Raw genomic sequence first — 139,800 nt, 5'->3', positions numbered from 1 at the left:
AGAAAGAGGATATGAGAATGTGAAGAAGAAGAAGAAGCACTGCTGACCCTTCAGGTCGCCCTCCCTTCCTCTCAATTTCTAATGAACCAAGGTTTTAATAGCCTAGAAAATCACAAGCCACGTATTTGACATTTGATAAGGAGTGTAAAACCTCTGCAATTGACCAGTTCCACACTTTGAGTTTATCTATTTATCTCACATTCTCACCTTCTTGTTTCTAGTTACGGGAATGCCATGGCCAAAGGATTTCCTGAGCAGTAGAGTAGAGTCTTTCTTCAAAATAGGAGAAAACCCAAAATCTAACAGTAAAGATTACGTATTTAAGATGAACCAGATAATGATTAAGCTAAGCTCGACACTTAATATAATTTGTGTTAAAACACGTTTACTAATTGCAATAGAATTACAGACTAGGTTTTAGTGCTCGGTATCGGGAACGGGTATCGGCAACACACAAAACCAATATGATATCGGCCTGGATAGGTTGTATCGGATAAAATTATCCCTAAATTTTCTCAAAAATAATTTTTTTGACCCTTTTACCCCTTTGTTCGTACCGTGCTATCGATACGGTATCGGTGACTAGCAAAACCGGTATGTATGTGATACCGATACTTAGAACAATGGTCATGATGGTTACAAACTCCACCCTCCATTGGTATCATGGTTTTAATGCATATTAGTATCGGTTATCTGCAAAACCGATAGGATACTAATACGATATTGGCATGAACAAATTTGGGATTGAGCTCCTCTCCAGGGAGCCAAGCACGCTCAGGGTGCATCCAGCTACCTAGTGCAGTTGGTGAGCTGTGGTGCATTTCATGCCCATGCACACTAGGAGGTTTCTAGTTCGAGTCTCCTGACTGTTGCCTTACCGGTCCTATTCCAAAAAAACGAAGATTGTTTTACCCTTATCCGGTATCACTGATACTGTATCAGGATCAGAAATTATCGCGGAATATTGACACCGATGCTTCAAACCAATGCATAAAGGCATAAAGTTGATGTAGCATGCATGCGTGGCATGGAAGCAAATAATATTAGTGTAGCTTCTACATGTGTTTGTGTATACGTTGAGATTAACCTCCGGGAATGTGGAATTACTATAGATGTAGAATGGAGATGGAGTCGTGATACCTGAGATTCCCTTTCAATCTCCTAGATTGGGAAGGAGAAAGGTGTTGTAGGTAGATCACCCTAATCTATTTCTTCCGTCTAAGGTACGTTACTTTAGGTCCCTTAATTTTTGTTTTCATGTTTTTTAAAATAGAAACAAACTACCTAAGGTTGTCTGTTTATCTGTTTAGGTTAAGAAGCATAATCAACCCACCCATTAAGTTATTGGTGTGTGGCTCTAGATTCGAATTTTGGAACTGATTAATTAATATATGGGATGAGTCAGTTTTGGGATTGGTCTCTCAACGGTTTTAGAGAATTGTCCCAATGAGTAGAGGCAGAACGGTTTCATACATAATATTATGGCAGTGAAGTCATTTTTTTATTTTTTTGGGTAAAAGGAAATCTTATCTATTCATTGAAACGTGACCAACACATGGTATTCGAATTATAACTATCGGACAAACATGGAGTGAAAATGAGCCATGGTGTCTTACACGATGAGACCACTGCCCTCCTTGCCATGGGAGTCAATCATGTTGTTAATCTCCCTGAAAATATGATGAAAGGAACAAGAAAAGAAAAGAAAAAGCAAGATATCTAATATCATTCACAATGTTTGCTAAAGAAAATATGATTCAGCTTTTGAACTCTCAAGTCTCAATCCTAACCCTCATCATAAAAACGGTAAAAATATCAATGGATAGTCGAAAAAGCATATTCGATCAGTATTCATATCCATTTAGGAGAACCTGTATTCAACAAATCACTATCTGGAAATTATCCGAATCCATTCGAATATATTCGGATACAATTATGATAATGCCACTATTCGACCGAATGCAATCCGTTTACATCCCTAGATCCAGCTTCTGATGATGAGAGATATAGGATATCACATCCTTCTTGTCCGATTCCACCATCAAATAATCGACTTCGTCCTCAATAGCTTGAAGCATACCTGCCCGAATTGCTATAGCCTCTCCCTGACTGAAATTAATCAAGGGATCTTGTCTGTGAGGTCATTAAGAATCGGATCGATTTAAACCCTTAAAACTACCAAGATCCCTTAATTAATTTCAGTAAAAATAAATTCAAAGTGTCCAATGATGGATAGGACCCTGAGTCATATAGGAGATGGTAACAAGAGTCAAGAAATCTACCCTGAACAGAATTTAGTTCGTCTCTAGGGAGCCCAGCACACCCAGGGTGCATCCAACCATTAGGTTATGCCGCACACATCCCTAAGAATGCGCCGATGAATTTGCCACCACCGTTTATTAGAGTTGGGATGAACTATATAGCTCCTCTTGCTCCTATTTGTTTTAAGGTGGCTCATTATACCTTGAAAAAAATAAAGGCGGAATTTTGTATTTCTATTCTATTTATTTTATATCATCCAAAAAAAACTATATAGACCATCTACAGAGGGCCACGTGGGTGGTTGAACTTTGTCTTTGTCGTCAATAGGACATTCATTCGCAGGCCCATGTAATGGGGTGGGCCTTAGGGCATAGGAGTTGACAAAACCCAACATGAACATAGTTCCGTGTTCGGATTTGTAAAAGGGTTGAAGAAAATTAGAGAAATTGTTCAAAGAAAGGGATAGAAGATTGAAGAAAGAGAGCCCCGGAGAAGAGACCACTGTCTCTGCAACTTTCACCAAGAGAGAGAGAGAGAGAGAGAGAGGATTTAATAGGACTGTCATGGCCTTTTGCCCATGGATGGATAAGTAAACATGTCTATGGCTGAAACCATTTCAATCTTTGCTCTTCCTCCATCTTGTTGTCAATCTTCTTTTTCACGGTTTTACCACATCTTTATTGATGCTTCACTATCTTTGTGGCCTTGTGCTATCGGTATAGAATCCTCCATGCTCGATGACTATGGGCGTTTCTATATGGTGGTTACTAAGCATGCTTTCCCTAGTTCGACAATAGTTGGGGGAGTGATGGCCATGCATTTGGGTCTTAAGACCATTATTGATGATGGACTTCGTCACATTATCATTTATTCAGATTGCCAAGTGTTGATTAAGTGCTATTTACTTGATTTGTCTCTACTTGCAGTTGAAGCCTCCACTATTACGATGGATATTAGGTTTCTTTTACTTCTATTTGATTTTTATTTTTTTTTTGCATTTTCTTATGTATGTAGAGAGGAGAATGCTTATACATATGCTCTTTCTAAATGATATTTGGTAGAGGGTTCTTTGAAAGACAGTGTGGAGCATGGGTGGGAATTCAGTCTTTCACAAGGGGTGGTGCGATCATTTCGTGCCCCTCTATATCTCAGTGCAAGGACCATGCTGCCTTTTAGGATTCTTTTCCAATGATTTTTATGCTAACTTCACTTAGATTTATGGAAGAACTCCTATTCGGAGGATCTCCTTAATATCATTTTTTACCTTTCTAGCCCAATGAGGCTCTACAGATTTCCCCTGCTTCTGAGGTTTGCAATGCTCAAAAAAGAAAACACTAGAGTTACAAGGTGAAAAAAAATTATGACTAAATTCTATTACAATGAAATGAGATTCTTATTCTTGTATTAAACTTAAAAGGAAAAAAAAAAAAAAACTCTGTTTACGTCAACACTCTCATGAGTGTATCTCTCTCCTCCTCATATGAAAAGATACCTCTGCCCCCTTGTTTTGAGGAGGAGAGAGATAAACACATGGGAGTGTTGGCGTCCTCATAACAAAAGGGTTGAGGTGTTTTTTCACATAGAGAGGAGAGAGATAGACTCATGGGAGTGTTAGACAGAGAACTTCTTCTCTAAACTTAAATTCAAATTGATGAACATTTACCTTTCATTAACACTTTTTCCACTATTCCAAGAGTCTCATCTAAACATATGTATAAAAAAATGATGGATAAAGAGATGCGCTCTTCACATTGGGATCGGATCTCTCTACTGCGTGGGCTGCCCCAACGGCCCTGTTGCATAAACATAGGGTTGCGTGCAATGACCATCTTATGTACCCTCATTTAGGGAAGTCGGTCATTATGTGCGGTCCTGTTTCTACGCAGCAAGACCGTTGGGCAGCCCGCGCAGCAGACGATCCAGATCCCTCTTCATTGTGGGTAGATTTTTTTTTTGATACGAAAAACCCCGCAAGCGGGGCAATATATTAGGGCCCAGGGGGCAAAAGGGAAGATACAATATTGAAGAGGTCCTCTGAAAATGAAGATTTCCACAAACCCAAATAAGGGTAGTACAACGCTCATTTAGAGATATTGTGGGCACAAACATTGTCATCTCTACCTATAAAAGAGAAAGAGATAGACTCAAAGCGTGAAGAAAGAAGCCTTAAATCCATCATAATGGTGGAGGTTTCAACAGAAAGGGCGAAGCAAGGGATCCAGTAGACACTTCACAAGAACTTGATAATTGAAATAAAGGATAACTCAACGAAACCCATCATTCGCAGCCGCCAACAACCCTAGACGGATTGTGGGCAGATAGAAACTTGGTTTATTGACTTTATTCACATTTAACCACTTTCAATTGGTCCCGTCGAAAACATCTACTTACCAATTGATGATGTCCTTGGTCCTTACTGTAATCGTCGGGTCCACCTAAATCCTCACCATGGGTCATACCTCCATGTCTGACAAAGTTCACTAATTATAATGACAAGGACATTATTTTTTTGTTTTTAATGAAGACACTCTGTTGTGATAGTTTGTTTTTTTCCCTTCTCCACAAGGTAAAGGTTCACCCCACCATTTTAAGGTTCACAAATCTCAACAGGGTTTTATTAAGTTCCCAAAATACCTTATTGATCCCCTACTACGTGCATTTGAAGCCTCGCAGTTTAGCCAGGGTGTTGGTTAAAGTCAAGACCCTACTACTTGTCATATTTGGTTCGATATTGCTATCACACGTGACATTGAAAGCATGATGATATTATTGAGGAACGTCTTTGTCATGATATTTTTACTTCTCCATCGGAATATAAACAATAATTTTTTATGGACTTTTGAAAATCTTTTTCATATAACTTCCCATTCATAGTGGCTTAGGCTTTGTTTGGGTGCAAGTGGAATTCAAGGGAAGGGAAGGAAAATTTGCATATTTAAAAAAGAAACTTTTGTAATTATTACTCCATATGATTATGTCAGTAACTCCAAATTATACCATATTTGGTTATTAAATTCCATTTTACTTTGTATCTAACTCCCTTTGGTTTAAAAAGTAAAATAAAAATTGCATGTAAAATGTATCATTATTAAATATGATAAAAAATTTAAGTAGTTTATACAATCACATCACATGGGATAATGATTAAAAAAATTTCTATTTTAGGTTTGAAACTTTTCACTTCCCTTCCCTTTAATTTTCTTTACAACCAAACATAGCCTTAAGAAAAACTCTCAATTTTTTCACTTAGGAAGAAGATGTAACACGTATAATGGGATCGTTCAATTAATCTACAATAAACACAATGAGTTTACCATTTCTGATGCTGATCATCCTCAATCTTAAAAAACCATGCATGCAGTGTAAGTTTTCAAGAGAGAGGTCTCCCCATGCCTTAGGGGAAATCTTCCATGCCATACCAATGATGGCACGGATAATAGTATCATCCACATGAAGTCCACATAACCAAGAAAGGAGAAAGAAAATAAAAAAAAAAAAAAACTTTGTGAAAGGCGTATGGTAAATTAATTTTATCAATTTTTTTTTTTCCTTTCCAATTACCAATATTAGATTAGGAGAGAGATTTTCTGGTGACAAGGGTGTGATGAGAGTTGAAGGGAATTTCGGAAACTTTGTAAGGGGGGTGGGGGGGGGGGGGGGGAGTCGTTATCCTCTCCTGTTACAGCATAGTGTTGTAGCACATCATGCAGTGCTGTAACGCATCGTGCGGTATTGCAGAGGCCATGTGGCACAGCGGGCCCCACATGATGCACATGGCCTTTGTAGCCACCGCACGATGCGTTAGAGCACCGTGTTGTAATAGGAGAGGATACAAATTGGGGGAGGTGAGGGGAGTTTTAATGCTGATACCGAGAATAATACCAATATATATCAGCTGATACGGGCCATATTGGACGATTTTGCCCTCATTTAAGAAAAAAAACACATTTTGAACCATTTTGCCTTCAGTACGAACGATACACCGCTATTGTATCGATCAGGTATCGGTATTAAATATACACATCTAATACTATATATACCAGAAAGTTTTTGCCATTAAATTATATCCAACCTATTCTAAGCTGTATCTTTTCCTACCCTTAATTTTACTAATTATGCTGCATGCTCTGCTCTTGAGAGCCTTAAAAGATGATTCTAACGGTATTTCTACTTCAATCGATGTCAGTGAGGGCATGAGGGGAAGACAAGATACTCTTCCCTTTCTCTTTTCTCTGTTTTCTACTGTTAGGTGATGATAAATTTCTTTTTCGCATTATGGAAACCTTTTAGTGAGAGGGATTAGGCCCACCCATTCCTATTCAAATTATGCTTCCAAATTCCAATGTCAAACCTGTCTTCATCATATAAATTACTTTGCCTTATGGGCTTTTTGTTGGTCCTTCCTGATCTGATCCAACAAACTCATTCCCCATTTTCCTTTGCCATTCTTATCAATCAACTAGATACATCCATTCCTATCTCTGATTAGTAATTCCAGTATTTATGGGTGTCGAATGCTAGCCCGTATTAGGAGGCCCATCCGGGCCCAACTGATTAAAGCTTGACATCGGACTAACTGTCCAATGCCGGGCCTGGCCTGATTAAGAAAAGGGTCAGTAACGGTATTTGTTTGTAGCCCAACGGGCATTCGAATGGCACCATTTACAGACAATTACCAGACCATTTTATAGCCGATCTGCCATTTAAGCTCATTTAGGTTGATTATAACCCATTTAATGATCGTTTTAAGGTTCGTTTATAGCTTGACTGTAGCCCAATTAGTCAATTAGCCCATTTAAAGCCCGATTTGTAGTCCGATCATGGACTGAATAGAAGCATGTCTATGCACCCTACAATTATCAAGCTTAAAGGCAAATTATGGCTGGGCCGGCCATGCCCAAGTGCTCAACCTTAACCAGCCCGGCCTAAACTCGAGCCTAGATTTCCCAACCCTAATAAGCCCATGGGCTGAAGAGCGCATCCCAAACCGGACGCTCGTCGTCGAATCCTTTACATTCATCTGCGAAAGCTGGAAGCCTCCACGTCTACTTTTTGAGACAAAAACTGAAAAAAAGTGGAAAAACCCTTGCTCATGGAGGTTTATGAAGAGAGGTTTATGGTTCCAGTTTCCTCTGGAAGTCGCTTGTTTACCTTCTTTCATCTGCAAATAATGACTTTGAATTCGTTTTGAAGTCACTTCCAGTAATACTTCTGTTCATCTCCTTCCAACATGCGATCGATTCGGTCATACCGTTCTTTGGTGCGATTCACCATAGCGACCAAAGGGATCCTCAGAAGTTCATCATTTTCAAATTTCCAGCTTTGTTCGCACGATATAGCGGTTACCCAGTTTAGATCATCACCTATTCGATCATATACTTTGTACTCTCAGAGTACCCTTTTTCTTGGTTGTCTGGACAACATCTCAAACTATCGAGCATATTCATCATTTTTTGGTGGCAAACGGGATGTTCCCCGTGACACACAAGTTTCTGCTGCGAGTGATTCAAATGTTAACACGACCGATGTGGTTGCTAACGACTGGATTGATAATGTTAAGCATGCTCTGCAGTCAGCAGTGGAGACTGTGGCTCAAACAGGGGAAAAGGTTAAAGAGGCATCAGATGAACTCACCCCTCATGTTCAACAATTGCTTGATTCACATCCGTACCTAAGAAATATATTAATTCCGGTTGGTGGGACTTTGACTGCCACCATGTTGGCTTGGCTGGTCATGCCGAGGCTTTTGAGGAAATTTCACAAATACTCAATGCAAGGCACTGCTGCATTGCTATCTGGGAACCTATCTCAGGATCAAGTCTCCTATGAGAAAAGCTTTTGGGGTGCTCTGGAAGACCGTCTGCGATATCTAATCACCTTCATGGCATTCTCTCAGTTGTGAGTTGTTTTTTAGTTCGTTAAGTTCTCAGCCTAATTGGGCATATCTTCATTTCCATGGCTTTCAAGTTTTCAGTCCTCAACTATAAGCTGGATAAATTGATGTGTTCTTGTTATTTCCATGTGCAGAGGTGTGATCATTGCTCCGACAACAATTGCATCTCAGTACATTGCCCAAGCTTGGAGGGGTGCAGTTATAGTCTCATTTTTATGGTTTCTCCACAGGTGGAAAACAAATGTTTTTTCTCGTGCTCTGGCTGCTCACAGTGTGGTAGGGCTTGATCGAGAAAAGTTGCTAGCTCTAGACAAACTTTCATCTGTGGGTCTATTTGTGTTGGGATTGATGGCTTTAGCGGAGGCATGTGGTGTGGCTGTGCAATCTATATTAACTGTTGGAGGGATAGGAGGTGAGTTTTAGATGCTGTTACTTGTGTTGATTTTGATTCTTCTCCATAAATAATCAGAAGACTTGGATCAATATTTCATGGGGAACTCACTGTATTTTGGTTTTGCATTCATAAAATTTTATTCCTTGTACATTTTTCATCTGCCTGTTTTCAACAAAAGTTTTGTGAAGTAGGCTACAGAGTGGGTAATTGGAATCAGTAGAACAGTTCTGATAAATGTAGCTAAGCTGAAAATCGTGTCCCCTTCCTTTTTTGTAAAATATGGCATGACTTTTCCCATTATTATGCAGTTTTTGTCTATATTTGCCTCACATCCTTCATTAATCAAGAAGAGTGGCAAGACATCACAATAAGTACAAAGATCTTAGACCTTTTGCTTTGAACTGTTTGGTATGCTAGCAGATGGGAAGCGTATCCTACATTTCAATAAAATTTTCCTATATAAGTATATAACTATTTTTAATCAGTGATATTTGGTTCAAAGAGTCGTCCTTTCTCATTATTTGCAACTCCTCAAATATTAAAAAAATGAATGGGAGATCTCTTTCCATATGGGTGTCCACCTGGGTGTACCAGTTGATGGGAAAGAGATGGGGAAGCTTGCTAGCTGAGTTGGAGCATAGGTTAGGATCCCAATTGCCCATTCCCTGTTTCCCAATCTCTGCAACATGCCCAGGTCCATTCTCACCCCACCAGGAACAATAACAGGAGCAGAATGCACCAAACAAAGGCATCAAGGCTGGGGCTCTATTGGCCTTGTGAGAGTGGATAACCAGTAGGATCTCTTCCTCATAGGGCATAGCTTGGAGGGAATCAATGAGGTGACTGGGAATGAATTTGTTGAGGAGCCCCTCAGAATTGGCTCGAAGGATGCTATGGAAGAAGGCTAGAAGATCTCCTTAGAATACTCAACTGCCTCAGCCTTAATATCTTCAACGCTGTAGAGAGAAGAACCATCTCTGGCCAGAAGCATGGGGATGGAGTTAACATTTGTTCTCACTTTCATAGACCTGTGAAAGTAATCAGTTTTGGAGTCGCCAAGTTTCAACCATTTGATTCTAGACTTTTGTCTTAGGAAACTCTCCTCTTGAGCAACCAATGAAAGGAGATCCAATGAGACCACTTTTTCTTCCTCAGCCAGGGGGAGATGTTCCCAAAAGAGGAGTTCCAAACTTTGAGGCACTTTTAACATTCCAAAGCTTACTGGCAAAGGTGATAAGGGGGGTTGAATGGGAATGGATTGGCTTGTCCCAAACATCTTTAACAATGGTAAGGAAATCTGGGTGAGGGCCGCATATCAAAGGGTTCGAAAGGTTTAGGGCCATAGGAGACGTAGGGTTAAAAAAAAATATTGGTGGGACTATGATCGGAGATGCCAGGGGAGTCAAAGGTAGCATAGGAAGAGGGGGAGGAGGAAAGCCAGGCTTCATTAACTAGAACCCTATCAAGCTTGCAAGTGATTACACAATACTTTTAAACCACTTCTTTGACCAATCACCAAAATTCTCAGTTTTGGACTCAAGCAATCTTGTTTTATTATTGTTATTATAAATATTGGTTATTGTTAATAATACTATTCTATTTACAGGTAGATATGAGTTTTCTCCCTATCTTTTATGCAGGAGTGGCCACTGCTTTTGCAGCTAAAGACATCCTTGGGAATGTGCTGAGTGGGCTGTCCATGCAGTTTTCAAAGCCTTTTTCCTTGGGAGATACCATAAAAGTAAATTAAGCATGTTTCTTTTTTTGTCATACCTATTTAATATTTATGTATTGCCTTGAATTTTTTTTTTCATTATCACAAATCTTATCATGGTTAAGGTGTATCTTTTTGTATTAGATGTTTTCTGTCACTCTGACAAGATACAGTTGCCACATACTTCATTAATAGTGTTAGGTTGCAAGAGTACTTCAGTCTAAATGTATATTTTGTGGAGCATAAATTTTTTTTTTTTTTTTTTGAGGGGGGAGGGGGTTGGGGTTGTGCCATATAGACTGCTGTATTTGAGGAAACATTTCAGTGAGCTATTAAAATACCGTTGTAATATCAATGCTCACTTTTGGCCTAGAATGTATGGATTTTCAAGGAACTACTAGGATTAGTTTGTCCACTTCCTTAGTGTCTCTCTTTGATGGGTTGAATTTCAAATCTACTCTGTGTAGTCATGTACCATGCACTAGAGACTTTTTCAGATTCAGGTGGTGGTGGAACAATTAAACTTAGGTTCTTCAGTATGTCAGATTGAAGGTTGTGTTTGGTTGCCACTTGAATGATATTATTTCATTTTGGAATACTATGACATTTTAATGCTTGATGTTATTCGTTGGGATGGACTCATCCCAATTCATGACTGGCTTGCCAGTTAAAATAGAAATAAATACTTCTTAGGTTTTCACCGACTGAATTCTTTTCCATTACTGGTTCACATTTTGGTGACGACTTAAGATGATGAGCCCCTTTTTTATGAAGACCCAACCCAGTGAAGTCGCCACAAAATGCAGCATAAAATCCCTAACATATTATGACACTACTTTTATGTTCAAGGAGGCAATATGTTGGTTCGGATGGGATTATGTTTAATTTACTCCTTTGCTAATCAGAAAATACCAACCTGAACCTTTTGGAGAGGCCAAATTGAATCTCTAATACAGAACATATTGGCTAAGCTTGCCTTGTTGACTACATACTCACCCCTAAAACATGGAGGGAAAAGAGGCTGAATTGAGTTGGCAGATCGGGTAAACCGTACTTCTGATGAACTTCTTATCCATGATTTTGGTGGAATAGTTAGTATTGTTTTCTGGTTTCAAAATAATTTCTTGGGCTGAAGATTTACTTTTACAGGCTGGATTAATAGAAGGTCAAGTGGTAGAAATGGGACTCACTACAACATCCTTACTGAATGTCGAGAAGTTCCCTGTTTTCAAATCAGGTGTGCTCTACTTCTATTTTCTTTCTGTTGTTAGCATCTGAATTCACCCAGCCCAGTTCACTGATCTACAGGCACACATTTCTGGGTTTTTGCCTTGCATTTTGCGTTGTTTCCATAAGTTTTGTTATTCTACATTTTTCACTTCTGAGCAACTAATCAGGTAACAAAGATACCAAGTAGATCCACTCTTCTCATTATTTCTGTTAATTTTATGTTGTTTTTTCATAAAGGTAAAAGATTGAAATATTTTTCCTATTTATTTATATCTTATTGATATCTTTTACATAAAAATAATGTCTGTCAATTGTCAAGTGTAATACAAGGCCTGATTTTGTGGAAGATATTTTAAATATCTACAGAAAAGGTAAAGGAGAGTCTTCATCGCCATTTTTTTCTTTAATTTTATAATACAGGCATTCAGGTCTCCCTCTAATGTTCTTGGATTTACTCTTGTTAAGTCTGATATTATTTTGATTTTTGTAGAAAGTTCTTTCCTGCTTACCTAGTGAATAGTTGTTGATGAATTGTCCTTCTTATTTGGATTGAAGACTTAATTTGCAGTTCTTATACTTCTATCTTCTATGCCTAATTATGAGATGATCTGCTAGCTTCATTTTCCATATTGAAAATTTCTTATAAGCGTTGAACTTATTTTTTTCCAGGTCAATCAAGAGAATTATGAATGATGATGCTTTGAATTTGAATTTTTTAGGTAATAGGGAATAAATCACATGCCCAATGGCGTGCAATGGTGATCAAGATTCCTTTTCGAATTGATAATCTGGAAAAGATTCCCTCTATTTCCGAGGACATAAAGTCCATGCTAAGATCTAACACAACAGTTTTTTTAGGAAAAGAGGCTCCTTTCTGTTTCCTATCTCGAATAGAAAATTCATATGCTGAACCGACAATTGGATGCAACCTTAAACATATGGTGAGTTTCTTTCCAAATATTCTAGTGGTGAATCTTCTGCTTGTACATTGAATTTTCTTCTATGATGCATCTGTCCTGATTAAGTTTCAATGCCATTTCAACTGTAAATACTGAACGACCATTGTAACAAACTCTTTGAAATACTTTTTTATTCTCTGTGCTCAATGACAACATCTAATTATGAATCTTAGGTACTACTCTCTTAAGAGACAAATTCTTACTGTTATTCATTTGTGACAATGCTCCCCCCCCCCCCCCTGGTTCACAAAGGCAGAGGGAGTGGTGGTATGATAAGTGTGTGATATTTCTGGGCTGTTGCAAAATAAACAGCTTTGATGATCTTTCTACTTCTGTAGCAACTACATAACTTCATAGCCTACTAATGTTTCCTGTTGTTGTGGTAGAGCAAAGATGAATTATACTCTACACAGCAAGATATTTTGCTGCAGTCAGCCAAGATAATCAAGCAACAAGGTGCTGCATTGGGTAGCAGTAGCACCCTATCTGAGTGGAACGATCAGTGACAACTGAATGAGAGGAAACTTCCCTTTGTATAGAGGTACCATTCTTGCTTCTCAGTAATTCTGCTTGAGTTATTTGATACCTCCAATATATGCATTTTGTAAATTAATTAGTGAGGGTTGTTTCTTTTGTAAATCATTCTTCTTCCTTTCATTCGGATACTTAGTGAATTCAATAATTATTTCATTTTATCCTGTTGTTACGAGTCATTTAAGCTGACACATGTATATGCACCAGTGTTTCATGTTAGAACCAAATCATATTGAGAGAAATGGCATTTTCCCAGAGAAGACATGGTTGTAAATAATGTTGGCAACCATTTTCTCTAACCAGGGTATTGACTGGGTAGCCTTTTCTCCAAACCATTTGGAAGATAACTTTAGGCTCTTTAAGCATGGCTCACAGAATTTATGGTGGCTTCTTTTCATGAAGATGCTGTTAGCTGGCTTATGAGCATAGTCGTCAAGGCGGCCTTGCCTGGACTGGCGCCTTGGTCGCCTTAATTTTTGCCCCCCCTCGATTGCCTTGGTTTGCCTAGGCACCGTGACAACTGTGCTTATGAGTAACCAACCACTTTCAAGTTTTAAGGCCCCTGCCAGTGATAGAGAGGAAGTCATACCCCATTATGCCACAAGGTTCTGTAGCCCACAAACTCTCATCCCCTTTTAAGGTGACAAATGAAGGTGGGTGGCAGTATGAGTTCCCACCTAGTTTATACCAGACAAACTGCTTTTCTCATCTTTGATGAATTGATGGTTGTCTGGTAGTCTGGGGTTTTAACTATGTTATCAGGTTTCTTTGGGTATGTGGCTAAACTTGAATCCATTAGCTCATTGGGACAGTTTAATTTAGTTTGGGTTTGTCTATATTAGTTAGTAGCTTGTTTCTGGTAATATTAGTAGTTTCTCCTATGAGTAACAAGTCCTTTACTGAGCATGCTCATATATAAATGCAGATGTTGAGAATTTGAAGTAGTGATTTCTTCATCCCTAGACTTAATATTTCGTTCAAAAAAATAATAATTGATTTTTCCTTATTTGAAGTCTTGACTTTGGAATTTCTACACTTGTGATGCAAGAATGCAGTTCATCTTACCGTATGCAATGGAACGCACTGGGGGAAAAAAGTAATGTTTAGTTGTATACAATGGAACAGAAAGAGATGCTGACTTAATTTCTACGGAGTGGAGAGGTTGAGCTGGTTGATGGATCTTTGTGAGCTCTGTTGTCTTGCTACATTTCTGCCAAGGGCTAGGTGCAAAATGTTCTAGCACAAAGCAGACATGAGGATTTTCTTTTTAATCTGTTTGTGCATTTGCAGTTTTGACAAGATTACTGGATCCAATTGCCATATTGCAGTAGGTGTTCTATTTCTTACCCCTCCCCTCTTCTATCTTCTCACTCTATTTGGTAGTGTAATACAGTGACTTCATAGAGTGCGGAGAAGAGCAATACGAATGAGAAATTACTACTGTTGACTGTAACTGTCATTTGTATCACTTGTCATAAAGAGGTCCAAAGAATTGTTTCACCGAATGTATCGTTGATCAGTCAAGCTGATTGTGTTCTTGTTAATCTGGGAGTTTAACCATCACAGGTTTTGATTGAGATCTTGTTATGGAGTATATGGCAAATTATAAGCACCATGGATAGTCAGACTTATAAAGCAGTTTGTGCCCCACACTAGATATTATTACCTTTAAACTACGGTCAGTGTATTATTGAAGTGTATACGCTACAGAGATCACAGCCCACTTCTGAGAAATGATCACAAGATGAAATCCTGTGCGGATCTCAATTCTCAATCCACACATCATGAGAGGGGCTGTGTGTTGTGACATGGGAGTGAGTTTCAGGGTCCATATCGAGGGGGATTTGGATCCTCTATGGCGCGGCTGCCCATCCTGCCTGTGGTGCACAGACACAGGGTCACGTTCAAAGACCACCTTACCCCTGTTTGAGTGGGGGTAAGGCGGTCTTTGACACGGCCCTGTGTCTGCGTAGCACAAGCAGGACGGGCAGCTGCGCCGTAGAGGATCTGAATCCTATCCATGGATGGAGCCCGTGTGCCAAAAAGTTCCAAATCAATTCATGAAGAGGCTCTCCCTCTTACAGCCACAACCACCTGTATAGATCAAAGCTTGTGAACATAAAACACTGGTGGGGACAGAGAGAGAAGCCTATGCGGTCTACCCTGATTATAATAAGTTTTGCGTCTACTTTTGGTTTTTGTGTTTCTAATCTAATTTGCTTCTATTGCAATCAAGTGAAATTCTTTTAATTTAATATCTCTTAAACGGTCTTTCATATAGATTAAAATCCTCTGTAGTGCAGGCATCTGGTGGTACACTACCGTTCTAAGAGCTTGATAATTGATATAGCTTCATCTAACAGTTCAAACTCGATGCAAGACACTTTGTTTTTTTTTTTTTTTTTTATCATTTCTTTTCGAATTCAACACTGTTGGATGCCAAATTTTCAGGCCCGCACTGCAATGCACTGTCGGATTAAGACATTGCAAAGGATTTTCCCTTACCAGGTGTACTTATCTATGTTACCGTTATTAACCGTCATAAGCGACGAGATTATACTAGTTATGAGTATTATCGTCATTCTAAACCAAATTAAACATTTTTTAATTTCTCGGTAGTGTTTCAGTTAAACGCTTTAATGATGATCCCCACGTCAACCCCAAAAAAAAAAAATGATGAACCCCACGTGTCTCCTTGTGGGCCTTCTCTCTTCTCACCCACACAAATCATGGGGTATTGCCGTATTGGGGTTAATGGGAATATGCCATTTTTGTAATTTGTACGCAAAGCTAAGGGCTTTGATAAAACGATTTGCTACTTTACACGATTTCCATGCCCGTACATCATCCATCCGGTTCGATTTCCGAAACCGGAATTTTGGCAATCAAAATTTGAAAATAAAATCCATTATTACGAGAATGAGATTTATCATTTAAAAGAGCAATAATCAAGCAAAGAAGAAATTAAAAGGCAGAGAGATTGTTCCAAGAACACGGTAGTGGAGGAGGTGGTGGAGAAGGTGTTGCCTTTGCTTTTTGTTCTGTTTAATTTGAATCGATGGGGTTGTCGGTGTTTATTGGAGTTTGGAGTGATTCACATGGTACAATAGATGCCATGTGAGAAGTGTAACTTTGGGGAGAGTTTTTAGATTTTAGGTTTTTTGAAATCAAATATTAGGAAGAAGAATTATAGAGAGAAAGGTACTGACTGGATCTTCACTGGCTCTGAAGATGACGGATGTGATTCTTCATGTCTATGATGTGACCAACAGTGGTTCTGTTAAGACGAATAACACCATTACGCAGATCAACAAGATCTTCAAGGACCGTATAGGTTTGGGAGGAATCTTCCATAGCGCTGTTCAGGTCAGTTCCTTTTTGTTCTTCTTTTTTATTTTCTGAATGTTTGCTCATCTGGATCGAAAACTGGGTCTTCTTATGGGGAAACTGTTCGGTTCTAGTGTAGGTTTTATTTGTTTTTTTAACAATTGCTGGAATGTCGTTTCCTGTAAACGGAATCTAGGTTTGTGACTTAGTTGTTTTTGAACAGTTACTCTCTTTTTCTTTTTTTTATTCCCTGCTCACTTGGTGAAAAAAATTTCTTTATGATTATAACATATCATGAAAGGATTTGTAGATTCTGAAAAAAATTGTCGTTTCATAAAAAAACATTTGTGAATCTAAGAATTTGAAGTTGGGCATGTGCAAGCCCAACTTGCATGTTAGGAATGGGTAATTTCCTGGAGAATGTTGTTTGAAATTTCTAGGAAAGTCTCTAGTGTTCAGGACCAGTCTTCCCGGAAGGAAGTTTGCCCTTTTTTTTTTCCCCAGTTTACGTCTTCCTTAAGAGCGCCTTAGCATCTTCCAATTTTTGCGAACTCTAGGATGGGAGATAAACATGTAAAATAAGATTTGGTCGTTTCAAATTTCGGCCTTCAAAAACAATTTCCCCCAATTTTACTCCCGAAAGTATGAATAGGCATGCTATTACAAATTTAAAGAAACATGACAGTCTCTGTGTGCTTATGAGATCAATAACTTGACAAAACTATTCATTATCCAACATCTCTATTGATTTTGAAACTTAGCATTCACTACTTTCTTCCACTCATTAAAGCTACTCGTTTTCGTTTGACTAAAAACTAAAAAAATTTACATTAGTTTCGTGTATAATTGGGCCTTCCTAATTTTTAACAAATAGAAAAGCCAAAGCATCCGGTATTCACACTCTGCCCACATCTTGCTTATTGTTTTTTTGGCATTGCAGGGTGTATTTTTCTGAAAGCTGTAGAAAAATTCATGCTCTGGTGAAATTATCAAAAGTCAGTTTTTGTAGTTATGTTTCAAAAACAATTTATTGGTGGACATCCTGCACAACACTTCTTTTTCAACCAATTCCATCTACTTCCTCCTTGATGGTCAGCTAAGGTGGATGAAACAAGATCATTGCATGTTGTATTCTCTGTATAGAATCTTAAAATTTTGGTTGCAGAACCAGGATTAAGGGAAACAGGATAAAGTGTTCAATCCTTGTTGTAGGATAAGGATTTTCTCATTAATAATTTAATGGAAACAGAGGAGAAAAAAGAGCTAGAGAAGAAAGAAGAATAATCAGACTTGCTTATGACTTCACCCAGAAGCATTCTGGGCATCACAACGCCCTTGCATTTCATTAAGTTTGAACCAAGTCTCAAATTAACAGTAGCTCAGAACATTCTTTATTAAAATATGCAAAAATAAAGCTCTTGTAACCTTTATAAAGACATTTCACAAGAACGCATTCTTCATTAAATTATACGAAAATAAAAGCTCTAGTAACCTTTATAAAGACATTTCACAAGAAGGATCCTATTTTAGCTTGAACTCCAAAAAGGATAGGTTATGATTCCCCCAAGATATTGCCTTAAATTAGAGTGATGTGAATTTATAGGCTAAGATGTGGAACTAAACTTCAGATAGACTTTAGTGGGCCTATGATCTCATGGGTATCTCATTCTCGAGGATACACCTGTGATCCTCAAATGGAACCCACCCCCTCCCCTCCCCTCAATTGGATCTCCTCCCTAGTTTTCGTTATGCATCAGTTGGCTTCGGTGATTTTCATTTTGTTTCGTGATATGGTTGTTTTGTTTATATCTTTTTGGGAATTTTTGCAAGCATTTCTTTTGAATTCCTAAGTAGTGGTGATGTGTACGGGCTATCTTTTGAGCAAACTATTTTAATTATATACAAGATGTGCCTCTTGTTCTTGGTGGTTCTCTTGCCCGAGGATGTCTTTATGCTATACATATCCATGCTAAATGCACAAGTGCATCAGACTCCTGAAGCACTTATAAGCATTATTTCACATGAAAGTCTTTGCATGGTTAATGGAAACCATTCCATGTAGAGAACATGTCTTGGGTGGAACATTTTTGAAATGAACTTTTAATTTCTGCATAATTTTTGGTGAAAAAAAAGAAGAAATTGTGGCAAAAGGTCATCTGGTCTGTACAGCTTAGAGTGGTAACTTTGGACTGGGCACCTAGTTGTGCCACACAGAAGAGTGATTTGCAATTCCTACCGTTGGATGTCTTGGAAATGGTCTATATTTAGTACGTGCCAAATTTCATACTCAAATTCAGTTTTTACACCTATATTTTGGCATTACGGGTGCAATGGGTTGTGTGAGCTCATGCCAATTTTGAGTCATGTGGAAGTTGCCTCAACCCTAAACCGACCCAGTCCTTAATTAGGTCAAATAACTAACCCTGAAACTATCCATTTACTAATGGGAAGGCGTAGGGTATGTATGAATGTATCAACTGACGAGGACACATAATGTCAAATATAAGGGGCCATGTTGGAGCATACTATATTCATGTAATATGAGTTATCCTAGGTAAATTGAAATTAAAACTCCCATGGCTGTGTCAAATTTTTATCGTGCCATATTTTCAAAGACCCTAATCCTGTAATTCTGTGTTGTGATTATGTTAAGTTGGCGGCTCATCTTGGAAATTGCCACCCCTATTTGGCATGCATCCCCTCTGTAATCTGTGTTCCCTCTCTATAGTCCTTAATTTTTCATTGCTTTGTTTTGCCATTTGGCTAGATCTATTTGGTCTGAAACTGGGACCTTGAGTTGTACATCCTGGTAAGAAAATTTCAGCCCCACCTAACTTGCCACATGGCAGTATTTTTTGCATAGTCCAGATACCATCTAGACTGCACAGACCAGAGAAAACATTCCTAAAATTTTTTATGAATTCTTTTTCTTTTATACTTCTAGTGTGCATGGCTGTTGCTGTAGTCTCTTCTGAACTCTTTGCCATAATATGGTCGGTTCATATTGCTCCAGTTAAAGCCTTCTGCTCTTATTCATTAGTAACATACGACGTGTTTGGTTAATGATTTCATTTCATTTGCCTAATTCTTTCATTTTGATGCTTCTCCCATTTTTAAAAATTTCAGATTATATGTATGCACATAGACATAGGCATTCTTGTTGTTCATTTACCTTATTTAATTCCTTTTTTGTTTCTAAATGAAGCATGATTTCCTTATCATTGATGTATTATTATTCCTTGATAGTTGATTTAGAAATTTCTGTGCATGGATGCATGACATTTTGTGAAGGCTGTTTCTCTTAAATAAAAAACTTCATATGCAGGTTTATGGAGATGAAGAATGGTCATTTGGATTTTGTGAAAATGGCTCAGGAGTTTTTAGCTGTCCTCCTAGTAAAAACCCAATGTATACATATCGTGAATGCATTATCCTTGGGAAAACAAATTTCCCCGTCTTCAAGGTAAACCAGATTCTGCGGGAACTTAGCAGAGAGTGGCCTGGAAACTCATATGATCTACTAGCAAAAAACTGCAATCACTTTTGTGATGAGTTCTGTGAAAGGCTTGATGTTCCAAAACTTCCAGGTAACATTTTTTGTTTTAGTTGTTTTGAGTTGTCCACGGGTCTTTCTTGAGAAAGTATTGACTATTTATGTCTTGTGATCATCAAAGTTATATTGTCAGCCTCTCTTAGTTATGTTTGCTAGTGAGTGACAAATTGATCATTTATATGAGTCATATCCAATTCTTCAGAAAAGATGGTGCATATTATCCTCCCAGATATGAAAGGTAGAAAAAAAGAAAAGATTGAGGACCAATTATCATTGGTTCAAGCTTATAAGCCATGTTATGGATTAAGAGTGGATGCTTGCACAGACTAAAAGAAGAAAGTGAAAGTTGGTACCGAGTTCAATCCTGGGGACTGGCTAGTATTGGCAATGGATAAAAGTTTTTTGTTTTTGGTATGAGATAAAAGGTTACAGATAAGAAGAAAGTTTTTTAGTGATCCTTATAATAGACAAAGCATATTATGGGATCCCTAAGAGGTCATTTGATGGGGTTTGGAAAGAAATGGATCTACTTACCCTCCCTCTCCTCCCCCCCCCCCCCCCCAAAAAAAAAAAAAAAAAAAAGAGAGAGAGAAAGAAAGGGATCTCAAGTGGATATGGTGATTTTTTCAAGGACATATACTTTTGAGTAGCACAATAGGCTTACGTCGGCATTCATTATTGAACCCATTTATCTTTAATTGGTTACGAATGAGTTGACTGGGCATGTCACAAGGAGGACCTGTGGTACAATGGTCTATGGTATTTTCAGATGAAATATTTCTGTTTATTAGGATGGGTTGATTGCTAAGTTAGACATAGTGGCCAAAGCGCAGTTTAAGCGACAAGGCAGGTCTTGATACCTAATGTGGTTAGTTTTATGTATCTAGTTGCCTAGGCCCAGAAGATGAAGGAAATGTACCGGGAATATGCAAAACGTACCTGGACTATGGCAATCCTCTACCTGAAATTTGGTGCTCGCCTTGGGCGCCATGACAACTGTGGTTACTTTTAAGGGATGCTTTAGAACCAAAAGGTTTTAAATGATTACATATGCACTCACATACAGACATACAAATACAATAATAGAGGCGCTTTAGTGCCTACTTTGTTGAAGTACGAGTACGCACACATGAGGATGTCAACCAGGGAATTTGAGAAGTGTGATCTTTGCCACATTCAGCAACTTTGACCAAATTGTCATGCCATTGTTGAACTGATGTGAACCCATATGAATTCTTGATCCTTCTTTTTTTTTTCTTTGGGGGGGGGGGGGGGGAATAGCTACAGTGCAAGAAACATTGTAATATCCTTGTTTCTGATGATCAGTTTATATTAATTATATTTGTAAGTCCTCAAGACTTTATATGACTGTACTTCCTGGACACAGGGGGTGCTTCTACAGAGATGTTCACATTATAACACCTGCATAATTTTGTATCAAAAAATGAATGAATTCCTCTGTGGCTTAGTACAGTGCTATGTGAGTGTTGTTTATGTGGTGGTAAAGTATGCCCAGAAGAATATCCTTCAAGATTATCGTCAGTGATTTTAAATGATTTACCTAATCTGAAAGGGTTCTCTTCGAACTTACTAATTTTATCAACTGCAATTCCTTAAGATTTATCTATCTTTAAGTTTTCCGTTTCATTTTGCCTTTTACTATGAGTCATTTGTGTGTAAAAACTTAAGCATACTTGATATTGTAACTAGCTTTTGATCTGGACTTGCCTAAAAGAAAGAACAATAATGATAAGGAGAAGAGAGAGAGATGGAGAGAGGGAGGGATGCTTATGGTTTTTTGTCTTGTACTCTATGAATAGAGCATGTTCTTATAGTACAAGTTTTTTCTTTTCCAGCTTGGGTTAATCGGTTTGCAAATGCTGGTGATGCTGCTATGGAAGTTGCTGGAAACACTGCATTACGAGTGAGATGCTTCCCTCTCTTTATTGTTTGATGAAGTTCTTTGTGCAAGTCTCCTGTTTGAGTTCTTTCTTTTGCTTGGATGCATTTGTGGCCCAATCTGTTTGTTCTGTCAGCGATGGAATTTAAAGTGTGCACTATATGGGTTTCATGCCATGTGGAAGCTGCATGGTCAAACTAGGCTTTCCATCCAAGTGTTGCACTTCCACGTATGAATAATAGCTTTAATATTTTGTTTTATTTTATACTATATTAGAACTTTTGAATTTGAAGTTCTCTCAACTGATGAGACTTACCATGGAATAAAACCGTTGAGGTCAAGTCCTCTTCAGGTGACGATTGAACTGATTTGAGGTGTCAGAAAATGAACATGATCAATAACAGTTTGAGGACATTGTTAATTGGTTCAAGTTTGAAAGGTTGAATGGGCTGTAAATATGACTTTTGAGTAGTAGATTAAATGCAAGTGATGACATGGTTACTCCTTAACGTTGTCATGTAAATCATTTCATGTTCCAGCTTGTGTATTGAGTTTTAGTGCATGGCTGATGAACTTTTCTCTGTTTGTTTCTGTGTGGTTACAGTTGAGACAAGCCAAGACAGAGATAATATCTGCTAGCAAAGTGGCATACCGGTTCCTTTCTGGTGTTGGCTCCAACACGTTAGTCAATCCAGAGTCCCCGAGCAATTCCAATAGAGGCAGCCCCAGATTCCAAGCCGGTTGGTTCAGAAACCTCATTTCTTCTGTAGGCAACCAGCCATCGGATTCTGAACTTGAAGACCAGGCTGAAGGCACCCTTCAACAACGGAAGCAACCGATAGAACAACTGTGACAGAATTCACGGTGTGATGTGTGAGAAGATTGCTTCTGTGGCATCATTTGCTGCAATGTACCATGCATAGACAATGATATGTCATTCAATTCTAAACACTGTAAAATTTGATTTCTTTCCAACTGAAATCGTGTTTGTTGAAACTGAGACATTCAAAAAAGATTAGAGATACATTAAGGTGGTCTTCCATTATACAATGTTCATGTTACATTCTGAAAGCTTCTGGTTTCACACAATAGGATTGGTGATTGGAATCTGAGCGATGGGAAGTGGTTCTAAATACGGAAATGATGGACTGGAATGCGTTTGCTGCTATCCTGTACTTTATCTGCCCTCGCTTCGGTAGAGGCCTTTTGCCATGAAAACCTCCTCCACCAAATGCTGCTGCAGGAACGATGTTGACTTTGTGGCTCATTGTGGCTCTGGTGCAGAAGGTGGACAAATAACCTTGAGTCTTGCAAGTCTCAGAATCTGAACAATGTGTATGTGACCAAGTTGCTTTGGTTTTAGAGATTTATATAACCAGGGTTGTTCATCAAGGGGACTGTAGGAAACTTGAACTGGGTTTCCAGAATGGTAGGGGGTTGGGAGGCATGCCAGCAAAGTTGTCTCCCGGAACATCAATATGAGATTTGATATCATTGCATTTCTTGGGAGTATCTGCTGATTCAATGTTCTAAAACTTTGATCAAAATTTTTTTTTCCCCTTCCCCCTGCATATTGTCTACCTAGTCTGACAGTAGCGTACTAGTGAGTGTGGCTGTGTGGGCCCTGTAGTACCTTGCCTCAAACCTGAAGTTGGTTTCAAGTAGGGATGTAAACGGATCGGATACGGATCGGATGTGATCGGAGCTGGATATTTCCTGACTGAATACGGATACCTCTAAACAGATTAGGATGTGGATCGGATTTGGATTTTCGATCATCTGTTTACATCTCTGTCTTGTGTAACCCGGATCTTTCTCCCCTTAGCAGATACAAGTCACTCTCAATCCATATCTCTTAGATCATGATTCTCTTTTCATCATATTCTAGAACTTGTTTAATCTTCAAAAACTTTCAAAATCATTATTTACTAAATTTTTATTATTAAGTATTCGGATTTTTTTTCGGACAGATTTTAATCGGAATATTCGGATTATTTTTCGGATATCTCTAAACAAACACGAATGCGGATTCGGATTCGGATTCTGGTTTCGGTTATCCATTTACATCCCTAATTTCAGGTTTCATATTTATAATTGGCACGAGGCAATGAAGAGAAGCTGGGGGGTAGAAGTAGAGTGGTATTAAGGAGTTTCGTATTTTTTTTTCTTATAGTGTATAATAGCTCCTAGCAATACCTCTGTCTCGGCCGTACCGATATGATTTCGATATGGAAATGGGTGGAATCAGGGTGTGTTGTGCTGATTTGGCTGGTCTGGCCCACTTTTAGGCCGATTTACCCAATTCATACTGATATTGTATCAGTATCAACTGAGACGATACCTATAGATCGGTAACATGATCCTTAGTTCTCCATTGTTTTGTATGTGGCTGTGGCTGTCAATTTGTTTGTGGTTGAATCGTCTACTGTGTCTCAAGCAAGGTTTGTAACCTCGGATTGGATTGGCCGATTTTGGGTGGATCGGCCAGACAAGGGTAAAAAGGTTTTAAAAAAAATTAGATTTTTACAAAAAAGCAGGAGCATAAGTGTCATATTTACCCGACTATGAGCGATCCGATCTGATACCAAGATTACAAACCTTGGTCTCAAGACACTGAGCAAATGGGATTTCTATGAAGATTAATTTGATTATGTAGAATTCTTTCTGCGCGTCTATTATTCACATTTCCAGGGACCTACCAGTGGTTTCATCTAGAAAACCAGGAGAGGAGGAAGGGAAGAGGGGAAACTAAAAAAAAAATGAGATTCGTTGGGCTTTCATGTGAATGGTCGGCTGCTTAGACTTGGATTCAGATTTGAATAAGCGGCCAGCTCCACTTTGTGCTGGCATGTTGGATGCTTAGACTTAACTGTCCTCAGGGGTGGGTCCCAACCACCCAGCTATAAGAAAGCCTCCTTGGTCTGCTAGGCGTAAGGAAGAATACCTTGTTTGGCCACCTACTACACCATGTGAAAAAATGGTATGATTGGGAGGGAGAGAGAGAGAGAAGGGTTTTAGTTCACGGTATCAGCACTAAAATCGGCATTAGTATCGATTGTTACCGTCGATATCTATATGAATTGACTGTATCGGGCCAATTCCAAAGAGAGTTACCATGGGGTTGCACTCCGACGTTGGATAGTGAGGTCAGAGATGTGTCCAACTCTCAAGTGTTTTTTATGTTAAGGATTTTCTTACTAAAGCCGTTAAATAATTTGTAATCTTGATTTTTCACCCTTTCGAGTATAACACATTTTAGGTTTCAAAGACGGTAAATACTCTCATTCTACATATGTATTCAAATGAAACGCATGCCAATAATAGCTTTTGATAATGACAAAATGATAAAGTGATTTTCAAATTATTTCTGAACACCTTTTTATACCTTATCTTAAAGAAATTATGGGAATAAGATAACATACACATCTATAGAGTTGTCGAACAGTCCCTTTATGTTAGTGTACTTTCTCTCTGGAATTTTTTTTTTTTTTTTAAAGTAGAACTGTCTGGATCTCACTCGTCCACAAAACGGATCCACCCTATCTTCTTAAAATGTCTCCATGACTGACAGATAGAGAAGAATAGGTGGAAACGAAGGAAAACCTGACCCATGCTTCCCTCCTTTGGCTAGGGTAATTCAGAGATGGAATAAGAGGGGTGTGTTCAAATGGCCGAAGGTGGCCAACTATGGCAGCATGTAGTAAATGAAACCAAAGAATTGAGATATTGAACCTAATTTTAAACTCCACCAAGATGCTTGTAGTAACTAGGTTGGAGAGACAAACACATGATCATAAACCTAGGACTGTAATCACAAGACTTCAAAGGTGAGAACGAAGGTAGACAGAGACGTACCACTGGTCACTCTCCTTAAAATCGTAGTTTCCCGTTACAGTGTAAACCAAGTTCTTGCAAATCGACCTTTAATATGCAACCCAAGTAAACCCTACGAATAGTCGTTGCACATTTGCACTCAACTATTGGACCATGTGGAAACTACTAAAGACCGGCAATACACACCAGTGTAGAAAATCCAAGTGAAAGAGAGAATTTGGAGAGCAAATGAAAGCAAGAGAACAATAAAAAATTATGTCAACGGGGCTAGTCGACCTCAGTCATACATGTGAAGGCGGAAAAAAAAACTATGCACGCGAGTTACGGGTAAAACAAAACCTAATCAATCAAAACAAACATTATTGAGGCATTTTGAATCTAAAACCCAATTTAAAAACCTTAATAATACAAATACAGCTTCATCACTACTACGTGCAGGTCAGAGCTAGTGGAGGTGGAATGCAATGACCATGTGTGATGTTTGTGAATTGTTATGCCTCAAATAGTTAAAAAGTCTAAGAGTAGTAGATCAATTACCAACTTCTTGTCGTAAGCTTGTTTTAGTAAAGTATCTGATAATGGCATAAACGATGCATCCACAGTCCAACATAGTTGTCAAGGAGTCGCCAAATCGCAATGCCTTGGCATCCAGGCGTCTTGCTATTGCCTTGATTTCTAGTGTTGATTTTTTTTAACCGCTCGACCGTCTTGATTCGCCTAACCCCCGTAACAACTATGCAGTCCACACACACACCATATTCTTTCATCGTATATGATGCACATAAATTAAGCGTTTCTGCTCACCATCACTACTCAGTTCAGTCTAGAAATGAGTGTGAAGGCCTCCTAAGGAAAATCTAGCATTGCCTCCTCATATCGACATGGGAAGACTGGGGCTCATCACACTATCAGAGCTAAAATGCCATACACAAAGTTCTGGGACTCGTTCCACACAAAAAAAAGAGGAGGATAGCTTCTTAAAACGAAAAAGATGAAATACTCCAAAATAAGACACTACAATGATGTTCAATACTGAGGGAGCAAGACCTGAATCTAAAAAACAAGGATATATTAACCATATTATATACAAGTCATTATTGGAAACTACAATCAAACCTCTTTACAGAGATGGGACCTGGTTACTTGTACTCCTTAAACTTGGTCTCTAGCATTCCATTCATTTATGAAAATTGCATCTGAGCGAGTATCTTCAGCAATTTGAAGCGACGAAACTGCTTGTGCTGCAATTAGCTCAGCAGACATTTCAGTTGTTCCTCGCCCTTTCTCCCCAAAATATGGTGCAGCAAGATCTCTACTGAAAACTCCAGGCGACAATGCCCAGCTACCAATCTCCCAATCACTCCACCTGCACCCAGGCACATATGCATCAGGCACCCATGCTAATCCTCCAAGACAATGCTTTGAAATGCCCTGACGGGGAAGGCCTGTCTTCCGTCCTCCCATGAAAAGACCAATATTGGATGCATGACCCCAAGGGTTAAACCCTTCATCCTTTTTCAGCATGATTTTACATGGATCGTCCGAGTCTTCACCTACGAGGACATGCAGAGCAACTGCCTCAGCTATTGCAGCACCTTCTTCATCAAGGCGTTGCTGTTCTTCCTTCTTTTTCTGCTTCTTCTTCTCTAGCTCAGACCGTATGGCAGCAGAATTGGCCAGTGCTTTCTCCAAGCGCCTCCTTTTCTTCTCAGCCTGTTTTTGACGATCAAGCTCATCTTTTCCCTGCTTCTTTTTTTCCTTCCTAACAACGGATGGAACTTGAACGCATGCCATATTATCCATGAACACAACAACTCTATAAGCAATCAATCCTACCACATCAACTTTTCTTCTTAAAAACTCCACTAGAAGTGTACATTTTCTAATAACAAATTTTTGCTGACATTAAAAACTAACTTATATTAAGTTTCAAGGTAAGGAAATCATGTAAGATCAACAAGCCCACACCTACACCCACTCAGGTCTAAAGGAATATCTCATCTTACGAACTATGCAATCCCATACAGAAACAACAGGAGATAGAAGAAGAGTAAAACGGTAAGCATTCACAGACACGTCCATTGATACCATTCTCCCCAATTTCCCACAGCCTGTGCATTTACCCATCTTAGTACTGAGAGAGAACAATCAAGCAGATCGAAGACAAAAGAGTTAGGATCACACCTCAACCAAGCAGCTCACATGGCCTCCCTTACTGCAGTGGAAATGAATAAACTTAATCAGTAACTTCTACACATGAAAACTAGTTAAACTAGAAAAAATAAAAAGAATAACGCATCACGTACAATAGCAAACCAAACCCTAGCCCACATAAAGCCCTCAACCAGCAATTGACAGTGTCCAAACTAGAATCAATGTCATATCGGGGATAAGATGAAACATAACGCAACAGGGAACCTGAGAATATGCAAAGATTAATATCCATGTTAACCTCATTCGATAAGTTATCAAAACTCACAAGTTGGTTAACATATCCGAATCATAAAGTGTAGAAAGAACACTAGATTCTACATTCCACGCAGAGAAAGAGGGAATTCAATCACAGCAACCCCAAACCTCCCCAAAAAGAAAAAAAAATGGACAGAATGAGGTTAAGATCGTAAGTTGGAGCTTTCTCATGTAGCAATCCGTGCAATGAATAAATTGTGAGATCTAGCCCAAACATATTCTCTCAATCTAAGGCTTGAATTGACTGAAAACCTAATTCCACCAAACCTTAAACAAATCTTCTTCTACACACTAAATTCCTAACACAGATCCGACAAGAAACATATAATTGGACATGAATCCACTAACAATTAACTAAATGATATAGAAACATGCCGAACGGAGATAATTACCAATTCACGATGATAAAGGCTATCACAATTAACAAACCGAATTACCAGAAAAAGCTAACAAAAAAAAAAAAAAAATCAAAATCAGAGAAAGAACCAAAGATAATCCAATCCGTTGACGAAATAACAAAAACAGATCAGGAAGAGACAGGAACCTTACCAGGTAGTCGTAGTAGCGGAGAGAGGAACTATTTCCAACCTTCACTGCCGTATGAGAGAGAGAGAGAAATAAGGGTCCTTCTGTGTTGCGTTTGGATCTGATACCGAACTAGTTCCGATTGTACTCAGAGATAAAACCTCAAGGGCAGAGAAAGATGGAGCGACAGAACAGTGAGGAGACAAAAAGAGAGAGAGAGAGAGCGAAAGAGAGAGAGAAAATTTGGGGAAAGAAGAAAGGAAATAAAGAAAAGAGGACCACCACACTCCTATGGGAGAAGCGTGAGCAGTGACGAGCTGAAGGCGGAGGCAAAGGAAAATGGGTATTTAAGTCATTTCGACAAGATTAAAAGGACGCGTGTCGGGTTATGATCTCCCATAGGCCTAAATTTAAGGTTAAGATCTTTATATCCAGCAGTCGTGCGAGTCTTGAGTCTTGAGTCTTGACTTCGTCGACCTTCGACACCTGGCCCCGGTTACTAAAGAAACGGCCCCACTATCTGGGCCCCACCACGACAACTGCATTTGTCTCCATTCCTTTAGTCCCCTACTCCCTACCAGCCGATGATCAGAGGATCTCAACCATCCGATCTTCCATTGGAGATCGAAAAGGGAAGGAAACACAAGTAAAAGCGACACATGTGAAGGACTTGTAGTTGGTAACTATTGACTTGTTCATGGGCTTTAAGATTAGAATTTGGGCCCCAACTCTACACTATTCTTACCCAAGGTAAGCCCATGGATCTAGTATCTGTACCTGAATGGGGACTGGGGAAGCTGGATTCTGCGCCTAAGAGGCGTATGGGTTGGCAGGGGAGGGGGCGAGGGAGTTCTATTTTTGGCACAAATGTGAATCAGGAGAATCAATCCCTTGACCTCTTAGAGGGCATACACTCTAACTGGCAAGTCACCAACCAAACGGTTGTTCACATCTGTGAACTTGAGTACCAAGCAAGTCATTAGATACTTGGGAATGGTTCAGCGAGCAAGCCTTCGTTCCCCCTTTATTCTTTGCCCCCATAACTTCTTCACTCATTAGAACCTTGAAACGTTATTTGTATGGGGAAGTAAGACCTAAACAGTCATAGACAGCATAATGTTTTCTACCTTGGGTCTACCCACAAGATCTTCTGCCGTCAACAGACCATTTTCCTTTGCATGCAGAGAGGCAAAGACAAGATACCACGCCCAGCACATCTGCTGGATGAGGAAGCTAGTGCACAAACCAATCCTCAACCTTAACAGGTGTTACTCGATCTCATCGGAGGGCAACTCGGAACATCAACTTAGCTCACTTACACCTTTGGAGATGATGATCCAGCAATTCTACACTTGCATCAACAGCAAGGACCAGAAGGGGATTAGAGAACTCATCTCAAATGACTGTTATTTTGAAGACTATTCTTTCGGCAAAGCGTTTGAAGGGAAAGAGGTTTGATATTTTTTACTCATTGATGTTTGATTTTAATTAAAAAAAACCTAAGAGGGACCACATGTTTGAACTGCTGCAGGAAGTAATGCATTTCTTTGAACAGCTGATGGAAAGCACAGGTTCTAATGTAAAATTCAACATTGAAAGAGTTTGTGAAGGTGATGAACTAACAGTTTGGACAATGTGGCACTTGGGTATTTACTCTCTATTCTGCTCTTTATCCCCCCTCCACCCCCTTTATTCTATTTCTTCTGCCCACTGTTTTATAAAATGTTGTTGCAGACTGGAAAGAAAAACCAATTCCTTTCACCAGAGGCTGCAGCTTCTACAAATGTTCAGAACATGGACAAAGGCTCATGATTACGTAGTAACCAACCTCACTCTTCACAAATTCAACATTTTCATCTACCAAAATTATCTATCAGACATTGACTGTCACGAATATATGCAGAACAGCTCAAGTCATGACCGAGTCACCGATCAAGCCGGGGGTGCTGGTGCTGGTAATTTAAAAACTCACTCTTTACACTTATCCATGGTCCCTTAGCATAAAAAATTAAAATAGTCTCAAACCAGGGATGCAAATACTGGGAACAATCCTATCATCACTATGGCTTAGATTACTTCTATTTTAATTACTGACTATTGCATAAAACCAGCAAAGAAGTATTATGGCTGATCAAGGGAGAATACTTTTAGTAGTTGTTTTTGCAAGATTGCACATGGCAGCTGCATCTCATGTTAAAACAAATCATTGAGATAGATATAGAGATTATTCCTTGTGAAAGCTAGACAGAAAGCTCCTCAACTCATAACAGCCTGAGTATTATAGGGGGTGGTCTGAAACAGAGCAATCCAACTAACTTCCCCCCCCCCCCCCCCCCCCCGTTTCAATCTAATAGGTTTAAGCAAATTCTTGATCATCAGTTCTCTTCTTTTTTTTTCCAATACTCAGAATTTCTTCTAATGGGTGTCTCCAAACTGGGATTGACAGACTCTATTAAAGATGGTGACTTACATATTTGACAACTTCCCAAGGGCGACAGAGAGTAGGTTAACTAGCACTGAAATTTCATAGTTTTATCATACAAAAGACAACCTGAAACATATGTGATGATTCATTCCTGCAGGGTTCCTACAGAGGCCCCATGACATACTAATTTTGCTGTTAAAGATCTACCATATATTCCTTGAGCCTTTAATCCATCCAATTCTTGTTTGCTACATCAACCTCTGGAAACTTGTCTCTCAAACACTAGGTTACATACTCGGCATTTTGATCACCATTTCAAAGATCTTCAAATAAAGACAGAAATAAGCTACTTCACACCATCTCCAACTTTAGGGTTTATAGAGGTGAGCTAAATCACCTTTCAGTCATCGTTGCCGCTTGATCCCATTTCCAGCAGTGAGAGCACAATAAAAGGTCCAAGAACAGGTGGAAGCGGCGGTTTGTTGAAGGCAACAATGAGCTCAGGCTCAGCCTTGTCGTTCATAGTAGGTCTTTCTCCATCCCCAAGATCATTTTTTTGCTTCTTCGAGACTGAAGTTGACACTGTCCAGGATTTTACAAATTATAATACTGATCGGATGAAAAAGTGTCAAAGAATAAAATAGAAGAGTTTGAAGAGCAGAGCAGAATAATTACCCCATGTTCCTCTGATAGGATACATTTGTTTGAGAATGTTCCTCGCAGATGATAAAGCAGTTGTTCCACGCATTTGTCCAAGCTTTGTAAATCTTGCCTCTTGAAGGTGCGCAATACTAGTGACTGAAATTTGTGTTCTTGCAGTCTGGAATCCAATTTCAATGAGATACATCTCAGTTACTGTTTGGACAACTTTTATAACTATCTAACTTACTGCAACTACCTCAACTGAATATGGAAGAAATAAAAATGAAGAATGCCAACAATTTTAGTGTTTCTCAATCCAAAAATTGTTAAATCAAATGAACTTCAATAAAATCTCCAATCACATATAACCATACAAATCCTCACAGTTGAACTAAAGCAATCCCAAAGTTGAAATTGAACAAAACCATTAACCGACAATGAACGCAAACGAAGCAGAAGAAGAAAAAATTAGCAAGTTTGTCATACCTCGCAGTTACTTTCAAGGATCGTTTCCGAAGCAAACAAGGGAAGAGAAGATGAGAGATCCAGCGATTCGAACTTCCATGACCTTCGATTTTGCGGGATGGAAAGGGAAAGTTCCTGAACCTTCGGGAGAATCATGACAACGAGGGCCTTTTCGTCATTAAAAAATCACGAATTACCAATATTATGGTTCTAAACCTTAAAAATATCTTGGACTATTTATTGGTTTCGAAATATGATAAATTAGATGGAAGGAAAATTAAGTTTCTCTCCCCTGGTAAGGAGGTTCTACTTAAGTCCGTTGTATTTTCAAATATCATACCATATCATAATCAAGTAATCTATCACCTTTGGCGGGTGACGGTGAATTTTTTTTGAAGATATTAATCTGATAAACCAAAAATGCATTGAATTTTCTAACAAAGATTGTGTCCCAAAAAAAGAGAAGGGGGGATTAGGAATTTGTGATTCAACACTTTAAAATCAAGCTTTATTATTTCAAAAATCTTGGCTTTCTCAATTCCTTAAGGGCATATGTCATCCTGATTCTAACTTCTTATGGGTTACAATCAAACATCAATCAAATTGGGGTTGGAGAAATATATTTGCAGGACAAAATGTTCTCAAGGCTAATCTTCTTTGGGATATTGGCACTAATGGGCATATTAATATTTGGCAAGTTAATTGAATTCCCACATTAGAAGGTTTCAAGCTCAAATCTCCACAGCCACAATCAGATGTCAGAGGAGGGTGCCACTCTTGCATCTTCTACTAAGTATATTCCTTAGAATTTGATTCTTGATATTGCATGGAAATGAATCTAACGTAATCAAACATTACCAAAGATTCAACGATTTTTATGAAGAACTTGTGCTACTGATTTAGCAATCGATAGTGATCTTATGATTGATCATCAATGATTTGTATGAAGAACTTCTGCTTCCGATTTAACAATCGGTAGTGATCTTATGATTGATCATCAATGTTGCAGATGCGATGAACAAGAAACATGTTCTCTTGGGTTGTTCTTTTATAAGGTCAATATGGCTTGGTAGTCCCTAGCCATTTTAGTTGTATTGTTCCAAATTGATACAAATCCTTGTTTCCATACCTGGATTCAAAGCTGGAGTTACTTTTCACAACTTGGCAAAGCTGCAAGACAAGTAATGTCTCATTGTTCTTTCATATGATGGTATCTTTGGATATCAATGAAATGATTTTGTTTTTGGCCAACGATTTGGTCACCTGATGTTGTAATTCATCAAGCTAAGACTGCATTCGAAGAATTTCAAAGAACATTGTTTATGCCTCCATCAAATGTTCATATAGTTGCAGATCATAGAAAGTTTGCAACTAGTCAAAGATGGGAACCTCTTCCTGTTGGTACTTTCAAGATTAATTGTGATGTAAGTTTATTATTATGAGTTCCTTACGTCTTTCTAAGAAAAAATAAAATTGAAGCCTAACTTTACATTTGAATTAGAACAAAAAAAAAATATAATAAAACAAAAGTCATGATGATATGATTGTTTTAGGGAAAAGTTTTTATACACGGCTATGTAATCCATGTATATGAGAAAGACTCTCACAAAGAGTTGGAAAAATCATAAATTTCCATCTATTAATTAATGCTTTGAAACTCCCACCCTCTCACATACATGATTTACACGACGGTGTATGAAAACTTTCCCCTATGTCTCTCTCCTCAAATTCAAACTTTTTTGAAAATTTTCTTTTCGTCACACTCAACAATTCAATGTAACTATTGATGGTTACACCAAGATTTTGCCCTTTTTTTCTTTATTAAGAAAAAAGTAAACCGTAGTGCATGGAAGCCGTTTTGTTACAGAGTTAGCCCGTTCTGTTGAACACGAACCGGACTACATTGGACTGACTGGTTTAGAACTTTTAGTATCTCCGTCTCTCTTCTTTGGTTTCGTAGGTTTCCAACGTTTTCTGCTTCACTCACACGTCAGCCCTTGCAGTAGGTATGTTCTTTCCCTTTTAAATCCGAGATACCTCCCTCTCTGTCTCTGTGCAGCCATGATCTCGCTGCAATTGCTCACCAGTAACCCAAATCCATCTTCTTTCCAGACTTCCTCTCCTTTCATCTTCACCTGTGTTCAACCGCTCAAAAGAAAAACCCTAAAACCCAACTTCAAGAACAGAACCCACTACAGCAATGCCATTCAATCGGTTCTCCAGTGGAACAGGAAACCCGAATTAGCGGGAGAGACTCCCCGTGTTGTCGTCATCACCTCCGGCAAAGGTGGTGTTGGAAAAACTACCACCACCGCAAATGTCGGCCTCTCCCTAGCTCGTCTTGGCTTCTCCGTCGTTGCCATTGATGCGGATGTTGGTCTTCGCAATCTCGACCTCCTTCTCGGCCTCGAGAACCGAGTTAATTACACCGCCGTTGAGGTCCTCAATGGTGATTGCCGCCTTGACCAGGCGTTAGTCCGCGACAAGCGTTGGTCCAACTTCGAGCTCCTCTGTATTTCGAAGGCTCGGACTAAGCTTCCTCTTGGGTTCGGCGGAAAGGCTCTTATTTGGCTTGTTGATGCCTTAAAAGGCCGCCAAGAAGGTTCCCCAGATTTCATTCTCATTGACTGTCCTGCGGGCATCGATGCTGGGTTCATTACTGCTATCACTCCGGCCAATGAGGCAGTTCTTGTCACCACTCCCGACATTACCAGCTTGAGGGACGCTGACCGGGTAACGGGATTGCTAGAATGTGATGGAATCAAGGATGTAAAGATGATTGTAAACCGGGTTCGGACGGATTTGATTAGAGGGGAGGATATGATGTCAATTCTCGATGTTCAGGAAATGTTGGGGTTGGCTCTGTTAGGCGTGATTCCGGAGGATTCTGAGGTGATTCGGAGTACGAACAGAGGGTACCCACTTGTGCTGAATAAGCCGCCGACATTGGCTGGACTAGCTTTTGAGCAGGCGGCATGGAGACTTGTTGAACAGGATAGCATGACGGCTGTCATGGTTGAGGAGGAGCCCAAAAAGCGCGGATTTTTCTCCTTCTTTGGAGGGTAGCAAACAGCAATTGTACTCATTGGAGCTGGTGCTCTCAAGTTCCGCAAGTTTTTTGGATTTGTTGCTTCAAACGTATGGCGGCTTTCTCGAGTGCAAGTAATTTGCTTGGGTTTTTGGCATCACCTACTTGTTTGAAGACAACATTAAGTGAGACGCTGTGTACTACGATTAGGTAAACTTTCTCTTACTTCGTTTTAGTGAGCCACCTCTGTTTGCTTCATGGCTTGGGTGGTCTGGGGTTTATGACTGATTTGTGCAACTTCCTACCGATCTCACCACACTTGTATGTCATTTCTTTTGATTGAATTTTTTTTTCCTGGTATGGCATGTATATAGAACAGTAAGAAAATTTTCAGAGTAGTTTTCCATCCATTCGTTTTCAAAATGGTATTATGTAAAGTTAAGGTGCCATTGATGGTTTTCATTGAGGTGTTTAATGAGGTGTTCTAGTATTTACTGCATCAAAGTGAGATTTGAGGTAGCACTTGGAAATGCATCAATTTCATGTTGCGCATGATATGGAGTAAGTTATGGACTGATGGTAAGACTTGCATAACCTTCTTTGAATATTTTGACAGCTAACATGTTCGGAACTGGTCTCTGCCCCTAGAGAAGTGTTCTAACATGGCCAATCATTTATGGATTCCAATGCATTGTATCTGCATATTGCTACAGATTCAGAAGTTGCCTGGAGCATCAATGGCACCCTTAATAGATTAGGCAATTTGTTAGTCAAGGACATCTCATAGACAAACTAGGCACATCCAGCCTCTATCAAGCCAGAATTTACAGGGTTTCTTGCTAATTCTGAATTCGATGTTAGGCATATTCCGCAGACTCATTAACTCTAACCTATTCCTTTTTCTGGTTTCTTTTACATGGGCATCTCACAACTGCTTGTCATTCTCTATCATGAGCATTGCAGCTGTCAACTCTTATAGCTTTCCAGAAACTCAATTAGTTTAACAATTACAATTCCCGGCAAACAAACTAGAAGAGACATTATAGTTTTCCACTTGGCTATCTCTAGCTAGTGAAACTCTGGATACATCACAATTTCTTGGTACCTTAAACTTTTTCTCTCCATTAGCTGTGATGAATGTGGGTCTCTCTTTCCCCTTATTGATTTGGTTTTGTCTCCTCTAAGTTGGTCTTGTTTTGTGTCCTTGGTAGACATAGTGCTTCCTCCAATATTGTTGTAGATCTCTATGTAGATTGTTTGAGCCTCGTTGTATTAATTGTAAGCTTGTTTTTGTGGTTTGATGATATTTGCTACTGTAGTTGTGGTCTATCTAAACTGGGTTGACATGGATTGTCAAGTTGACATATTTGTTAGTAGTTTGATCTTTTGTCTGGTCTAGGACAATATCCCATAGCCCATCAAATTAGCTATTTGGTGTTGGCATTACTTACTATTCTACAACACTATGATCCCTGATTCAACCAGCTTTTGTGTCTAACGGAGTTAAATAAGCTGAAATGTTTGGACATTGATTTTCAAATTCATACGATAATTTTGAAGGTTGTTGACTTGTGTTTGTCTAACTTGGCCTAGTGCTGAACTTAGGAAACAATTGCATGGGTAAAGGTGTATGCAGATGCTTCAGGGGTCTCTATACAGATGCTTTTCATGCAATTCTAGTAGGTGTGCCGGACCAAGGAGTTGGCTGTCTATTTAACCATCCAACCAAGTGTGGTTATTCTTTGTTTTTCTTTTTCTTCTTTTTCTCGTCTTTCTTTTGGGGAGGGGGAGGATGTGGGAGGAACAGAAAAAAGAATCAGAAAAGCCCTAGAGAAATATTAAGGAGAAGAGAGCGGCTCTGCCTTTTGTTTCAAGTACTCTAATCCTTCTTCCCACTTCAGTTCTTTCCTTCACATTGTCTAAATGTTTGTCTCTGATTCAATCACAGTAGAAATAGTTGTTCATGGCCAGAGGAAGGTGATGCAACTATGCAAGTGAATCAAATTCAAAAGCATCTTTTTAAGGAAAGAGGGTTCGTGCAGTTGTGTTGAGCCTCGTCTCTTGAGGTTGTTTCACCTGATACTTGCAGCATTTTCCCATCATCTATGCTGATGTGCGCCTCTTCCTCATCTGCCTATGACTTTTTCCCTCTTATTGTTTCAATTGTGCACAATTTATGTGTGTCTCAGGTGATTTTATTTTTTTAAAAAGATGTTAGGACTAAAACTTGAAGGGCAATGTACGTGATTTTGGTGTCTTCCAATTATATCTGAGATCTGAAACATGAAAAAATTACTGGGATGGGTAGTTCACAGGGTTCTGGCCTCACTATGATGCTAGATAGACCTATTGATCTATTCAATGTTCATATTCCCTTTTCCTTTTAAATTTTTATCCATTTATATCATTGCAGGATCTAAATCCTTTTTGATTTGTCCATTATACATATCTTAAACGTGCGTTTTCTTTCATCTTTAGTTATGCTGTTATCTTCATGTCCACCTCTCTCTCTCCCTCGCTTCTCTTACATTTGAAGACGAGCAACCAACCCTACAAGTAGCTGATTCTTTCTTGTCCCCAAGAGCCATGTCTGCAAATTCCATTGGGTGTTGAAGTACTGAGCTGAACTTGCGATCCTCCAAACATTTATACTTCAAGTTAGTATTGTTATTAACAAAAGAGAATGACTATCTCCATTCCTGTTTTTGCTAGTTCGAAAAAGGACTATTTGAAGAAAATTGCATCCAGAGAAATAAAATCTTTTGCGTTTCTTCCTTACCTTTTAGCCTTCCCGAAATCATCAAAGAGCCATTCCCTTCCCCCCTGAACTTATTAGTGGTCCATTTTCTTTTTCTACTGAACCTGTTCTTCCTCCATATTCTCAAGTTGTTGTGCTGGGTCATGTGGGGAGAGATTGTAGGGAATCGGTTGTGGATAAGAGTGAGGGATTGTTGTGCCTCACCTCTCTCACCCCTATCCGGTCCTCTGCCAAGAGGAAGAGGTAGTCTGGTTCTATTTTTTTGCCTTAATCCATCCCTTTGGAGCCGCCTTCTGGCTGTGACAAGTCCCTTGAGGCTGACAGCTCTTCTGTTGCCTCCTAGAACCCTGGAAACACTTTCAGCACTTCTGTTGCCTCCTAGAACCCTGGAAGCACTTTCTCATGAAGATAGTGTAGAACCAGACGAAGGAATTTCCTTTTTACATATTACTAAATGGAGGCCTTTCTCTTTTACCTGCCTCACCAAGGATTGTGTGATTGTTTCTGAAAAAAGATGATGTTTCTTATGGCTATTGTACTTCTACGAGATCGAGTCATTGCATCAGGTTTTCTCCATACTATCATCGATCAACAGATTAGAAAGCTTAATGTTTGTTTCCCAAGAATTTGCTCTTGGTCTATATTGTAGATTTTGTTACATGTTTTGACTGGGGTCCTCCCTTGGCTAGACTGCTTGGCAGGTGTATTTTTTCTTTCTTCTTCTAATACATATTTCCATTCATTCAGGGAAGAAATAAATTCTTTTGCATGGCAGTAGAAAAGCCGAAAAGGCAACAAAGGAATTACCAATCCCTATCCTGTTAAATATGGGTCGTTACCTCCCCTCATATTTTTTTCCCCGCGATAACCTCCCCTCATACTAAGCAGCAGCCTTTGGATCAACCAAATTTTTTTTGGGAGGTATTAGATGTTCTGAAAATATTTTAGCGGGAGCCTAGAGAATGTTAGGTTGCATAAATGATGAATCATGAGTCCATGTACAGAAAAAAAAGAAATTATTATAAATCGATTTCATTAAAACCAATATTATGATTTGTATAACAAACCCAAAAAAAAAAAAAAAAAGTTGCAGCAACTGAGGCTCTAATTGCCTCCAACTCTGCAACCATTGCTGATTGAGAAAGGAAGCTTGCAGATTTGGTGGTGGTGGTGAAGAAAGAGCCATCTGTTCTCTTTATAATCATACAAACCAGCCTTTGACAATTCCTTACGAAAAGCATCATATACCCCATTGTAAAAGAAAAATCTGAGAAGTATCAAAGTGGGAAACCTGAGGAGAAGATGAAACTCCTGAATCAACAATACTTATAGGAAGGTTCACAACTTGCAGACCAAAATCCCTTTACCTTTAATAGAAAATTGTATCAAAATTTGGAGGAACCGACAGCCCAAACCCAAAACCAATCAATTATTTAATTTATTGGCTGGGTTGGTTTTGGGCAAAGTAAAATTCAAATTTTCAGTTTGATCTGAACAGGATCAATTACACTGATATAGAGTGATTGATTAATGATCAAATAGAACCAAAACTGATAGAACTGGCTAATTAACAAATTAATAACTAAGTTTGAAACCCCTTGGCCTCTCTCTCTTTCTCTCTCTCATTCATTGATAGACACCTCTTGCCTTTTCTTCTTAAAATGCAAGGGAAATTTACTCATCACAACCAAGGGACATGTTATGGTGGTGGGAGATTGGCCGACTCTCTCCCCACATGGACAACGTGACTTACTAATGTATTATTGAAAAAGGGCTTTTGAGCAGACGACATGGAGGACTTAGGAGGGCAACAAGGTCATGTGAGAGAGAGAAAGAGAGGATGCTAGCATACCCTCCCCATGTTTAATACCCAACTACTACTACTACTAACTTCGTCTCTCATACTACTGTCTCTCTCTGTGGTGTTTGTTGTCCACTCTTAAGGATTGGGGGTGAGATTAGATTTAAGGGCAAGAGCTCTCTATGGAGGAGTGTGGCACCTATGAGTGTAGGAGGCCAATGGGAGTGGGGGAAACATCAACAGGGTGATCATTACTGTCTTTCATAAGGGTTGGTGGTCATTCGACCCTTTCTATGTCTGAGCACACACTCCCCCACATAGAACCTTTTTCATTTGATTTAATTAAAGAGGATTCCCTTCAAGGCCCGTGTGTAGTTTCAGGCGTTGGAGAAGGTATGACAGAAACTGTAAATAAGGAGCATATAGAACATTTCAAAAGGGAATACCAACGTAAACTGAGTGAGAGCCTGGAGAAGGATGCCTGCATGCAAAAGCTGACGTCGTGGGTATCTATTCCCCTTTAATTAACCAAGTTTAACAGCTTAACGGTCCTCCTCCCCGATTTAAAATCCTCTGCACGGGGCGGCAATGCATATCCAACGGCCCTCCTCCGCCCCTCCCCAATTTTTTTTTTTGGGGTAAAGTTTTGCCTTGAATGAAAGAAGGGCAACGACAGTCTTTTCTTTACTAATGTAGTCTAATAAATTTAGCGCAGATACACGTTTTACATCCAAGGTTTTACTTTACAGACCCGATAGTCAGCACCGCCCCCTCTCTCTCTTTCTCTCTTAAATGAGTTAGATGTTGGGTCATAGGAATCGAGATTTTTTGGGAGAGTAGGAGACAGAGAGGAGACACAGATCTGAAGATCTGATTAAAATGTTATCTTAATAGTTAGAAGGAACAATTGTCCCAATCAATAAGCGGAGAAGACATTTTCCTTGGTACACCATTCGCAGTAGTCAAAAGAAAGAAATATTTGAACACCATTTCTGTCTTAATTGTGGGGTGGGGTGGGGTGGGGTGGGGTGAGGTATAATCAAATACAATAGAGGCTATTTTATTGGATTGCCAATTGGAGAAATGGTCAGAAAGTTTTACACTGATTGTTTTCTTTTCCCATCTTCCTTCTCTTTAGAGTTCAGACCAGGGAATTGAAATACAGGAGGAATACATACTACTAGTACAACAGGAAATTGATTTAAATTTTTTGTTAGTATCTTACTATGTTTCCTGCTCCTTCTCATGCTCTTTTTTCAAATTTTTTTTACCCACAAAGAAAGAACACTGTAACTCACTGTATCATCTCTATATAGATCACCTACAAATCTAACTCCCACAAAAACAAAATCAAAAAAATATGCGAGATGGTCAATGGCTGTGCTCTCATCAAGAACTCTTGGATGACTTTATCCTTCGATTGATCTCTTTCTCCAACTCTTCCAACCCTCCCACCTCTTCTAGCTCCTGCAACAACAACAACAAGAAGAAGAAGAACATAAATGATGAACAGCAGTTTCTAAGCCTCCAGCAAAGAATTTGATTAACTAAAACAAAAAAGGTTGTTAACAGAAAAATGTAGAAAACAAACACTCACCTTAGGACCCAAGAACAACCCATATGGTACTCCATTAAACTTGTCTGAGTGATGGATCTATTCATGAACAGAAATAATAAAGTAATCCCACACAGATCAGTCTCTCAACCTTCCATCTTAAAATATAAGGAGGCTAAAAACCCATTTGTTTTCAGGTGAAAAATTGCGACTTACTTGATGAGCTGCAGCAACTCTGCGGAAGTAAGGGACGTTGGCGATTGGTCCAACTGGGAATCTTTTGTGAACCAGACCATCGTGGACGAACATGTAAGCCATACCAAACACTGTTATTCCTAAACCCTGAAAATATACAAAAGCACCAAAACCTTATTCTTTAATCTCTCTCAATTTCAAAGCTAAATAATGTTAAACAAAGACGCAGCAAGGTCAACCAAAAAGTTTAGAATTTTATAGTGTGGAAACTGTAAAGAGATCATCTTATACAGAGGGAGAGAGGGAGAGAGGGAGAGAGAGAGAGACGTACAGCACCAAAACAGAGGCCAGGGAGGAGGCCCTTGTGGAAGAAGCCGAAGGAGAGTAAAGCAATGGCAGGAACGGCGTTGATGACGGCGAACACGTCGTTCAGCTCGAAGGGACCGTCTCTCGGTCGATGGTGAGACTGCGCATCAAATCGCCATTAAACCACCACTCCTTTAAGCTTCAAAATTTGACTAATTCAGTCGGTTCTTTCAATTTAAAAAAAAAAAATGAGATACTCAAAAAGGTTTGGAAGAAGAGAGAAAAAGGGAACCTCGTGCATATGCCATAGCGAAGCGTGCCAAAGGGCTCTGTGAGCCCATCGAGCCCAAAACTCCATTCCCACCTGCAATTTAGACTAATTTCCATCAAAACTTGCTTTGCTTGTGTTCTGGAGCAGAGAAAGGGAAAATTAATTTATACTTACAGCAGCGCCCACAGATAGAGAAAATGTGCCGAACATCTCCGAAACAGGAACCAATCGGCCCTGCCAATGACAATTAAAATGAACCCACAAATTCTAGCGGAGAAAAAAGAGACACTGAAGAACACGCACACACTGAGAGAGAGAGAGAGAGAGAGAGAGAACCTCCATTTGCCAATAGAATCTATAATAAACAGCAGCAATAGCCATCGAAGTGATCCCGAGACTAGACATGACCGCTGCGACGAGATAAGCATACCGTTCTGATCTCTTCCTCTCTAATCTCTCAGCCATTCGCTGTGAGATCGGATTAACCTCATCGGGACTCTCTTCCGTGATATCTTCTTCTGCGGAACTACCAATCCCCTGTTTTTTCTCCTCCAGAACGAAGCAGAGAGTAACCCTAACCTTCTTCCTTTCCTGGAAAACACCGAGTGGACGGCAAACAATGGGAGAAAAGAGCGAAGAGGGACTGATGCTAGAATTGGGTTTTCGAAATAAAAATGAATTCCGGTCTCTTAGGAACATTTTGGTGCTCGTAGCGGCGGAAATTCCGGCCGCCATGGGAGCTCTGTGATGGTATCAAGCTTCAACGAACGAACAACAAATTCAGTACAAGCCCACAAGAAAAGAAAGACGAGAGAGAGAGAGAGAGACGAGGAAGGACAGGGAGACAGAGAAAATAGTTTGGAAAAGCCTGGAACGAAAGAAAGGTTAAATGCACAAGGACCTCAGTTTTTTCAGAGATTTTGTCCTGTTTGACTTGTATTTGGCTACAGAATTGCCACTTCCCTGTTTCATAACTACAAAAATGCCTTCCTTGTTAGACATTTTAGACCCTAAAATTTAGGGGAAGAAAACCTGAATGATCCGAAAAACCACACTAAACAGGATAAAGATTAGTTTTTCATTGTGATTACATTAGTATGATCACCTTTTAAGTTGACAAATTAGTGGCAATCTTCATTCTTCATGGTATGGGTGCAATATATAGTAATAGTAATAGTAGTAGTGGATCTCCTCCTTAATATATTCCTCCTTTCACGTGGTGGGATTGGAATCCACATGGTTTTTTGATTGACACACCCTCACATCTTATCTTTCTCATATTTCATACAAGGAAGAGGTTTCTTGAAAGGCAGCGTGGTCATTGGGAGAATCTGTGAAAGCATTAATTCGGGTGAGATTTCTTCTTTTCATGGCGTGAGATGGTCATTTTACACCTTTTTTGTGTCTAGAAGCAAGGCCCACGTTGCCATTTAGGGTTCTTTTTGCCTTTCATATAAATATGAGAAAAAAGAACAATTCATATCGTTTATGGCGCAGCTGCACGTAGCGGCCTGTGCGGTGTGGACTGGACCGCGTGCAATGATCGCCTTACCCCCGCTCGGGCAAGGCATTTGGATAGGGGTAAAGCAGTCTTTGCACATGCGGCTTAGTCTGCATTGCTCAAGCTGCTACGGGCAACGTGCCATAGAGGATCTAGATCGAATAAAGAATGCCCGGTCACATTTCCTATGCCCTCTCACAAGAGGCTCTGAAATGACAAAGCGCCCCCTCCTCCCTTTTCTTTGGATGCCTCTGTGTGTTGTCCCATTGATTGGGTCTTGATGCAAGCTGCACACAACTTGGCAGTGATCCTCGGCCCAAATATAAAAAGTAAGAGATATGGATTGGAATCAGTCTTGATTGATCCAACAGATTTTGGCCGATTCTGATCGAGTCCAATTGATTTGCATTTGAATAGGTATTGACTGATTCGATTCCTCAATTCAGTTTTTCAAAACCTTACCCTCACTACATCAGTGTATATTAACAACTTTAGATAAAATCTTTATCCTGAAGAAGCAAAAAGAAAGGCAAAAGGTTTTGTGCACGATCAACTTTCAATCGTTGGAAAGGGATAAGGGGTTGTATGCTATACATAATTATACCCATTCAACGGTTGAAAATACAATCGTGTATAAAACGTCTTTAAAATAAAATTAATTGAAATGAGAAGCCTCTATCTATTCTCATCATTAAAGTATTTTAGGTGGATTTTGCATTTTTGAATTCACTTTTATATTTTCGGATGATGAAAACAACTTTGAGAATACAAAATCGACCAGGAATGCACATCAAACACAGCCTTAATTTGGGAAAGAGTATTTTCCCTATGAATATTCAACAAATTCTATTTTTGTAAAAGATGTGGTGTAACTTGAGTCTTAGGTGATAAAAGTGGAGAGACCACCGAGAGAGAGAGAGAGAGAGAGAGAGAGAGAACCGAAGGGAATAATTAGATGATGCTTACCGATTGCAAAGTCCACTATCGTTCCCATCTCAAAGGAAAGGAGTCACCTATTCAGTACTCTGTGATTTGAATCGATCTCTCAATCCACCTTCCTTTTGTTACTAACATTTAAAAACTTTTCTAACATGTAAAAAATTAATTTCTTATCCTGAAAAAAGAATATAAAATGGTGGAAAGGAGTTAGCGTAGTTAGTTTGGAGGGGACATGAGACTCCGTCTTAAAAAGCGAGGTCTCGTGATCCAACCTTTGCCATTGCATAATTTCTTAGGACCATCCGCTTGAGGTTCACTAGGACCCAGAAGCTCCTTGTTCATGCGTGGCACAGAGATCATGTACGAAATCAAAGGGGGATTTAGTTGGCTTAAGTTGGATATCCCTCCTCTCTCCAAAAATAAATAAATAAATAAAAATTTTGAATGGCAAAATTGGTAGTTAAGATGAAGACGAAGGGGCAAAAGATGAGGTGGTGGAAATTGTGACTTGGCAATGGAAAGAATACACATGTTAAGGGGAAGAAAGAGAGGTGGAGGAGACGCCACGAAGAGTGATCATGGTCGGTGAACATGTCTCGCTTTTTGGATTCTCTTAGGATTATTTATATAAAAGAGCTCTTGAATGGGAGAATTTTTGTTTTTTTGATGAGAATCTCGAATGAGAAGATGAAAGATAGAAATATATGGAGTCACGGAGATTGGAGAGGGACCTCCAAAACGAACTAACTTTTCAATACTGTCCTGTTGTTGTGTATTCCTCATTCTTGTGAGAAATAAAAGACCCCTCCGACCTTCATTGAGAGGTTTGAAAAGAACCCACGACTACTAGATCGCAATGAAGTAATCTTATTGTTGTTTTTCATGGGCATTGCCGTGGCTCAAAAAATCTTTAAAGGGTTGTCTAACTTCTTTCTATCAAGGTTCAGCCAGGTTATAAGTTAAAGATCCAAATAGAAAACAAAATTAAATACAGGAAGCAGTTTTCTATCTGGGAGTGTGGCCTATGCTAGCACTCCCATGTGTCTATCTCTCTCCTCCACAAAATAAGGGGATAGAGATGTCTTTTCATATAGGGAAGAGAGAGATAGACTCATGAAAGTACTGGCGTAGGCGACATTCCCGGACACAATTCATTTTCTCATTAAATAAATAAAACATGTTCAATATCCATTATGTTATGATCTACTAACCCTTCTTCAATATTCGGACGAAATGCCATAAAGTAAGGAGTAACATTTCCAATTCCCATGACCAACATTGTGTATTTTTGTGATTATGTGAATTATGATTATTACTAAGGGTGTCAATTTAAGACCATAATTGTGAATCAAATCGGAACCGAACTGCTAAGAATTGGACTAACCCATCTATTAAATTATTGATCTAATTTTAGATCTGAATTTTGGAATCGATTAATATACGAGACAGGTTGGTTTTGGGATGAATTTCCTAACAGTTCTAGAACCGAAAGATCAGTTTAAAATTGTATGGAATCGGAACCATTAGCTAGGACCAGTTTAAAACTTGCATATATATATAGGTGAGGGTTCTTTGTGCAAGCGAGAAACACATCAATAAAGTGCAACAAAATCGTTTCGTACATAGAAGGACAACAAAGTCATTTTATGTGAGAGAGAGAAAAACAACAATAACAACCCTTAACTCTGGAATCTCTTTTTTTTTTTTTTTTTTGTGTGGTAGAACTGGAATCATTTCAATGGGCAACGATGAAACCCTGTGATCATTATCTACAGTCTCTTCTGCTTAACGTTTGTGACCCTACAACTCATATTTACCTGAAAAAGATTCCAAATTGCTCGAGGTCCAATGCAAGAAGGATCTGCTTAGGAGAGGTGTCAAAAACAAAACCCAACTGGGCTGTTATGAAACCGGTTGAAAACCAGACCACACCACGCCTATGATATTAACCGGCCAAAATTGAAAACCGATACAAACCAAAAACTGGGTCAAACCCAATAAAAACCCAAATACTGGAAGGAACTAATGTTTTCCCTCATAATTCTTTCTATATATACACGCCAAATCAAAACTGAACCGGGCCGAACCCAATAGCAAAACAATAAAAGCCAATAAAAGAATATCAAAATAAACAAAAACCGAACCTGACCAAGACAGAAACAGACCGAAACCAAACCTTCTCTTATTGGGTAGGCTTTGTTTTGGCCCAGTCCAGCCCAAGACTGGTTCAGCAAGACTGAAACCAGACCAAACTGCCGTTTGACACCCCTAGATCTGCTTATGAGATCCAAAGTTCAAAATTATGAGTTTGGAGGTTGAATAATTAGTACCAAGGCCAGAGGCTCCATCCATTAAACACTAATTTCTTCTACTTCAGTTTGATTATGCTACAAACCTACAAGGCCCAAAACGAAAGCCAAATAGAAAATACTATTGAGAATCAAAGACAATTCAACAGTCATGGCTAGTGTGTGTCAATAATGCCCATTCTGGTGTGAAATTCTGAATATGCCTCTCATAGGATCTATTAACTGTATGGGTCTTTTAAAGACCAAATCTCTGTCTCATTGCCTTGCCCATGTCCTAAATGTAGTCGACATTTAGAATCTTTCAAGCCCCACAGATATCATGGGAGTTCCATCAGCTATCAAGGTTAATGAAACTTCTAATCAAATGGAAACAATATTTTGGCCCAACCTTGCCATTTTCACAGGTAACAAGACAAGAACAAAGAAAGAAAGAAGAGCCCATTTTCATGCCTAGTGCAACCTGAGTTATCTTCTTATATTAGTCCAAAAGTACATAAAAAAAATTTATGTTTACAATCTTGATGCACCCAAACATTTTACATCATAGGTCTCTGTAAATGCCATCAATAATATTTCTCTGTATCACAATGTTGATGAGGTAATGGTGTGATCCTATATAAGATAGGAACAGAGCTATTTGAAGTAAGTTCACCAAAATGTATAGCAGATTAAACTCTGAATAAGAAGTTCTGGAAAAGCTTGAAGTGCTACAGGCAACCTAAGACACACTTTGCAGTCAATAGACACCTATGTCTTTTCAAAGGAAAAGATACAAAAATTTATTTGGCCTACATGCTGCCACACTTCTCTTTTTCTTTCTTGAATAAACCAAACAACTTGAATCTGACCCTTCTTGAGTAAACCTAGGTCAGATACTTTTCTGCTTTAACCATGAAGATACAAGTCATTGAGGGGTCCAATAACAGCACCAGGTCAATCAAGTTTTCCATTTATCCAACAGTAATGATAGCTTACTTATGTTGCTTCTTCTTTCTTGTTACAGTCAAACAACCTAGTACCTTGATTCCAAGTGATGTAATCATCTCTTCAGTCCACATGGTATTGTGGTTAAAAACAAGTTGTTGATTGAGGATTCTGTGTTAGATATTATGACAGAGATGAATAGAAAAGCATTCAGATGAGTGGAATCATTTCTTGGTTACACAATAAAAAGTACTTCGCAAGTCTGTTTAGATTATAAATACAAAGAGGCTTCACCTGTGATGTTGCATCACAATCATAATCTGGAGCCACAATGCAGGTTTCTTCCCCTGTGGGTCTACATACTAGTAACCAATAGCCAATTGGGATGCTGCACCACCATCAACAATCTGAAGCCACATATGCAGATTTCTTCCCCCATGGGGTCTACATGATAGTAAGCACTAGCTACTTGCACTACCAAGTATTTATTGGACAAAATGCTCCAGGAGTATTTACTTCTGGCAAGTGATATGGTATCTGATGCCACAGTTCTCTGAACTATGGTTAAACTTTTAGTAGGATTAATGGCACTTAAGAGCCCCACCGGACACTGACAGTTGACCAACTGTCTTCTACTTTGCAAAAGAAGAATTGTAATTGTGCCCTTAAATACTGTAGCATATACATAATACCTTACAAATGCATCCCATTCATATATAGAGTGTGTGTGTGTGTGTAAAGACCTACTTCTTCGAAGAAGAGAAATAATAACCAGCAACTAATAGTGACTGCTTCATGTATAAGCATGTAATGTACAGGGTAAATATATGCATAATCTACAGAGAAAGAAAGCCAATTCATTATTGTTAGTAACTCATGATAGGTAGTACTACATGGACAAACATATCAAAAGTGAATAAGCAGCCAAGTTACAGGTTGGTCTTCTGTGTTAAAAGAAATATACCTGTTTGGGTGCATTTTAAGGAATGAAGACTTTTCTAAGCCAAGCTTTGTTAGAACATCAACATATATTTGATCCTTACTATATGATGAATGGCATGTAGGATTCCTAGTGTACTCTAATAGTTTGGCATTTTGTTTCAATTATGTGCCTTGTCTTATCCAATTTTCAATCAGTAAAAACACCACCATTCCCACCCTGTAATTATTTTGGCAAAGTCAATACTCTGCAGGGTCAATTTTTTGAGAGACTGAGAGGCTTGATCCAGTATACTCAATAAAATGGTATGAAGCAGGAATACTTTTTGATTTGATCCAGTGAAGTAAACCCAATATTCTATAGCTTAACCTGTTTTTTCTTCTCCATGGATCAAACATTAGAAGAAAAGAGAATGCATAAATCCAATAGAAGGAAACATATACGGCTTATACGTTATACATATACATAGACTCTAAATCTCGTTGATTTTTTTATTGAGAGCATATAAAAGTTGGAAAAGCATAGCATTGCAATTTCATCCCAGCTTACCAGGGGCAAAAGAGGGATAATTATCATGGACCCTTTTACATTGATGAAATTACACAAATGATCGCCATTCTTGTGTATCATACGTGTTCACAAACATAAATTCAACAAATTCCCAACCATCACATACTTATGCAGACATATATGATGAATTGGCTGAATACCTCTTATTGGTTTCATTAAATTTCAGCTTGTGTTTGCAAAATTATTGTTCACACAGTCACTTAAATATGTGACCCTTAATCCAATGACAGGAATACTAAAGTTGGGCTTCTTCTTGTCAATGGTAACAATCATAAAAGCGCAACCACTACGATAATGATTCTTTGCCATCTGACTTGACTAAACAAAGATAATTATTTGCAATTTTTGCTCTCTCTAATTTTAGCGTTTGCATGACGATAGCATTAGTAAAGTCCGTAACGCATATGTACCATACATGTTTAATCAAACTCCAGCCTCTCAACACATTCACACATGAATCCATGCAGGTGAATCCACATCTTACCTCTTAACAAATGTGGGAATTGAAGTTCCAGTGCAAGTTCATGAAATTATTGTTAAAATTCATTAGTGTATCATGCCTATGCACATCATGCATGCTAAAAAATACATCCATAGAACTACTTAAATACATACATAAATTTTATTACATGTCCACTATTGCTAGTTGCTTTTGCTCTCCCCAGACTACCTCAATTCTGAATCCTTATAAATATAGGTGTCCCCTTCTTGTTAAATAGATGATACAAGGAATTTAGAGTCATGAAGAGAGGTGAAAGTTATGGTGGTGGTCAGAGTTCACTGGGTTACCTATTTGGGTCTGATCAGCAACCAAATGCACCGCCAGCCTCCCCAGTGGTTTACAAACCACCATGGGGCGACGATAACAGCACAGATAGAGCACCCATCATATCTTCTCCTTCCCCAAAATCCTCGAAATCAAACAGGTCCAACAACTATCCCAGAGCTCATGGCCAGAACATGGGAAACATCATTACTGTGAGTATCCTCTTGAAGATGAGATCTTTGGTCAATGAGTTTTTATTCTACTTCATTTTGATTTCTTTACCTTTCCCTATTTCAGGAGCGTCCAACTACAAAGGTTCAATCAGTTCCTGGTGGAGACTCATCTCTCGGCTACTTGTTCGGAGAAAAGTGATGTTGTTCTCTCCCTCTTTCTCTCTCTAGTAGATTATGAAGAACATTTATGGGTTTCCACTAAAGGAAATATAAGGGCTTCAGTTTCCATCAGTATATGGGTTCACTGAGTGCCCTTGTGTTGTTTGATTTAACATAGTTACAGAAAGGGGTTAGACTCATGAGACAGACAATAGTTGGTGTTTCTAAACTTATATTCAATGCATGCTTATGTTTTGCTCACTAAATTCATGGTTTTGCTCTTAAATATGTTGAAGGATGATGGTGATACTTCACATATTTGGCTTCGATCAGATGCCTATTGTCAGACTGCTTAAAACATGGAATGGACTTTCAATACAAAATTCAAGATCCAAATAAAAAGGTAAAGAGCTTCTGACATGGAAGGGGCTCCCCATGGTGACAGGTTGATTAGTAGTAGATAACCACAAAAAATTAGAAAATCAGAAAAATGAAATCTATTTTGTAGGAATATTCTTTGCAATGCCACAGACATCATATTTTCCTCAATGGTGGCTAAAGTTTTGTGAGTGTGAAGTGTACAGAACTCACTTTCAAAAGTTCATGGCATCATAGCAGAATTGATCCTACAAACATCCAGCTATCCAACCATTTCCCCCCTATATGATAACAAGCTAAATCCCAAATTTATCTGCTTTCTTTGCTTCCTCAACTGTTGTCATCTTCCTCTCCTCAAACTGCTAAAACCCATCTTTTTTTTTAAATTATTGAAAATCCGGTGGGAACCAAGGTTAAATCCATGAAATGCTGTTGTATGCTCCCAACCACCCACAGGTTAAGAGTCAATACATACTCCGGTTTAGTGATGGGTCTCATATTCAACCTTTCTCCATGTATCAACTTTGTGTATGGATAAATTGGACCATCATACTCTGTCCTGATTACTTTCTTTGGAGAATGATAAACTAGTTAGCTTGGTTGTTGAAGACTGTGTGAGTCAGTGAATGTTGAGACTCCATAACCTATTAACTGCTGATCCAGCTAACTGAACTAAAGAACAACAATAACAAGGTGACCTTGAGGTAAGGCAGATACTCCTGGCTTGCTATTCTAACTGTTTTGACTTTGGTTTGGTGAAGTTATAGGTGACTCCTACTAGCTGATAGCCACAGCAATGTGCAGAGATGCATCCACTGGCTCAAACTTCTAAATGTAATTTGTTGTCCCCATATCATCTTGACTGTGAGGTTGATCGATGTTTTTGTGTTTTTATGGATCCAGACTAAATCATCATCAATTCAGTTTCAGATTTTATTCCCAAACCTGTCGGCCTATTGGGTTGTGGATCAGTTTGTTAATGTCAAAACAGTTAGAATAGCAAGCCAGGAGTAGGCTTCATCACCAACAGCAAATGAGTCCCCAAGGAAAGCAAAGAGCTCACACTTTTTCTTAACAGTATGAGGTGCAAACTCAAGCATTCTTGGTCTGGTACCACCCTCCTCCTAGCTCTCTCAATTGACAGACTTTGTCTGCACTGTGAGACAATGCACTCATGCCCTCCTTGAAATAGGTACAATCCATGATGACTAATCCCAAGCTTTCACATGATATATATTGGCTGCCTCATTGAAGAGTAATTACTGCCACTCGCTACTGATACCGAACTGCAGAAAGAACTCAACTATTCAGTCAATCCTCACTATCTAACAGTAAATTGTGTGGAGGAATGCAATTAAAGCCACATTTTGGTCTTGCGCATATTCATCATCCACAATCCTTTTAGGCTATTACCTTAGCTAGAAAAAAATTCATTTGAATAATTTTGCTGTTCCTCTTCAATCTATTTCCCAAGATTGAAGAGGCAAATGTATTCCCTTTATATTTCCCATAAATGTGAAGACTGGTGATACCAAAATATGTCCTAGGATAAATGCGGCCTTCACATGCACCCATATGGAATTTGGACAGTACAAGAGCTGGGTAACCCACATAGTCACAGATCGGCCATAACCAAAAACCTAACTTGATTGACTACTGCAATATTGCATTAATTGATTAGGTATATTAAGACCATCGATTCAATTATCAATGAAAGACACAGAATAAACTATAGAGGAATATGATTATGACTTACAAGCACAAAAAGGCATCGATGGGAGCTGCAATGGGCCAAAGCTCTCCACTCACAGTGTCTTTGCCAGAATTTATCAAATATCTAACCCACAAGAGGTACAAACAAAAAGATTTGCCGTATAGTAAGTCATGAATACTTTGTAAGAATCACAAAAGAATCTCATTTGTTCATTAAAAACCCAATTAAAGAACAAATAGGAGAGAGTTCACCTTCCCAAAATGCCAAAAATATGGTGGCGGGTGAAATCCATCATAAGATACCTCTCCAATTGAACGATTTTTAAGCCCAAAGACAGAAGAAAAAAAAAAAAGAAAGGGAAATTTACACATACCACCCCTGAGGTTTGACGAAAGGATATTTTCACCCCCCGTTTTGAAAAATTCTACGTATCCTGAGGTTTGCAAACGATAACAAATAAACTCATTCCGTCAGTTCATGACTAACATTGTTAAAAATAAAACTTGAACCGACGGAATTGCCCTTCTAGGAAGGGCCCAAAAAAAAAAACCTGCAACTCTCTTGTAATTTACTCACTGACTCAGAGCAAGGGAATGATGGTGATGTCGCCAACCAGCCCCAGAGTCCACATCGTCATCATCGTCATCATCGTCATCATCGTCATCTTCATCATTATCAGACTCTGACGTAGAGCTTCGCTTGTGAAGCTCATCCTCATCAGTCGATACACTGTCTCTACTCCCCGGAGAAAACTCCCCAACCAACTTCGAAACCCTAAAGTTATTCCTTACAATCGCCATAAATGAAGAACAAAAGAAAACAGTCTCTGCAACAGTATCTCAGTCGTTGCCCTCCTAACCAAACCAGGAATTACCAACATCCAATCAAAAACCTACGAAAAAAATACAAAAGGCAACAAGAGACTCTTAACCATAAAGAAGAACAATCTATTCTTGCAATGCGACAGACTAATAAATCGAAAACCAAAAGAACCCCGAAAAAGAAGTACACAAACCTAAGTAAAATTCAAGCAATCGAAAAAAGGGAAGAAACACAGAACAGAACAAAGTGAAACCCATCGAAGAATACCTAATTCGTCACTCCAACAGCTTAACTGTCGATAACCAAAAGAGAAAGTTCAGATCTTCAACCGGATTACGAACATCGATCCATAAAAAAACGCGGTAGTCATGGAGACATCGATGCCTTCACCCTTATGTCGCATCTCTGAAAACCATAGAATCAGAAGAAGCAGAGAAAGATGGAGAGGGGAACGAGGCAGTTATAAGTTGGGGAGAATGAGACAAAGGTAGGTCTTCCGATGTCCACCGGAGACATCACCATCATTCCCTTGCTCTGAGTCAGTGAGTAAATTACAAGAGAGTTTCAGGCTGCAACTCATCTTCCCCAATCGATTTTGGGGAAGATGAATTGCAGGTTTTGTTTTTTTTTTTTTGTTTTTTTGGTTTTTTTTGGGTTTTTCTTTGAAGGGCAATTTTGTCCGTTCAAGTCTTATTTTTAACGGTGTTAATCATGAACTGACGGAATGGATTTATTTGTTACCGATTACAAACCTTAGGGGGGGTGTACAGAATTTTTCAAAACTGAGAATGAAAATATCCTTTCATCAAACCTCAGGGATGGTATGTGTAAATTTCCCAAAAAAAAATCAGTTGGTTCGATCAAATTGACTACATTCAATCGTCAATGCCGTCGTCCAGCACAACCTACACAATTTCAAATGGCAAAGGGGGCAAAGTTATAAAAAATGATCCACATTAAAGAAAGGAAGATGACCATCTCTCCGTTTTCCCGTAAAGATTAAAAATGGAGCATTTCTTGCATTGGCTAACTGGCAAAGAGGATAGAGTCTAGACTATAGAGTATTGGGCAAGGAAGAGGAAAGAGAAAAAAATGCGGATCCTGTACACACACTATCAGTGCACTGTATCACACCATAAGAAGGCTTCATGCAATTAACGGAGCATGTTAGTTTCTTTACCAAACCAAACAACCAGATTGCTTGGTTTGAACAAGAAGAAAATGAGTTGGACCAGACCCAATATCCAAAGTATTAGTTAGTCTTGATGACTTGCAAAGGCGCAGTCCATTGGCCATTTCACCTTTTCATTACAATTCTGACTTGCAAAGGCGCAGCCCCCTTTGGCCATTTCAAGGTTTCCCTTCACACATCATGTTCATCACTTCATGGAATGGTGGGGCACCAATTCGGTTCAGATATTACCATTGATAGTGGAAGAAGGCAAAGTAGTCAAACTCAAATATTTCTACCCAAAAAAAAAGGGCAAAGTCAAACAAAACGCAACCACGCATGGTGACAAGCATATCGGCATAAGTTATTGGAGAAGGTGGACCACTGAACCGACCTCCGGTCTAGCACACTTTTTTCGCAGGCATTGCCTCTACTTGACTTGTAGGCCAAAGGGTTAAAGGATTAATTTAAGTTAAGACCACCACACAAAGCCAACAAGGTATTCCATTAGTTGTTGCAGATGAAGGTAAAGATTCGTAGAAACTAGAAACCCATAACGGTAACAGAGAGATGGGTGACCTGGGTTCCACCATTGGGGACTTCTCTCAAACACATAGATAGTTACATATAAATATTAGATGATAAATTGCTCCACTAGGCAAACCAATATTTGGTCGGTAGATACTAGCTAGGTCTGTAGAGTTTGTAGCAGAGATTTGTGGATGTGGGCGGCACTCATGTGGGAATACACTAATCATAAAAAGAAGCTTATTTTAGATCCAAACCACAAAGTAATAAGCGCCCCCCATCCAGTCCCACTATCTACATTCTACAACAACGACGGCCTGTGCTCTGTTTTGCTCCAACTTTAACTCAGAATTATCTCTTCCACTTCTCAAGAAAGAAGGGTAAGGAAGGCCTAAGGATTAGTTGTGGATTGAGTGGGACGGTGGAGATCGACATTTTATACTATTGAAGGGTATGGGCTCTCGTATGTTTTGTCTTGTGGAAGGACCCACAGTTCCACACTATGCCCATCTGTATTAAAATAGTGTTTGGAAGGTCACTATCAATCTGCAGAGAGTAGTGAACAGAATGTTCTTTGTGGTGCAGCGTAGACTACGTTCAGGCACATGAACTGTCACTTAAGAACAGGATGATCATTGTGCCAGGCACAATCTGGGCTGCGATATATACAATAAAGTTTGAAATCACTTTAAGCTAATAATATAAGGTAAAGAGGGGTCAGGAATAAGACGAGAGATAAGTTGGTTTTGTTGCTGCTTGTTATCATGGTCCCGTGAACTTGTTTCAAAACTGCCATGTCCGTGAATGGATTACCCACGGGTGCGGTGAAATGTGAGAGAGAGAGAATGAACGTGTCACGGGTTGGCAAACATGATATGCATCATCACTGAATATCGCCAAAGAAGAATGGGAACCTCGGCCCCCCACCACACTACATTCCACCAGAAATTTAACCAAAAAGAAATGTGACTCAATCACTCAGTCGTCCCATCCTTTCCTTCTGAGTGCGTTGTGTATTCTCTGTTCCCACCACTTCCCTTTTAACTACGGTTTTATTATACAGTATCCCCACCGATATCGATCACGCCTGCCGATTCCCGAAACATATTGCTGGTATCGGTCCGATACAAGATAAAAAATCCGTATTTTTAATATAACTAGAGTTCATTTCCTTTTAAAACGTGATTTTAAAGCAAGCTATGATCAGCGACATATCCATCTGAATCACATGCCTTGGTCCTGACCTTGCTAAGGATTAACTGATTATCAGCACCTCCTTACCAAAAAAAAAAAAAAAAACTGATTATCAACACCTATCTAATCCTCTTCTGAGCAAGGTTTGAGGTATGGGCATTGAATCGTCCGATATAGCTGATACTGTATAGTTTTGAAGGTGATCAATAATTCGATACCGATAAGTGGTCAACACCTATCAATGAAATGATCTGGACAAGGGGTAAAAGAGTCAAAAAAATCATTTTTAAAAGAAAACCAAAGTTAAACTTGTCTGATATGACCAATCTATGCCGATACCGTATCGATATAACATTGGTTTTGAGGTGATCGATACTCAATCTGATACCATGCACTAGAACCATGCTTGTGAGTGTAGTTTTTGTTTCCCTTTCCCTTTCCCCGTCCTTTTATAGAGATTTGATGAGGAATGTTTACCCCACCACACCCACATGTGGTTAAGACGGTTACGTGAAGCAAACTCACTTTCTCTTTTTGGGAAGGAGGGAATCGATCCTTGAGAGTGGGAAGGGGGAGGGCGGGGGTGTTATAATCATTTCAGACGGGCATTTATGTCTATCTGATGGTATTGAATGCTGACCATGCATATGCAAGATTATGCATAAAAACTTTTCCCTTTCTTCTTTTATTTTCTTTTTGTCCCTTAATTCTCCCCTCGGCTCCCATAGGATTCAATTGTTTTTAAATAATTTTAAAAAAGGAGAAAGAACGTTAACTGGTGTTGTGTCTGGGCGTAGATACACACCCACACACAGCACCGGTTAGCGTTCCTTTTTCTTTTTAAAAATAATTGTAATCAAATGTCATTTTTTTTGATGAATTTTGCTTTAGGCCAAATGTTCTCTAGGCCGGGGTGTAGGCTGCGCTCAAACACATGGGGATAGGCAAAATGACCACCCCGCCCCCTTGAATGACCAGCCCATGTGTCTGGGCACAGCCTACGCTGTGGCACAGAGAACATCTGCCCTTTGCTTTAATAGGCTATGTTTGGAAGCCAAGAAAAGAAAAAAAATAAAAATAAAAATGAAAAGACAAAAATCAATAAATCATGATCATTCAATGATTGATTTATGAGTTTATCTCACTCCTCAAATTCAATATTTTTTGAAAATTTTCTTTTCTTTTCTTTTCTTGTCTTCTAAACATAGCGTGTGATTTTCACTTGAAAACAAAAGAAATCCTTATGAAGTAACATGGTTGCTCTACTCAAAATGGTTAGTGATTAAGCCACTTTTAAAATTTATACATACTAATCTTTTAAGAGATAAAGTACCCCAAATATAAGACATTTTCAACAAGAGAAACAACTATAATCCAACAAATAGAAATTTTGTGAATTTTTATTTGTTCAAAAATTATGAGCTCTTGGTTCCTCCATGGTCCACGTAGAAGGCTTCATCTATGGCACATAACAATTCATAGTGGGTCCAGATTTTATGGACTTTACTCATAAATACCAATTTTAGCTCAACTGATATCTATCGAGTGGTAAAACAAAACCTCAAAAATTTTATGAACTTCAGAGTATGCAATAGTGATCATATGGGCCAATACATTGAAAAACATTTGAATGAATTAGGATAAGAAATTTGATATATAGTTATGGCCAAAGATTTCATACACAGTCATGCAAGCATGTACGGTCGTGTCCCCTCTCACAAAAAGTAGGAAAAGTCATTAACCCCCCAACCATATTTAATGCTTCGAAACTCCCACTCTCTCACATGCACGACTTACACAGCTATGTATGAAATCTTCCCCCTATAACTAATTAATCAAGATAATGACATATTTATCCAATGGTTGAAATAGTCATATCATCTATCAGTGTGGCCAAATGAGCATGGTCATTTGCCTGTGTGGAAAACCCTTCCACCACAGCCATGCAAAAGGGAAATTTTATAATCTTGACTGTTTAGCTTACTTAAACGCTTCAATGCAAAATTTATTTTACTTTAAAATTAAGGCTCTGTTTGGTTGCAAGGGGAATTAAAGAGAAGGGAAGGAAAAATTTTCAAACCTTAAAAAGAAACTTTTGTAATCATTACCCCATGTGATTGTATAAACTACTTAAATTTTTTACCATATCTAGTAAAGGTACAATTTACATATAATATTTATGTTATATTTTAAGCCAAAGGGAAATGGATTTAAAGTAAAGTGACATTTAATAACTAAATATGAAATGATTTGGTGTTAGATATATTGTCACATGGTGTCACATAGGGTAATGATTACAAAAATTTCTTTTTTAAGTATAAAAATTTCACTTCCTTTTCATTTAATTCCCCTTGCAACCAAACGGAGCCTAAAGGAATTTGATTGTAAAGTAACGTGATATTTAATAATCAAATCTGGTATATTTTGAAATTAATTATATATTTATACTATCATGTGAGATAATAACTACCAAAAATTACATTTTAGTAACCATTGGATTTCACTTCCCTTCTCTTGTTTCCCACATAACAAAACGAAACCTCCATGAAAACTTGATTAGAGAAAACTCTCCATTTCATTAAGATAAATCTCGGCCTATTGTACCCCATTTTCCAATTGATTCTTGTCAATTCCAAACGATTTGACTGATTTTGTTTTAAAAAGCTTCCTTAGAAAGGAAGGTTAATTAGTGCCGCAGCGCGCGATGTGTAATTGTGCTAGTTAATTCGTGCGTGACTGTATCTGAACGTAAGTACATGCCACGTTCCAACACCGGTTAGCATTCGTTCTCCCTCCTAATAATTATCAGACGACCCTTGCCCTTTTCTTGTCCTATGATTCGCATAGATTGTGCCAGACAAACTGGGGAAAGGCACTTAAAATCATTTTAGCACGTTAGCCATGGGTGAAGATGAAGGGAAAACCCACGCAAGGGTAAACTCGTCATAAAATTGATGTTTGTGTATCCTTTTTCCTTCCAAGTTCCAAACCTGTCTATAAATACACCTTTTTCTACTCAGAATGGGAGCAGAGAGCCCAGCTTCTTTCCGTCAAATGGAGATCTGTACGAGTCTCAGAAGAACTCAAGTACGTCCATGTCATCTTATCTTTTTATTTTCCTCCCCTCTGATTTTCCTCTTGAATCAAAATATGAACCTAAAGGGATTTTCTACATCTGCTCTGGTTTCTATGTGTGGATTTCTAGATTTTGTTGGGTTTTTTCCCCATTTTTCTTTCTCAATTCTTATTGATCTTTAACAGGTAATGAAGATACTCTTAGCGCTTGTAATGCTGGGATTAATGAGCTCGAGGGGAGCAGAATGTAGGAAAAGAAGGGTTTTGGATTCCTTCGATTACAGTGCCATAAGTTGCAGAGCACACAGTGCGTCATTGACGGATTTCGGAGGAGTCGGCGACGGAATAACGTCGAACACCAACGCCTTTCAATCGGCTATCAATAGTCTCAGCCAGTACTCTTCTGATGGTGGCTCTCAGCTGTTCGTTCCCGAAGGCAAATGGTTGACGGGAAGTTTCAATCTCACCAGTCACTTCACTCTCTATCTCCACAAAGACGCTGTCCTCCTCGCATCTCAGGTTCTATCCATTCCTTCTTCACTAACACTTCACTTCAGATTGATCTGACTTATCAGAGTTCCCAAAATCCCAACTTTTTTACTTTTTTCTTCTTTTTTTTTCTTGAAATTCTTCAACTTCAAGTTGAAATTCCTCCGCACGTTACGGCATTTTATATGAAAACGCGTAACGCCTGAACGCTTCTGCTAAACATTAATGTAAGCATAACAAATGGAAGAAGGTTATTGAGTCGTACATCTAACGCCATAGCTTTTGCAGTTAAAGCTTTTATGGGATTCTTCTTTTTTTATTTGGTTTTTCTCGAAAGAGAAGGATGGGCTCCTCAGGGGGAGAGAGAGAAGATTTAAGGAATCTCGTGATGATGTGGGACCCATGGCGTCTCCTTCACGAGACCCAATTAGCGGAGACTACGGAGTAGGTGGGGGGTGTTCTGTTCAAGTACTCTTTATATAAAGAGTCACAGTAACGAACTAACGATACGAGTACAAACATTCTATGGTCTTGATTTGAGGACTTCTCTCAAAATTGACCGTCCGATTAAATGAATCCTGATTAGTCAACACCTGTCTTTTTGTGCATTATATATATTGGTCCCTGATACAGATGATTCGAATCCAATGGTTCTGTCAATTTTTTAAATCTTAAATTGTAATCCTGAACTGGGTCAGGACGTGAGCGAATGGTCTGTGATCGATCCTTTGCCATCGTACGGTAGAGGAAGAGATGCTGCAGGTGGACGATATATCAGCCTCATCTTCGGAACAAACCTCACTGACGTCGTAATTACTGGTGAGATAAGCTTACCTTCTGCTATTTGGATCCTCTATGCCGAGTTGCCCGGCAGGATCGTGTTGCTTAGACACGGTGAAACATGTAATAACTGTCTTATTTTTGTTCGAACGCCTTACCCAAGTAGGAGTAAGACGGTCATTGCGTACCTTATCATGTCTAGGCAGTACGATCCTGCCGGGCAGTGGACAGTAGAGGATCTGAATCCTACTTTCTACGCACGCGTGTTTGTGTTAATGGTTGATTGATTGATTCTGTGCCGTTGGATTTCTCAGGTGACAACGGTACAATAGACGGTCAGGGTCAGATATGGTGGCAAAAATTCCACCAGAAGAAGCTGACGTACACTAGGCCCTACCTAATCGAGATCATGCACTCGGATCAGGTTCAGATATCCAATCTAACGCTCGTCAATTCTCCAGCCTGGAACGTCCATCCCGTTTACAGCAGGTCCTCTATTAATTGTTGGGTTATTTCTCTTCAATCTCAGATTTTAATTTACGGTTCATATACTTAGGGTTGAGTTATGTTCTAGTGCAGCAACGTTGTAGTGAAAGGAATTACGATCACCGCCCCCATCACCTCACCAAACACGGATGGAATCAATCCAGGTTTCTTTGGCATTCTAAATTTTCTCATTTATCTAATTAAGATTTGATTTTGACCATCATGATGGATGGACGGTGCAGATTCTTGCTCGAATGTGAGGATAGAAGACTGCTACATAATATCAGGAGATGACTGTGTAGCCGTAAAGAGCGGTTGGGATGAATACGGGATCGCCTACGGAATGCCAACCAAGGGACTCATCATCAGACGACTCACCTGCATCTCTCCATACAGTGCCGTCATAGCGTTGGGTAGCGAGATGTCAGGTGGAATCCAAGACGTCCGTGCAGAGGACATCGTAGCCATCAATTCGGAATCTGGAGTAAGGATCAAGACCGCAGTTGGAAGGGGAGGATACGTGAAGGACATATACGTAAAGGGTATGACGATGAAAACGATGAAGTGGGCCCTTTGGATGACCGGAAACTATGGGTCCCACCCAGACCCCCACTACGACCCAAAAGCACTTCCAGTGATACAAGGCATCAACTACCGTGACATTGTGGCCGATAACGTCACCATGGCCGCACGGCTAGAGGGAATCTCCGGCGATCCATTCACGGGGATCTGCATCTCGAACGTTACTATCAACAAGTCTCCAAAGCCCAAGAAGGTGCAGTGGGTTTGCACCGATGTGGATGGAGTTACGAGCGGTGTGGTTCCACAGCCTTGTGCTCCGCTGACAAAGGGAGATCAGTCGGCGGAAGGGATCAACTCCTGTGATTTTCCGACTGATACGCTTCCCGTCGACAATATGGAGTTTAAAACTTGCTCTTATAGTAGAAGCTACTTATTATGAATCAGAATTGAAAATTGAGAGTTGATACCTTTGCAATGTAATGTAAGTGTAATGGCGTAAAGACCTTTGTAATGTAATGTAATGTAATGTGATTGTAATGGCTTAAGTGATATACCATTATCTGTGAATTTGGGATAGAAGGGTTAATGGAAAATTTGGAGGAGAATCCCATTCTAATCCTTCAACCTTTTGCCATACAACAGACATCCATAAAGAAAAATCAAGGCTTTCTTTTTGGTTCTTCCTCTACTCAGGGTTTTAGGAATCGGTATAGGCGAATAGGTCCGTATTGTACTGATTTGCTCTTCATTTCATTTAAAATTCACGGAAAAGTTCTCTACTTAGTCGCATGGTCTCTATACAAGCGGTTGGGTCAATGGGTGAGCACGTCTAGATATCTACCTAGGAGACAGAGCCACCATCTCATGATGCCCGTAGGAAACACGACCAAGTAGAGATCTTTATGACTTTTTCCCTTTTATATCTATTGCAATTCACTTATACGAGATTGACCAAGAATTGATATTTGCTCTTGGCTGATCCGATATCAATTCCTTGAATCATGTCTCTACTAGCTGAGATTGCGAAACTATTAGGTCATACACATATACACATTCCAAAATTTTCTCATAAAAATTCCAATGGACAATGAATCAATGATATAGTTAACGGTGACAAGTTAGGAGTAGAATTAGGAATATTATCGGAATAAACCCATCCATTAGTTGATCCGATTCTGAATCTAAATTTTAAAATAGATTAATAAACAGGAGTACAAGACAGATCGATTCTGGGATGGGTCTCCCAACGGGTCTAGAACTGCAAAACCAGTCTGGAATCGAAACCATGAGAACCCATTTAAAACTTGTAATAAAATGTATTGGCATAAGGTTCCGTGCACGGTCCTGGCCCCGTCTCACAAGGTCAAAATGACAAAAAAAACCCTATCTATCTTTAACCCATCCCCCTCATGCCGTTGTGCATGAACCCTCCATATCTATAATATAAATTGTGTAAGGATATGTGGTGATTTAGATTTTAGAATTTTGAAATTATTAGTAAGACAAGGTGAAGAAAAAGTCACCCTCTATTTACGAATGGTTGAGATTCCCCTCCAATTGTTGTGCGATCCCGATTGACAGATTGATCATGGATGAAAGAAAATTTGATCCTTAATAATATGCTTTGTAATGAAAATTTATTTTGATAAAAGTCAAAAAGTTTTGTACACGATCACACACAAGGCTCCCGCGTTTAGTAGAGTCTGGGGAGGGTCAAATGACCAAGCATTCAACAAGTGAACACTTTAACCAACGCGCCAAACACGATCTTTCCTTCAATGCGATGTATCTGGGTCGTCAATGAATCATGACCGTTAGAAACGTAAGGCGAAAGTCAAAAGAAAACGTAGCAGTTTCTCGAAAAAAAACATAGAAAATATTTAACGATAAAGCAAAATCGTAGGAGAATAGAAAGAATTCTTCTCTTCACCAAACATTTACATGGAATCTTGGAAACCAAAGGCTGGCTTGTTACTTCAAAGTCCGCACCTAACGAAGAATATTTGATACGGTCACCACCATTTTTGAAAGCAAAGCCCAAGTTGTCCACCTCCATCTATTTTTTTTAATCTACCTTTCCTCTCAGTTTATTCGTGTGCTGCCATGCTATGGCTTAGAGATTTAGTGTGCGGTATTGGAATGGGTATTGATCATTTTTTAAATCTATATCATGTCTCTATACATGTCTTTTCTTATCATTTTTTCAAGACCATTTTAGCTAGGTTGGCCCCCTGACTCTTCAGTTTTTTCAATCTGAATTAAATCACTCATTTGTACTGTAGGTCTCGGTTAAAAACTGATCATATCACCTTAAACGACTTTCTTATCACTTTTCATATATAAAAGGTACTCTCAAATCAGCTCTAATATGATTATTCCTTATTTATATACAATTTTACTCTCAAAGATAGTAACTTTGAATTACATTTTGACCATCTAACTCTATGTATGTACCGTATTTGATTACCAACAGTTACCTAGTGTAATTGGTGAGCTGTGGTGCGCTTCATGCCTATGCTCACCAGGAGGTCTCGAGTTTGAGTCTACTGGCTGATACATTCGCCCTCCCTATCCCCCCCGTAAAAAGTTTTAAAAAAGGACCGTATTTGATTCCGTTGCTACTAGTGAGTCCTTTGTTGAAGTTTAGATGCCCACCTCACAATCAGACATATTCGACCATTTTTCGTCAACAAAGAGAAAGAAGAAATTCCACCCAGATGAAGGCTATGATCGTAATGCACTTCCTGTTATTAAAGGGGCAGAGAATGTTTCATTTCTCAGTCAACTTAACCGACTATTTCAAGTAACTGTCCACTCAATTCAATGCCTCGAATGTTTCATTTCTCAGCCAACTTAACCGACTATTTCGAGTAACTGTCCATCAATTCAATGCCTATTAATGCCATTTACTTGCCCAACGGTTACACAGTTCAATGCCCACCAATTCTTATAAACAACAATCGTTTTCTTTTCGTTTCATGCAATTACATATTATCCTTATATTTCAGTGGTTATAGATTTTAAAACTCTTCAAATGCATATTAATTATGTTCATCAAAAGGCTATTGATAATGCTCTACTCTCCAATAGTGGCTAGCGGTTACAACTCAACTTTTTTTGTAACTCCGCATGACAATGAAAAGTCTACATTGGAAGTCTCTCCATCCTCTGACCCCTTAACCTTAGAATCGATTTGAAACCAATCCGATTACCAATAATCGGACAAATTTACACTCTTAGATTTTTTATTTTTTTTTTGTAAGATTTAAACCTTAGATAAAGGCCAATTATTCTAGGATTGCAATGCCATATGGTAAAAAACAATCTGGTAAACCCATCAATCTAACCATACCATAAATAATTTAATTTTTATATTTTTTCCTAAAATTGATTAAGGGAAGATCTTTCATAATCTATCCTTCCAGATCAGGAAAGACATCTTCAATTTCTCATATAAAACCCTACCAAACAAAATCCGGACAAATAAAAGGAAAAAAAAAAAGAAAAAAGAATATAAATAGAAAACTTAATATATTTGTTTAACAAAATTATCCATCCACTAATACTATTAAAATCAACTAATAAGAAAAGGATTAATGTAATGGTGTGATAAGAGGAGGACATGAAGCCACGTGTCTCTAAGACTCTAACGGCGTTTATTGTGGCCGTTAATTCTGTTTTTGGTTGTTGATATGTGGATGGTACATATATATAGAAAATATGAAGAAGAAGATTTGAGTATCACAAACTTTTCACAGAAAGACAAAATTTTCATATATAACTGAAGAGATTTTCAATAAGTATAATCTACTTGGGATTTTAATCTTTAATGCTCTCGAGAGATTTTAATGGGTTTCCTTGTAACCTCTGATTTCTCTATAAATAACATCTAGTCAAGTCAACTCTGCAACCCTCTAATTTTCTTTTGCAGAGATTTGACAATGGCTTCGTCCAGAAATCCCCCAATAACACAAGTAACTGTTCTTCTTCTTCTATTGTTATCACCCTCCTCCTGTTCCTTATTTTTTTTCATTTTCTCTGTGTTTGTTTCTTGTTATTACAGATTTCTGTTATGTTTATATGTTTTGTTCTTCCACCCCTTCTGGGTAATGTCTGGTTGGTTTCTGCCTTTCTGCCTCGAACATCCAATCTCTTCTCCCAAATGGATTTCGAAAATTCACCAAGGACCGATCGACTATTATATTATTCTACAATTATTTTTCTTTTTCAGTTTTTTACTTTTCTTCCCTTCACTCTGTTCATGGGCTTTGCATGTTTGTTTCTGAATTAATCCCAGATCCCAAAACTTTTGATGCCATTTTCAGATAACCTTTTTTTTTTTAACTTTCACCTCCACCAGTTCCTTTTATTTGTTTAATTTCTGATTGGTTTTCTTCCTTTTGTGCCTCCGAAACTAAAAATTCACAGATAATTGAGACAGTTGCAGTGATAGTATTGCTTGGATTGGTAGGCTTCAGAGGAGCCAATTGTGTCCCCACAAGCAATGGTTTGGAAAGGGATTCCGGTTTCAGCTATGAAGCAATAAATTGCAGAAAACACAGCGCATCGCTGACGGATTTTGGAGGTGTGGGAGATGGAAAGACATCCAACACCATCGTCTTCCGCAAGGCTATCGAACATCTCAGCCAATTTAAATCCGACGATGGTTCCCAATTGATCGTTCCTCCTGGAAAATGGCTCACTGGGAGTTTCAACCTTACCAGCAATTTCACTCTGTTTCTCCATAAAGATGCCATTATCCTCGCTTCCCAGGTCTCTGTTTAATCTTATTTGGTTCTTCACCTTCTGTTCTCTGGTTCTGGTCTTGATTAGTTTAGCTTGATATGAACTTGTTAGGATGAAGAAGAGTACCCACTTATCCCTCCTTTGCCTTCCTATGGGAGAGGAAGAGATGCAGCTGGTCCAAGATATGCAGCTCTCATTTATGGCACAAACTTAACTGATGTTGTCATTACAGGTATTTATCTCTGTTCATCACAACCAAACCATAATAAATTGATTCTCTGTTTCTGGGTTTTTTTTCTCATTGATTGACTGTGATGGGTTTTTGGAATTCAGGTAATAACGGCACGATCGATGGCCAAGGTGCCTATTGGTGGGATAAATTTCACAAGAATGAGACAAATTATACTCGACCTTACCTGATTGAAATCATGTACTCTAACCAAGTCCAGATTTCCAATCTGACTCTATTCAACTCTCCAAATTGGAATGTTCATCCTGTTTATAGCAGGTTCGATCCTTTTATTTCTTTAACTGTATCTCATTCTTCATCTTCCCCATTAAGAAGATCTCTGACTTGTGATCAAAACTGTGTGATTAATTGCAGTAATGTGTTAGTGTTACGCATTACCATCCTCGCACCAATTGATTCACCTAACACTGATGGGATCAACCCAGGTTTGTCTGAACTATGGGGTAATTCAATTCTTGATTCATTTTAGTAACTGGGTTGACACTGAATTGATCTTTTCCTGGTTCTCCTGTTTCATGCAGATTCATGTACAAATGTTAGAATTGAAGACAGTTATGTAGTTTCAGGGGATGACTGCATTGCAGTGAAGAGTGGTTGGGATCAATATGGGATAGCTTTTGGGATGCCCACAAAGCATGTCATCATCAGAAGGTTCACCTGCATTTCTCCGGACAGTGCCGTCATCGCTCTTGGTAGCGAGATGTCCGGCGGTATCGAGGACGTCAGGGTCGAGGACGTTATTGCCATTAACTCAGAGGCTGCAGTGAGGATCAAAACAGCTCCTGGGAGAGGTGGATATGTGAAAGACATATTTGCAAGAAGGTTTAAAATGGATACCATGAAGTATGTCTTCTGGATGACAGGAGCTTATGGTTCTCACCCAGATGAAGGCTATGATCCTAATGCACTTCCTGTTATTAAAGATATTAGTTACAGTGACATGGTTGCCCAGAATGTCACCATGAGTGCAAATTTAGCTGGTATTGAGAATGATACTTTTACTGGAATTTGCATCTCCAATGTCTCTATTGAGCTCTCCCCAAAACCAAAGAAAGTGCAGTGGAACTGCACTGATATCGCTGGAATAACCAGTGTTGTGAACCCTCCACCTTGTTCTTTGTTGCCAGATAATGGCAGTAGCTCTTGCCCTTTTCCAACTGACAAGCTACCAATCGATGATATCCAATTCCAAACTTGTCCTTGCTGAGGCAACAATTGTTATTGTGTAATTTTCTGTTTTCTAAGTTAATTTTCCTGCTAATGAAGCTAACTTTTCGAAGGTATTTTTGGTCCTTACAAGGACCTGAAAAAGTTAGAAAACAATAAAAAAGCTGCATATTTTTGCAATTCTATTGAAATTTGTGTTGGGAGTGTTGATTCAAATCAAATCCACCCACAATGTTGCTTCCTTATAGTCTTAGTATTCAAATGTTAATATTTCCTTCAATTATAAGTTGTACTGACATTCAATCATGAATTGTAGGCATCGATTTTCCAATTTTGGTTTTTCCAAAATCCAGAGATTTTCCATGGAAAACAATTGAGGAAAAGTAAATGGAATCATTTTTGCTCAGACAACCACCTTTTCTGGTGTTTGCCAGTTGAAATCTGCACAAATTCGCTCCTGAAGCCAACTAAATATATCAGTCTTTGGAACAATTGAAGAAAGGGGCCTGGAATTATTTTTGCTCAGACAACCCATCTTTTCTGGTGTTTTCCATTTGAAATCTTCACATTTTCGGTCAACAACAGACCAAACCTGGGCTTTGTTCTTGAAGCCAATTATATATATCTTCTATGGAGCAATTGATGAAAGGGACCTGGAATCATTTTTGCTCAGACAACCCACCTTTTCCGGTGTTTTTCATTTGTAATTGTTGGAATATATACTCCAGAATACCCCCACGGTATTCTGGTCTTTTTGGGGGTAGTTTTATTTTTCTTCTCTTATTAAATTTGTCGGCTATGTGAGTTTTAGTCCTACATCGTCTAGTTTAATCTCTTTGTAATTTTTCCTCTATTATAAATAGAGGGGCTTACCTATCACGCAAGCATTCAAGCATTACAACTTCCATCTTCTCTTCTCTCTAAATTACTGGTTATATGTCCTAGGTTTTCTACATGGTATCAGAGCAGTAACTAAGTACCAAATTCTCTCTGTAATTGCTGTTTTGAGAGTCGTTTTTTATTTTTGAGTTGAAGAAGAAACCCTAGTGCATAGAAGAAGAAGAATTAGAGTTTTGTATTGTTTCGATGACGATTGTGTATGAATATCATACCCGCTACTGCTGATCAATTTCTGGACTTATTCTACTGCTGAGACACCCCTGCTGCAACTATTTGATTTCTGGGATTCACTCCTTTGCTGGTTTTATTTTATCTTTGCTGCAACTATTTGATCGAAAACGAAGATATGCAGTTCCACCATATTGATGATTTTATTACTGTGTTCGTACATGGAACCGTCTTGGCTGCTATTTTAGTTACCGTTTCATGGCTTTTCCCTGGAATTTCATGGATCATGGTGTCGAATGCTGTATCCTCCGCTTCGTCCTTCCACTTTGCCGCTGCCTTCTCTCTGGTTTCTGCCTCAACAATTCCTTTCTCGACTGCCACTGTTTGCACCTTTGGTTGCGTCTTGAGGAAGGAGCTGATGGAATCATCTTGTTACCCTCGTCAATTCTCAACTCCTTACTGCTAAGAATCGTGGATCGTGGTTGAAGTCTTGAAGACGATGGTATTTCCACGATTTTATGCTTTATTTTATTTCCTGATTTCCATATATGCCCCTGCCTTTATGTCTAATTCAATCAATATCCTCATGAATTCCAATGTTGCGGGACAGAATTTTATCCTTTTTTAAATCCTACTTCCCAGGTTTGCCCCTACAGTTTACTATTACCCAATCTTCCCAATTTAATTACAAGTTTACTCTTGGCCTTGCGTTTGCTTTACTTGGATTTCATCTAAATTACACCCTCTAATTTCCTTTTTAAAATGGGCCGGGCCACCCTCTTGTTGGCTTTTTCAAATGGGTCTTTTCTTGTTTTTGGTTGGGCCTGTATTTCAAAACAGCCCATTTTGGGCATCTCTTTCTCTAAAATCTATCCGGGCTCATCCTCTTTACTCAAGCTCTTGTTGGGCTTTTATATCGGTTGGGTGTTTATTTGGATTCTGGCCCATTTATTTTACTCATTGCATCCCATTGCTTTTTGTTTACCAAAAAGTCTTTGCAAAATTCTGATTATTTACGGAACTGCCATTATTTTTTCATACATTACCCTATTTGACTACCCAATTGACCCTTAAAATTTTGGTTTATTATTAGTTTGTCCTTTGGCTTGGATTGTATTTAAAAGTGGATTTTCACCAAATTACAGCCATGGAATTTTTTTTCCAACACATTTCTCTTTCAATAATTCTAATTCCCTTCATATCCCATACCTTTGGTATTTACCCATAACACCTTTGAAAACTTTTGGTAAATTATAATTTTGCCATTCCTTCCTTTTTACATACCCATAGCACCTTTGGAACATTCTGGAATATTATGTTTTTGCCCTATCTCTTACATCATCTCTATTATATCCACGTGTATTACACATGAGGGGGGGATTATGTACAATACACCTGCAGACATTGAAGAACGCAAAACTTGCAGGAACATTGGTGCAAAATATAGAAGATCAGTTTTCTCCACTATTGCCATTGGGTATCCTTCGTTATTGGGTTGAGTTTGCTGTAAGGGGAAGATTAAAGTATTGAAGAGTATTGAAGATATTTGGTTGTTGCCTATTCGAGGACTTTCAGTTGGATTAATACAGTTTTTTTCCGTTGCCTGATTCAGTTTGTTTTCGTTGTTTGCTGCTCTAATTATTTCCCTTCAAGATTCTATGTCACTATGACAATCTGAGATTCATCCCTGGATAGCTATTGAAGATCGTTGAAAACTGCCTTTTTAGGAAGACATTTCAGTCCCGGTTTGCTGATCATGTCTGTCCAAGTTTTGAAGATCTATTTTTTCAAGTTCTTGAAGGTTTATTTGGGAGCTGCATTCATATGTCAAGCTGGATTCTGCTACAACTTAGTTTCTTCTCATTTTGTTCAAGTTGGGCACTAGTACCTTGTATGCCTCAATTTGAGGGGGAGTGTTAGCATTATTAAGAGTTCTTTTTTCTTTAGTTCAAACTGGATCTTCTTTATTTACTTATTTGTATAATCCAGCTTGAGGGGGAGTGTTGGAATATGTACTCCAGAATACCGTGGGGGTATTTTGATCTTTTTGGGGGTAGTTTTATTCTTTTTATCTTATTAAGTTTGTCGGTTATGTGGGTTTTAGTCCGACATCGCTTAGTTTTAGTCTTTGTGTAATTTTTCCTCTATTATAAGTAGAGGGGCTTACCTATCACTCAAGCATTCAAGCATTACAACTTCCATCTTCTCTTCTCTCTTTTATCCTCTCTAAAGTTACTGGTTATAAGTCCTAGGTTTTCTACAGTAATCTTCACATTTTCGTTCAACAAGAAACCCAACGTGGGCTTTGTTCTTGAATCCAATTATATATATCTGCTATACCTTAAATAAATGCCCAGCAATATCAAGGCTTCAACAAGCACCACACACACACAAGATCCCATGTAAAGTTTTCCTTGATCCTTACTGTTGAAGTTCCCCATACTGTATAACTATAGGAATGCACCTGCATAACATCATAAAAGCCCAATCCAGGACAAACAAAAAGCAAGGAAATATAAGATTGGTAGAATATATTACAATAATTCTTCAGGGTGATAAAATGGGCAAACCCAATGCATGAAAATTCAGCCTTGCCCCTGCTTCGCGGAAAAGCTGTTTCCTAACTCAAAGCTGCGACCACCAGGTTGCCATAGAGCAACCTTCCCGTTGCGCTGAGACTCACCCTCTAATTCTTCAAAGTGATGAGCCTTAAATTTACATAATCTCTTCACCAGAAATCTTAGGGGTAAACTTTCCCAAAGGTTTTTCTGTTTCAAGAGAAAATTTTAAACAGTTAGTTATAAAAATTATCTTGTTTCCTTTATTATTTTTTCTTTTTTGGAGTTTTTTTTATTGTGCATACATGACAAGGTACAATTAAATTGGTAGTTGTTTTTCAAGTTCTTTTGCATTTGAAGAAAATAATTTATTTTTTCCTACATATTTTTCTTTTGCTTATAACAAAATTGCTATAAACTATTTTCTATTGAAATGACAGAGGCTATATATATATGTATGTATGTAGATAACTGTCAGGTACTTGCTTAACAAATAGCCAGTGCACACTACATATAAAATTCAAGGGAGGAACTTGTTACAACAGCAAATCATAAAAAGCTCCGAGTTCCGAAAACCAACAAAGGCCTCCCAAAAAAAGAGAAAGGATATGATCCATAAAATACATCAAAGCAATTCTTCAGATCCACACATTATTAGAAAGTGAGAGATAAAGACTAAGGAGCCTCAAAAGACAACTCAGTTTTATCCCAATTAAATGGGGTTCGAGACATGAATCTTGGTTCTTCAATCAGTTCTATTCAAAGTCATACTTGAGACAAGGTCTCATCTATACATGTTTTTTTTCCCCACTTTTTCAAGGCCATTTTAGGTCTGCCCCTGACTCTTCAGTTTTTTCAATCTAAATTAAGTCACTCATTTGTATTGTATTCGAAGGCCTCCGTTAAAAACTGATCATACCACCTTAAATGACTTTCTCATAACTTTTCATGTATAAAAGCTACTCTCAAATCAGTTCTAATATGATCATTCCTTACTTTATGTATAATTTTACTCTCAAAGATAGTAACTTTGAATTACATTTTGACCATTTAACTCTATGTATGTACCGTATTTGATTACCAGCAGTTGCCTAGTGTAGTTGGTGAGTTGTGGTGCGCTTCATGCCCATGCTCACCACGAGGTCTCGAATTCGAGTCTCCTGACTGGTACCTTCCCCTTTCCCTATCCCCCCCCCTTAAAAAGTTTAAAAAAAAAATGTACCATATTTGATTCGGTATCAGTCAAATATTGGTATCGATGTTGGCTAATAACTGGTTGATCTAATACCAATTCCTAAAACCCTACTATGGCTTCACAGCTTCTTGAACGAGAAGAAGTCTATGATATCTCAGAAAATGCTGAATTTCTTTGCTACTAGTGAGCCCTTTGTTGAAGTTTAGATGCCCACCCCACAATCAGACATATTCGACCATTTTTCGTTGGCAAAGAGAAAAAAGGAATTCCATGGGTGAACCTCAACCGATTGGAGAGAGTTGGCAAATTAGGGGCAGAGAATGTTTCATTTCTCAGTCAACTTAATCGACTATTTCAAGTAACTATCCATCAAATCAATGCCTATTAATGCCATTTACTTGCCCAACGGTTACACAGTTCAACGCCCACCAATTGTTATAAACGACAATTGTTTTCTTTTCCTCATTGCATGCAACCCAACTTAGAAATGGAGGAGTTTAGTTTCATGCAATTACATATTCTCCTTATATTTCGTCAGTTACAGATTTCAAAACTCTTCAAATGTATATTAATGATGTTCATCAAGAGGCTATTGATAATGCTCATCACTCTCCAATAGTGGCTAGCGGTTACAACTCAACTCTTTTTGTAACGCCGCATGAAAATGAAAAGTCTACGTTGGAAGTGCAACTACATGTTATTGTTTCCTTTCTCTAGGAAAGTCTTGCCTACATCATTGGATCTTCGACCCTCAACTCTCCCCATCCTCTAACCCCTTAACCTCATAATCGATTAGAAACCAATCCAATTACCAATAATCAGACCAATTTATCATTGGATTTCAATGCCATATGGTAAAAAAATAATCTGGTAAACCCATCAATCCAACCTTACCATAAATAATTTAATTTTTATATTTTTTCCTAAGGCAAATTTCACGGACACCCCCTGTAAGTATTAAATATGTCACGGACTTATCAAACTTTGGAAAAATATCAGAGACTACCCTTACTTTGTGTTTTTATTTCAGCTTAGTCCACTCCGTTAGGTCTGTGCAGTTAAGTTGCTGTTAATTTTTTTATAATGGCGAAACTACCCTTACCACAGTGAACTCCCTATAATACCCTTAACGATGAATTAATGATGTTAGCAAGTTAGTTTTTTATAAAAGACAATTTTGCCCTTGTTTTTATTCAATATCTTTTTTTTATTCCTTTTTTCTTTCCTTCTTCTCCTTCTGCTGTTTCTTCCGCCGCCACCACCACCACCCCCCCTCCAGCTCTCCTTCTCTTGCTCCCCTGCAACCCTGCCACCACCCTCTCCAGTCTCCCCTGCCCGACCATGCTCTCAGCAATCCAACCCCATAAAAATCCTAACTCTACAAATTAAATGAGGGGACCCAATTGGCCTCTCAACATACCACTCATCTTCTAGCAAAATCAAAAACCCTAACCCTATAAATTAAATGCTGAATCAGTGAAGAACACCAAGCGCCCAGGAGCTTACCTGAATCGGAAGAGGAGTCAACTATTTCTACAATCCCACATGCTTCAAGCTTCCTCTTGGCCATGTGTAGCTTCATAGGCCTAGAAATCTAAGAGAAAATGACGGTTTTGGATGGTGAAATGGTGGTTTTAGTTGGCGGAAGGTAGAAAATGGGTTTGCGGTTGATGTGGCATGGCTAGGTCATCGGGAAGGAAAGAAATGGGAATGAAGAGGGTAGAGAGAGATGCTTGTACAGGTTTTGTGTGATGGAGAGAAAAAATAGAAAAAAAACACTAAGGAGGATCGGCTCTTGGATTTCCCCTAGCTCAGGGAAATCTATCCCTGTTTCAGACTTTTTTTCTCCTTGCCGCTGGTAATGGTCGTCGGAGTCGGAGCAGGTGATGGCCGCCGGAGCCGAAGAGGGAAGAAGATGAAATGACAATTTTTTTTTATTTAAATAACTAAGGGGTAAAATAGATATTTCACCTTTGGGTACTAACTGTGCTTAACGTCAAGGGGATGGTTGCCATTTTGACCAAGTTTGGTAAATCCGTGACATATTGAATACTTGTAGGGGTGTCCGTAAAGTTTGCTCTTTTTCCTAAAAATGATTAAAGGAAGATCTTTCATAATCTACCCTTCCATATCAGGAAAGACATTCTTCAATTTCTCATGTAAAACCCTACCAAACAAAGTCCGGCAGGACAAATAAAAGGAAAAAAAAAAAAGACGAATATAAATAGAAAACTTAATATATTTGTTTAACAAAATCATCCGTCCACTAATACTATTAGAATCAACTAATAAGAAAATGATTAACGTAATGGTGTGATTAGAGGATGACATGAAGCCACGTGTCTCTAAGACTAACGGCGTTTATTGTGGCCGTTAATTCTGTTTTCGGTTGTTGATATGTAGATGGTACATATATATAGAAAATATGAAGAAGAAGATTTGAGTATCAGAAACTTTTCACAGAAAGGCAAAATTTTCATATATAACTGAAAAGATTTTCATATATAACTGAAAAGATTTTCATAAGTTTAATCCACATGGGATTTAAATCTTTAATGCTTTCGAGAGATTTTAATGGGTTTCCTTGTAACCTCTCTGATTTCTCTATAAATAACATCTAGTCAAGTCAACTCTGCAATCCTCTAATTTTCTTTTGCAGAGATTTGACAATGGCTTCGTCCAGAAATCTCCCAATAACACAAGTAACTGTTCTTCTTCTACTATTGTTATCACCCTCCTCATCTTCCTTATTTTTTCTTCATTTTCTGTGTGTTTGTTTCTTGTTTTTACAGATTTCTGTTATGTTTATATGTTTTGTTCTTCCACCCCTTCTGAGTAATGTCTGGTTGTTTTCTGCCTCGAACATCCAATCTCTTCTCCCAAATGGATTTCGAAAATTCACCAAGGACCGATCGACTATTATATTATTCTACAATTATTTTTCTTTTTCAGTTTTTTACTTTTCTTCCCTTCACTCTGTTCATGGGCTTTGCATGTTTGTTTCTGAATTAATCCCAGATCCCAAAACTTTTGATGCCATTTTCAGATAACCTTTTTTTTTTTAACTTTCACCTCCACCAGTTCCTTTTATTTGTTTAATTTCTAATTGGTTTTCTTCCATTTGTGCCTCCGAAACTAAAAATTAACAGATAATTGAGACAGTTGCAGTGATAGTATTGCTTGGATTGGTAGGCTTCAGAGGAGCCAATTGTGTCCCCACAAGCAATGGTTTGGAAAGGGATTCCGGTTTCAGCTATGAAGCAATAAATTGCAGAAAACACAGCGCATCGCTGACGGATTTTGGAGGTGTGGGAGATGGAAAGACATCCAACACCATCGTCTTCCGCAAGGCTATCGAACATCTCAGCCAATTTAAATCTGACGGTGGTTCCCAATTGATCGTTCCTCCTGGAAAATGGGTCACTGGGAGTTTCAACCTTACCAGCAATTTCACTCTGTTTCTCCACAAAGATGCCATTATCCTCGCTTCCCAGGTCTCTGTTTAATCTTATTTGGTTCTTCACCTTCTGTTCTCTGGTTCTGTTTTTGATTAGTTTAGCTTGATATGAACTTGTTAGGATGAAGAAGAGTACCCACTTATCCCTCCTTTGCCTTCCTATGGGAGAGGAAGAGATGCAGCTGGTCCAAGATATGCAGCTCTCATTTATGGCACAAACTTAACTGATGTTGTCATTACAGGTATTTATCTCTGTTCATCACAACCAAACCATAATAAATTGATTCTCTGTTTCTGGGTTTTCTCTCTCATTGATTGAGTGTAATGGGTTCTTGGATTTCAGGTAATAACGGCACGATCGATGGCCAAGGTGCCTATTGGTGGGATAAATTTCACAAGAACGAGACGAATTATACTCGACCTTACCTGATTGAGATCATGTACTCTAACCAAGTCCAGATTTCCAATCTGACTCTATTCAACTCTCCAAGTTGGAATGTTCATCCTGTTTATAGCAGGTTCGATCCTTTTAATTCTTAAACTGTATCTTACTCTTTATCTTCCCCATTAAGAAGACCTCTGATTTGTGATCAAAACTGTGTGACTAATTGCAGTAATGTGTTAGTGTTACGCATTACCATCCTCGCACCAATTGATTCACCAAACACTGATGGGATCAACCCAGGTTTGTCTGAGAGCTATGAACTATGGGGGAATTCAATTCTTGATTCATTTTAGTAACTGGGTTGACACTGAATTGATCTTTTCCTGGTTCTCCTGTTTCATGCAGATTCATGTACAAATGTTAGAATTGAAGACAGTTATGTAGTTTCAGGGGATGACTGCATTGCAGTGAAGAGTGGTTGGGACCAATATGGGATAGCTTTTGGGATGCCCACAAAGCATGTCATCATCAGAAGGTTCACCTGCATTTCCCCAGACAGTGCCGTCATCGCTCTTGGGAGTGAGATGTCCGGTGGTATCGAGGACGTCAGGGTCGAGGACGTTATTGCCATTAACTCAGAGGCTGCAGTAAGGATCAAAACATCTCCTGGGAGAGGTGGATATGTGAAAGACATATTTGCAAGAAGGTTTAAAATGGATACCATGAAGTATGTCTTCTGGATGACAGGAGCTTATGGTTCTCACCCAGATGAAGGCTATGATCCTAATGCACTTCCTGTTATTAAAGATATTAGTTACAGTGACATGGTTGCCCAGAATGTCACCATGAGTGCAAATTTAGCTGGTATTGAGAATGATACTTTTACTGGAATTTGCATCTCCAATGTCTCTATTGAACTCTCCCCAAAACCCAAGAAAGTGCAGTGGAACTGCACTGATATCGCTGGAATAACCAGTGTTGTGAGCCCTCCACCTTGTTCTTTGTTGCCAGATAATGGCAGTGGCTCTTGCCCTTTCCCAACTGACAAGCTACCAATCGATGATATCCAATTCCAAACTTGTCCTTGCTGAGGCAACAATTGATATTGTAGTATTTTCTGTTTTCTAAGCTAATTTTCCTGCTACTGAAGCTACCTTTTCGAAGGCATTGTTGGTCCTTATAAGGACCCGAAAAAGTTGGAAAACAATAAGAAATAGCATATTTTTGCAATTCTATTGAGATTTTTGTGTTGGGAGTGTTGATTCAAAACCAAATCCACCCACAATGTTGCTTCCTTATAGTCTTAGTATTCAAATGTTAATATTTCCTTCAATTATAAGTTGTACTGACATTCAATCATGAATTGTAGGCATCGATTTTCCAATTTTGGTTTTTCCAAAATCCAGAGATTTTCCATGGAAAACAATTGAGGAAAAGGACATGGAATCATTTTTGCTCAGACAACCTCCTTTTCTGGTGTTTGCAATTTGAAATCTGCACAAATTCGCTCACCAAAAACCAAACGTGGGCTTTGTTCTTGAAGCCAACTAAATATATCTTCTATGGAACAATTGAAGAAAGGGGTCTGGAATTATTTTGGCTCAGACAATCCATCTTTTCTGGTGTTTTCCATTTGAAATCTTCACATTTTCGTTCAACAACAAACCAAACTTGGGATTTGTTTCTTCAAGCCAATTATATATATCTTCTATGGAGTAATTGAAGAAAGGGACCTGGAATCATTTTTGCTAACCCACTTCTTGAAGCCAATTATATATATACCTTCTATGGAGCAATTGAAGAAAGGAACCTGGAATCATTTTTGCTCAGACAACCCTCCTTTTCTGGTGTTTTTTATTTGTGTAATCTTCACATTTTCGTTCAACAAGAAACCAAACGTGGGCTTTGTTCTTGAATCCAATTATATATATCTGGTATACCTTAAATAAATGCCCAGCAATATCAAGGCTTCAACAAGCACACCACACACACACAAGATCCCATGTAAAGTTTTCCTTGATCCTTACTGTTGAAGTTCCCCCTACTGTATAACTGTAGGAATGAACCTTCATCACATCATAAAAGCCCAATCCAAGACAAACAAAAAGCAAGGAGATAATAAGATTAATAGAATATATTACAATAATTCTTCAGGGTGATAAAATGGGCGTACCCAATGCATGAAACTTCAGCCTTACCCCTGCTTCGCGGAAAAAACTGTTTCCTGACTCGAAACTGCAACCACCAGATTGCAATAAAGCAACCTTCCCATTGCGCTGAGACTCACCCTCCAATTCTTCAAAGTGATGAGCCTTAAATTTATATAATCTTTTCACCAGAAATCTTAGGGGTAAACTTTCCCAAAGGTTTTTCTGTTTCAAGAGAAAATTTCAAACAATTAGTTATAAAAATTGTTTGTTTCCTTTTTCCTTTTTTCCTTTTTGGAGTTTTTTTTATTGTACGTACATGACAAGGAAGCTCTCCATGAGTTGTAATTGTATGTTTGACTGAGATACAATTAAATTGGAAGTTTTTTTTCAAGTTCTATTGCATTTCAAGAAAATAATTTATTTTTTCCTACACATTTTTCTTTTGCTTATAACAAAATTGCTATAAACTATTTACCATTGAAATGACAGAGGCTATATATATATATAGATAACTGTCAGGTACTTGCTTAACTGGTAACCAGAACACTACATATAAAATTCAAGGGAGGATCTTGTTACAGCAGCAGATCATAAAAAGCTCCGAGTTCCGGAAACCAGCAAAGGCCTCCCAAAAAAAGAAAAAGGATATGATCCATAACATACATCAACGCAATTCTTCAGATCCGCGCATTATTAGAAAGTGAGAGATAAGAACTAATGAGCTTTAACAGACTATATACATAATCTTTTCCTAAGAAGTCTGAAGTTCACAGCTTGCAACAGTTTAGAGCTCAAGAAGGCCCATCACCAACATGTATGTAAGGTGTGATAATCTGACAAACCCTGATCCTGCGAAAAGGTTTGCTCCAACTTCCTGCTGTGAGTTGTATATTACAGGCTTCAATAGATGTTGAATGTGCTACAATGACATCTTGTTTAGTGACTTCAAGCATCTCTAGTGCAGTTTCTATCTTTCCCTAAGGATTATTGATGGGCAGATTCAGATATAGAGTTTCAGGAATCTGGTTTTCCAAGATCTTTTTTATTGTACAAATACCATTAACTATTCCCTAATTAATTGGGTCAGGATTGAACTTCAGAGACTCCCTCCAGATGAGCTCCTTGATATTTTCCTCAGTGTATGATGGTTGCTCAAAATCAACACTGAAAGGCCTAGGACAGACTGGCTCATTATTTGTATCATGAAAAGACGACAGGTATGGGTGGCGCAATGCCTCGTCAACTGCATACAACCAATATGAAGAAAGAAGAACAATTAACAGAAATGAACTCCAATAAAAGCTAGTTTTCATAGATGTACTCAAAAATAACCCCGGCCTATCATACCTGCAATGCGTTTGTTTGGATCGAACACCAGCATTTTCTCTAGTAAATCAACAGCCTCAGGAGACATATTGGTGAATCTAGCAGAGAACTGTTGTTTCGGGTACTGTGGAAGCTGCCTAACATATCTCCTGGCATTGTCACTTCGGAGGAACCCAAGGCTGGAGTCATCAGGTGAACCTAGTAGCTTTTTAAAATAGAAGAAAATGCAAAGCTCATTACTGAGAAAGTAAACAGAAGCTTTGCTTTTAGCTCACTTTACTCTCTAGAAAATAGAGGTAGTAGTCAGTAAGAAAAAGGAATCTCAAAGAAAATCATGTTAATTAATATTGAGCAATGGTTTCCTGCATGGCCCACCTAGGAAGGGCTTTACCTGCAACGTGGAAGCTCGGATAGGGACAAATTTTGGGGAGAGGTATACCCCAAGTTCCCCTGCTCACATGTTAAATTTCAGCTCAAACAAAGTTGCCCATATAGCAAAACAAAGCTTTAAAAATCAAGGACTACCAAAAGGGTGTGTGCCAAAAAGGGGAATGCAATACATGTGATGGTATTGATTGAATAAGGCTCTAAAACTTGACATGTGGCTAATCCGACCTGTGGATAGAGAGAACATGGTCTGGATTAGCCACATGTCAAGTTTTAGAGCCTGGTTCAATCAATTACCCCCTCCCCCTCAAAAAAAAAAAAAAAAACCTCTCTTTTACTTTACCCTTTTCTGGTTCTTTTGAAAATGCTCAAGGTAAACCTAAACATTTGAGGCATTCTTGTTTATGATATCTCAAGAGTGACTCTAAATAGCGTTGAATGGCAAAACAGGATTAATTACGTTAAATTGAATATGGTTGACATCTCAAGAAATAATATTACTTAACGCAGTAGCGGAAAAAAAAATAAAAAATCAGACAAATTACCAGGAACAAATTGTGGCACATTCTTGTGACTAGACCATGATATTTGTACTTTATTTTCTTTGAGGATAAGCATAATTTGTTAAAGAAGGGGAAATCACCAAAAATTTTTAGAGGCCAAGAAAATTTTTCCTTCATTCTTTTCACGAAGGAAAAGCATAATTTGCTAAGGGGATATCTTGGATTATATAAAACCAGTAGCAAAGAAGCTCTATCTAAATTAAATGAAAAGATTCATTGTTTCAAAGTCATACCTCTGTGACAAGTCTCAACTGATGAACATAATCTTTGCCTGGAAAGAGGGGTTCACGGGTCATGATTTCACCTAGAATACAACCCACTGACCAAATATCAATAGCAGCAGTATACTCCGAGCAATTTAGGAGCAATTCTGGTGCCCGGTACCATCGAGTAACAACATACTCAGTCATGAAATCTGTTTCAGAAGTTGTCCTCGCCAATCCAAAGTCACCAATCTTAAGGTCACAATTCGCATTTAAGAGCAAATTGCTGGGCTTCAGATCACGGTGCAATACATTAGCTGAGTGTACATACTTCAGTCCTCGTAATAACTGATACAGGAAATACTGCAAAGGTTGCATTTGATATCAATATCATGCATTAATACTGAACTCAAGCAAGTAGACGACATAAAAATCATGAATATGTGGATTATTTCTGGGGGCAATGTAACGATCAGAATACACAATGCCATTCTCATCTTGGTGGATAGTTAAAAATACAGAGGGTGCTTTCTAGCTCTCTCCGACCTCAGCAGACCCACTACCCTCTTGTCAGGTAAGCTGAATATATATGTCAAGGCCGAAATAAATAGAGGATCCACTTAAGCTATCTGCCCATGGTTACGGCTTCTTTTATGTTTTTTGTCTAATAATGCACTCACCTGCAAAGTTGGGTAATATAGCATGTCAATGTTGTTGATGAATGGTGTGTCTACTACTCTACTTGCTATTAGAAAACTGTAGTCTTTAAAGCCATGTGCGTGTGAAAGATTAAATTTTGGTTGGTACATAAGAAGTAAAAAGCAGTTAGTTGTTGCAAGGTCTAATACTAAAGCAGAGTTTAGAGCTATCGCTTATTCACTGATAATCCTTCTGCAACATAACAGAACCAAGGCAATTGTAGTTGAATTGGTGATGACTTGCCAAACAAGGGGTTGTTAGACCCATTTAATTTTTTTGGGGAAAGCCTTCCATTATCGACTGTTTGCCATGTCTCTGAGGTGATCTTAGCACCCATTTCCTCTTACTGAGGTTGTATCAATATCTATGAAAAGCAGTTTGGATTTGATACTCACCCCCACCCCCAAGTTATTTTTTATTGTAATATTCCCATGAGACATATAATATATTAAACATATTAACATGCAATGGGCTTGCACCATATATCAACTAGTTATTTCAAATAAGTACTACTGTTCATTTTAAACTACTTCTCTTTGTTGGGTAGGCGAAGTGAGTTGGCTGTTCCGAGCTAGGGCCAAGCGAGCCAGAAGTGAGCCAAGCTGGAGTTCTTGTTCGAGTGAGCCGGTAGTAGTTCGTAGGCTAATTGAACGGGGAGCTACGGCTGATCGAAAAGCGAAGATAGGCGCATAGTTCAGTGATCTACAGCCGAAAGAGGGAACTCGGAGAGGTCCCGATCAGGTTGTATCAAAAAGCTAGGAGAAGTGAACGAGAACTACAGTTCGAGTGAGCGGGTAAGCAAGCAGGTACGTTCGAGTTATGCAATAGAACTACTAATCAGTCTTCTCATCTCTAAGCCACTAATTCCTAACAAGCTACGCACCTTCTCGTACTTCCAGCCAAGTAAGGCAACGCACCAGTAGGCAGGCACTCGATAGAGCCCGCATACCTTTTTGAAGAAGGTTCTATTAGCCTAGCGGGAAGAGCAGGAGGAAAGTTGGGCACAAACTCCCCTCAGCAGTAAGTGAAGACAGTTGGTAGCCCATACAAGATCGAAGCCCAAAAACAAAGGATTCTTAGATTGCATTAGATGATGCTTTCGAGCAAAACTTGCGTCTACCCTTTCCTTTCCCAATGAGTGAACGAGACGAATGGTAGGGTCATAAAGGACATGCCGACGAGTCAGTCAGTGGAAAGGCGAACTTTGGTCGATCAACACAACAACAACAACAACCATAACCTTATCCCAACTAAGAACTTTCGTCGATCAATGCTTCAAAAAAAAAAAAAAAACTGATTTTTGCGTCTCACGATGTCGCCCCAATCTTCCTCCCATTTTGAAAAGGAAGATGAAATATAAGAGCTTGAATGACCAAAGAAACCGACTTGTCCCATGGCGGGGGTCAAAGTAGTCAAAACAGTCCATTCCGGGTAGGAAGGCAGACATACTTTGACAAAAAATAAAATTTATCTGAATTTTTCAAGAGAAATGAGAAAATATTAATGACTTCCCAGCTATCCTCCTTTCTCTTATCCAAATACTGACCAACAGCTCTCAGGCCATACAACATAGCTTGATAGATTCAGCAGTCAGCACATAAGCAGGCTAGAGAAGTATAACTCAGTTGCTTGGGTTGGGGTAGAGAGACTCCACTAAAAATGTTTTGTCAGCTCAGGTAATAATAGACATGCCTTCACATGACCTGAATCGGCAGGAAATTTCATAAACATTGTCCTTTTACTATATTGCTCGTGGACTTCTTCTTGAAGCACAGTGATATATACAGAGCATATTGGCATAAAAATGCCCAAAAATCCCCCCCCCCCAAAGTTTACTAAATAGAATAGCAAGTGCATGAATCTTTATTATGGATTTGGGTATTCCAAATTGCAAATTCCATTTTTGTTCATAGAAAGTTAGGAAGCACAATCTGCAATAGCTATAAATGCTGAACTATTTCAAAGTCTTGAAATGATAAAACTTCAATCAGGAATGCCACAACACAATGCTAATGTCAAACCTGACAATGGTCATCTGTCAATGGTTGTTTGGAACGAATTATCTGATGAAGATCAGCGTCCATTAATTCATAAACAATGTAAACATCATTGAAGTCCTCTCTTTTTGGAGGTCGTATAATGTCTTTGATGGCAATAACCTGTCATAGTAAAGAATTGAGAAGTCAGGCCATTGAAATCTGAAGTGACTAGCAGGAACAACTTACAGAATTTCTACTTCTACCAAATACGAAAGCAAGGCAAAGAATAGGAATAAGTTCAAGTAATGATGGTGTGATGAATATACATAAGAAAGATATTGGGATGATCTTCTCCCTTCTCATTTGGGACTACAATTTGTTACTGTTTTCTTCTACAGAAAAGTGAAAACTGAATTCAATTGGTTCTAGTACTATTGGAGAACTACCTGTATATCTCACTGCCAGTGTGTGTTGAATACTAGATTTTCAGAAAGGGACCTCAAGTTGGAAGGTTTGGCTGAGGGGTTACCCTATATAAGACAGAGTTTAAAACATAGGCATCCACGAAGTGACCAGGTTTTATGGAGATATGATCACCTGGCCCTTTTGGCTACTAGCTAGTTTCAGTTCAACCAGCCTGATCAGGCAAGGCTATTCCTGAGGTTTCCAAAAACTATGTTTAGGATTGAAAGAACTTAGGAGAACTACTAACGGAACTGAACTTACATTTTCATGATCCATGTGGGAGAGAAGCTTAATTTCTCTTAATGTCCTTTTGGCATCAATTCTGTTGTCAAAGGCATTACCAATCTTCTTAATTGCAACCTCTTCATGTGTCTCTGAATTCACAGCAGCACTTGAGAAAAAGAAAGCTTAGATTAATCCTTCACTTCCTTAATGAAAAGGGAAATTGTTCAGTGCAAATTTAAAACAAAATAGAAACATCACTCTGAAAATCTTAAAATGAACATGTCATCCACATAAACAGGTACCTTTATTTAACAGTCCTTCAATCAAGACCTTGTTGCAAAACCAATTAACCAAATGATTAATTAGCCTTCGGGAACAAGTATTCTATATGAAGATTAGATCAGACACATGAAAGCAGGCAGTTTTTCATACATATTTGTTTTATGATCCCAAAAAGAAAAGAAAGATTGCTTTGTAACACCCCCTCCCTTTCTTTTCTTTATTTTATTTGTGTGTGTTGGAGGGGGGGGGGTGGAGGGATACTGCATACAGGTCACTTCCTGGTTGTTAGAAGATGAAGACGAATGTTGAGCCCTGCCCTTATAACTATAAAGCTCCATCCACCAAAAGGGGGCGAGAGGGGCAGCTTTCCTTAGATTGTCAAATGTGATCTCACACTATCTTTAAAATTCCCCAAACCCAACTGGAATCTAAACAAAAATGAAATAAACCAACTCATAAAAATGTTTAACCAGGTGAATATGGAAAACCAAATACACGACAAGTTAGGAAGATTTAGAACCAGAAAAACAAGCGAGAAGAAGAAAGCATGAGATATAACCCCAAAAGGAAAAAATATATATTTACCACACAATGCCATAAGCACCTCTGCCGACAGGTCGTATCGGCGGGACGTACTTAGTAGGAACCTCGAACATAATCCCATAAACATTATACTGAACGTAGCGACCTCCATGAGTGAGAACTCCTTTCATATTGTCATCAACTGAAGTGGAAATCGACAGTGTTGACATGCTTGAAGCCTTGAAGTCGAAGCTCCCCCCCTACTACGAAAACCTCAGAAACAGGGCTTAGATAGAGAGAGCTAAAACAGAGGAGAGAGCAAGGATTGCGCTGCTCAATAGCAGAGCTTCCAACAAAACCTTTTTCTAAGGATTGGAGAAAGAAATAAAGAAGGGAAAAAGAGGAATGTCTCTATCCGTTCCGGACTTGGGAATTAATTTCTTCTTTCTTTCTTTTGCATTCGAGTTCGCGAGAAGCGTGAACTGTGAACTTTAACCGCGACTTTACATCTCAACGTCCAAAATCCGTGAAACTTTATAGCCCCACCCGTTTTTCAACTTTGTCCTCTCTCTATCTTTCTTTGTCTCTCTTTCTCTTTTATTTTCTTGGGAAATTTACACATACCACCCCTGAGGTTTGACAAAAGAATATTTTCACCTCACCCAGTTTTGAAAAATTCTGCGTACCCCTCTAAGGTTTACAAACGGTAACAAATAAGCCCATTCTGTCAATTCATGACTAACACTGTTAAAAATTAGACCTGAATTGACAAAATTGCCCTTCTAAGAAGAACCCAAAAAAAAAAAAAGAGATGAATGGACAAAATTACCCTTACAAAGAAAAAAATAAAATAAATCTACAACTCATCTTCCCCAATCGATTGAGGAAGATGAGTTGTAGGTTTCAAAGCCATAAGGGTTTTTCTTTTGTTTCTGTAATTATGATTAAGAGAAATAAAAGGAGTGGGTTTTAAACTGAAAAACCCTAGGCAATTGGGTTCTAAAACCCTATTTTCATTTTCAAAGAAACCCTAATGGGCTAATTTCAGTTGAGGAGAAAGTGAAATTGCGAGAAGCTTAGTTGGCTTTAGAACCAGTGCTCAAGAACCCTAGGGTTTTGGACGTTTACGGTGGTTTCAGCTTTGAAGGTTGCGATGGAGATGCTGGATCTGGTGGAAGACTTGACAGTGGATGTGGATTCGTGAGCAGAGATGTGCAGGCGATGGTGGTTCAGGATGAGTTGCAGGTGACAGTGGTTCAGGGGAGTTCAAGAGCACCGTAAGGGCAGGGGTTGATTGTTGAGTGAACAGATCTAAGGTTTAACTATTGGAAATGCAGACACGAAATTTCTGGTTTCTGTCCCCCATGCAATCCAGGGTTGAAACTCTATTCCACCATACCTTGGTTTAGCCGTACTACCTGAACCTTGCAAACCGACTGAACTTCCCCCTGTTCATTCTCAGATTTGGGATTTATATTTGGGATTGCTCATGTTTATATATAGTTTTGGGCTCGCTTCGTCGAGTTGGGTCTCTGAAAACTGGTTAAGAATATGGAATATATCGAGTAAGAGCTACAGGTAATGGATTAATGGGTAAAAGCAATGTTCAGGCAGATTATGAAGCTAGATGCTTCTCCCAGGCTGAAATCTTCCAATAGCAATGTTGATAGCTTCCTGATTGATGATGTATACTCACCATTCAATGCATTCCTCAACCTTCCTTCTGCTCTCCTGTATTACCACACCCTTCACAACAACTTGTAGTCTAGAAGGCTCTTGGTTTCTCAGAGGCAAATCTGACTAACTCTAGATCTTCAGCAAATCTGAGGCTTTGGTGATGGATTTTGTGCCTAGCTCCAGGTGGGTTTGATCTTCTTGAACTTCTTTATTAATTGCAGGGTATATACAGAGAGAGAAAGAAAAAGAGAGAAATTAAATGGACAGTGGGAAATCAATTCAAAGAGATAGAAGAGAGAGCTGGGTTTTACAATTGGGGAAGATGAGTTGCAGGTTTTGGTGTTTTTTTTTTTTTTTGGGTTTTTCTTATAAGGGCAATTCCGTCAGTTCAAGTATAATTTTTAACAGTATTAGTCATGAACTGACAGAATGGGCTTATTTGTTACCATTTGCAAACCTCAGGGGTACATAGAATTTTCCAAAACTGGGGGGGGGTGAAAACATCCTTTTGTCAAACCTCAGGGGTGGTATGTGTAAATCTCCCTTTTTTCTTTTGTAAGACTCTCACTCACATATGGTTAATGTGTGCAGGGAATGTTCAGCTGGAATCTATTCAATGGAAATGTTCTATCTGAACGGCTATGAGTCGTTCACATACGCTCACGTACGTGAACATTCACCTTCGGATATCAGTTTCGAAGCTTTTAACCAGTAGATCAAATACCTAACATTTGGTATCAATGCTAAACATCATGTCTCGAGTTCGTATCATGAAAAAAAACTTTTTTCTAGAAAGCTACCTTGAATGGAGAAAAAAACCATCAAGAAATGACAAATATTAATCATTACAAAAATACCTTAAGCTTTAACTAACATCTTAAAGGAAAAAGTTAAGTATATGCATGTACTATGCCTCTTCACATGGATTATTATATTAATTATTTAAAAGATAATAATAATTAAAATATATCAATGTGAGAGGACATAGGCAACCCTGCTTGCTTAGAAAACACTCTCCTATTCCTTAATCATATTTTTCAAATAGATCAAATCTTTGTGGATAACTATATACGTACACAATTTTTACAAAATAAAAAAACTATATACGTACACAATCGTGCTTTGGCCCTTCATCTCGAAACTGGCGGTAGTATGAAATGATACTACACGCATCCCAATTCTCTTCCATCCAATAAAACCACAACCATATCTTACAAGACACTTTTTGTCATTTCGAAGGTTTCATGTACAGTCGTGCACCATGCCTTGTCGCATACAAAACGTTAGATGAGGATAATAGGGGTCGAAATGAGCAACCCCCCCCCCTATTTGACATGTGGTCCTTTCTTATGTGCGACCATGCATGATGCATGAACTCCTTCCTCAATCTTTATTTTTTATTTTTTCAAATCAAAGAATTTCATGTTTAGATTTAATTACATGATCACATGAAATAATAATTAAAAATCTTTATAATAATAATTTCATTTCACTTGTCTTGCCTTTTAAAGCCCAAATGATTTGGTCGGACTCTAAATTCATGTTGAACCCAGGAATCAAACCAGAATATCGTATCGATATTGAATACCAATAATACCAATACATATCAATTGAATCTATATTAATACCGTATCAGTATCGGGCTCTGGCGATACTAATACAATACCAATACTTAGAACAGTGGGGATGACCACATCACAAGTGCTGGCTACTCCAAGCTTCACTCTGTGAAGGTTGATATAAACATTTGGGGAAGGTATTGGTACACAATAGATTATGTGCAACAATGCACTCAATAGGGGGTGGGGGGCTTTATGGTCATTTTGGATGTCCATCTGACGGTACTTTATACAGGCCATGTACATGCACGACCGTGTATCAAAACTTCTGCCTAAACATTTTGACAAATAGATGAATAGACACAATATCATAGATTAGTCACGTGGTAGTTTATTGAGTCAACTCAATATTATAGCCTACTTTCCCCCTTGTATTCTAAGTTTTTCAACATTTTTCATTGACCTTCCATGGTCTAACCACACTACCAAACTTGCCTCTCTCCCCCTACCCTAGTCCTAACCCCTCTTACCTTCCCTAGAAAGTGAATTGTGGCTTGTGGCTGCTAGAGAAAAAAAAATTTTGGTAGAGCGCTGCTAGATTTTGAATTCTTAGTCAAGTTGACAAACATATTTTAGGTATTAGTTGACCAAATTGCGGGTCTAAGGTTCATTATATTATTCTAAGGTTCACAAACCCTTGTAGGGTTTTAGTATATTCTTCAAAGTGCCTGCTCAATATCTACCCACGGTAGATGAATTCCCATTTACCATGGCTTAAGAAAAACTCAATCCAAAAACTAATTTTAAGAGAATATGTCTCGAAGATATATCAGAGATATGCTAAGAGATGCTAGATATCTGTTTTGATAGACATAGAAATATTTATGATACACACAAAACAAGTGTTTTTAAGCATTATACAACATAAATAAATAATAAATAATGATATCCAACTAATGTCATATTTTCTATATCTTTCCAACATCTATTAAGTTTTAAAATTTTATTGGCAATGGAGTAAAATCTACAATGCTTTGTGTATTATGTGTGAAACCTTGAAACCCAAGGTTTATGGCTTGGTTGACCAACAAATTAAACCAATTAATAAGTAATTATAAAAAATTAAGTAAGACTTGAAAAAGAAAAATCCATTTGCATAGTAAGCACTATCCTAAAGTAACCCCTAAGAGTACAAATTAAATAATTAACTTGTACATATGGGTATTAACAAAGTTTGAGTAACTTTTCTTTCTTATATTAAACTAAAATTTGATCATTGAGATATATGTGAGGTTTCTATAATACGTACTAACATATGTACTGTCAAATGGTAAATAGTGAATTGTTATACTTCACTAGGCATAGGGACTCCTAGAAAGACCCTTCTTTTATTTTATACCACTAAGTTTCTCTAGACAAAGTGACACCTAGAAGGACCCTTTATGGGTTTCTTCACCACACTCACAATCTCTCTCCTCCCTGATCATGTAGGCCATACACAAACCTTGCGGCACTCTCTCTAATGCGACCGTTGGATAATTTGGTTAGTGTAGAAGATTTTAATACATGCAAGCAGCATATAAATCTCCACCCTTTTGTTAATAAAGCTTCTTTTATGGTCGATCCAGGGCTTGCCCTGGTAGTTCGCTACTCCCTTGGGAGAACTGCGTCAGGCGCTTGATCGATGGTTCAAGTCTCCTTAGTGACACCTAATCCATATTTAATTGTTTTCCAAGAAGTGGAGCCTTTGGGTACCATATTTGACCCCTTATGAGTCCCCTCATTGCCTTCTTGTGGGGTCCTGTTGAGGTTGATGGCTGGTGGGCCCTTGAATTACACAAAAAAAAAAAGCTTCTTTTATGCTCTCCAAATGGAAGGAGTCTCTGGTCTTAAAAATAAAGTTTCTCCATCAAGTGAATTCATTTTAATTTTTGCAAAAATATTCTCCACACTGCCACAGTAGCATACACCCTCTCACATTGATTTTAGATTTTTTTTCTTTCTTGATACTCTTTTTTCTCCATTTTTTATACCTTTTTGGAAGAATTGGCGTCACCTCCTCTCACTGGTCTGCTTTAGGATTCCTTCCCAAGTTGGTCAAAAGTCAACCCCCTAACCATCATTTATTTAATTTATTTCCTTTTCAATGATAATATCAAAGTAGAATATTCGAACATTATATAAGTGGAAAAAGATTACCAGCCACTTCTTGGACGAATTGGCATCAGCATTAACTCATCAACTCCAGATGTACTACATCAGCACCACCTCATCTGATGTAGTCTCGTCTATGTTATAATATTTAGGGCATATGCCCTTGATCCCTCCATCCTCGATAATCCAAATCCCAATACCGAAAATAAAAAATTGGTAATCTTACCTTTTTATCATTTTGGTATTATATAATTTTTTTTCAATTAAACTAATACTGTCATTTCATATGCATGACAAAGACATCTTTCAATAATAACAAAATGATATGTCAAGGTGATAAGTTCTAAATACACCTACAAATGTGTCAGAATATTTCAAAATTAAAATAATAATAAGAGAAAAGGGTTAGGCACAGTGCTATCGTGAGCTAGTATCCACTATGTTTATCTCTCTTCTCTCCCCCCCCCCTTTGAAATGATCACACTGTCCTTCCTATATAATACCCCATCCTTTACCCCATTCATGCCACCTGCTAGCTTACCATACATGGGCAGTGGGGAGAGGGATAGGCATGTTGCTTGCTAGCCGGTATGCGGTAAGCTAGTGGGCGGCAGCATTAGGGGCATGGAACGGAGTATCATACAAGAGGGGCAAGGGAGTCATCTCACAGTACACAGAGGGCATTAGCTTATGGTACACCAGTGGTGTGTCCAATATTTTCCTTACATTTATATACTTGTTGTCACCAAAGTAGTAAATTGAGAAGTTATAATCTTCTTTTGGTCGTTCTTTGTGTTATTCTCAAAATTTATTTAAGGCAACAGGAAAAAGGGGGTTGTCAAATAAGTTGTAAATGACAAAATTTACCCTTCTTGGGAAAAATTAACCGAAACAACAAAAAGAAGCAAAAAAGCAAAGTTAAAATTTATCTCTCACCAACTTTGGTTACAACAAGATTTTCTCTATATATAAATGGATTTTCTCATAACATCTATTAAGGTGTCAAAGAATTTGTAATTTTTTTTTTTAATTTTTATATAAATATTTTTTTTTAAATGAGGGCTCTATCATTTCATGTGTACTAAAAAAATATGCAACATAATGATAACTTTTGATAATAACAATGATAATCACTCTCAAATAAATTTTTTTTTTGAAAATCATTTTTTACCCCTGATTTAAAGAAATATTGAAAATGAAACAAAGGGCAATTAAAAAGAATGTGTCAAATTCTAAATATACATATAGATATGTCATTTAAACAATTCCATATATAAAATATAATATTTATATAATAATAAAAATCTTTCTAACTAGGTTTTAAAGGAAACAATATTACAAAATTTTATTAGTATCCATCCATGAATGTACCGACATACCTACAATATTTATAATTAATGTTATAAATTTTTGGGTCCTTTCCATTGAGCAATTTGGTTTAACAAGACATATATTGTCAAAAGAGCTTTCGATATATCCAAAGAGAAAAAATTTTGAGCTACCTGGAGAAGGTATGATAACACCATATCTCTCTATCTCTCTTCTTCACATGAAAATGACCTTGTTAATCTTCATTCTCCTGCATTTGCATTTCATTGATGCACTCCTCTATATCGCTTGCTTGCTCAAAGCAACAACTAATTTTTGTCAAGTACACAATGCCAAAAAGTTCACCTACCTCATCCTCTTGTAGGGACTCTAGAGTAAAGGATGGAGTCCGAAGAAATGAGATTTGAATATGCTTTTGTAGAGTGCACCCTACATAATAAATGACAGCAATCCCCCTCCATTTTATTTCTCTGTTTTGTTCCTGTCAGGTTCCTTGCGCGTCTGGTTGTCCGGTTCCTCTCATAGATGGTGGAAATGACAACTTAATCACACCTGAGCAGTGTGTTCGGATAAGGGGTTAGGTCATCTTTTTAGCCCCCTACGAGAAGCACCGAACAACTGTATCATGCAGAAAACCGAAGAGGATAATGATCCGTGCGTGTGTGATTGATGGTAATTGTAACCCTTGCACATCACAAACCTTATTTTCATTGGTAAGTGTTTAATTTCAAGGGTTGAAAGCTCTACGAGACTTTACAGTGTGAATCTATTCCTGGGCTCCGCGCCTACGCTTCCAACCGACCCTAACCCTGATGTGATCCCTCATCCTTATCCTCTCATCAGTTTGTGACCCTACTGACGTTAACAAGCTGTCTCCTTCCAGCTACGGCTGCCAAAAAGTTTTTTTGGCTTTTTTTTGATAAAAATCTAAAAACGTAAACTATCAATTGAAAAGATCCAATTAGTATATGATTAGTGGATGTGAGATTGATTATTCTCAATGCTAAGAGAGGAACTTTGATATTTTTTTATGCAACTCATACCTATTAGCATTATAAACTCTTAAGGCTGTGTTTGGTATCTGATAGGAATACGGAACTCATTTCTGAAGAAGAATGAGAACTTTGTTTAGATGCTCATCTGGATAAAAATGCATTCTGTAAAACAGGTAAAACATTTCAAATCGACCAGATATTATCAGATGGTGAGCAGCTCTTGGTGATGATGATCGAAGAACATCTAATGGAGGAATTTGACGTGGCAGTCGAATATAAAGTGCTATTGAACCTAAAATGTCCTCTCCAAGAAGCCCTTTCCAATAAGGCTTTCTGAATTATGGAATCCTCAGCTTTGTCTGTGTACTTGCAGCGTCACGGCCTTGATGGGCTAACCGACCTTGAATCCTTCAGTTGACAAGTGGAATCGATTCATCTTCAACACCACCGCACGTTTTGATTCACATTCAAATGCATCTGCTCAAAAAGCTGGCAATATTAGGATAAGGGGTGTGGAGAGGAGAGGAATCGCAGCCAAAACCCTGGAACTTACAGACGCAGGGAGAGGAGAGGAATCGCAGCGGCAGGGTGAGGTGAGGAGAGGAGAGGAAGAAGATGAGGATACGGTTTCTCTCATCTAACGTTCCTCTCTTAGGGTTTTTTGAAACCCATTTGGTTTGATTTGGTTTGGTTTGATAAACTAGATCGGTTGAGGTTTGTTGTGGAAGTAATTAAGTAAAGATTTTAAAATTTGATCATAAAAAAAAGATTTTAAAATTTGAAATTTTCTCAAAGAACCGTTAGATTTGTATATATACACATGGCACACAATGGGAGCGTGGCAGCCCGATGGCTGCCAAGGTCTTCGAAGTAGAGGATTGGATCCAAGGTAGAAAGCTTCCACTTGGGAATTCGAGTCAAACGTATGATTTTGAATTTTTTATCGTGGTAAGGAGGAGCCCAGGTTAGAATGTGGATGGGCTTTGGGCTTCTGGACACATTCCAAAACAAGGAACATTCTGGACACCATACACAATTGAGAACAGGAACACATACCTAGATCTAAAATCTTCCAAGGATACATGCCCTTCACAGTGGGAAAAAAAATCCATTTATTTTTATTTTTGCAGGTGTTTAATATAATTTATAAAAATTATTTTTATTTAATATAAATAAAAATAAATTAAATTTTACAAATAGATGAGGAGTTGTTTATTATTTATTGTAACAACTATAATTGTTGTTTATGAGAATTTTTAACGAACACATGGTGATAAAGGCTCAAATAAAAGGATAATATTTTCATTTTAACATGATTTATAAAGATAAACTCTTGGAAAAATTACATGATTAGCTACTTTTGAGTTTTCATTTACAAAACTGTCCAGCCTGGTACCCTATGTTTGAGTTAACAAAAATAGACAAAAACAAGTTAAGATTTACAAAATTGGACAAAATAGTCTCTCCCTCCCACACTTACTTTTTTAGACATTTATATCCTTGCCATTGCCTTCTTACCCAGGCATCCTTCGTTCTGCACCCCTACCCTTGTCCCAACCACCACCATTCTCTGCTATCCTGCTATCCCAAGTAACAGAGAAAAAAAAAAAGAGATTTTCTCAGAGGGGAACTGCGGAGGAAAGAAGGAGAATCACTGTTTTGTCTAGTTTTGTAAAACTAAACTTGTTCTGATCTATTTTTGTTTACTCAAACATAAGGTGGACAGTTTTGTAAATGAAAACCCAAAAATAACTAATCATGTCATTTTCCCAAAACTCTTCTTCCTCGTGTCTGTGTTCTGTGTTGGAGAAGGTGAAGAGCTCCTTCATCAAGGCCATTTGATCCCAGAAAAGCTTCTGAAATTCAAAAATTAGATGATGAATATGACTAGAATTTTTTTTTTTTCTTCCCTTGTTGGATAACAAATATGACTGGTATTAGAAGCATAACAGAGACACTCTAAGAATGAAAAATTATCAAGGCCTAGCAAACTAGCAAGCGAACAAAAGATTCAAACTCAAACAATGGAGTATCCACTAATGCATGATTGCAGATTCGCCATCGGTTAGAAGAATCCATACATCACGGCTTGTAAGCTCAGAGGTGCCAACAGTTTTCAATGTCATGAAAGACGTCCTCTTTGGGCAGGTATCCCACCCAGGAAAAGCTGGAGAAAATATCTTAGATAAAGTTGCAGAGCAGCCGGGCCAGATGGAGGATGAGCACTCGAAATCTAAGTGAAGTAAACAAATGGATTTAAAAAACTAGAATTTCAAATGAGTAAATACAGACCATATTTCTCCCTTCTCTATTGTTTTCCAGTATTCAAAGAAACTGGAGTACAGGGCATAATTCATGTCTTCATGTAGTTCAATTTTTCAATTGTGGTGTTGACGTATGAAGGCGGAGTTGGAGAGCATACCAAACACTTGGTGGACAGGTTTTCGAGATCAAATCGTCTTCAAAAGAAGGCTTTCTTCTTCTTGGAGAGCGAGAACTGGGATATAGACTCCAACCTCTGTATCCACGTTGAAAATAACGACATATAATGACATCAGTTGACATCAGTTTCAACGGTGACACGACAAACAACTTTTGTATGCTCCCTGATCTGAACAGTGCTTCTCGTCCAGGCTCGGTCGATGACAACTCCGATGGCCCTTAGGAGTATTACACTGGCTGATAATGTCGATGAGTATCCAAAATATATCACGCAATTGGACGATCTGCTTCTCAGTTTGACAGTTCTTTGATTTATTCTGCGGTTTCAAAGCTGTACAGCCTGTGTGTTTTCACAGAGCCTTGAAGGATATAATGCATCTCAAATGTTTGATAAAATTATGCAGAGGAACAGAGACATCAAAGTTACAGAATGCCCTATGCACATTGGTGTACCAAACACGTTTCTCATTCAATAACACATTTTGTCTATAACAGGTAATCAAACGGTTTATCATTGGTAATGCATGGTTTATTCTTACAAATGATTTATAAAAAATAGATAATAAATAAAAATATAAATCATACCAAAGAGAGCCTTAAAGTCCAGTCTCGAACCAATCCAAGTAATTGCTTTGGTGGTCCTCAAAACCTTGTGGACAACTATAACTCTGTAGGACGATAATTCTATCAAGGTCAGGTATGAAGTTTCAACCAACACATAAAAATCTCTTGAATTAAAGCACCACCAACAAGACTACATTACATCAATGGGTTAGTTCAGCATTTCTCGTTTTTATATTAGATTCAGAAGTTCGATCGGATTTCTAGAGTCAAAATTCAGGATGTCTGGTAAACTTAAACATCAAGAGGGACAACTAGCTTTAATTCAGCAGAAACACATAATAATAGGCTCTTCATTCAAGCAAAAAAAGAAACAATTTAGATCTTTATTTTTGAACCACAATAAAGCACTATTAATAACATTTACAAGAGCATGGCGATGAGGTTAATTTGAACATCCTATTCAGTCCAACTCAAACACATCATTAACGTTTACATAAAATAACACCATAGACGAGGTGGAATCTGCAAGTTAAAATTCCGCAGAATGACAGTAGGGCGGGATTGGAAATATAGAATGAACGAATAAAACAAACAGAGGAAACTCAAACGCTCACATGAAACAACTTCATTAAGCAAATCACTGACAGTACATACTACATACATACTATATTAAGATAATATTTTATTACACAACTAACACTCTCAAGGGGCTATCTTTGGCATTGCAGGCGCGTAAAGTAGTGTAGAGATTTGACCAATCAGATACACCCTTACAAACTAGATGTCCAGAAGTAACTTTTCATCAGCTATCACCTTATAACCTGATATTCAACATTGCTTTCTAATCTGATATCAGAGTTAGAATCATCTACTCTTAAGTTACTGAGCAAAGCATCACGACCAGTAAGAACAATCTGGAAGAAGCCCTCTACTTCCTTTGAAAGAATATCCAACCCCTGTGAAAGCCTCTCGGAACTCTTTCTCAAATCCGAAACAGAATTCAACATTGTTTCTTCTTCAACAGGCCCATTGCCATCACTGTCAATCATGGCAGACAACCTCCCAACACTTGCCTCAACAGCTTCAAGCTCCTTTAATAGTGTGGATCTTCCATTTGAAATTACATTCCTAATTACTCCATTCACATTAGCCTGCAAATCGTTGAAAGCCTCGGCATACAAAAATTTATCCGAAACATGCAAATCCACCAATGGACTAGGTGTGCCTGAGAAAGCTGCTGCAAAGATGCTACAGACAAAAATAGTCTGAACCTTCACCCCATACATAGCACGCATCAAAACCTTTCCCTTCGCAGATTTCTTAACTTTAGCCATGTGAAGAGATTCGTTGAGACCATGTAAGATGGTAGAACAGTTCTCCAGCTTTGGGTTTCTGAGACTAATCTGCTTCATCCAGTCACCTAGACAATAATGGGCACGCGAAAGCTGCTCTCTTGATGGTGAGGTTCTAGAAGTGTCCAAAACATGTAGTACACATTGAAGCAAAAGATGAGCTTGGTTAATCCGGGAGAACTCAGAGCTGAAGGCAAGACAGATGTCAAGTAACTTCACACTATTATCCAAGTAGACATCCAACCATTTCTCATCCCAATCAGCGACAGGGAACTGAAGGTCAGTAATGAGAACTTTAATGTCAGCATGTGTTTCGGAAAGCAACTCCATTGCCAATCTCATCCACGACAAGGTAAGGACATCTCCCTCATCTTTCAGCTTGAGCTTCTTCAGCCTTTCGGCCAATCTTTCCTCGAAAGAATTTAACAGTCCCACAAGCTTTTGAGACAGCCATGACCCCCTGGGAAAGATCATTCGGAAAGGGTTTCCGAAAGGAAAGGCCGACGGATGCCCATCATGTGGCCGACTCATTATTATTATACAGAACTGTCAAGAAAACACATACAGAGAAAACTGCCACTCAGCACAGAATAGAAACAGAGATGGCATGGGTAGAAAAATATAAAGCATCAACGCTGAGAAAACATAATTCAGAAAACACTGATTTACAGGCTCTATCATAGGGAAACATCATACCGAAACCCTAAATTTTGAAGCTGACCTTAGAAATGCCAAAATGAACAGTAATCCAAATAAACCATGCAAAATTGAATGCAATCAGATCCATTTCTAGGGGCATCTGGATCAATCTGAAATTATCAAACAGATGTTGCTTCCAAATAAAAAAACCCTAAATATACAAATAATCACATCAATTGAGACTGGGCTTGAAATCAAAACTACTTAAACAGAGAAGGTAAGATTGAAAGGTTGAGTTTTCTTTTTTCTTTTTTTTTTTCCCCATCTAAATTGACCTCGGTTAGTAGTGCCGCAGCGCCGAGAAGGAGGGGGGAAGCGCAGATCGCTCATACAAGAGTAAAAAGGCAATCACATTTATTATGTGTATGATTTAATTCACAATTCTCCTTCAGTCAATCTATAATCACATATATTGTGTGTATGATTTAATTGACAATTTCTCTTACTGAAACTCTTCAATTTAATCCTTTAGTCAATCTACATCTATCAAAACATGCAGATGCAAGTAAAAGGGTAAGAAGTGAACCGAAGCAAACAGATTCCCAAAATAATTTCACATCAAACCCCACAAAAGCATCTAAGCACCTGTTTTTCCTCCCAAAGTTCTTGCTAGACTCCTCATCTATACCTCAAATAACAAGATGGATCAAGCAGAGACCAAATCAGAAATCAAAAGATCGTGAGCGAGAAACAGATCAATCAAAACCCTAACCCTAAATTTACTAAAAAGACTGATTAAATCAAAATAAAACAAAAGAAATTTCTAACCACCTGTTTTTCCTCCCAGAGTTCTTGCCTAGACTCCTCATCTATACCTCAAATAACAAGATGGATCAAGCAGAGACCAAATCAGAAATCAAAAGATCGTGAGCGAGAAAACAGATCAATCAAAACCCTAACCCTAAATTTACTAAAAAGACTGATTAAATCAAAATAAAACAAAAGTAATTTCTAACCACCTGTTTTTCCTCCCAAAGATCTTGCCTAGACTCCTCATCTATACCTCAAATAACAAGATGGATCAAGCAGAGACCAAATCAGAAATCAAAAGATCGTGAGCAAGAAACAGATCAATCAAAACCCTAACCCTAAATTTACTAAAAAAAACCGATTGAATCAAAATAAAACAAAAGAAATTTCTTAATAGATCTTCGTCAAACATGGTACAAGAGAGAAAGTTGAATCATTCGTACCTGAAAGGCTGAAACGGAACTAAGAAGAACGAATCTCTAAGAAAGAAAGTTGCAAACGCTATAACACTACTTTGCGATAGAATAGAACGAACCTTCGGGATTTTTATGCTCATCTGATTCCGAGTAGAAGAAGCATTATATAGTAGGGAGGTCTTTAGTCAACGGTCATACATTGATCGGAGGGCCAAGGGTTTGCTAAGTTTACCAAATTTCTAGTGAATCTCATCAACAAGTGTTGCTAGGACATTAACGGTTTAGATCTGATAGTTGCTTAGATCTCTTTGAACTGTAGGTTCATGAGATATTTGCCCAAACATGGCTGCACGTTTCCAGTGTTTTCCCGAAAATTCTCACACACTCAAACTTGTGCGGCTACTTTCGGTTCATGCGAGGATGAATCGTTATACAGCACGATACTGTACTACATAAGATGGCTGTCAAGGGCATGTGTATCATGTAACATCTGTTGTGTTACATGGTTTTTGCAGTATCGCACGATGCAATACAGCACCGTACTATAACAACATAGGATAAGAATTCATGTGAAGATTAGCCCCTAATTGGTGTTTTCTATAAACGTTGCAGAAATCGACGATCTAATGTTTGGAGCAATCCTATTTCTATTTTTATTTATTTATTTATATTTATATTTATTATTATTATTATTATTGGGCTTTAAAATATCCAGAGTCAAAGATAAGATGCATCATACGATCCAACGGCTGACAGATTGGCTGACCAATGGATGCATCCTGTTTGGAACTTTAATTTGTCTCCTTAGAGGCTTAGATATATTCTAGATGGGCTATAAATAGGAAGGGCAAGTCTATCTTTTGCTGGGTCAAGAATCAAGCCAAGGCCCACAGATTCACAGAATGAGCTGAAAACTTGAGCTCAACGCACGGGTTTACATTACCAGTCTAAATGTTCAACATGAACAGAACCCTGGTCCATTGAAGGCTTTTTTATTTGCATTTTAATTAGGAGCATAAATTTTGGGAGAGAATGATAGACACAATGCTCTGTTATATTGGTATCATACACGTCTAGAGAAGGAGAAGAGTATCAAAGGGGTGTTTATTAATATAAAGTTTTTTTTTTATATAGTCATATATAGGTTATTCACGTTATTAACTAAGGAGAGAGGGAGAGTCTATGAAGGGATGTATACATCACGATCACATGCACGCCTTTTCCCTAAAATTTAGTGTAAGTTCGTATAATTAAGGGTGCAAGTTTTGTTGAGATCGAATGTGTAACCACAAAGAAGAAACCAAGCAAACAATCACACGCAACACGAGAAAATTAATGTGGTTCGACACAAATGCCTACATCCACCTGAAAAAGACTGTTGTTGATGTCGATTCTACAAACTCCATTATTCTTTTTGCTTGTTAGCCACACGCAAACCAGTATGCCCCACCATTCCCACTCGAGGTACCTGCACAACTCACTATCATACAATGTAATGTGACTCCACCTCTCCTAATGCTACAGCTTGATCGGAGATATCACTTACACTCACAAAATCAAAAGAAAATGAGACCTGCTTCTTTTCAGATCTACATGTGTTCAAAACCTGAACTGTCTACAGTCTTCATTGTCCACAAACACCTTTTGCCTACGTTTTAATGATAGCTCCATATGTTTCAACCCTTCCTGTAAGTTTGTACATATTCCCAATCATTCGTCTATGCATCACAATCATGACCTCCTTAAGATACCTTGAGAACTCCACCTTCATATGCTCATCTCTAGAAACCAATGTTCCCAATGAAAGTATATTTTTCCTTAGATCCAATGTATAACTACCCCAAATCAAAACTCGTACTATCTCAACAAACATGTGAATCCATATAGACCCATCCCTACAATCTTGTTTTTAGTATTGTTTGTCATTTTAATTGTACCACTATCACATGCACGATATGTAGCAAATTGGTCTTTGACTGAACACATATGAAATAAGCAACCATAATTTAAAATTCAATATGAATTTTCTATACCTCATGATAAAGTAGTGAGAGAGATATCTCCATCACTCCAGGACTCTTCTATGATAACAGCATTGAATAATTTATCTTCATTCTCCTTTTGTCATTTTTATCCTCCTATGGCCTCACACAATCCCTCTTTAAATGACCTTCCTCATTGTAATAATAATAATAAGAAGTTGTCTTACGATTTTTTGACTTTTGAATTACGTTGATTCTTGTCAAATTCTTCTTGTCTTGACTAAAGCATTACCCTCATTTGAAGCCCTACCACCATATTTTTTTTTTTTTTAGATCTTCTCATTGTGTTTCAATCATCAGTGAAGCAGTAATAACCTCGTGATCAAATGGACAAGTTAATGAAACTAACATGAGAAGTGTCTTGTCATCTTCTTTGAGTCGACAATTCTATTAGCATCCTATGGGCCTCATAATGGTTAAGACTAATTGGATAGGATTTTAGCTGACCTTAACCAAAATTGCGTCCCACTTAAGCTTTACCTCTATCTAATTAGGACAATGGCTGTGTGAAGGGAGGAAATTTTTTTCAAAATGAAAAAAGAAAAGAGAAGAAGATTTAACGTTACTTGAAATAAGGGAAGTTGCACAAAGGAATTAAGACTAGAACTAGTGGTGTAGGTAAGACCTATATAACTAACTAGCTGGAGTGGTGAGTGTTTGATGATGAATCATGAATCCCAATTAAGCTGACTTTTAGGAATATTCATAACTAAACATTAATTGAACTAGTTGGAAGGATTTTTCCTAATTATATGGAGTTAATTACCGTAAATTAGGACCAAAATAGAAAGTACGTGTGAGTTATTGAAGGAGGGTAGGGTGTGTATGGGCTGGCATACGTAGCTTGTAAGTATATACGCTTGTTTGTTAAGGTAGCTAGGTTTGGTTGGAGATCTTATATATATAGAGAGAGAGATCCCAAATTGATGAGACAATTAGTTAACAAGTTTGTTTTCTGTCACACGAGAAATTAAAGAAAGAAGAAACCAATCTCTCTCTGTCTCTGCAACACCTTAAGCTCTGATTGGGGATGAAATTAGCTGCCGTGATGGTGGAAGGTTTCATGTCCTCTCTGTAACATGAGATCCATTAAACTTCCCATGCATGACTGCAGCTATTTCTTCCCAATCACAGCTTTAGGTGAGAAATTGCATGGATGATGAGATAAAAAGAAACCAGAAGGCGACGCCTTCATCATCGATCAAGAATACCAATGGATTGAATAGAGGTTTTGGATATTGACGCGCACTATTCTTCATAGGAGAGACCTTTAGTCTAGCACAACATCATGGCAATGGCTTTAAGAGCGTCGGATCAGCATCACATGGTGGGTATGGACCGTATGGGGGTGGATATATTGATAGATCAGATCATCCTTTGAGAGCACTACTACATATGGATATGGGGATGGGTCATGTGATGGGTCATCTTTTATCGACAGTTTCTTCGGGTATCTATCTCAGCCATGTGTGCCGATTCCACCTTCTTACACTCTCGGTGAGCCCTTCCCTAGATTAGGATATCTTAGACAAATTGATGATGGGACTTATCAGTGGGCAATAATAGACTATGAGACCAATTGATCTCATAACATGTCATGGGATACGTATGTTGTGCATCTGGAGGAATGACTTCGCAATCTTTAGTGGTATGCTGCTCGTGGATTAGACCCACCAAGAAACTCCGCATGGAATTGAAGAAGGTCAGTTGAATGTTTTATTTGGGTAATATGTACTATTCAGGGTTCAAATACTTTAAAATTATATGAACTAAGTATTTATAATACCACTTTAGTACATTAGTAAACTTGGGTCAATAACCACAAGTACCATTTTGAGTGATGTTTTGGTGAAATTGAAGCTTGGATTGTGTTTAAAATATCAAAATTAGGTTACCTGCAAAAAATCATACCTAAAAAGGCTGTTTTGGGGGGTCGAAACCATAGTTTCCCCATCAATGGGAAAAAATCCCTGATTTCGACCAAAACTCGGTTTTGGCTAGGTCGAAACCCGAGTTTTTTTTCTTCCTTAATTGTAACACCCATTCAGATCAATATTAGTCGAGACCGATACCAATACAAAAAACCATTGTGCCGAAGTAGAATAAAAATAAAAAATAGGGAAAAAGAATTATGTCTAGGAGTGTGGCCTACGCCATCACTCCCATGAGTCTATCTCTCTCCTCCCCATATGGAAAGACATCTTTGCCCCCTTTTTTTGAGGAGGAGAGACGTAGACACATACATGTAAGGGTGTCAACTCATACCGCATACTGTATAGTATATATCGACACCAAAAAACTGTACTAGTTATACCTTACCATATCATACCGAATAAATTCGATATGGTGTCAGTATGAGATACCTATACCGAGTCGGTATTACTGTTCGATACGATATTGGGGTATAGACAAAACGGTAAAAATGAATCATAGTGAATTGTACTCAATAGATACAGTACAGTATTGATATGAAATACCTGTATCGATCGTTATTCGATACGGATCCATATATCCATGTTCCTTTCGAAAACTTCAAAAAATGTCTTCCTCAATCTTACCTATCCTTAAGGGTTATCAAATATCCCTGGCAAAGAATAGAGAATGTTCAGGGTTTCATGTGCTCGAGCCAAGCGAGGGGGAAAATTCTACAAATTGATATTGATGGAATTGTAACAGCAGCTAGCTGATTTTGAGGAATCAGAACTAGAGAGAGATTAATTGAAATAGCTGGAAGGATTGATTTTCCCTTTTTTTTACGGGAAAATTTTATCTAGTTACCGTGAATTACTGTCTGAAGGCTAAATTTTCCAATTGGAGGTGGGTGGGTAATGGGTACGGGCTGGTAATGCATGCGTGGCTGGTAATTAAGGTAGGTTTGACCGTTTGACTGGATCTTATTTATATATCGAATTAATTAGAGCGTTTAGCAAGTTTGTTTTATGTCTTCTAATTCTTTGTTCTTGACAGATTTAAAGCACAAGAAGAGAAGGAAGACGAAACCAATCATTCTGTCTCTACAACACCTGAATCTCTGATTGGAATGAATAGGGATGCAGTAATGGAAGAAGGTTGATCATGCCCTTGGGGATCTCTCTGTACGTAACAAGAGAGAGATCCATGAACGTATCTTCCCCCATTCATCACTACATCCTCTTCATCCCAATCATAGCTTTAGGTGAGAAATTAAGAAACCAGATACGCCATCATCGAGACTAGCAAGGTATCTCTATCTATCTCATCAGAAAGAAAGAAATCAGAATATTCACTTATTCTTAGTTATTAATTTATTTCTGCATTTCATTTGGTCCACATCGATCTTACTGTGGTATTTGAATCATGCCTTTCAAGATAATTTAGGTCAGATTTTCGGTATTATTTCTATTTCAATTTTAGATTGATTTCATGAAATAGTCAACAAATAGATTTTTTTATCAAGATAATTGAACTTGTTTTGATTCCATCAATCTAAAACATATATTTCAAATTGAAGTTGTTGTGATTCTATTGATTGGAATTGAAGAGTTTAGTTGTCTTTGTATTAATCACTTCCTCGGCGGTCGGGTAGAGAAAAACCCAGCCCAGGCACCATGAGCACTTCTTAAGCATCAACAGACCATCAGGCGACAAGGCCCATGTGCTTGGTCTGTTATGTTGTGATGAGGTGGTTCGATAAGGAGTAGAGAGACCCGACCCGACCCGACCCCACCCGAGTGCATGCATTGAATCTACATTATTCTATTTCCGAGAGCTCATCTTGCATCTACGTTGTAAGCAATTTAGATCCTCTATTGCCGAGCTGTTCGGTCTGAATGGGATTAAGACGGTCATTTACTATCTTACCGAGTCTTGGCAGTAGGGTCCTACCGGGCACAACTCGACAATAGAAGATCTGAGTAAATAATTTGGATCCACTACTGCCGAGCTGTCCGACAAGACCCTACTGTCAAGACATAACAAGATGAGAAAATAGAAAATCTGACTCCCCCTGTAAGTAGTAATACTGTTGTTATCTACATGTACCGGGCAGGAACCGCATGGGATATAGATCCCGTGCATGCTGGATTTTTATGAAATATAACCGATTTGACATTGAAGCACTTTTGTTGGACGCCTAGAGATAGGAAATTAGGAATTGAAAAGAATTATTTTTCAGCTTATTTTTAGGAATCATAACTAGAGATTAATCGAGAGCTTAGCTGGAAGGATTGATTTTTCCTTTTTTACCGGAAAATTTTATATAGTGGACCAGAACAGGAAGTAAGTGTGAGTTATTAAAGAATAAAATTTTCAATTAATGAAGGTTGGTGGGGTGTGTATGAGCTGGCAATGCATGAATTACAGAAATCAGGAGGAGGAGGAGGAGGTGGGGTGTGTATGAGCTGGCAATGCATGCGTGGCTGGTAAGGTAGGTTTGCCTAGCTGGATCTTATTTATATATATTTATATATAAATATAGAACCCAATAAACTTTCTTTCTTCCTTTCTTTCTTTTCTCGGCTAAATTAAAGCTCATGAGAAAGGAAGAAGAAACCAATCTCTCTGTCTCTGTCTGCAGCACCTGAATCTCTGATTGGAAGGAAAATGGTTGTCGTAATGAGGGAAGGTTCATATATAATGTCCTTCATCTCTCTCTCTCTTTACCTTCCCCATGCATGACTGCAACCTCTTCCTTCCAATCACAGCTTCAGGTGAGAAATCGAATTATAGTTTGAAGAATAGAAACCAGATACGCCATCATCATCATGGCAAGGTACAAAATTACTTTAGAAATACAATTAATTGGAATTGATCAACTAATTAAGCTACAAGTTAATTAATTAAGGTAATATTGCATTCTACAGTTAATATTCACTCATTCTTAGTAATTAATTTTTGCATATCGTCTGGCTCACATTCATCTTGTTGTGATGTGAATCAGGTCATTCAAGGTAATTTAGTCAAGATTTGGTATAATTTCTATTTCAATTTTAGATTGATTTCATAAAATAGTCAACAAATTAAATAGAATTTTGGTCAAAGAAATTCAAGTGGTTTTGGTTGGTTGCCATTAACCTGAAATATTTTAAGAATAAGAAATTAGCTTGTTGCCAAAAGCCTGAATGCCTAATCAAAAGCAAGGCAAGGTCGGGAAGTTAGAGATGAGACAGTGGGGGAGCCTTCAGCTTTAGGGAGATATTTTCTTCCTAATTTCTTTCTTGCCATGGATTTAGACTAAATAACATTTTTAACCTAATGAAACTGAACCTCATGAATCGAAATTTTACGAAAATATTTTGATTTCAACAGAAATCAAAATGGGATCAAAAGCCAAAATTACAAACCTTGATTCAGAAATACAAACCCACTTCCACAGCGGCCCAAAAAAAATAAAATAAAAAAGCCCATAAACTAACTAATGAGATGGTCGCTTTTTCAAAACAGATTTCGTAGGGAAGAGTGAGAAGAAACACACGGTTAGGGTTTTTTTTGTTTTTTTTATCGAAAAGCAAAGAGGGTTAGGGTTGGAAGGCCTTTTTGGTTTCAAAGAATTGAATTAATCATTCACTGCCTTTAGGCTACATTTTTTTTTTGATGAAAGTGTAATCACACAAACCACACATCAATCCCAAAAGGTTAATCGACTTTTAGGACCGTGGAATTGCGGATATACACAACACACACCACACTCACACACCCGATGTGGGACTAAACCCACACATCCTTTCTTTTTTTCTTTTTTTTTTTATGAAAATGTAATCACACAAAGTCACAAACCACACACCATTCCCAAAAGGTTAACCGACTTTTAGGACTGTCGAATGACATGTATATACAACATACACCACATTCACACACCCGATGTGGGACTAAACCCACACACCCCTTCTTTTTTTTTTTTTTTTTATGAAAGTGTAATCACACAAACCAGTCTTTAGGCTACATTTGATCGTACTCCCATCCGTTCTACGGGAGTCGATGTGAGACAGAATTAATATTTCTTAATTCTACTCCGATAGAATGAGAAATGAGGTTTGATAAACCTACTTTGAAATCAATTTCAGAATAGAAATAAAATCAAGATTATCGGTTGGAAGGCCCTTTTACGTAATCAATTAGAACACTGATACTCAAGGGAATCTATAATAAGTTGTCATACTGCAAACATCCAAACTCCAAGCCAATACAAAGAAGAACATTGGCATCCCATCCAATCAAATTGGATATGTAAGGGTATTGATGTAATATCCCTTCATATGTTCTAAACTTCTTATATAATTCTACTTGTATTAAAGCTCAGGCTGTGAGGGGTAATCTAGTAATTAGTCTATCTGACCTAAATCCTAGTTTCCCTATAAATACTAGCTGGAGGCAACAACCTGGGTATTTCAAACTTGATACACAAGGTGTAATACTTTAAGCAACCAGTGCTTAAATCCTAAACCCTAACAGGACATGTTTTTTTTTTGGTAAAATAATAGGACATGTTGAGATTAGAGGAAATGAGTACTACTAGTCAAGATGTAATTGATAGCAAACCTTAAGCGGCTACTCCCATCAAGCAATCGATGGAGGAGATTAAAAATTTTGGTTTGCTTTAAATAAAGGATTTTCTAATTGACACCTCCCAAAGTGTCAAATAATTTGTAATTTTATTTTTTTTAAAATTTTTTTAATATAAAATATAATTTTTTCCAACAAGGATAAATATTATCATTTCATATGTATACTAGAAAAATGTGATTTGTCATTTTCAAATTATTTTTGAAAATACTTTTATATCCTTACATAAAAAACTTTTAAGAATAAATCAAGGGGTAATTAATGGGAGAGGTCAAGATCTAAATACACCTATAAAGGGACTCTCCCTTTTATTTTATTAAATTAAATTATAATACTACAAACCAATAAAATTTGTTATTAATATTAGGGATGTAAAAGGATCGGATTCAGTTTGGATAGTGTTATATTTGCATTCACATCCGATTAGTTTTCAGACAGATTCGGATATTGCTAAATGGATACGGACACGGATACAGATCAATTATTTTATCCGTTTACATGTAAATATACCTTTTCGGATAGTTATAGCCTATCCATATCCGCATCCGTTTAGCTTTCTGACGGATTCGGATAGTGCTAAACGGATACGGACTCGAATATGAAACCGGATTTCGGCTATTCATTTACACCCCCAATTAATACGATATAATATATTTTTTTTTTGGGTGAATTACGATATAATATTTTATTGAAGGTGAAGTGATTCTTTCACCCAAAAAATAAAATATGTGAAGAAATTCATGCGTAAAAGATCACACGGAAACAAGATAACAAATTACTCTAATACTATGTTAGATTCCAACCCGAAAGACTATCTATTGGGTGGAGGGAGTCATACAAAGACACCAGAATGTGGGATACTGACACCCCCTCCCCCACTCTGAGTTTTTGAACATTTCTCTTTTGAGGAATGCTGGCAGTTCACCATTCACCAATGAGGGGCATATTTATAGACAAAAAGGTAGTTCAACGGTTACATAAAAAACCAGCTCAATTTGTCATTTGGGGTGCCTTTTGTCCTTTAATTCGAAATGGAGGTGGAACTTCACTGCTTGTGAAGGAGAGATAGGCCAATTCAAGACCCACAAAACCCAGCTCCAGCCAGCCTAGCACTTGGCTGGCAACAACCCAGATTGGTGGTCCATGCAACACTCCCAACCAACCAGGACAAACCCATTTATCCAAATGAGCTTATTCTGAATTATATCTTAGAAGTTCGCTTCAATTCTGTATACATATTGGCAGAGATCGAGTTCCACTTCCCATAAGCATCAGAATGGGTTTTTAACAGAGACAGTGAGGAAGTCTGAACCTTTCATGAAATCGGATATCATGTATCTAGACCAAGATAAGTCCTCTGAAAACACTGAAAACAGAACATAAAAGAAATGATTTACAGACCCAGTGTGGAATGCACAGTCACTTCCAATTTTCCATTTTCAATGTGTTAAAATGGTTTGTTCAAAGGATTTTAATTCAATTCTCCCTATGATATTAATGCATCTTAATACAAGGTAGGGACCAACTACTATCTATGAACATTTAACAAATGAAAATAACAATTTTTCGAATCAAAAGTAGAGCAAAAAAAATTAAATGAACTATGGGGCACAATGAATTTTATAACTGGGACAAACTTTAATTGTCAATACACATAATTTACCCTATCATCTCCTTCTAGTTTGCTGGTGCGAGTTGCTGCTGCTATCACCTTCACTTGTATCGGAGTTTCCCACTCTAGCAACAACCGTGTTTGCTGGTTGTTTATCACCCACTCTAGCAACAACCTGGTTTGCTGGTTGTTTATCACCCAATATAGCAACAGCCTGGTTTGCTGGCTGTTTATCACCCAATTGGGGAACCTGATTTGCTGGTTTATATTCCTGATTAGTTTGCATACCGTCTCTCCCAATTCGGCGTTCCTGCAGAAAAGGGAAGGATATATATAGACAAGCTGGAAGTGAAAACAAGCAGTGCAAGCTCTCTTGTGATTTTACTTTACTGAATCTGCTTTTATAAATTTTGAAGAATTTGAGTGTAATTATTTGAAGAAAACTTTGAGGCTTACATTATGGAATAACAAATCATCTGCCTCAAGCATGTGGATCACATGCCCCATTTTAGGCCTTTTTTGTGCATCAGGGTCAACACATCGCAGAGCAACCAAAAGAACCCGTTTGAGTGCCTTTGAAGAAGGCATTTGAGGCAATTTAGGATCCACTACTTCCTCTGATCTCCAATTTCCAACCATTGTCTTTAACCAGTCCACCAAATTCACCTGCAAATTGATGAAGTACATTTTAGTTATCCAAAACTGATGACAATCCAACACAAGTGAGGTTAGAAGAGGAAACAAAAGAGTATTTCAAAATAAGCAACCTCTCCAGGGGGTCGACTATATTCAACAGGATTCCTCCCAGAAATTATCTCCATGATCAGTATTCCAAAGCTATATACATCACTCCTCTCATTCAACATACCAGTGCAAGCGTATTCAGGTGCTACGTATCTATAAAAGACATGACTTTGTTAGTCAGAAGCACGTTTTGATTACCCCAGAACATGCATATACCAAAAAGATATAAATGTTTTAAAAAATCAACTTATCCCAGATTTAAACAATGAAGCTGACTAACCCAAATGTTCCCATGACACGAGTTGTAACATAACTCCTCTCGGAACATAACAGTTTAGCAAGCCCAAAATCAGAAACTTTGGAATTCCACTGTCTGTCGATTAAAATATTACTAGATTTTACATCACGATGAACAACTTTTGGCTCAAGACCCTCATGAAGATAGGCCAAACTGCAAAGACATATTCCAATCAAATTCGACATACATGAGGGGAGGGGAGGAAGAAAAGATCATATGAACACAAGTTAGAGGAACATTGTAGTACCCTTTCGCTGTTCCAAGGATAATATTCATTCGGATATCCCATGTTAGAGGGCTGACCGGCCCTACATCCCCATGAAGCCATTGATCCAGATTACCATTGTCTACGTACTCGTAAACAAGCATCCTAATTTTAAAAAAAATCACATAAAGGAGAGTAAACAATCATAAATATCTCAAGGTTCAAAGCAGACCATACAACTCAGTTTCCACAGAATTTCAATCCCCAGAACCTAATATCAGAAGAAACCTACCATATAGGACTTGAGCTTAAAGACAGTTGCACTTGAAATATATTTCAAAAATTCATACCTATGAGCTCCCTCCACACAGTATCCAAGCAACCTGACCAGATTTTTATGTCTAACACGGCCAATTGCCTCCACTTCTACTTTAAACTCCTTCTCAGCTTGACCCCTGATAAGTCATTACTCATCAATTAACTTGAAATATCATTGAGAAATATCTTTAAGATCCACAAGAAATTTTCCCATATCTAGGATGGAAACTATAGTTCTGCACTGAATCTATTTGTCTAATAGTTATTTGGTATACCAACACAAGTGAAACAGCACAAAAAAAAATTGTATTCCTTAAAGTGATGTAAACATATTATAAAAATACTAAATGATACATGCTAGACTGTCCACACCATTAACACAGCAAGTTTCAAAAATCAGTATGAAAGCAAGAATTAAACAGATTCAGAAGTCCAAGATCAGTTTTTTGGAATAATTAAAGCAGCATGAGAGCAACTCAATGTCTCATTTTGAAATAAGAAGAAGAAATCAGCAGTTTTGTTTCTGAATTCAGTTAGAAAGTTTCTGTGGAGCTTCCACTCTAGAAGAAAAACATGTTGGTAGCACTCCATAAAACCCAATTGAAATAGAAATAAAAGTTACCTTCCTAAGAAAACACTTTTTCTCTCTGTAAATACTTATAGAACCAAACATTAAGCCAAGGCTACAATCACTAAGACAAAATATGATATCTATCTATCAATCAAGAATTTGTTCTCCACGCAAGCAAGAAATTGAAGGAATTGTCAATAATCAATTCTGCATTCATGAAATTAAATGCGGCAGACGATTTGGGCAATTAGGTACCTGTTATTCAACAAATTCTTGACAGCAACCTGTGTTTTGTCAGGGAAAATGCCGAGATAAACGATCCCATAACCACCTTCCCCAATCACATTATCGTCCGAAAATCCATTGGTCGCCGCTTCAAGCTCCCGGAGAGTATACCAGTGGCCCCACCCCAGATGCGAAACCTCAGGAGGGCCGACGGCCATGGATGTGGAATCCGTCGCATTGGTCGATCGGCTCTCACCACTTGCGTGGGAAGAGGGCCTGTCGGAGAACACTACCCGATGCTCAGGCTTCCCAATGTCGATCTGGATCTCAGGAATGGCAGGAGGGAACGCAGGGCGCTGATCTGGAGCAACATGATGGACGATCTCTTGGATCTCTTTAGAGACCACGGGAGTCAGCTCACTGGGGCCAAGCTTCTTCGCCGGACGTGAGCGGTGGTATTTGGGAGATTTACGGCGACGAGAAGTAATGCAGAGGGAGAGGAGGAAGAGTATGAGAACGATGAAGGCCCCGACGCAGATTCCGATCACGACCCATAAGCGAAGACCGAAGATTGAAGTCGGCTTCGAGAGCTCACTGTTCAGGAACGCTGTATCGAAGACCGACATGGCCAAGAGAGAGAGAGAGAGAGAGAAGACGTCAATACTCAGGTTTCCCTAGGTCAGCCCAGACCGGGATATTCTGCTTGGAAATGGCATTCTAGCGCCGGAAAAGCAGGGTTTTCTGGCGAAACAGAGGTGGTTTGGGGTGAAAAAGAAATTGGAGTTGCAGAGGAAGGTCAGAGTGAAAGACAAAAAGATGGAGCCAGAGTCTGACTCAAGTGTGTGTGAGAGGGAGTGTGAGTGTGTGACTTCACTTAGTGGAGTTGAATTGAAGAATTACGTATTGTACTGTACATCGCCTTAAGTTTACGTAGAATTCCGTAGATATCCTGAGTGGGACCCTTATTATATTTCTCAAACTTCCATGCAACCATTCTTAGAAAAAGGAGGAAAAGTTTATAAACTATTTTCTGAAAGAGAGAAAGAGAAAAAGAGAGAGAGAGAGTGAGTGACTGTCACGTGAGTTTCTCCACCCTCATCTGGTCCCACACTCCCGGGTCCCTCCCGCCTATCATGCGATCAGGACTCCGGGTCAGGCACTCAGGATCCGACCTGCAAAAATGAATGAAACATATATGGGAAAAGAACACTACCGGGTCGGTCGCGTGCGAGTTCCTGTGCTTAGTTAGTAGACACAGGGCTGTATGAAATGACTGTTGCATCTTATGGGAAACCAAAAAATTTTGAGGGTGTAGAAGTTATATTGCATGGCCTTACGTCTAGGTTTAGGAGCCGCACGCAACTAGGTAGCATTCTCTTTCCGAACATATATCTGCACAAGCATTTGGGCCAATGGGTGAGCCTGCCTGAATATCTACCTAAGGGCAGAGGCATCATCTCACAGTGCCCAGTGAGAGAGTGTAGGAAACACCATCAAGTAAAGATCTTTTTCCGTATATATATTATAAGTGTCAATCCATTAGTCCAATCCGGATTTGGTAGGCTGAATGATTTAGGGCTGATAATAAGCCAAACTGAATTGGTTTTTGGTTTCGGCCTGATTTGGACGATTTGTTATCGTGTTGAAAATAATGATTTGGGAAAAGTTTTCCTTTAGTATGGTGAAGGAACTGCACAACCATCAATGGTTGTCAAATTTAGTCATTCTATTTGTAAATGGTCGATAATACTCTTTACTATTCCCCTATACCTTATAGACACCATCCAAAAACCTCAATCCATGGCTGAAGGAAACTAGATCCATAACAGTTTTGTGTCAATTTTGTCAAATTTTTATTGATTTCGGTCGGTCTAGTTCGATTTTGATTTCTCATTCAGTTTGGTGCAAGCGAACTAGTCGTTTCTCCATGTAGAAGAGTTGATCTGAACTCTATTCTTAAGCAAGGGATTCACAAACAATCGAATAGATACAGGAGAGAGGGTCTCACAGATTTTTGAGAAAAGAGTGTCAAAAAAGAGAGAAAATGTGAGAGAAACGCATACTACCGACACAGTATACATAGTTTTTTTAGATGGGATAATTTTATGAGTCCCAGACGTTTGTGGGGTGGGGATATGAGAAAATGCGTTTGGATCCTCTTTTATACTACTTTTATCACCTATAACTGGAATAGAATTGGAATTCCTTAACCCAGATCCCAATTTCATCCGATTTGTTAAAAATGTACGATAACCAAGTCCAACCAGCCGATTCTTTGCGGATTCAAATTGGAATCGGATCAGAATCCATGGAGAATAATCCAAACAACAAATCAGCCCTTCTCTCTTATTACTCAATTTTTCAAGCTGAATTATTTATTTCCCAATTTATTAGCAAATTATTTGCATGAAAGCACATGAATATTATCCAAATTTGAGAGATTGCTTCAGATTCGAGTGAGATTTTTCAAATTCAAATTTTTTATTAGCAAAATGTTCATGAACTAGGCAACCTCTACTTCCATTTTTTTTTTCAAACCAGCCTTCTTTGCAGAAACAAAGTAAGAGAAGACTTACTTAGAGAAGGCTCCATGGTTACTAGAAATATTTTGTGATGACTTTGATACAAACTAGGATTATATATAACTCAAGATTAGAACAGAAGCATACACAAAATCATAACTTCCTTTATAAATATAAAAGATAAAGAAAAATATACTATAACAGATACAGATATCTGAATTTGGTTTGGTGAATGATGATCCAGAGGCTTCTATTTGTACCTTCATTGCAGTGAAATAGCTCCTTCAGGCTCATGTCGACACTAGATGCATATTCTCTTCAATTAGTCTTGTAAATTGGAAACCAATTATAGGGAGCAGGTGCTTGCACTTGAACATTCAATCTGAATTAAACCTGCATCCTGCACCACAAACTTTCATGTACATAACAATGCTTGGGCATTGGCAAAAGGGGAGTCACTAGCAGATTAATTGATCCAGCAAAGCATCACTATGTTCAAACTTCCACGTCATTTATTAAGACCTTCACACATGTGCAAAATGGAATGGTTGCCGCAGGCAGAGTTGCTCCACGGCATCATCAGCTAGAACCCTGACTGGATGCAACTTGATCTCGTAAAGCTTTGGCCATAGTTTCCCTGTCACTGAATAAAATCAAATCGTAATTATTCATTCCCAAAAAAAATCAAATCGTAATTTTATGAAAAGATCCAATTTAAGTGATAAGAATGATCCATTTAGTCCAAAGTTCCCCACCCCCCCTCCCAGGGTCCAGGTTGGGATTTCTCTTATCAAACAATATTTGATATTGTTTACCCAACTAAACTCAACTCAATTAAGCCTTTTCCCCAACTGATCTTAATCATTGCAGAAGAAACCAGGATTTTAACATACATGGGTTGCTGTAGATCACATTGAAGATCTTACCAAATATACGGTTCTTTTCTCCATCCCAGGCAATTCCATTCAGAACATCAATAGCCTGGAAAGTATCAATGAGTTGGGCAAGGTGAGAGAAACAAAAACTGATAAATGTTGTGTGCAGCAATTGCACAAGAATTATAGTATTGTAGCTTCACATGAATAATTAAAATCCCTGTTGAAGGTTTTATTACTTACTGCATCCCCAGCTCCCATCAAAGCTCCCCTTAAAGAAGTAAAAAATAATGAGAAAATTGAATTAACTGCTTGAAAATTTCAACCAATTGCATAGAAGGAACCATGAGTGCATTTAAGAAAAATTAGCAGTGAAACATCAAAGAAACTTGCAGACAAGGCGAAGAAGCAAACCTTAAACTGTGAAGGAGAATCCATCCAAGAACAGTTCCATCTTTGTAGGAAATTCTAGCTATGCAGTCAGTCTGCACCATGAAGGTCAATTATGCAGTTTATTCAAGGTAACTAGGAACTTCAAAATCCATGAAATGATACATATCTATTCATTTAGACAAGAAAAACCGAGCCATGAAATGATACATACGTATCATATGCAATAATGGGTTTTCCTAACATTTCAAGCAAGCAAAAGAAGCATGAAGAGGTTTAAGAGACGAGAGTTTTAAGTCTTGTCACGGCGTCTAGGTGACCAAGGCGTTGGAAGGGGCCTGGATGCAAGGCGACCAAGGCGCCCGTCTAGCCAAGGCATCGCCTAGGTGGCAACTATGCAGAAAAGTAAGGCACAACAATTTTAAGCTCCTGAAACCTAACCAAGAAAAGGCATTATGGTTTTAAGAGGCAAATTCCAAGAGTCAGATTTGTAAAAGAGATGGAGGAAACTTTTCCTGATCTGATCTTTACATATGTTTTGGAAGTCCCAAAGATTGTGTTCAACCTTACGGGGGTCATAATACAGATGTGGGATACTCAAGGCTCAGATTAGAATTTGATGCCCATAAAATAGATGGAGGATTTAGTGCCAAGCCATTGAAATAGGCAGTAAACAAGTATTTAAGAGATGCCTGATGGATGAAGTGATTTAGAATATTGGCTATAAATGATAAAGAACACCTCTTACATCTAAAGTTATGCAACTTCAATCCAGTGATCATGCAAATCCCTCATAATACAAAAAGCAAGCAGGATGTACTACTCAAAAAATAGGGCTTGCCTGCCAAACATTCGCCCACACTTCTCCATTTACATACTCCAATTCATTGAGATTATAAACTTCATGACCATTGTATCTGACAGCAGCTTTTCCTATGACTGCATAAACAGAAGCTATTCAGCTGCAGCACAATGCATGGGAAGATGCCAGAAACATCAAAATTACAAAATGAGGCAAATATACGCCAAAAGTTACCACCATTTCATGCAGAATTTGAAAAAGTTCACTCAGATATTTTATTGACAGAAGTGATTACAAGATTATTCAACAGAAAAGAAAATGTAAACACCATCTCTTGAATGCTGGCGAGACCTTTAAATGTTTGAGGATCAAGCTGGTATAAAGTTGAAGTTCCATCACTACCAAATAAGATTTTCCCATCAGTTGCCAGTCCCCAACCATCTTGCATCTGATGAGTAAATTTTCCAAGCTGCACCGAAAATACATAATCAATAGAAAGAACTACACTGACAATCAATTGGGTGCTACATAAAACATGGCAGCAGCTTACTCCAGAAACTAGAGTGTCAACAATTTTCCAAGGAGTGAAGTATAAAAAATCTACTCCTAGTTAAAATCTAGGGATCAGGTTGGTTGCATATTAAAACCTCAGTGTAAAGAATTTGAGACTCCAAATTTTGCTTAAGAGTGAGCACTTAGTGCCTACAAGCATCTGGCAAACCCGAGCCTTTTTTTTTTTTTTTTTGAGGGGGGGGGGGGGGGTTGTAAATAAATAATTTTATGTAACAAGAGAAGAAGATAACAGGGAACCCCAAGAAAAGGGGAGGAAGAGGGAAAAAAAGAAAAAATATAACTTACAAAGAACAGCCTTTAAAGAGGGGGGAGGCATGGCCTTGTAAAAGAGAAGGGGGGAAACCCCAACTACCAACAATAAACCTGTTTCTAGGGGTATCAGCATACTGAGAAGGGGAACAATAGCTTAGTTTTGACCTAAAAAATAATGGAGCTCCAGATCGGCTGAAGGGATCTAGACTTGGAGGTCCACCTCCTGAGGTTACACTCCCACCAGACATGGGAAATGGTAGCACCAAAAGCAAGCTTTCCAACCGTGTCACAACAAGATTTTTTGTCGAAGGACATATCAACCCATATCCACTCTCTATCAAAGGGCAAATATTGTCGTATTTAGGGTTAGCACTTGCCAAGAAAGCCGTTCAAAACTGCAGAGGAGAACAGACATTCGAAGAAGAGATGGTTTACATCTTTGGTAGGCTGGTGGCATTCCAACAGAGGCAACATTGAGGAGGAATTGGGATCTGTTGGCAGATGAGGAATGACTGAGATGATTTTGGGGGAAAATTATGACTTGTGTCTAATGAGACACAGCCAACTTTATTTATAATAGAAAAGAGAATATTCTAGAATGGTTACAAGAAATAATTACCCCTAGGGACAATTCTATCCTTGAACCCATATTACAACACTCCCCCCTCTAGTTGGTGCATAGATATCATACATGCCCAACTTGCACACAAGAGGATGAAACAATCAACTATTTAACCCCTTAGTAAAATCATCAGCTAACTGGTCTCAAGGCTTAACAAACGGAGTGCAAATCAGTCCATGCTCTAGTTTCTCTTTGATGAAATGGAGGTCAATCTCCACATGCTTTGTGCAATCATGTTGGATTGGGTTGCGAGCAATACTGATAGCAGGTTTGTTGTCGCAGTAAAGCATCATACGTAAAGAAATAGGAATAGCCAAGTCTTTCAATAGCCCCTGAAGCCACATTAATTCACAAATGCCATGGGACATGACGCGGAACTCAGTTTCAGCACTTGACCTGGTCACAGCTGTCTGTTTCTTACTCTGCCAAGTAACTAGGTTACCTCCAACAAAAGTACAGTAACCAGATGTAGACTGTCTATCATCAGGAGAGTTGGCCCAGTCAGAGTCTGTAAATGCTTCCACCCATAGGTGATCATGAGGCGAGAAAAGAATTGCCTTTCCTGGGGAAGATTTTAAATACCATGATATACGAGTCACAGCCTCCCAGTGTGAAGTGTAAGGGTCATGCATGCATTGACTAACCATGTTGACGGCAAAGGCAATATTTGGTCGAGTATGGGATAAATAGATGAATTTCCCAACCAACCGTTGATACTGACCTTTATTCACAGGTTCACCAGTCTTACTAGAGAGACGAATATTGGCTTCAAGAGGAGTGTCTGAAGACTTACACCCCAACATGCTAGTTTCAGATAATAAGTTCATCGTGCATTTTCGTTTAGAGAGAAAAACACCTTTGGTAGAATGGGCAACCTCGATGCCAAGAAAGTACCACAGCTGGCCAAGATCCTTGATCTCAAACTCCTGACCAAGATATGACTAGAGACGAGAAATTTTCTCAGTGTCGCTGCCAGTAACAACAATATCGTCCACATAGACAATAAGAATTGCGATCTTGGACCCATATTGCTTGATGAAGAGGGTGTGATTAGCATTGTTTTGTGTATAACCAAAGGATAGCATCGCACCATGAAATCTCCCAAACCAAGCTCGTGGTGACTGCTTCAAGCCGTACAAAGCACGTTTCAGCTTGCACACTTTTCCATGAGTCCTTTGATTAGCAAACCCAGGAGGAATATCCAGATATACCTCTTCTTCAAGTTCACCATTGAGGAATGCATTTTTCATGTCCAGTTGTTGCAATTCCCACCCAAGGTTAACAGCACAGGACAGAATCACACGGATAGTGTACATCTTCACAACTAGGGCAAATGTCTCCTGGTAGTCAAGATCATAATAGGTTTGTGTGAATCCCTTAAAGTAACCAACGTGGCCTTGTATAAGAGAAAAGCTTGCCCTTCCAAAGTTGGAGCTTTCTAGGCAAACGGTCCAAAATGGGGGAACAATGGTGGGTAACCAACCGAGAAAGGATCAAAGGGAAGCCCAAGTACTTGATCGGCAGACAGCCCAAGGAAAAGCCAGACAAATCTTTTAGAGCAGCCCTGGCCTCCCCAGAGACACCAAAAAGGAAAAACAGGGATTTGGGGAGGTTGACACGGAGACCAGACATATTTTCAAAGAGGCACAAGCAATACAAAATGAACACAATCGAAGGGGAGTCGGCTTCGAAGAGGATCATGAGGTCATCAGCGAAGGCCAAATGGGAGATCTTAAGGGACTTGCACAAGGGCATAGGAGAGATGAGGTGCTGGTCCAATCAAGAATATTATCAATCAAAGGGCATTTAGATTTTTCTATTACATCTGCATAAGTGTGCAAGGAAGAGGCACAGTGCAGAGATATTTCTATATTTAAACTGTTTGCAGGAGAAACAATGATTTGCAAACTGAGTTGCAAGTAGAAGAGAGAGTCTCCATCATGATAAATATATACCAAAGTGAGATTAAGAGTTACAACAAGCAGAGATGCATAGTACTAATAGAAATTACAGAAAACCATCAAAACATTTGACTAGTCATGATGGGAAAATATTTTTACATATGACTCTTACTATAATCTCATTTTAACTTCTTTTAAATGGGCTCCCTAATAAATAATGGATTAAAAAAAAAAAAGGGTTAAGAACAAACTTTGTTTATATTATATCGATCATATATGAAACCAGTTTTCTTCAACCAAACCACTTGGAACAACCTACAAAAGAACATGAAACTAACAAAAATTAGAAATTTCAGCAGATTCTGTAAACCATGAAAAAAATTACTACAAAAAGGACATAAACAGTGAAAGATTCTCAAAAAAGTGACAGATCTCAAGGGAATGAATAGTTTCATGACTCTGAATCAAAATGAAGGCCAAAAGAAATAAAATTGTGAGTTCATGAAAAAGCAGGAAATAATCAATTTTTGCAGATTCTATAATATATTCATAGCAAACATTAATTACAATGTCGTCATTTAGTATCAGCTATCCTATAACTTCATGCTAGCAACACACACAATGTTGCCTTAAGGTTCTGTACTGTAAGGAGGAAAGGTGCTACATAGAGGAAAATAAAAGGAAGAAGTGACATTGAGGAACCAACAAGATACATATTCAAAAGACACATGAGTAAACATCTGTTACATTTGAAATATGTTAAACTAGACCTCACATACTAAACACAATTGCAACAGAAATCAGAATCACATAACAGGCTTGTATACCCAGATTGAATCCAATAACCAGGTTTCTTTTACCCCTAATGCATGACAATTTTTTCCCCTTTCTTTCTTTCCTCTTTTTTTTTTACCTAACAGGTGGGGCATCTACAATGGCCTGAAAGATGTTCATCAAAAGCCAAGAGAAAAAGATAAAGAGGGAAAAGACAAAAAAGCAAATGTTTCCTTCCTCTATTAGGTTTCATTTCCATAATTAACAAAACCAATGAGAGAAGTAAACTGCAAGTACTGGTTGTCCATTACATACCTTTCACCAAGAAGAGTAAGACCCTCCCCAAAATAAGAAGCGCCCATCTTTTTAAGAACTTCGACCTGAAAATATTAAAAACACGAGATTTTAGCATACAACTGAACATTATGAATGGCTATCCTAATGACTGTGTTTTATTCATGTAGGAGATTGATGGGTAGTTCAGAAGGCAGAAGAAAGATTTTCAAATGGTCGTTTGACTTGGATAAATTATATATTTATATGAACAACATCAAGAGATCATCTAGTGGGATTTGGGAGAAAAAAATTCTAGTAAACATACAGATTCAATTAATGTTGTTTTGATGTAGCTGTACTAGCATTAGACTGGGGGAGGGGTAAGCACCATTTCCATTCAAAATAGGTGTACACTAAGGTTAAAAATTTATCCATTACATATTATTTTAGCTACAGAGATCAACAGATAAAAAATAAAATCACATTGTATAAGGGTGTTCTCTGCATGGGAGCGCAGGGGGCCACGTGCGCCCAGCAGCCAATGAGAGCGCACATGCTGGCACATTGGGGGAGGAAATTCAGCCATTCATGGGGGCGGGGCAGTCATTTCTGCCCCCCCAATGTGTCTAGGCATGGCCCTTGCGTCCCATGAAGGGAACTTTTCTCCATATTGTTAACATGAGATGATTATGGACGAAAAGGTCAAAGAGAGTAAAAAATTCCACTGTAGAATGATGAAAGATGATTTGAAATTTATGATCAAACAGAAAAACCACTGTAGAATGATGAAAGATGCTTTGAAATTTATGATCAAACAGTTTTGACATAACTCAGATGAAAATAGAGTATAATGAGTGCAAGTTAAGTAAAAAAATAGGACTATGAATAGAATGGTTAGATAATGGCCAAGTGATAAACTAAGACTAAGAGACTATTTTCATATTTGGTTTCAATCAAAATAAGGAGGGAGAGATTAAAAAGGATGTCACCTGTACAATCTGAACTAGGTGGATGAAGTGGAGAGAAGCTTCTGGTGTATCACGCACTCCATTAAAGCTATAGTATAAATCTTCTATGACAGCTATAAAAACATGGATGTTTTGCGGACTTTAATGTTGGGAACAAAGAAACAAGCACATTGAAAATGAGTGCAATTCAGATGAGGATATTAGTATTGATAAGAAGCAAGACTAGTGATGACAGAATCGGAAATGAATCACTCAGGAAAGGTTAGGATTAGCACCAAAAATCCAATTCAGATGCTTTGGCAGTGTGTACCACCGAGGGTATTTAAAGTATGGAAAGAGAACTTGGTCGAAACCACCGAGATATCTTGGTTTCGCAAGAAACCGAGATGAGATGTGGGTGGATTTTAAAAAGTCACTGGTTTCAACCAGTTTCGACAGGTTTAGACCTGTTTTGACCGAAACAACCCATATTTCACAAGTTTCGACACTCATGCCCATCGAAACTCGAGGAAACCGGGCTCGAAACTAGGACAGACAGTTATTTATGCCAGAAACCAGGACAGACACTTATTTATGCCTAATTTGGCATAAATAAATAAGTGTCTGTCTTGACAACTATGATTCTCAGTACACTGCGTACACTAGTAAACTTGGGTCAAAAACCACAAGTACCATTTTGAGTGTTTTTTTTTTTTTTTTCTGTGAAAATTGTTCATGCATTGTGTTTAGAATGTAAAAAATATGCTGTATACAAAAAATCAGATTAAAAAAAAGAACATTTCTGGGCCTCGAAAGCACTAGCTCGAGTTGGCTGGGAAAAAACCACAGGTTTCGACCATATCTTGGTTTATGGCTGGTCGAAACCCAAGTTTTAGAACCTTGATTAAAAGGATAAGGGAACACCAAAAATGAACTGGTTAAAATGGAGAGAAAAGAAACAAAAAGCACCAACTAAACAGCAGATATCACCTTAAAATAGAGCAGAATGAGCACAAGACTCATATAATCGACTATATATAGCGGTGGCCGGGCTTAGTGGGTTCCAAGTTGATGTTGAGTTTTATTTATGCAGTTTCCAAAATTGTCGCTTCATACAAAAGTTTACATCTTTGAATAACTCACCAAAACTTATAAATAAATTGCCCAAATGGCCAAATAATGGCATAAGATCACCGTAGGTTCCAAGTCCAAACTTTAAATCATCCACAAAGCTAAGTGGAAATATAGAAGGGGTTAATCATGGTATAGTTGAGTAACAAACTAGCAACTTCAAGCAAGAATTCGAAGGTGGTACAATGTCGGAGCATTAAAATACCCCTCCAAGATATACACCAGGCAATGCTATCTTCTTACACCTAAATAACATTATTTTTCTCATCCTATTTCACCTTATTGTTACAAAATCAGTCCTTACACAAATTGTGAAAGTTCTAAAATTCAGATCACCAACCAAACTTGCTAACTGTATCACAATGCTATTGCTTTCCAAATTTTAATCTGGCGACTTTTCAGCAAATTTGGGGTGCCATGTCAGACACCGATTTAGCAATTCATGTCTTTGTTATATAGTTCATCTTCAAAATAGGAAATGATAGCTAACAGTTGTTATATCAAAGAAAGAAACAGATAATACCTTCCAAACATATTAATGAGCCAGATAAAATTCTGAATATTAGAGTTATCCTTACCCTCCCAGTCTGGAGAACAACCTTCCTGACTGATGACTGAAATTAAAAGGAAAATGGAATGTCATGTGAGTAGTCAGGAAAAAATTAGAAAATACAAGTTTACATCTAGAAACATGAACATCATCACAGAAAATGCTAATTGTTTCTAATTCTGTAAACATTATTTCATCACTACGGGTCCAACTTAATTAAAAAAATAGAAAGGACAGAAAATCTGGCTACAATAAGAATTTGAATTATTGTATAGACTATGAATGATGAAAACAATCCTTATGTTTTGTACTAAGAATAGTGTAAGGAATCCTTAAATGGCCCTCAAAAAGAATACAAGTAACAGAAAAACATGTATAAAAGTGTGTAAAATTGAAAGGGAAAAAGAACACTGCCTGGCAGTGAGGCTTCCAAGCCCAGACACAGCCCAGTGGGAAAAAACAGCTGTGCCCCTCATGAAATGGCAAAATCCTGTTCCTGTTGATGCTTCCGCGTGCACTGTGATTGGCCCCCGCACTGGCGCAGGGGTCACGTTGCCAGGCAGAGAACCCTCCCCCAAATTGAAATAAGTTATAGCAAAACTTGTTCCAATGTCTTGAATTGAGGATGTAGCAAACTTTCATGGAACATAAATTTGAAGTTCCTTCAGGTAAGTAGGCAATATGGCCAATTGACAGAATAACTAGATTCATGTCATCAACATGTTAAAACTCCGTGTCTAATGGCACTATACCATGGCCTGTTATATTGCTCATAAGTCGTTAACAAGTATCAGATAATACAGGAAGAACCCTTATTGGGTTGGAATAACCAATGGTTGATGCGGATCCAGGTTGTAATAACCCTTATTGGGTCGCTTGTGATCCCACCCAACCAATTAAATCCATTTTTAAACAAGCAGTCACAATTTTGTAACTAAGGAAAGTTCACACTATAAGAGAAGGGACAACGTAAGTGAGGTGTAACGTAAAGGGTAAACTTGGAAGCAAGTTTCAAAAGAGGGATAAATTGCAATTTTATATTTAACATTTGAACATATGCATCAACATCCCATGCAACTGGTTCATCACTAAGAACTTTACTGAGAAAGACCTACATGACTACCTCAAACCACATGCGTCAAGACCTTGACACAGATGCTAGGTAAGTAGTCGCAACCAGAAAAGAAGTTGCTCAAGCAATGCCACCAAGACAACTCTTCGTCAATACTGATAATTTATTCCTTTTCCAAGTGATCTATATCCCATTGTTTGCTTTATGATTGGGGGTTTCGTTGCAACACGGTAGACATAGCAGTAAATGCTTTTTGACTCACAGAAGTATGACCAGAAGAAAAGAATAAACAATAATAAAAGATGGATTGAATGAAACTTGATCCTACAAAATAAGAAAATTGGCTCAAAGAAGAACCTTTACTAGGATTTGCTAACATGCTAGAACTAGAAGAAGTATCTGCTCTCTTGGCATTCGTGCTGTGAGGACAAGTTGTTCAATGTGGATGGATTTTTCAAACTGGATGTCCACGACAAGTTGTGGACTAGTATAAATGCAACAACAATACACTTTTCCTTGACTGTTGCTGGCCAGGTCATTGGGCCTTTGCACCTTTTCCCATACAATATAGGGCTCTGACTTGCCTTCTAAGTATGTGAGCAAGTAATAGTTGTAGTAGTAAATGCAAAAACCAAAATGCTTTTACGACGACTTTTGCCTGAAAAATCATGAAGATATTCTGCAGACGATAGAGTTTCTACCTAGCCTTCTAAGTATGCAAACTAAAGCAAATGAATTGAAAAATCAGCAACACTTACTGGCTAAAGCCTTCAGAGGCTAAATCAGGACATGGCATATGGTAGAAAACATAATTACTAACGGCCTAATCACAACCCATGGATTTGATAATATTTGCAGATAAAGATGTAATAGAGCAGGTGATAACCTCATTATAAAGACCAGTTGACTCATATAGAGTGTCATTTCCTCCATACAGTAGGCCCTGAAAAGTAACAGAGCATGATTTGGTTAAAAAAATGGATTAAAATATGATGCAATTTTGAATGGCATAACACCCTTTGATAATGTTTATGAAACTCCCTCAAAAACATACCCCACCCTTTCCAAACTTCATCATCTAACATGTACTAAGTTGCAAACTGTGTTGCTCTTTTATTTTTCAAACATTAATATAAACTTATATCTTAAAAAAAAAAATTACTTATAGCCTTAGACATGCAGAGGAAAATAAAACCAATAATACACAAAAAAAAAAAAAAGGATATTCTTTAACCAAGCATTGTCAACAGGTTCTCCAAAACAATTGAAAATCCACTCCAAAGTCACTCCACGGACTATAACACTTAATAAGAGCTCCAATATCAGTTACTTGTTTACCCCTCATCAGCAAATCTGCAACATTCATATCTACAGCTCTAGCTCTACTCCTTCCTATAGGACCAACCAGGGGTAGTAAAGGAATACTCACTTGTCATCCATCCTCAATGCCTTTTGGCCTGATTCTAGGCCGTAAATCATCCTTCCTGGATGAATCTTGGGGAGGAAGCTCATTTCAGTAAGATATATGAAGTATTGTTTATGCACCACACCTCCCCCCCCCCCCCCCCCAAAAGGGATTATGAAATCCTTTGGACAGATCTAAATCTCTCATACCACCAAGTTCTTCGGTTAACCAAGTGTTCACCATAGAGAGTGGAGTCTTATCAACCATATAAAAACTACAAAGAGACACGAGGCCTATTAGACAACTGGAATTATTTTCTTCGCATCCAATCTTGGCAGTAAAGAGAACTCCCGATAATTAACCGAAAAGCAAATGACCAGAACAAATTTATAGATCTCCTTAACTATCCCAACCATTAGTCTTTCACACAAACAACTTGAAACACAACCAACTACTGTAAAATAAAATTAGATAAAAGAATATTCATAAAAAGTATTTAACAATCATTTCTATTATTCAGAAAGAATAGCCTATTCCAACTGACACTGAACCAGAATCAACATTGTATCCTTCTGAAGTCCCTCATACTACCCCATCAATACTCATGGAGCCTTCAAAGACAATTGGGGGGGGGGGGGGTGTAACAATAACATTGAAATCGTCTTTGTGAACATAATCACAGCAATCACAGAAATGGATACCTGCGTGAAGGCTTTCGGATCGTGAGGATACTCATTGACAACTTCAATTAAGTAATGGGTCGAAGGGACTTCATAGAGTAATTGATTTCGACGTAATGAAAAAATTGTGACGGGAACGCATAAGACCAGGAAGAGAGGGATCACAAGGAAACTTCTTCTCCAACTGAATGAAGAAGCGGGGGACGCCATGGACAGGGACGGCGGAGAGGTCGATCTCCTAGTTCTCCTCTTCAATGAACTGCCAACCATGACGATAGCTCTTATGTGTTAGTGAAATAGCACAACATTGACGGACAGATTTCGAATTTGGGAGGAGATTTTGCAACGAGTGTCGAGATTTGAGAAGGAGAATGGGTTAATCAGCTCTCCATTCTTCGAGAAAAGGAGTTCTAGTAGAATGAGCTGTCGCATTTGTTCTGTACTCTCTGGCTGAGGGAGTCCCTTTGAATTCACTCGACCTGCGTCGTTACTTTGGCGGACATTGAAGTCATGGACTCGTGGTTTTGCCTGTTTGTTGCAAGGGGAAATACAGGGTTAGTGCGCATATAGAATTGGGGAAGAAAGGCTTTCCGTCCGGGGAAAGTGAGTGAAATCAAATCAAAATCAATACAGTTTATTCTAAATTATATTATTAAGGTTCTTTGGTATGATTTCTATTTCAATTTCTTGAGGTGATTTCGAATTCAGAATCGAAATCGAACTGTTTGGTTTGATTTTTGTACTTTTTTAATGAAATGGAAATCAAATTTAAGGGTTTTTATCAAATGCCCCCCCCCTCAAGTAGCCCATAAGTTCAAATGCACCCCTACTTTCCAAACTTTGTAACACTGTAGTCCAGTCTGTAAGTCTGGGATGTTAGACGTTAGTTTCAGGGAATCTAATGACTAAAATGCCTTTACGATAAACTTCGTGCCCGCTAGATAACCTTACTGCTGTTTTTGTTCTGGTTATGTGTTGAGAAACAGTAGAACAGTTTTTTTCTTTTCTGTGCTGAGAAACCGTATTTGACCCGCTTGGTAAACCTGTTCTGGAAAACATTTTTCTTTCTTCACTTTTTCCTCTTTTTCTTCTTCTCTTGGTTATGGGTCTTGTCTGCAATTGCAACCTGCTATTAAATTTTTTATTAATGGATCATACCTTCTGTATGTGTTTGCTTGGCGAGGTGTTGACTTGTATTTCTTCCCTTCTCCTCTTTGTCATAATTCCCTTCCTCCTTTCAATTTCTTCCCTTTTTTATTTTTTGCTTACCCATGCATCCCTGTTTTGTTCTGTTTAGGCCTAGCTTGATCTGGTTCCACAAGAGAGACACAGATCCTTCTCAATTATTCATCTTTCCATCCCAAACTCTAGGGTCTGAATCGATTCTCTTGTGTGACCCTAGCCCTTGTTTCTTACACCCTAAATCCAACCCTGCTGTCGTATATCAAACTGAAATCAAATTTGATATCTATTATACCACTAGGTATGATGTCAATGGCTTGGCTTTATTTCTGGCTTGATCTTTTGGATGAATAAATACTCTGTACTTAAGAGGGTAGTCCATTCGGATACCTACCCTGAAATTTCCCTTCGATTGGGCTTTCAGTGAGGGAGGTCTTCTCGTTTCTAGTAATGGCGAAAGCATATTGAACCGGTGATGTTGTTGAAGTTTGTAGCAACAATGAAGGTTTCTTGAGTTCCTACTTCGTCGCAAAGGTTCTCAAGTGGGAAACCCTATTAACCACGGCTTTCAGTTCACTCCAATGGATGAACACAGAAACCGTGGTTCTTAGGGTTTCTGTGAACCAAATCGCACACAGAGAGCGAGCAACAGAAAGAGAGAGAGAAGAAGAGATAGAGTGAGAGAAAGAGAGGGATAGAGTATGAGGTCGATCTTACCTCCAAGATGAGTTGCAGGTTGTACAAGGTTTCAATGGCTAGAGGCGTGAGAGGTGAGAGAGAGGTTAGAGGCATGAACAATTTATCGGACACAACTTTTAATTTTCAGCATAGAACGACAGAAAAGTCTTCCAGGGAGCATAAATTTTAATCTATGTTTCCAAAAACACTCACAAAAAACACTTCATTATCAAGCGGTTTTTGGGTGTTTTCCCGTTTCTCAGAACGGAAAAACACAAAAAACTATTTCTCGTAAGGTTATCAAGCGGGCTCCTCCATGCTTGTTGTGACCACCATTCTCGCTGCTGAAACCAAGTACTAAGAGAGGAGTTGCGACTATAGTATCTAGCCGCTACCATACAAGTAGTAACAAATAGATTTGACCCAAGAGATTCCCCCGCATAGACCCATGAAATGTTGGATTCCAATCCGATGAATATCTGCCACATTTCTTAGTATTGTGGTTATAGATGGACTTTCTATCAGAAGATTGAGAGTAATTGAGGAAATTCAGAACCTGGGCATGAAATCGAATAAATATTTTCTAAAATCAAATCAAATCAAAGAATCAGAATAACTTGAAACTTGGATTGAGCACCACACTAGACAGGATCGACTAAACCATAAAATCTGAATCAGTTTCAAAGGCCAGATTTAAAATAATAATTAAAAAAAAAAAACTCAGGTCTAAGTTACTAAGTAGACAGAAATTAGGTGATTTAAGATATTAGCAGATCTGTACATCAGATTTCCTCAAAAACCATATCGAGATCCTCTCTTAGGAGGTCTTTATAATCTCCAAAGCTTACCCAAATTTGATGGTCAGATCAAGTTACGATTGATAATCAAATTCGGGTGAAAATAATGTAAAAATAGGGAAGTCGCAGGTATTTAGATCAGTGGTTAATGGGGTTTATATCATCAGGTAAAACTCACCAATATTAGCAACTAGATCAGAGAATGAAAACTGAACAAATCAGAGATTAAAATCTAGGGTCAGGAGCGTTAATTGATGAGTGACTGAATCAGTACCTGGATCGAGCAAAACAGAGTATGATAATAGAATAAAACTAACCCTGTTTCCCAACCACAATATCAAATTCCCAAGCCCAGTTCCTGAATCCCTCTTAGCACCTCTCTAATAGTATATGTGTTAGTGAGGCAATTTGGTCATTCTACATTATCAAGGGCAGAATGGTCTAATCATATACAAAAAAGGTGAGACATTTGAACATAATGTTCTAGACTAACGGATTGGACTAGAGTGTTACAAAGTTTGAAAAGTAGGGGTGCATTTGAATTTATGGGCAATTTGAGGGGGGGCATTTGATAAAAACCCAAGTTTTTATATGCTTGCAAGCAAAGGGAACTTTTGGAATCTCCTAACTCTCGGCAAAGATCGTATGAGTGTGCAATTATGCTTTGGATGCTTTGTCATAGAATAGATCGATCCAGTTCTCTTTTTTTTCTCTAATGCACCTACTAAGCTATTGAAGTGGAGGTGTTGGGGCTATCTAGGTTAGAATAGCTCATGGCGTAACCGGAAGTAAACATTGAACGCCAAATGATTGCCCTGTTCACATAGTCGTGTGTCTCTAGGCGCAGATAGACACAGACGTGTTGGTCATTTCACGTTGAACCGTGTCTGTAGATACACGATAAAGAAATACGACTTGGTGACATTCCTTTTCCCCAAAAAAATAAGAAAAAATCAGATTTGAAGAGTATATGGACTAACTAGTGAACCAAGGTTTTAAAAAAAAATAAAAATTACGCGAATCACCATTAAGAATTGATTTGATTCCAAGGTATATAGAATCTATGTTTAATGTGGAGTTACTAAACTTAGTATCTTTCTTAGAATAGGACAACAAGTACATGTATCTTTTTTACCAATCAGATCCATTTTTTTTTTTTCCTTCTTCATGCTGAAGTAATCCTAAAGAATCCCAGTTCTTGTATTGGTAAATTTTTATTACCAAAAAGAAAAAGAGAATTGGTAATTTTTGGTATTTTCGGCTTCTCAGTTCTCACAGATAAAAACTGCCAAAAAACGTTATGAATCCCATTCAAAGTGTGATTTCCTTTCGCAGCGTCAGATCGGAATCAAGATAATGGAAGAACATTCTAGATCGCTATAGCTGGAAGAACCTTCTCGATTCTTGAAAGAGAGAAACGAAGAAGAAGATTACCCAAATTAAACGAAAAAAAAAGGAAAGAGCGCCATGGAAGACTCTAGAGACGTGGAATCAGGAATTCGAAATAAGGCACACTCACTCACCTCGCTAACTTACCGGAATAGAAGAACCTAGAAATTCTGATCCTGAATGTATAAATAGCCTATTAGTCTTCTCGCGTCCTTCAGTTCAGTATCTTTAAATCTTCCAATAGCGAGCGTGAAAAGCCAGAGTTTCTATTTCGTGAATCAATTCTTTCTAATTCGAAGGTTGATCGACAGCGATGGCAGATGTTCAGATGCGAGATGCAGAAACCTTTGCCTTCCAGGCTGAGATCAATCAGCTTCTCAGTCTTATTATTAATACCTTCTACAGCAACAAGGAGATCTTCCTTCGGGAACTCATCAGCAATTCCTCTGATGTGAGTATACTTCTCAATTTCTACAATGAATATTTGTCCATAAGTTTGCTTGGTTGGTTTTTATTTGCTTCTTTGTGTTGTATATGTTTTCGTCGTTGGAATGAATAGGCGTTGGACAAGATTAGGTTCGAGAGTTTGACAGACAAGAGCAAGCTTGAAGCGCAGCCAGAGCTTTTCATTAGGCTTGTTCCTGATAAGGTTAATAAGACATTATCGATCATCGACAGTGGTATTGGGATGACCAAAGCTGGTAAGTAATATCGTTTTGTTTCTTTTTTTCCTTTTCAGAGTTCTCATGGTTAATTCTCTGTAATGAAGAAGGCATTGTCGGTTTAACAAATAATTCTTTTATTCCCCTGTATAGATTTAGTGAACAATTTGGGAACAATCGCGAGGTCTGGGACCAAAGAGTTCATGGAGGCTCTACAAGCTGGGGCGGATGTGAGCATGATTGGTCAATTTGGTGTGGGTTTTTACTCGGCCTATCTCGTTGCGGAGAAGGTCATTGTGACAACAAAGCACAACGACGACGAGCAATACATCTGGGAGTCACAAGCCGGTGGGTCGTTTACCGTTACCAGGGATGTGAGTGGAGATCACCTTGGTAGGGGAACAAAGATCACACTCTACATGAAGGAAGACCAGGTTTGTGATACAAGATTCTAATTTCATTAGTTTATGAAGGATTATATTATCGTGGTGCTTCTGTTGTGATTTGTAACGAAATTGATTTCTTTTGCAGTTGGAGTACTTGGAAGAGAGAAGATTGAAAGATCTTGTGAAGAAGCACTCTGAATTTATTAGTTATCCTATCTATCTCTGGACCGAGAAGACCACTGAGAAGGAAGTGAGCGATGACGAAGATGATGAGACCAAGAAAGAAGAGGAAGGTGATATCGAGGAAGTAGATGAGGAAAAAGAAAAGAAATCCAAGAAAAAGAAGGTGAAAGAGGTGTCCCACGAGTGGGAGGTTATTAACAAGCAGAAACCCATCTGGCTGCGCAAGCCAGAGGAGATCACGAAAGACGAGTATGCTTCGTTTTACAAGAGCTTGACCAATGACTGGGAGGAGCATCTCGCTGTGAAGCACTTCTCTGTCGAAGGGCAGCTGGAATTTAAGGCTATACTCTTTGTGCCAAAGAGGGCTCCATTCGATCTGTTTGACACGAAGAAGAAGATGAACAACATCAAGCTCTATGTCCGAAGGGTTTTCATCATGGACAACTGCGAGGAGCTGATTCCGGATTACCTTGGTTTTGTTAAGGGCGTTGTCGACTCGGACGACCTTCCCCTTAACATCTCACGTGAAATGCTTCAACAGAACAAGATTCTCAAGGTAATCAGGAAGAATCTTGTGAAGAAGTGTATTGAGATGTTCACTGAAATTTCCGAGAACAAGGAGGATTATGCAAAATTCTATGAGGCATTCGCGAAGAATTTGAAGCTGGGCATCCATGAAGACAGTCAGAACAGGTCGAAGCTGTCTGATCTGCTCCGGTATCACTCTACTAAGAGTGGTGATGAGATGACGAGCCTGAAGGACTACGTCACAAGGATGAAGGAAGGTCAGAAGGACATCTACTACATAACCGGTGAGAGCAAGAAGGCCGTCGAGAACTCACCGTTCCTGGAGCGGCTAAAAAAGAAAGGCTATGAAGTTCTCTTTATGGTTGATGCAATCGATGAGTATGCCGTGGGTCAGTTGAAGGAGTATGACGGGAAGAAGCTTGTTTCTGCTACCAAAGAAGGCCTTAAGCTGGAGGATGAGAGCGAGGAAGAGAAGAAGAAAAAGGAGGAAAAGAAGAAATCCTTTGAGAGCCTGTGCAAGACTATCAAGGATATACTCGGAGACAAAGTTGAGAAGGTGGTGGTCTCTGACAGAGTTGTTGATTCTCCCTGTTGCTTGGTGACCGGAGAGTATGGATGGACAGCCAACATGGAGAGGATCATGAAGGCGCAGGCTCTGAGGGACAGCAGCATGGGTTCTTACATGTCCAGCAAGAAGACCATGGAGATCAACCCTGACAATGGTATTATGGAGGAGCTGCGAAAGAGAGCTGAAGCCGACAAGAATGACAAGTCTGTGAAGGACTTGGTTCTGTTACTCTTTGAAACTGCCCTCCTCACCTCTGGTTTCAGTCTGGAGGACCCCAACACCTTTGCTGCCAGAATTCACAGGATGTTGAAGCTGGGTTTGAGCATTGACGAGTCTGAAACAGTTGGCGATGATGAAGAAATGCCTGCTCTGGAGGAAGATGTAAACGAAGAAAGCAAGATGGAGGAAGTCGACTAGGTTCTCTTTTAGGACATTTTGAGATATATGGGTGCTTGGAAGAAAATTTCCTTATGGTGTGTCTCTGTTTTTAGTTTCTTGCGTCTAGCTTAGGATTTTTTGTTCTGGGGTCTTTTGTAGATGGTTACTGTGTCACCCTTTAATACTTTACTAAAGATCAATCAATTTTCTTTAGTTTTCTTCTCAATCTTACTTTGTTGGTCTTTAAAAAAGCAGTTTTTCTTTTCGATTTGTGGAATATATGATCCAAGGGCAGATGCGTCCCTTCCAGATCCTTCTCATTACTAATAGAGAAGCATTGATTTGATCCCAATCTTACGGTAAATCTGTCGTGTGTTACATTTTTTCCTAGGCTTGCATTCTACTAAAACATGTTCGAAAGGTTTATGGGAAGAACGAAACAGAAAGCGGTAGAAGACTAGACGTAGAACAGTCCAGAGCGGCCTGGACGAGATCACGAGACCTTCCCTCCATATTCCAGAAACTCCCACCCCACCGAAAGGAAAATACCAGAAACTCTTTGAATCTCTCTTATATGTATATATATGAAAGTCCTCTTCCCTTATCCGCCGCGCATACTGCGGTTCGAGATTAAACGGCGTTCTATTCTAATCTTTATAAAAAAAAAAAATTTTTAAAAAACTATCAATTCCCAATTCAGGTGGAAAATTCTCTTCGTCTTTGATTTTCCTTACAGAAGGTGTCATCTACAATGGCGGATGCTCACATGGGAGAAACAGAGATCTTCGCCTTCCAGGCCGAGATCAATCAGCTTCTCAGTCTTATCATTAACACCTTTTACAGCAACAAGGAGATCTTCCTTCGAGAACTCATCAGCAATGCTTCCGACGTAACTTTGACCTCTGTTTGCAAATTAGTTCGAAGTTCTCTTCTTCTTTTCTTCCTTAAATTCGAGTTTGTTTCTGAAACTAAAATTTCGGTGCAGGCCTTGGATAAGATTCGGTTCGAAAGTCTGACTGACAAGAGCAAGCTTGATCCGCAACTAGAATTATTCATCAGGATAGTTCCTGGTAAGGTAAACAAAACGCTTTCTATCATCGACAGCGGCATTGGGATGACCAAAGCAGGTGATGAATTTTTGGCTTGTACTATGCTCTTGTATTATTTTTTCTCTCTTAGTTTCTCCAAATTTTCCATATTTCTGAGTTCGCTTTTCTTAATTTGAGTTTTTCTGACTAAAATTAATGCCATCCAAAGATTTGGTGAACAATCTGGGGACAATTGCAAAGTCTGGAACTAAGGAATTCATGGAGGCACTATAGGCAGGAGCGGACGTGAGCATGATTGGTCAGTTCGGTGTTGGGTTCTATTCGGCTTTCCTTGTTGCTGATAAAGTTGTCGTCACTACGAAACACAATGATGATGATCAGTACGTTTGGGAGTCTCAGGGAGGTGGTTCCTTCGTTGTGAGGAAAGATGTATATGGGGAACCACTCGGGAGAGGAACGAAAGTCACTCTTTACCTCAAGGAAGACCAGGTATAGCCTTATTAGATACCTTCTTTATACTAATGCCATTCTATTCAAGTTATTGTGTAATTTGGTTTGATTCTTCGAGATGTAAAGAAATGGCATTTTACACAGTTGGAATACTTGGAAGAGAGAAAATTGAAGGAGCTCGTGAAGAAGCATTCCGAGTTCATCAGTTATCCTATTTATTTATCTCTGGACAGAGAAGGCAATAGAGAAGGAGATTAGTGATGATAGAGATGAGGAGGAAACCAAGAAAGGTGACGTTGAGGATGTTGATGAAGAAAAGGAGGAAAAGTCCAAGAAGAAGAAGGTTAAGGAGGTGCTTCACGAGTGGGAGCTCATCAAGAAGCAGAGACCCATCTGGCTCCGCAAGCCAGAGGAGGTCACTAAGGAAGAATATGCATCTTTCTATAAGAGCCTGACCAATGACTGGGAAGACCCCCTAGCTGTAAAGCACTTCGCCGTTGAAGGGCAGCTCGAATTCAAGTCCATTCTATTCGTTCCCAAGAGGGCTCCCTTCGATATCTTTGACACGAGGAAGAAGATGAATAACATTAGACTCTATGTTCGTAGGGTCTTTATCACTGATGACACTGATGACTGTGAAGATCTCATTCCAGAGTACCTAAGTTTCGTGAAGGGTGTCGTTGATTCTGACGATCTGCCACTCAACATCTCCCGTGAAATGCTTCAACAGAACAAGATTCTGAAGGTGATCAGGAAGAACCTTGTGAAGAAATGCATTGAAATGTTCTTCGAGATTGCTGAGAAGAAAGAGGACTATGCTAAATTCTCTGAGGCTTTTTCTAAGAACATTAAGCTGGGCATCCACGAAGATAGCCAGAACAGGGCGAAGTTGGCGGATCTGTTACGTTACTACTCTACCAAGAGCGGTAATGAGATGACCAGTTTGAAGGACTATGTCACCAGGATGAAGGAAGGCCAGAAGTATATCTACTACATTACTGGTGAGAGCAAGAAGGCTGTTGAGAATTCTCCGTTCCTGGAACGGCTCAAGAAGAAAGGCTATGAAGTACTTTTTATGGTGGATGCCATCGATGAGTATGTAGTCGGGCAATTGAAGGAGTATGATGGGAAGAAGCTTGTTTCGGCAACTAAAGAGGGGCTGCAGCTGGACGATGATACAGAGGAAGAGAGGCAAAAAAAGGAGGAGAAGAAGAAGTCTTTTGAGAATCTGTGCCAGACGATCAAGGAAATACTTGGTGATAAAGTGGAGAAGGTGGTTGTTTCCGACAAGGTTGTCTACTCACCGTGCTGCTTGGTGACTGGCGAGTATGGTTGGACAGCTAACATGGAGAGAATCATGAAAGCTCAAGCTTTGAGGGACAACAACATGAGCTCTTATATGTCCAGCAAGAAAACCATGGAGATAAACCCAGATCATCCCATCATTGAGGAGCTGCGGAAGAGAGCCGAAGCTGATAAGAATGACAAGTCAGTCAAGGATCTTGTATTGTTGCTCTACGAGAGTGCCCTCCTGACCTCTGGTTTCAGCCTCGATGATCCTAACACCTTCGCTGAAAGGATTCACAGGATGTTGAAGTTGGGTCTTAACATCGATGAGGAAGAGGCTGGTGGAGAGGAAGAAGACATGCCCGCGTTGGAGGAAGAAAGCCATGAGGAGAGCAAAATGGAGGAAGTCGATTGAGGTCCCTGATTAGAGCGAAGAGCTAAGAGGCTGGTTCAGTGTTTTGCATAGGCGGGCATAGAATTAGACTTAGTTCAGAGTTTTTTTTTTCTTACTAGTTCATGTTCATCAAACACTGTTTAATCTGTATCTTGGGTTTCATGTCTATAACTTTTTCTGTTCAATCTGTACCTTGGGTTTCATGTACATAAGTTTTTCTGTTCAATCTGTATCTTGGATTTCATGTTCGTAACTTTTTTTTGACTATGCAGTCAACTCATAAGCATCCTCATAACCATGAGTTTGGATTTGCCGGCATTGGTGGCCCTTCTCTTGATAGGTCACTTCTATGTGAACGTTATCATTTTCTACAGAAAGGTTATGTATTGAAAATTTAATATCTTGGATCTTAATCGTCTCTCCCAATCTTTAATCAGAGGTTTTAAATAGATTAGTTTGTCAAATTGTAACCCAATGTTTGAGTGCTTGATCCTCCGTTTAATCTGAAAATTGAAGTGTCTTCCTCTGTTTCCCCGGAAGCAAAAGTTACTGACCTCACCTTCACCTGCTGCAGGTTACATGGTAGTAGTAATCCTATAAAGCATAAAAACTTGCTTGTGACGTTGTAAATTACACATTGTGGTGTTGGTTGTTTGGCAAGCTTCTTACAGTGCCTAGAACATCCAGCCATGGTCATGGTTTCAGAATTGGATCTGAATTAGTAAAATCAGAGGATTTGAATTTGGAATTAGTAGAACATATAGCCATAGTCATGGTTTCGGAATTGGATCTGAATTAGTAGAATCAGCGGATTTGAATTTGGAATTGGTTCTTAGAACTCTCTTTTGAATCTATCATGTATATACACTGGATCTTTTGACCATTTTTTTCTTTTATTTTTAGGGAAATTTTCATCGCCATCCCGCTCAAATGGACCAATGTTGCCAATATTTCACTTTGGCTCAAAAGCTAACGGAAAAAACTTTTTTATCTGTTAATTAATGATGTCAGCATGTCAGTTTTTTTTAAAAGATTATTTTGCCCTTCCCCTTAAAACAACTAAACCTAATCGTGTATTCTTCTTCCTCATTCGACTTCTCATCTGTGCAACTGGCCCCGCTGGCCATCTCTCACCTCTGCACCCTTGCACACACTCACTTGGGGGTGGATCTTCCAAGCCCCAACTTGCGAACCAGATCTACAATTCCTTTGTCCGCCTGAATCAATTTCGGAAATCTATTGTTAAATTAATACTTATTTGCTGAAGTTTCCTTGACCGGGATTCAATAGAGTTGGGGGTTACTAACCTTCGCTTGAAGTTTCAAAGTCACTGGCGTTGAATCGAGAGAACTCCTTCATTAGAGCTCTATTTCCTCTGTTTTTCGTTTTATGCTGCGATATGGGTAATATTTTTACCAAGTCGTTGGGGTTTCCTTGCTGTGATAAGGTTTGAATCCCCATTTCCTTCATCTCTCTCTTTCCTTTGATTTTCCATTCTTCCATTTCTCTTTACCCCATTCCAAGTATTTTTTTCTTCTTAGTTTGTCTTTCTGTCCATGGATTATGCAACTCCATTTGGGTGTTGTTTTTGCTCAAATCCCAAACCCCTTCTTCGTCTCTCTCTCTCGCATGTTGTTTTGTTCAAAAAATCTTGGTTGGAAGCCAAGATTTTGGTGCTTAGTGGGTTGCTCGTCTACTCTTAAGGAGGGTTTAAGACCTGCAACTAATCCTGGCAATAATCACAGGTTCAGATCTGATTTTCCTATGGACCTCATAAACCAGGTGGTCTTTCAGCCCTAGATTCAACAGCCTGAATTGTCCTAGGGTGTATGACTACTACACTAATTCTCAAATCGAAAGATAAAAGGTAGAAGAGAGATCGATGAAAAAACCTAGCTCCTCTTACAAACTCCTCCTGCAAGCGAGCGAAGAGGTCGCTGATGAAAAAACCTAGCTCCTCTTTGCCGGAGTCGGAACAGTGTTGAGAGAGAACGATGGCATTCGATTGGCGGAGGACATCGGATTTGAGGAGTGTTGCGTCAAGAAATCGTCGAGCGGTCCTGCGAGTGTCGTCACCTGCAAGTGGACCAAGGGGTCAACAGAGAGAACCGGTGTGGTTCCGGCCTAGGGCTCTCTGATGTCAAAGTTAGATCTCCTGAGCAAATAGATGAATAGTAATTATTCAATATAAGTTTTTTATCTCCCCTTGAAGGTGGTGTATTTTTCCTTTTATAGTAGTGTATGGCGGTGTGGAGAGTCCCAGAGTGTGCCGTTGAGTGGATAGAGGCCCTGGGTAGTAGGGCTCTATCCTGATTGGTCATCTCCCCACGGGAGGGAGTGTCCTGGTGATATCAAGATCCTTGGCGGATAGATATTCGCATGTGGTGATAACGTCATTGGTGCTTGAATCCATCTGAGTGACGTGACTTCTAAGCGGTGGCCTAGAGTCCTGGTGGTGACATGAGTCTGTAGTGACACGATTGGGTCATAGATGAGCGGCCTTGGTGTCTGTGTACATCACGTCTGCGTCCACGATCCCGCGCCTGGGTGTGAGGCCATGCCTGGGTGAGGCCGCGCTCGGGTGAGGCCACGCCTGGGTGAGACCACGCCTAGGTGAGGCCGGCGCCTGGGTGAGGCCGCCCCTGGGTGAGGCCGGCGCCTGGGTGAGGCCGCGCCTAGGTGAGAGGCTGCGCCTAGGTGTGAGGCCACGCCTAGGTGAGGTTGCGCCTGGGTGCAGGCCACGCCCCGGTGGGACCCCCGGTTGGTTCTCCTTGGTTCTGGAGAGGGTCGCTTTGTGACATGTGGCAACCGCTGACTGGTTCGGTGAATCTTGGATGTATCAAGGAGCAAGTCGAGGTCGTGGAGGATGGAAGAGAGGGAGGCAGAGGCCATATCAAGGTCGCTCTACGGAGGAGCTTGCTGCCAGTTTATGAGGAAGGGTCATGGCAGAGGTCGGAGAGGGAGTTTTTGGGCCAGATTTGGAGGGGAGAGGGATGGAGTCGGAATTGGAGCCGGCGAGGGAGGGGGAGGGAGACAGGTGCCATGGTAGCCAGAGACGGAGAAGAAAAGGAGAGGGAGACGGAGAAGGCTGGTTTTTTTTTAATGTTTTTAGTCAAAGGGTAATTTAGTCATTTTACTTCCATTCAGTTAACTCTCAGTTATTTCCATTAGTTTTTGGGTCCAAAGTGATGTATTGACCTTTAGTGGACTAACATTAAAATATGAGTTTTTTACAATTATCATCCCAAAAACTTTCATATCTACTATTACCCCCTCAAAAACTTTCAAACAATTGTTACCCTCCTCTGTTGCATACTAATTACTAAGTGACCCCCACCGTTACAGATCTGTAACGAAGGGGGTTAGTAGTGATACTGTGCCGTTGTCACAATTTTTAAGATGAAAATGCCCTTTTGGGGTGGTAATTGTAAAAACCTCATCACCGTCCCTTCTCCTCCTCTTCCTTCTCCTTCTTCTTCTTCTTCCTCCTCTGCAACC

General features: G+C 38.7%; 15 protein-coding genes, 1 long non-coding RNA gene and 1 pseudogene across 20 annotated transcripts; 9 read left to right on the top strand and 8 right to left on the bottom strand.

Moving 5' to 3' along the window:
* The first annotated feature begins 7,439 nt into the window (after window positions 1-7,439).
* Window positions 7,440-13,311, top strand: LOC122665119 (mechanosensitive ion channel protein 1, mitochondrial-like). Of its 3 annotated transcripts, none has more exons than XM_043861188.1 (7): window positions 7,440-8,160; window positions 8,290-8,567; window positions 10,190-10,290; window positions 11,413-11,500; window positions 12,213-12,434; window positions 12,839-12,993; window positions 13,243-13,311. In XM_043861188.1, exons 1-5 carry the CDS (start codon window positions 7,493-7,495, stop codon window positions 12,224-12,226), a joined length of 1,149 nt encoding a protein of 382 aa, XP_043717123.1. In that variant the 5' UTR covers window positions 7,440-7,492; the 3' UTR covers window positions 12,227-12,434; window positions 12,839-12,993; window positions 13,243-13,311. The 3 variants fall into 3 exon arrangements, with proteins under 3 accessions (XP_043717123.1, XP_043717122.1, XP_043717121.1); XM_043861187.1 differs by lacking the exon at window positions 13,243-13,311 and adding an exon at window positions 13,194-13,230; XM_043861186.1 differs by lacking the exon at window positions 13,243-13,311 and having other exon boundaries at window positions 12,839-13,144.
* A 2,906-nt stretch (window positions 13,312-16,217) lies between these two features.
* On the top strand, window positions 16,218-23,158 carry LOC122665122 (deubiquitinase DESI2-like). The gene is made up of 4 exons (XM_043861192.1): window positions 16,218-16,352; window positions 19,639-19,900; window positions 21,723-21,790; window positions 22,371-23,158. Exons 1-4 carry the CDS (start codon window positions 16,218-16,220, stop codon window positions 22,617-22,619), a joined length of 714 nt encoding a protein of 237 aa, XP_043717127.1. The 3' UTR covers window positions 22,620-23,158.
* A 3,418-nt stretch (window positions 23,159-26,576) lies between these two features.
* LOC122665123 lies at window positions 26,577-28,671 on the bottom strand. The gene is made up of 2 exons (XM_043861193.1): window positions 28,619-28,671; window positions 26,577-27,815 (listed from the first exon to the last, which is right to left on the bottom strand). The coding sequence occupies exon 2, from the start codon at window positions 27,401-27,403 to the stop codon at window positions 26,753-26,755; it is 651 nt and encodes a 216-aa protein (XP_043717128.1). The 5' UTR covers window positions 27,404-27,815; window positions 28,619-28,671; the 3' UTR covers window positions 26,577-26,752.
* A 2,425-nt stretch (window positions 28,672-31,096) lies between these two features.
* Window positions 31,097-31,866, bottom strand: LOC122665125. Its single transcript, XM_043861195.1, has 2 exons — window positions 31,695-31,866; window positions 31,097-31,601 (listed from the first exon to the last, which is right to left on the bottom strand). The coding sequence occupies exons 1-2, from the start codon at window positions 31,864-31,866 to the stop codon at window positions 31,420-31,422; spliced, it is 354 nt and encodes a 117-aa protein (XP_043717130.1). The 3' UTR covers window positions 31,097-31,419.
* A 2,263-nt stretch (window positions 31,867-34,129) lies between these two features.
* On the top strand, window positions 34,130-35,569 carry LOC122665120 (putative septum site-determining protein minD homolog, chloroplastic). The gene has a single exon (XM_043861190.1). It carries the CDS (start codon window positions 34,188-34,190, stop codon window positions 35,190-35,192), a length of 1,005 nt encoding a protein of 334 aa, XP_043717125.1. The 5' UTR covers window positions 34,130-34,187; the 3' UTR covers window positions 35,193-35,569.
* Window positions 35,570-41,096: 5,527 nt separating this feature from the next.
* On the bottom strand, window positions 41,097-42,804 carry LOC122665121 (beta-carotene hydroxylase 1, chloroplastic). The gene is made up of 7 exons (XM_043861191.1): window positions 42,377-42,804; window positions 42,215-42,274; window positions 42,062-42,133; window positions 41,795-41,929; window positions 41,485-41,610; window positions 41,311-41,367; window positions 41,097-41,180 (listed from the first exon to the last, which is right to left on the bottom strand). Exons 1-7 carry the CDS (start codon window positions 42,773-42,775, stop codon window positions 41,103-41,105), a joined length of 927 nt encoding a protein of 308 aa, XP_043717126.1. The 5' UTR covers window positions 42,776-42,804; the 3' UTR covers window positions 41,097-41,102.
* Window positions 42,805-46,970: 4,166 nt separating this feature from the next.
* On the bottom strand, window positions 46,971-52,768 carry LOC122665126. The gene is made up of 2 exons (XR_006333436.1): window positions 52,665-52,768; window positions 46,971-47,124 (listed from the first exon to the last, which is right to left on the bottom strand). It is a non-coding gene; the product is annotated as an uncharacterized LOC122665126 (long non-coding RNA).
* LOC122665124 (protein SPIRAL1-like 5) lies at window positions 49,875-50,557 on the top strand. The gene is made up of 2 exons (XM_043861194.1): window positions 49,875-50,201; window positions 50,287-50,557. The coding sequence occupies exons 1-2, from the start codon at window positions 49,965-49,967 to the stop codon at window positions 50,359-50,361; spliced, it is 312 nt and encodes a 103-aa protein (XP_043717129.1). The 5' UTR covers window positions 49,875-49,964; the 3' UTR covers window positions 50,362-50,557.
* Window positions 52,769-59,134: 6,366 nt separating the features above from the next.
* On the top strand, window positions 59,135-61,970 carry LOC122665118 (probable polygalacturonase). Its single transcript, XM_043861185.1, has 6 exons — window positions 59,135-59,215; window positions 59,390-59,722; window positions 60,391-60,511; window positions 60,787-60,961; window positions 61,052-61,122; window positions 61,201-61,970. Exons 1-6 carry the CDS (start codon window positions 59,150-59,152, stop codon window positions 61,917-61,919), a joined length of 1,485 nt encoding a protein of 494 aa, XP_043717120.1. The 5' UTR covers window positions 59,135-59,149; the 3' UTR covers window positions 61,920-61,970.
* A 3,451-nt stretch (window positions 61,971-65,421) lies between these two features.
* LOC122666046 (probable polygalacturonase) lies at window positions 65,422-67,688 on the top strand. The gene is made up of 8 exons (XM_043862159.1): window positions 65,422-65,454; window positions 65,544-65,596; window positions 65,712-65,754; window positions 65,909-66,253; window positions 66,338-66,458; window positions 66,560-66,734; window positions 66,831-66,901; window positions 66,998-67,688. Exons 1-8 carry the CDS (start codon window positions 65,422-65,424, stop codon window positions 67,681-67,683), a joined length of 1,527 nt encoding a protein of 508 aa, XP_043718094.1. The 3' UTR covers window positions 67,684-67,688.
* Window positions 67,689-68,889: 1,201 nt separating this feature from the next.
* LOC122666045 (probable polygalacturonase) lies at window positions 68,890-77,450 on the top strand. Its single transcript, XM_043862158.1, has 6 exons — window positions 68,890-69,093; window positions 75,614-75,958; window positions 76,043-76,163; window positions 76,265-76,439; window positions 76,536-76,606; window positions 76,712-77,450. Exons 1-6 carry the CDS (start codon window positions 68,890-68,892, stop codon window positions 77,395-77,397), a joined length of 1,602 nt encoding a protein of 533 aa, XP_043718093.1. The 3' UTR covers window positions 77,398-77,450.
* Window positions 77,451-79,243: 1,793 nt separating this feature from the next.
* On the bottom strand, window positions 79,244-85,384 carry LOC122665243 (mitogen-activated protein kinase homolog MMK2-like). Its single transcript, XM_043861334.1, has 6 exons — window positions 85,171-85,384; window positions 84,340-84,469; window positions 83,656-83,793; window positions 80,966-81,298; window positions 79,804-79,987; window positions 79,244-79,699 (listed from the first exon to the last, which is right to left on the bottom strand). Exons 1-6 carry the CDS (start codon window positions 85,335-85,337, stop codon window positions 79,527-79,529), a joined length of 1,125 nt encoding a protein of 374 aa, XP_043717269.1. The 5' UTR covers window positions 85,338-85,384; the 3' UTR covers window positions 79,244-79,526.
* Window positions 85,385-96,429: 11,045 nt separating this feature from the next.
* On the bottom strand, window positions 96,430-99,166 carry LOC122664785 (UPF0496 protein 4-like). 3 transcript variants are annotated; one of them, XM_043860762.1, is made up of 2 exons: window positions 99,072-99,166; window positions 96,430-97,725 (listed from the first exon to the last, which is right to left on the bottom strand). In XM_043860762.1, exon 2 carries the CDS (start codon window positions 97,708-97,710, stop codon window positions 96,637-96,639), a length of 1,074 nt encoding a protein of 357 aa, XP_043716697.1. In that variant the 5' UTR covers window positions 97,711-97,725; window positions 99,072-99,166; the 3' UTR covers window positions 96,430-96,636. The 3 variants fall into 3 exon arrangements, with proteins under 3 accessions (XP_043716697.1, XP_043716695.1, XP_043716696.1); XM_043860760.1 differs by having other exon boundaries at window positions 96,430-97,728; window positions 99,083-99,142; XM_043860761.1 differs by having other exon boundaries at window positions 99,080-99,138.
* A 9,731-nt stretch (window positions 99,167-108,897) lies between these two features.
* LOC122666044 (probable serine/threonine-protein kinase At1g01540) lies at window positions 108,898-112,252 on the bottom strand. The gene is made up of 8 exons (XM_043862157.1): window positions 111,630-112,252; window positions 110,836-110,940; window positions 110,528-110,650; window positions 110,263-110,433; window positions 110,006-110,135; window positions 109,695-109,904; window positions 109,338-109,548; window positions 108,898-108,992 (listed from the first exon to the last, which is right to left on the bottom strand). The coding sequence occupies exons 1-8, from the start codon at window positions 112,223-112,225 to the stop codon at window positions 108,898-108,900; spliced, it is 1,641 nt and encodes a 546-aa protein (XP_043718092.1). The 5' UTR covers window positions 112,226-112,252.
* Window positions 112,253-114,361: 2,109 nt separating this feature from the next.
* On the bottom strand, window positions 114,362-126,800 carry LOC122663619 (glutaminyl-peptide cyclotransferase). The gene is made up of 11 exons (XM_043859220.1): window positions 126,393-126,800; window positions 125,173-125,229; window positions 123,243-123,278; window positions 120,626-120,690; window positions 119,788-119,851; window positions 116,540-116,657; window positions 116,228-116,325; window positions 115,411-115,481; window positions 115,240-115,267; window positions 115,048-115,102; window positions 114,362-114,764 (listed from the first exon to the last, which is right to left on the bottom strand). The coding sequence occupies exons 1-11, from the start codon at window positions 126,639-126,641 to the stop codon at window positions 114,646-114,648; spliced, it is 960 nt and encodes a 319-aa protein (XP_043715155.1). The 5' UTR covers window positions 126,642-126,800; the 3' UTR covers window positions 114,362-114,645.
* Window positions 126,801-130,681: 3,881 nt separating this feature from the next.
* On the top strand, window positions 130,682-133,193 carry LOC122663599 (heat shock protein 83). Its single transcript, XM_043859197.1, has 4 exons — window positions 130,682-130,868; window positions 130,977-131,118; window positions 131,233-131,513; window positions 131,611-133,193. Exons 1-4 carry the CDS (start codon window positions 130,731-130,733, stop codon window positions 133,159-133,161), a joined length of 2,112 nt encoding a protein of 703 aa, XP_043715132.1. The 5' UTR covers window positions 130,682-130,730; the 3' UTR covers window positions 133,162-133,193.
* Window positions 133,194-133,873: 680 nt separating this feature from the next.
* Window positions 133,874-136,397, top strand: LOC122663598 (annotated as a pseudogene).
* The last annotated feature ends 3,403 nt before the right edge of the window (window positions 136,398-139,800 follow it).

This window comes from Telopea speciosissima, chromosome 6 (assembly GCF_018873765.1).
Source record: "Telopea speciosissima isolate NSW1024214 ecotype Mountain lineage chromosome 6, Tspe_v1, whole genome shotgun sequence".
Classification (NCBI taxonomy): Eukaryota; Viridiplantae; Streptophyta; class Magnoliopsida; order Proteales; family Proteaceae; genus Telopea; species Telopea speciosissima.
This window is presented reverse-complemented; position numbering and strand designations above follow the sequence as displayed.

Bases quoted from the DNA above. Each gene is read 5' to 3' on its own strand.
- LOC122665125 (XM_043861195.1), bottom strand. From the start codon at position 31,866: ATGTATCTCATTGAAATTGGATTCCAGACTGCAAGAACACAAATTTCA. The intron at 31,602-31,694 runs GTAATTATTCTG...AATCCTGGACAG, and splicing joins TCCTATCAGAGGAACATGGG to TGTCAACTTCAGTCTCGAAG.
- LOC122665119 (XM_043861188.1), top strand. From the start codon at position 7,493: ATGCGATCGATTCGGTCATACCGTTCTTTGGTGCGATTCACCATAGCG. The intron at 8,568-10,189 runs GTGAGTTTTAGA...TCTTTTATGCAG, and splicing joins AACTGTTGGAGGGATAGGAG to GAGTGGCCACTGCTTTTGCA. The intron at 10,291-11,412 runs GTAAATTAAGCA...TTACTTTTACAG, and splicing joins CCTTGGGAGATACCATAAAA to GCTGGATTAATAGAAGGTCA.
- LOC122663619 (XM_043859220.1), bottom strand. From the start codon at position 126,641: ATGGTTGGCAGTTCATTGAAGAGGAGAACTAGGAGATCGACCTCTCCG. The intron at 125,230-126,392 runs GTATCCATTTCT...GTTACTTTTCAG, and splicing joins ATCCGAAAGCCTTCACGCAG to GGCCTACTGTATGGAGGAAA. The intron at 119,852-120,625 runs GTATGTAATGGA...GTTCTTTTGTAG, and splicing joins CTTACTCTTCTTGGTGAAAG to GTTGTTCCAAGTGGTTTGGT.
- LOC122666046 (XM_043862159.1), top strand. From the start codon at position 65,422: ATGGCTTCGTCCAGAAATCCCCCAATAACACAA. The intron at 65,755-65,908 runs GTTTGTTTCTGA...AAAAATTCACAG, and splicing joins TCTGTTCATGGGCTTTGCAT to ATAATTGAGACAGTTGCAGT. The intron at 66,735-66,830 runs GTTCGATCCTTT...GATTAATTGCAG, and splicing joins GTTCATCCTGTTTATAGCAG to TAATGTGTTAGTGTTACGCA.
- LOC122663599 (XM_043859197.1), top strand. From the start codon at position 130,731: ATGGCAGATGTTCAGATGCGAGATGCAGAAACCTTTGCCTTCCAGGCT. The intron at 131,119-131,232 runs GTAAGTAATATC...TCCCCTGTATAG, and splicing joins TATTGGGATGACCAAAGCTG to ATTTAGTGAACAATTTGGGA. The intron at 131,514-131,610 runs GTTTGTGATACA...TTTCTTTTGCAG, and splicing joins TCTACATGAAGGAAGACCAG to TTGGAGTACTTGGAAGAGAG.
- LOC122665123 (XM_043861193.1), bottom strand. From the start codon at position 27,403: ATGGATAATATGGCATGCGTTCAAGTTCCATCCGTTGTTAGGAAGGAA.
- LOC122665120 (XM_043861190.1), top strand. From the start codon at position 34,188: ATGATCTCGCTGCAATTGCTCACCAGTAACCCAAATCCATCTTCTTTC.
- LOC122665122 (XM_043861192.1), top strand. From the start codon at position 16,218: ATGACGGATGTGATTCTTCATGTCTATGATGTGACCAACAGTGGTTCT. The intron at 19,901-21,722 runs GTAACATTTTTT...TTTCTTTTCCAG, and splicing joins TGATGTTCCAAAACTTCCAG to CTTGGGTTAATCGGTTTGCA. The intron at 21,791-22,370 runs GTGAGATGCTTC...GTGTGGTTACAG, and splicing joins CTGGAAACACTGCATTACGA to TTGAGACAAGCCAAGACAGA.
- LOC122665243 (XM_043861334.1), bottom strand. From the start codon at position 85,337: ATGTCAACACTGTCGATTTCCACTTCAGTTGATGACAATATGAAAGGA. The intron at 83,794-84,339 runs GTAAGTTCAGTT...TTACTATGACAG, and splicing joins CCCACATGGATCATGAAAAT to GTTATTGCCATCAAAGACAT. The intron at 81,299-83,655 runs GTTTGACATTAG...CAACCTTTGCAG, and splicing joins TGACAGATGACCATTGTCAG to TATTTCCTGTATCAGTTATT.
- LOC122664785 (XM_043860762.1), bottom strand. From the start codon at position 97,710: ATGAGTCGGCCACATGATGGGCATCCGTCGGCCTTTCCTTTCGGAAAC.
- LOC122665121 (XM_043861191.1), bottom strand. From the start codon at position 42,775: ATGGCGGCCGGAATTTCCGCCGCTACGAGCACCAAAATGTTCCTAAGA. The intron at 42,275-42,376 runs GTTCTCTCTCTC...TGTCATTGGCAG, and splicing joins GATTCTATTGGCAAATGGAG to GGCCGATTGGTTCCTGTTTC. The intron at 41,930-42,061 runs GTTCCCTTTTTC...TTTGATGCGCAG, and splicing joins CGCTATGGCATATGCACGAG to TCTCACCATCGACCGAGAGA.
- LOC122666044 (XM_043862157.1), bottom strand. From the start codon at position 112,225: ATGTCGGTCTTCGATACAGCGTTCCTGAACAGTGAGCTCTCGAAGCCG. The intron at 110,941-111,629 runs GTACCTAATTGC...ATGACTTATCAG, and splicing joins AAGAATTTGTTGAATAACAG to GGGTCAAGCTGAGAAGGAGT. The intron at 108,993-109,337 runs GTGATAGCAGCA...TTCTGTTTTCAG, and splicing joins AAACTCCGATACAAGTGAAG to TGTTTTCAGAGGACTTATCT.
- LOC122666045 (XM_043862158.1), top strand. From the start codon at position 68,890: ATGCAGTTCCACCATATTGATGATTTTATTACTGTGTTCGTACATGGA. The intron at 76,164-76,264 runs GTATTTATCTCT...CTTGGATTTCAG, and splicing joins AACTGATGTTGTCATTACAG to GTAATAACGGCACGATCGAT. The intron at 76,607-76,711 runs GTTTGTCTGAGA...TGTTTCATGCAG, and splicing joins CACTGATGGGATCAACCCAG to ATTCATGTACAAATGTTAGA.
- LOC122665124 (XM_043861194.1), top strand. From the start codon at position 49,965: ATGAAGAGAGGTGAAAGTTATGGTGGTGGTCAGAGTTCACTGGGTTAC. The intron at 50,202-50,286 runs GTGAGTATCCTC...TCCCTATTTCAG, and splicing joins ACATGGGAAACATCATTACT to GAGCGTCCAACTACAAAGGT.
- LOC122665118 (XM_043861185.1), top strand. From the start codon at position 59,150: ATGGGAGCAGAGAGCCCAGCTTCTTTCCGTCAAATGGAGATCTGTACG. The intron at 59,216-59,389 runs GTACGTCCATGT...GATCTTTAACAG, and splicing joins CGAGTCTCAGAAGAACTCAA to GTAATGAAGATACTCTTAGC. The intron at 60,962-61,051 runs GTCCTCTATTAA...GTTCTAGTGCAG, and splicing joins GTCCATCCCGTTTACAGCAG to CAACGTTGTAGTGAAAGGAA.